Source organism: Schistocerca gregaria, chromosome 10 (genome assembly GCF_023897955.1).
Source record: "Schistocerca gregaria isolate iqSchGreg1 chromosome 10, iqSchGreg1.2, whole genome shotgun sequence".
Taxonomy (NCBI): Eukaryota; Metazoa; Arthropoda; class Insecta; order Orthoptera; family Acrididae; genus Schistocerca; species Schistocerca gregaria.
In genome coordinates, this window is record NC_064929.1 from 125,675,229 (window position 1) to 125,819,407 (window position 144,179).

At 39.4% G+C, this 144,179-nt stretch overlaps 2 protein-coding genes across 3 annotated transcripts; both read right to left on the minus strand.

Moving 5' to 3' along the window:
- Nucleotides 1-5,389: 5,389 nt before the first annotated feature.
- LOC126293580 (translation initiation factor eIF-2B subunit alpha) lies at nucleotides 5,390-60,084 on the minus strand. Of its 2 annotated transcripts, XM_049986855.1 has the most exons (8): nucleotides 59,764-60,084; nucleotides 59,444-59,545; nucleotides 59,205-59,344; nucleotides 53,730-53,846; nucleotides 41,296-41,408; nucleotides 34,059-34,203; nucleotides 22,718-22,843; nucleotides 5,390-5,583 (listed from the first exon to the last, which is right to left on the minus strand). In XM_049986855.1, exons 1-8 carry the CDS (start codon nucleotides 59,774-59,776, stop codon nucleotides 5,428-5,430), a joined length of 912 nt encoding a protein of 303 aa, XP_049842812.1. In that variant the 5' UTR covers nucleotides 59,777-60,084; the 3' UTR covers nucleotides 5,390-5,427. The 2 variants fall into 2 exon arrangements, with proteins under 2 accessions (XP_049842812.1, XP_049842813.1); XM_049986856.1 differs by lacking the exon at nucleotides 59,764-60,084 and having other exon boundaries at nucleotides 59,205-59,341; nucleotides 59,444-59,533.
- Nucleotides 60,085-99,626: 39,542 nt separating this feature from the next.
- Nucleotides 99,627-140,168, minus strand: LOC126293448 (cyclin-dependent kinase 2-like). Its single transcript, XM_049986681.1, has 5 exons — nucleotides 139,879-140,168; nucleotides 119,682-119,877; nucleotides 108,410-108,682; nucleotides 104,538-104,741; nucleotides 99,627-99,993 (listed from the first exon to the last, which is right to left on the minus strand). The coding sequence occupies exons 1-5, from the start codon at nucleotides 139,992-139,994 to the stop codon at nucleotides 99,874-99,876; spliced, it is 909 nt and encodes a 302-aa protein (XP_049842638.1). The 5' UTR covers nucleotides 139,995-140,168; the 3' UTR covers nucleotides 99,627-99,873.
- Between the last annotated feature and the right edge of the window lie 4,011 nt (nucleotides 140,169-144,179).

A 144,179-nucleotide genomic window follows, 5' to 3' on the forward strand; every position in this document is an offset into this window, starting at 1 on the left:
ATCTCACATGGACTTCATGGTGTATTTCTCTGATTGAGCAGTGGAAATTGTGCCCAATTACCTCTGGTCTCTCTTGCCCATACTACACCAAAATCGTGTTGTACTCAAACTGTTCAGTACAATACTGGAGGGGGAAAAAAAAAGTGTCGCTCCTCAGTGGCCAGGGACCCAGAGAAGGTTAACCTTTTCACTTTACTCTAATCTCACATGGACTTCATGGTGTATTTCTCTGATTGAGCAGTGGAAATTGTGCCCAATTACCTCTGGTCTCTCTTGCCCATACTACACCAAAATCGTGTTGTACTCAAACTGTTCAGTACAATACTGGAGGGGGAAAAAAAAAGTGTCGCTCCTCAGTGGCCAGGGACCCAGAGAAGGTTAACCTTTTCACTTTACTCTAATCTCACATGGACTTCATGGTGTATTTCTCTGATTGAGCAGTGGAAATTGTGCCCAATTACCTCTGGTCTCTCTTGCCCATACTACACCAAAATCGTGTTGTACTCAAACTGTTCAGTACAATACTGGAGGGGGAAAAAAAAAGTGTCGCTCCTCAGTGGCCAGGGACCCAGAGAAGGTTAACCTTTTCACTTTACTCTAATCTCACATGGACTTCATGGTGTATTTCTCTGATTGAGCAGTGGAAATTGTGCCCAATTACCTCTGGTCTCTCTTGCCCATACTACACCAAAATCGTGTTGTACTCAAACTGTTCAGTACAATACTGGAGGGGGAAAAAAAAAGTGTCGCTCCTCAGTGGCCAGGGACCCAGAGAAGGTTAACCTTTTCACTTTACTCTAATCTCACATGGACTTCATGGTGTATTTCTCTGATTGAGCAGTGGAAATTGTGCCCAATTACCTCTGGTCTCTCTTGCCCATACTACACCAAAATCGTGTTGTACTCAAACTGTTCAGTACAATACTGGAGGGGGAAAAAAAAAGTGTCGCTCCTCAGTGGCCAGGGACCCAGAGAAGGTTAACCTTTTCACTTTACTCTAATCTCACATGGACTTCATGGTATTCTGCAATGATGTTTGATCTCGCTGATAAGAGATTTAAGGGCTGCTCGACTGTCCAAACATGTGTAGATGCTACAATACTTATAGCACCTACTCGAATTCTTCTCTGCACAGACTGTGATAGCAGATATTTTCACTGTAGAAACACTGCACTCTCTTATCTAGGCTGTAACCTGTATAGTCTAGCCCCAGTGCCTTTGTCTGTCATGGAGCCATCAGTAAACCGGATCGTGTGTTCTAAATGGTGTCATGGTTTCTTCTTATGATGCTCCCTACTTCCAATTGTTGCACCCAAAGGTTTATTGAAGTGGCTGGCAGTTATTCTGTAGCTAGCAGGCATTTTCCTGTTCATTCCTAAGTTTACATTTCCTTCGCCGGTTTGGGATTCTGGATGTCCTAAAGGAGTCCGCTTATTTCCAGTTTTTAGCATGTATACCCCAGACGCTGCCACATTTTAACCCATACGTGTAATGGCGACACTTTCAGCACAGTCTCATACCAGCAGTGGGTGTGCTGCTAATTCCACCTGTTACGACTATACCTTGCCAAGTTCCTTATTTCTATTCTCCTTTGTTCCACCATACTGTAGCCCCAAAAAATATCACGGGTCTTGTCCTCTGATTATTTGTGTGTGTGGATTTTCTTGAACTGAGAGTTGGCTCCCAGTCCAGAAATAACTATCTCATATGCAAGTACAGTGCAACCTCACTTGATGAGCACGTCCCATAACATGCATAACAAAGGGAACAAATTGTAAAAAAATGACTCATCTAACGAGCAACATTTCGCGTAACGAGAGACAACAATAACACCTTTTGTTGTTAGCAACAGCAAATGAAAAATGTCTTTAGTACATGCTGCAGTCTGGATTTAGCGCTCTTTCTGCTACCATCTCGATGCAGTGATCACACATTTTTCTAAACTTGTGTTCACACAGTGTTTTTTTGTGTGCAAATTTTAATAACCTTCATAGAAATGACCTCGAAGATAAATCCGCGAGACGACACCCATATGAGAAAGAAAATGACCTGAGAAATGAAATGTAAAATTGTTAAAAACGTGAACGTAGTGTAAGCATTGCTGATTTGGTATGCACTTACAACTATTTGCACTATACTCAAGTACAGAGACAAGATTAAGGCGATAGATGCTTCAAAGGGAATGAGAAGAGTGTCTAAACGATGGTTTTGTATTCTGGACGATGTCGAAAGGTTATTCCTTTTATGGATAAAAGAAAAGCAATTGCACTAAAAGAACTGGCATTCACAGTGTTGTGAGGCATGATGCAGCAGCCAGTTCTGACACAAAGGGAGCACAGAACTTCATCAGCAACTTCAAGATGCTCACAGATTCTGAAGGTTATCTGCCGCAGCAGGTTTTTAATTGTGACGAGGCGGGTCTATTCTGAAAGAAGATTCCGAAGCATACCTTAATAACAGCAGAGGAAAGTGCATTATCCAGTCACATGCCAATGAAAGACCATTTCACACTATTACTCTGTGATGACGCAAGTAGTGATTTGAAAATTAAAATGCTGGTTGTTTCAATATTAGAGAAGGAAAGTTGCTACTCACCATATAGTGGAGATGCTGAGTTGCAATAGGCACAACAAAAAGATTCACACAATTATAGCTTTCGGCCATTAAGGCTTTTGTCAGCAATACACACACACACACACACACACACACACACACACAGACACACACACACACACACACACACACACAGGTCTGCAGTCTCAGACAACTGAAACCACATTGGTCGTTTATCATTCAGAAACTCCATGAGCCTCCAAAAAGTGTAAAACCCAGAAGAGCAGGTTAAATGTGATGTGGAGGTCCAACAACAAGGCCTGGGTGGAACGTGATCTTTTTTTGTGATTGATCAATGAAGTATTTGGCCCTTTGGTGAAAGAATATTTACTTGAAATGAATCTGCCACTCCATGTCTTGCTTGCTATGGAACGCTCCAGCCTATTCTCTTGGCCCACAACTATCTCCTTGAGGAATTTAAATTCATCAAGACCCAATTCCGGCCTCACATCACTCTGTTACACCAGCCTATGGACCAACACATTATTTCTAATGTTAAGAAGCTCTACATTAAGCACTCTTTAAGGACTACTTTCACTTGACTGAAGCTAGCAATCTCACTCACAGAGAGTTTTGGAAATATCTCTTCAACATCACTGCCTGTGTGAAGACGATCGAAAAGGCGTGGGAAGGGGCTACCGAGAGAAATCTCACTCCGGCTTGGGAGAAACGTTGGCCAGAACGCATTGTCAAATATTACTCTTAGGCATTTGAGTAAGTAGTATCTATGGAGCCTGTGGTCGACGAGATTGTGTCTTTGGCCAAGAGCATGGGACTAGAAGTGGATAACAATGATATTGATGAGCTTGTGGAAGATCAGAGCCACAAAATGACCACAGAGGAGCTTAAGGAGTTGGCGGCAATCTTCTGGCGCAATGAGAGAAATGCTGAAAGCATAGGAATCGGTTGCATGGTTCCATCATACATGGAAAATCGTCACCCCAACAAAGCAGTGGCTGTGTGTGCTACAAATTTATTTGACAAAAACGCTGTTTCGCATTTTTGTCAAGTTTTGAAGTGCCGGCAGAAGCAAATGACTATAGCTTCCTATCAAAAAGAATCAGTTATATGTCAAACAATGCAAAATTCAGGGTGTCATGTAACAATATTATGAGAAGGAAAGTTGCTACTCACCATATAGAGGAGAGGCTGTCTCAGGTAGGCACAACAAAAAGACACTCACAATTATAGCTTTCGGCCATTAAGGCCTTCGTCAAAAACAGACAGACACACACACACACACACACACACACACACACACACACACACACACACTCAAACACCACTGACACACACGACTGCTGTCTCAGGCAACTGAAACCTCTCTCTGCAACACAGCATCTCTGCCTTATTGTGAGTAGTAACTTTTTCTTCTCATAATATTGTTAGTTATATGTCATGAATAATAAAGTACTTAATACTGTATGTACAGTTTTCTTTGAATAAATGACATTAATAAAATAAAACATTTCATACTTTTTTCTGCGTGCAATGCATTATCATATTTTACTTTAATTTATATAGGATAAATTGTATCACTCAATGTGTGTTTTAGACACTCTGAATATGATTGTGAAACGAATAATGCTCGGTATGTGAGGTTCCACTGTACTTTTGGCATCTATTTTAGAGCCTTTTAATTTATTCAGTTATTGGAGCTTCAGTATTAATGTACTAGAGGATATTTGTCCTATACAGGGTTTTACAAAAAGGTACGGCCAAACTTTCAGGTAACATTCCTCACACACAAAGAAAGAAAATATGTTATGTGGACATGTGTCCAGAAACGCTTACTTTCCATGTTAGAGCTCATTTTATTACTTCTCTTCAAATCACATTAATCATGGAATGGAAACACACAGCAACAGAACGTACCAGCATGACTTCATACACTTTGTTACAGGAAATGTTCAAAATGTCCTCCGTTAGCGAGGATACATGCATCCACCCTCCGTCGCATGGAATCCCTGATGCAGCCCTGGAGAATGGCGTACTGTATCACAGCCCTCCACAATAGGAGCACGAATAGTCTCTACATTTTATACCGGGGTTGTGTAGACAAGAGCTTTCAAATGCCCCCATAAATGAAAGTCAAGAGGGTTGAGGTCAGGAGAGTGTGGAGGCCACGGAATTGGTCCGACTCTACCAATCCATCGGTCATCGAATCTGTTGTTGAGAAGCGTACGAACACTTCGACTGAAATGTGCAGGATATCCATTGTGCATGAACCACATGTAGTATCGTACTTGTAAAGGCACATGTTCTAGCAGCACAGGTAGAGTATCCCGTATGAAATCATGATAACATGCTCCATTGAACGTAGGTGGAAGAACGAAACTAAAATGAGCTCTAACATGGAGATTAAGCGTTTCCGGACACATGTCCACATAACATCTTTTCTTTGTTTGTGTGTGAGGAATGTTTCCTGAAAGTTTGGCCGTACCTTTTTGTAACACCCTGTATACATATCAACTGAGTCTGAAGTTGGCCCTCATTTAAACAGAATAGTGCTGTCCTCTTCCATCCATAATCTATCATCATGTGTTGCCTACTCAGTGCGGATTGTGAAGACAAGATGTCATCACAACTTGTAGTGGGAGGTGAATTCACTGGTTCGGGCACAGTCATTCCCCAAACACATCACTGGGAACATTGTTTCACCTTTTCACAAAGAGCCTCCCACAATTACATTAGACAATAGCAGAAGCACAGGCAACTGACAACCAGTTTATTATGCTACCGAGGAAGTTTCAGAAAAATGGAACAGAATAGTAGATATGGTGAGTACAGTTTTATTACGAGAAGAGACGCGCTCTACAGGTACAGTTTGACAAGTTCGTCACTGACGGCAGACGGCGTGAGGATGCCGAGGTCCGTGAAGAGGAGGCTGATGTAGGAGGGAGGCGTGTAGTCCACCAGTGGGTGCTCCTCCTGCAGGTCCTTCCCGTTCTCCAGCTTGCTCGTGGGATGCTGAAACAAGATGAGAAATAATCAAAAATAATTATCACCGCACGAGTACTGTACGGGCAAGTGGATAAGCTGGGCAAAAGATAACATTAAACAAAGTCTATATCCAACTCTGCACTACGCTCATTCATAGTGCAAATAACTATTTCACTTGACTGCGCAAACTGGTGAGCCAAAACTACATGGTGAGACCATCAGTCCCGCGATTCCAAAGTTACACATGGAAGAGAGAGGGTTCACTAAAAGTGAAGAGGAGTCAAACTATAAAATGAGAAAGTTAAAACACACACAGCAGAAGGTATAAATTGGTAGCTCAAATCTAAAAACTGGGGAAATGGAGGGATAGAAGAGTGGTCTTTGCAATGGTGGGTGGTCATGGGTCCCACACTAAGAAAACAGGAAGAGAGGCCCCAACTACAACCACCCTGTTCCTGATCCAGGAGAAAAGCAAAACCTTATATCTGAATATAAAAACCACTTTCACAGAGAAACTGAGGGCCTGTTCAACCATCTGTGAATCATCTGCCAATATTAAATTTAAGGAAGACAATACTTGGGATGAAGGGCCAAAAGAAGGGGACATTCCACCCGTATATGGGATGCTGTCAATCTGGATCCACAACTCCAGTCTGGGGGTGTTTTGTTACGTAAGAGGAAACAATGAGTTAGGTTGGTATGACCAATCCGTAGACAGCATAAGACAGTGGACTCCTTCCGGGAGCAGCAGAAGGAAGAGTGCCAAATGGCAGTAAACTCCTCAATTGTGCACAGTTTATTACTGTGAGTAGTAGTATACCAGATGTCATTCCACTTTAGGGCAAAGAAAGATTTGACGTAGATCTGCATATGCGCAGCTGGAATCATGAAAGGGAAAGGTGGGTAAGTATCTGCTTCTCTAGCCAAATGGTCAGCTAGTTCATTCTCTGGGATGCCCACATGACTTCAAACCCAGAGAAAGACAACTGAGCAGGTAGCACGGCCAAGGGCAGAGAGGTGGTAATGGACACTAGAGACGAAAGGGCGACGAGAGTAGTACTAGTCAATAGCCTGCAGGCTGCTCATTGAGTCAGTACATATCAAAACATGATGGAAGGATGTCTAAGTAACAAAATGGAGGGCCTTGTTAATGGCTCACAGCACCACTGTGAACACACTACATAATCCTGCCAATAAATGGTATTCTAAGCCAGTAGGAGATGTAGAAGCGTATTCCGCTTTATTATTGTCTTAGAACCATCAGTGAAGAAGATGGTAGCACCATGAAACTATGCAAGGATGGAACATACAAGGTGCCAGAAGACTATAAGGGCAACAGATACCTACCCTGGAATAGGTCAGTTCTAATCCATTGTCTAGGCACCAACCAAGGGGGCATGTGGGAGGAAATACACAGAGTGGATTCCATTGAGTGGAGATAGAGATTGTGACAGAGGGAAGTGAGACACATTCTAACCAGCAATCCAAGCTGTGGGCAGTTATTAGGAGGGAGACATCCCGCTTTTGCAAAGAGGACAGGTTACACAGGATGGTCAGGTAATTGGCAACTGTCAATTGCGTAAGAAATCAGTTGGCTCCATCATATTTGTAGAGGGGGGTATCCTCACTTCTATAAGGAGGCTGTCAACACGACTAGTGCAAAAGGCACAAATAGCCAGGCGCATCCCACAATGGTGAACTGGGTCAAGTATTTTCAGAATGGAAGGAGCCGTTGAGCCATAAACTTGTCGTAATCTACTCTGGATCAGACCAGAGCACAGTAAAGATGGAGAAGAGGAGCACAGTCCGCAAGAAGCAAAGAGCATTACGCATCCGCACGAATGTAGTCTTCAGGTGGCAAATGCAGGGCAACCTATAAAAAAATAAGGCCCAAGAAATGGGACTGTGCTGCAACATCGAGGAGCTGGTAGTCTAAATAAATTTGTGGATTGGTTTGTACTGTGGGTTGATGACAAAAATGCATAACCTCCGTTTTGGAGGGAGAAAACTGGAAGCTATGGGAGATGGACTTCGCAGAGGCCCGTCAGATGGCATCTTGGAGCCAGTGCTTAGCAGATGCTACAGAGTGGAAGCTGCACCAGATGCAAAATTGTCAACATACAATGCCAGGGTAACTACAGGCTCAACAAAGGTTACAAATCCATTGATGGCTATGAGCAGAGAACCCTGTGGGATACCATTCTCCTGAATCCGATGGGTGCTAAGTGAAGTGCCAACTCAAGCCCAGAAGAGACAATGAGATAAAAACTCACAGATAAAAATCTGAAGGGGTCCATGGAAGCCCCAGTCATGGAGGGTAATGAAAATGTTATGGCACCAAGCCATGTTGTATAAATTATGTAGATCAAAGAAGACCGCGACAAGGTTCCAGCGGTTAGTAAAGGCCTGTCGGACTGCTGTTTGCAATCTGAGTAAGTGGTCAGTTGGAGGTTGTCCTTTCCAGAAGCCACACTGATTGTTTTTTCTTTTTTTTCTGGTAATGTCATCACATTAAGTCAGCGATGCCTGGATGCCTGCGGCCACCACTTCCAGCAGCTCTTATAAACAGGTAACTACATGTTTTTTAACATTTCTATTATCTGTTCTTTTTTTAGTTATTTCATTGTTACTTGAGTCTCAGGTGGGAGTTATACCATTGTATGTGGGACACCATGTAGCATTTGCAGATTTTAAAAAAGCTTTTAACAGTGTTGAGTGAGGTGTATTCTTTGAAATTCTAAAGTTAGCAGGGGTAAAACGTCCAAAAATAATAACCTAACAGTTGAATTTATATTCACTATTACCAGATTTCTCTTTTTCAGAACTGCTTTTATTGCTATGCCAGCCTGCAGTTCACACCCTCTCTACTATGACCATCATCAGTAATTTTGGTGCCCAAATTACAAAACCCACCTACTACTTTACAGTGCTTTGTTTCCTGGTTCAAGTCTCTCAGCATCCCTTAATTTAACTCAATACATTCTATTACTCTCATTTTACTTCTGTTGATGATCATCTTATAATCTCTTTTCAAGTCACTACCAATTCCATTCAACTGCTCTTCTAAGTCTGTGACATAATTTCAATACCAACAGCACCACAAATGTTTTATTTCTTCTTTGTTTCCAAATTTCTCCTTAAGTTTCTTTACTACTTGTTCAATGTACATACGAGGGTAAGTCAATTATTATTCGCAATTCACTTATATTTTTGTTTATTTTTGTAGTACTGTCATTTTATGTTGATGGTGCATGATTTATTTATTTGTTGTTATAGCTTTGCAATTTTCAAGCTGCTATGTTAGTTTCATTATCACTGCCATGCTGTTAATCATGGCTGCTCCACTGTCTATTTGCACCTAAGAAGACCAACATTCAGTGCTCCGTTTTTTGTGGTCGGAAGGTGTATCAGGGGCCGAAATTCATCAAAGTCTTTTGGTACAGTACAGGAACAGTTTTTTTGCCACAATGGAGTGTCTACAAATGGATTTAAAAATTCCAAAACGGTCACACAAGTATTATGCACAATGAAGGAGCTGGATGACTGTTTACCACCATAAATGAAGAAACCATTGAGCGTTTACATGAAATGATTCTCTTTGACAGACGATTAACTATTGAAGAATTTTCACATAGTCTGCAAATTAGTCACGGTTCTGCCTACAAAATCATCCACAGCAAAATTGGGCTTCATAAAGTGTGTGCAAGATGGGTCCCAAAACAACTCACACAGTTGCATAAACAAACATGCTTGGACATCTGCAAAAAACTTTTGGATCATTATGGTAACGAAGGGGACAACTTCTTAGACAGGATCATTACTGGTGACGAAACATGGATCCATCATTACGAGCCAGAGAGTAAACGGCAGAGTACAGAATGGAAAAATCCAAATTCGCCGTGCAAGAAAAAGTTCAGGGCCCAACTGTTCACAGGAAAACTGATGCTCACGGTTTTTTGGGACACACAAGGTCCAGTACTGGAACATTATGGGGAAAGGAGCACAACAATAAACAGTGTACGTTACAGTGAGATGCTTACTGCCAGGCTAAAGCCTGCAGTTCGAAGCAAACACTGGGGATTGCTGTCAGAAGATGTTGTATTGTTGCACAACAATGACCATCTGCATACTGCTTCCCACACTGCTGAAATGCTCCAGAAACTTGATCATCCTCCATATAGTCCTGATATTGCCCCTTCTGACTGTCACTTGTTTGGTCCACTCAAAAGAGGCATTAAGAGGCCGTCAATTTGCCTTGGACGAAGCAGTGAAAGAAGCGGTGCATTTCTGGCTCACAGCTCAACCGAGAACCTTCTTTTACGAGGGTATCGGGAAGCTCGTTCAACGATGGACTAAGAGTGTTGAAACGCAAGGAGACTATGTCGAAAAATGATGTTCTTGTAAGTTTCCTATTTGATTACAAGAAAATTGTATAACCACTTTGCGGATAATAATTGACTTACCCTCATATTAAAACAACATTGGGGAGGCGCTACAACCCAGTCAAACTCCATTCTCTACCACCGCTTCTGTTCCATGCCCTTTGACTTTAGTAATGTTATGGCTGTGCTTGCTAATGTTTTCACTCCCTGTATTTTACCCACGCTACCTTCAAAATTTCAAAGATTACAGACCAGCCAACACTGTCAAAAGCTTTACCTAAATGTACAAAAATGCTAGAAACATACAGTGAGGTGGCAAAAGTTATGGGACACCTTCCAATATCATGTCAGATCTCCTTTTGTCCCGTGTAATGCAGCTACTGGATATGGCATGAACTCAACAAGTAGTTGGAGGTACCCTGCAGAAATATTGAGCCATGCTGCCTCTACAGCCAACCATAATTGTGAAAGTGTTGCCATTGCAGGAGTTTGTGCCATAAATGTTCGATGGCATTCATGTTGAGTGATCTGGGTGACCAAACCATTTGCTTGAATTGTCCAAAATGTTCTTCAATCCAATTGCGAACAATTGTGGTCCAATGACATGGTGCATTGGCATCCATAAAAATTCCAGAAGGAGCTTTCAAACCAAAAACCTTATTACTGAAAACTTTATTATTATTATTATTATTATTATTATTATTATTATTGCTGCATTAACTTTAATAATGCAACATAAAAATCTAATTTTTACTAAGCGTGTGACGCAAGCATGACGAGAAAACCACATTTTATTTTATGCTCTAGTTCGCCTATGAACTCAGAGACAACGTGAAGTATATATAGGGTGTAAATGATTATTGTTTACAACGTAGCATAGCTATGTAGTGGAAGTCAAAACGAAGAATTTTATACAAGACACTTGTGGTCTATTAAGTTGGGAAACAGCCACCAACAGGTTACCAAGACTAGATGTGCTATAGCCCATGCGCGTCACGTGAGATTTTCATGTTCTCTTCTCCAGCTCTCTACATACCGTCATCGATTGTTTCGCCATTGTTGCTTGCATTAGCTTGTTATTTCTTTGCTGCTGAATTATTACATGTTTGTTTGTTTGTTGTATCTGTTCGTAACGGGCAACACATCGACCGTAATTGGCGAGCAGTCTGTACCCGGGACCAGTTTTCCGTGCGCCACCCTATATATTTCCCTGTGATCAGCCACACAACGCTACAGTTGGCTAAACGAGAGGTTCTGCAGAATCACAGAAATTACTTCTAAAAGTGTGTAAGAATTCTGTAATGAATAAAAGCTCTATACTCCAGGAGGAAGGCAAGTGCCCGCTCTTGGTGCCCTCCATCCTTCAGCCACCTACACTACTAGTTTTCAGTTTTTCATAAGAACCATATACCAAGCACAAATGAACGGTGAACGAGTAAAAATGAATGGTTCCCAAAAAAAGAACGATCACCAGTGAACTAGTTCCCAAGAATGAATGAGTTTGCCCATCTCTAGTCTCCTCGGAATATCGTATTGCCCATTGTCTCCTCTTTATTTACTTCCATTTCTATAATATTATCTTTAACTTTGTTTCAGTTGTACATACCTTCTATACATTCCTTCTACATTTCGCCTTCCCTTCTCTGCTGAGTACAGGCTTGCCATCTGAACTCTTAACATTCATATACTGTAAATTATTATACAAAGCTTCAAACAAAATACTTTCATGGAGGAATAAAGTCCTAATTCGTACTAAGATAGATAAAAAGATAAAGTGAAAATGAAATTTTTTCTTCCAGCAATCTTTAGCCACTGTCATGATACATCACTTTAAAGGAGAGCTAAATGTAGCACGTAAAATTCATTTGTACGTGAATTAAATGTTTAGAAATTGTGTACAGTACATCAAATAAATATAAAATGCATTCTTATGTTAGAAATGAAAACTTGCTTTTCAAAATCTAGCTTCATCCAGATTTTACAGGCACAACACACTGTTTTTGTGACTTTTTGATGCATGTAACTGCTATGTTTCAAATGAGTGCGAGTTGTTTCAATTTTTGTAAGAAGATAGGCAAATACATGTCATCCTGTTGTTCTGTGAAAGCTTTATTGGTTACTAGAATGTAAGCAACACGATTTGAAAGACAATGAAAAAACCTATACCAGGTCAGTCATTGTCTGAGTCAACAAAAGTCTACATTGGTTACGAAGCTATGGCTGTCTAATGTGAAAATTATGGTAGAGTAAAAGGTGGGAACCAGAATGAAAAATGCCCTTATCACAGCACAAAAAAGACAAATATGCCCTGGGCAGAGTTAGAGATGTAAAAGTATGGGACTAGATTTACAACTAATCTGGCAGCTTCAAAAACATTTAAATCAAAACATACTGATATGTTCAGACTACTTCCCCAGTGCAGTGAGCTCTCTTAGCTGCAAGGTGTTGGCACACCTGAATCTTACAATTTATAGGCTCAAGTCCCTGATTCTGAACCTAAAATAAAGAAGACTCCCCAACTGTAGTAAATAATATACAGGATGATTTTTTCACTGTGTACAAACTCTACGCAGTGATCGATGAAAGGATACGGAACAAAAAAGGCTTAATGAGCTTATGTCCGGAAATGCACGGTTTCCATGCTAGAGACTATTTACTCAGTCATAGATTGTTAGAGAGACTGTGGTCTAATACGCACTGTACCGTGCACCCAGATTTACGGTATGTGTTGAAAACCGTTTCCATGTGCCTCAATGCATGCGTGTACACGCCATATCATGTTCTGTCTCACACATTCACATTGGCCACGCTGCATCTGAACAGCATGAATACACTGCTCCAGTGTCTCCACATCTGAATGGGCTCTGCACACATGACACTTTTGGAGTGGCCCCCATAACTAGAAATTGCATGGGTTGAGATCCAAAGAACGAGGAGACCTGAAACTGGACCCCCTCGTCCAATCGTCGAACTGGGAAGACACGATTGAGATGCGTCTGGACGTTAATGGCAAAGTGGGCTGGAGCACCATCATGTAGCAGCCATAAAACTCTTCGAATCAATAACAGCAGTTCTCCCAGTACGCAGCAAAGTCACCCACAAGAAATCCTGATAGCTCCAACCTGTTAGGTGATGTGGATGGAAGACTGGTCCCAAAATATGTTCGCCAATTATCCCGGCCCGCACATTCCGCATGTGTCAATGCTGATGATTCGCTGACACCATATCATGGGTGTTCTGCATACTATTTACAGATGACTGTTATGAAAATTGAAGGTACCACCCAGCTTAAAGGTAGCCTCATCTGTGATTATGATGGATGACACAAATCCTGGAATTGTGGTTACCTGGTGAAGAAACCAGAGTCAACAGAGCTCCTGATGTGGAAAGTCTGTTGCTACTAATCCCGGCACACACTGTGAGTGATATGGGTAGTAACAATTGCCATGGAGAATGTTCCATACACTTGTCTGGTTTATGCTGTACTGGCGAGCCAGCTGCCTGGTACTGACACAGCGGTAACCTTCCACAAAAATCACATTTTCCGCCAAGTCCAATGTCTGAACATTTCGGATTTGCCCTTCATGATTTCCTGCTTCCTGAAACGATCCTATCTCAGACAAACAGCAAAACATTGAATGCTGTGGTTGCTGTCAGCGGGGATAGGTCTCCTTACACAACCTTGCTGCCTGCCACCCATTGCCCTTTACCTTTCTGTAAGTAAACACCATGTTGACATGCTCTCGATCAGAATATCAAACCACTGTGTACAATGTTGTATTACATCCACTATGAGGTGTGTCATCAAGAGAAGTGAATCGGACACAACACTCCCAGATGACATGTGAGGAACAATACCACCCTCTAGGAGGAAACCATGCATACTGTAACTGTGGCTGCACAGTACTGCGTGTATTGGACTGCAGTCTCTGTAACAAAGTATGACTGAATAAATGGTTTCTAGCATAGAAAGCATGCATTTCCGGACATAGGTTCATTGCACCTTCTTCGTTCCGTATACTCTGCTCAGTCAATCACTAGAATTTGCACACAGGGTGAAAAAAGCACCCTGTATAATATCATTTGGCTGAAGAGCATACATAAAATAGCTAAAAGAAGTTTTTCTGGGGCAATTAAATTTCTGTGGTGTGTTTGTTCCTCAAGGGACTCAAAAGGAATTGATTTCTTGGTGTGGGGAGGAGAAGGGGTGACTTTTTCCCCAAGGGGACCATTTCTTCCCCATACCAACCCCCTGAATTATGTATGGTCAGGGGTGCTTCTAGAGTGCAGAATTCATCTATTAAAGGAAGTATCCGAGAGTGGGGGTGCAAGTATAACAGAAATTATCCCAGAGTGAGATGAAAGCGTCTTAAACTTAAATGACACTTTGTGTTATATTGCTCAACATGTCATGTCAAATACCATTTTGGATGACATGATGGCATGTCATGTTACACAACATGATATCACACATTGAATTACATAACAAAGATTCCAAGACTTACCAAGCGGGAAAGCGCCGGCAGACAGGCACATGAACAAAACACACAAACACACACACAGAATTACTAGCTTTCGCAACCGATGGTTGCTTCTTCAGGAAGGAGAGGGAAAGACGAAAGGATGTGGGTTTTAAGGGAGAGGGTAAGAAGTCATTCCAATCCCGGGAGCGGAAAGACTTCCCTTAGGGGAAAAAATGGACAGGTGTACACTCGAGCGCGCGCACACATATCCATCCGCACATACACAGACACAAGCAGAAGAAAGTCTTGGAATATATATATATATATATATATAGATTCCAAGACCCACCAAGCGGGAAAGCGCCGGTAGATAGGTACAATGAATAAAACACACAAACACACACACATAATTTCTAGCTTTCGCAACCGATGGTTGCTTCTTCAGGAAAGAGGGCAGGAGAGGGAAAGACGAAAGGATGTGGGTTTTAAGGAAGAGGGTAAGTAGTCATTCCAATCCCGGGAGCGGAAAGACTTCCCTTAGGGGGAAAAAAGGACAGGTGTACACTCGCGCGCACACACACACACACACACACACACACACACACACACACACACACACACACATATCCATCCGCACATACACAGGCACAAGCAGACATATTTAAAGGCAAAGAGTAAGGGCAGAGATGTCAGTCGAGGCGGAAGTACAGAGGCAAAGAAGTTGTTGAAAGACAGGTGAGGTATGAGCGGCGGCAACTTGAAATTAGCGGAGGTTGAGGCCTGGCGGATATCGAGAAGAGAGGATATACTGAAGGGCGAGTTCCCATCTCCGGAGTTCGGATAGGTTGGTGTTGGTGGGAAGTATCCAGATAACTCGGACTGTGTAACACTGTGCCAAGATGTGCTGGCCGTGCACCAAGGCATGTTTAGCCACAGGGTGATCCTCATTACCAACAAACACTGTCTGCCTGTGTCCATTCATGCGAATGGACAGTTTGTTACTGGTCATTCCCACATAGAAAGCGTCACAGTGTAGGCAGGTCAGTTGGTAAATCATGTGGTTGCTTTCACACGTGGCTCTCCCTTTGATCGTGTACACCTTCCGGGTTACAGGACTGGAGTAGGTGGTGGTGGGAGGGTGCATAGGACAGGTTTTACACCGGGGGCGGTTGCAAGGGTAGGAGCCAGAGGGTAGAGAAGGTGGTTTGGGGATTTCATAGGGATGAACCAAGAGTTTACGAAGGTTAGGTGGACGGCGGAAAGACACTCTTGGTGGAGTCGGGAGGATTTCATGAAGGATGGATCTCATTTCAGGGCAGGATTTTAGGAAGTCGTATCCCTGCTGGAGAGCCACATTCAGAGTCTGATCCGGGAAGTATCCTGTCACAAGTGGGGCACTTTTTGGGTTCTTCTGTGAGAGGTTCTGGGTTTGAGGGGATGAGGAAGTGGCTCTGGTTATCTGCTTCTGTACCAGGTTGGGAGGGTAGTTGCGGGATGCGAAAGCTGTTTTCAGGTTGTTGATGTAATGGTCGAGGTATTCAGAACTGGAGCAGATTAATTTGCCACGAAGGCCTAGGCTGTAGGGAAGGGACCGTTTGATATGGAATGGGTGGCAGCTGTCATAATGGAGGTACTGTTGCTTGTTGGTGGGTTTGATGTGGACAGATGTGTGAAGCTGGCCATTGGACAGATGGAGGTCAACGTCAAGGAAAGTGGCATGGGATTTGGAGTAGGACCAGGTGAATCTGATGGAACCAAAGGAGTTGAGGTTGGAGAGGAAACTCTGGAGTTGTTCTTCACTGTGAGTCCAGATCATGAAGATGTCATCAATAAATCTGTACCAAACTTTGGGTTGGCAGGCTTGGGTAACCAAGAAGGCTTCCTCTAAGCGACCCATAAATAGGTTGGCATACGAGGGGGCCATCCTGGTACCCATGGCTGTTCCCTTTAATTGTTAGTATGTCTGGCCTTCAAAAGTGAAGAAGTTGTGGGTCAGGATGAAGCTGGCTAAGGTGACGAGGAAAGAGGTTTTAGGTAGGGTGGCAGGTGATCGGCGTGAAAGGAAGTGCTCCATTGCAGCTAGGCCCTGGGTGTGAGGGATATTTGTGTATAGGGAAGTGGCATCAATGGTTACAAGGATGGTTTCCGGGGGTAACAGACTGGGTACGGATTCCAGGCGTTCGAGAAAGTGGTTGGTGTCTTTGATGAAGGATGGGAGACTGCATGTAATGGGTTGAAGGTATTGATCTACGTAGGCAGAGATACGTTCTGTGGGGGCTTGGTAACCAGCTACAATGGGGCGGCCAGGATGTTTGGGTTTGTGAATTTTAGGAAGTAGGTAGAAGGTAGGAGTGCGAGGTATTGGTGGGGTCTGGAGTTTGATGGAGTCAGGTGAAAGGTTTTGTAGGGGGCCTAAGGTTCTGAGGATTCCTTGAAGCTCCGCCTGGAGATCAGGAATGGGATCACCTTGGCAAACTTTGTATGTAGAGTCGTCTGAAAGCTGACGCAGTCCCTCAGCCACATACTCCCGACAATCAAGTACCACGGTTGTGGAACCCTTGTCAGCCGGAAGAATGAAAATGGATTGGTCAGCTTTCAGATCACGGATAGCCTGGGCTTCGGCTGTGGTGATGTTGGGAGTAGGATTAAGGTTTTTCAAGAAAGATTCCAGGCAGGGTACAATTTGCATAGTGTCTTGGGGAGTTGGATCATTAGGAGTGGGATCAGGATTATTTTTCTTTGTGGCAAAGTGATATTTCCAGCAGAGACTACGAGTGTAGGACAGTAAATCTTTGACAAGGGCAGTTTGGTTGAACCTGGGAGTGGGGCTGAAGGTGAGGCCTTTGGATAGGACAGAGGTTTCGGATTGGGAGAGGGGTTTGGAGGAAAGGTTAACTACTGAATTGGGGTATTGTGGTTCCAGATTGTGTTGACTAGAATTTTGAGGTGTTGGGGGGAGTGGAGCTGGAAGTGGGAGATTGAGTAGATGGGAGAGACTGGGTCTGTGTGCAATGAGAGGAGGTTGAGGTTTGTTGGAAAGGTTGTGGAGGGTGAGTGAGTTGCCTTTCCGGAGGTGGGAAACCAGGAGATTGGATAGTTTTTTGAGGTGGAGGGTGGCATGCTGTTCTAATTTGCGGTTGGCCTGTAGGAGGATGCTATGTACAGCCGGTGTGGATGTGGCAGAGGAAAGATTGAGGACTTTGATTTGGGATAGGAGTTGACGGGTGTGTTCATTGGCCGAGTCGATGTATAGGTGAAGGATTAGGCGGGTGAGGGCTATGGATTGTGCTGTTTGGAACTGGTATAAGGACTGATGGAAAGAAGGATTGCAGCCAGAGATGGGAAATTTAAGTGTGAGGCCTTTGGGGGTAATGCCAAATGTCAGACAAGCCTGAGTAAATAAAATATGGGAGCGTAATCTGGCTAGGGTGAAGGCATGTTTGCGGAGGGAATGTAAATAAAATTTAATGGGGTCGTTGTAGGGATGTTGTGAGGTTGACATGGTATTAGAAGGTGGAAAGGGTAATATGAGATTATAGAAATGTATATAGGGAGAGATAAAGATGTATGTGCGGATGGATATGTGTGTGTGTGCGCGAGAGTACACCTGTCCTTTTTTCCCCCTAAGGGAAGTCTTTCTGCTCCCGGGATTGGAATGACTCCTTACCCTCTCCTGGCAATGATATCAACAAGTAAAAAAGCAGGAATATTTCAAGATGTTTTGATTTAAATGGCTTTGAAGCTGCCAGATAAGTTGAAAAGCTAGTTCCCTTCTTTGACACCCGTAACTCTCCCCAGGACACATTCACCTTTCTTTTGTGTTATGGTAGGAGTATTTTTCATTCTGGTTAAAATAATATGCAATTGGCTCAATGGAGGTTATACTGAAAAATTTTTTGTAGAGAAGAATGTGATATGCTAGTTTTTGAATTATCAAATCATGCCCAGAAGAGATTACTTAGATACCTAGATACTGATGATATTAGTATAGACCACATGACATTATGTGAAAAACACTTTAAAACTCAGGTTCAGTTTCCTGTTTTGTACATCCTCGCCCCCCATGAACCACGGACCTCGCCATTGGTTGGGAGGCTTGCGTGCCTCAGCCATACAGATGGCCATACAGTAGGTGCAACCACAACGGAGGGGTATCTGTTGAGAGGCCAGACAAATATGTGTTTCCTGAAGAGGGGCAGCAGCCTTTCCAGTAGTTGTAGGGGCAACAATCTGGATGATTGACTGATCTGACCTTGTAACATTAACCAAAACGGCCTTGCTGTACTGGTACTTTGAATGGCTGAAAGCAATGGAAACTACAGTCATAATTTTCCCTGGGGGCTTGCCGCTTTACTGTATGATTAAATGATGATGTCATTCTCTTGGGTAAAATATTCCAGAGGTAAAATAGTCCCTCCATTTGTGTCTCCCGGCGGGGACTACTCTGGAGGATGCCATTATCAGGAGAAAGACAACTGGCGTTTTATGGATTGGAGTGTGGAATGTCAGATCCCTTAATTCGGTAGGTACATTGGAAAATTTAAAAAGGGAAATGGATGGGTTAAAGTTAGATATACTGGGAATTAGCGAAGCTCGGTGGCAAGAGGAACAAGACTTCTGGTCAGGTGAATATGGGGGTAATGCAGGAGTACGTTTAATAATTGGAAAAAAAAGAGAGCAGGTATAAGCTACTACAGACAACATAGTGAACGCATTATTTTTGCCAAGATAAACATGAAGCCCACACCTACCACAGTAGTACAAGTTTATATGCCAACCAGCTCCGCAGATGATGAAGAGATTGAAGAAATGTGTAATGTGATAAAATAAATTATTCAGATAGTTAAGGGAGACGAAAATTTAATAGTCATTGGGGGCTGGAAATCAAAAGTGGAGAAAGGAAGAGAAGGAAAAGTAGTGGGTGAATATGAACTGGGGGTAAGAAATGAAAGAGGAAGCTGCCTGGTAGAATTTTGAGCAGGGCATAAGTTAATCATAGCTAACACTTGGTTCAAGAATAATAAAGAAGGTTGCATACATGGAAGAAGCCTGGAGATACTCAAAGATTTCAGATAGATTATATAATGGTAAGACAGAGATATAGGAACCAGGTTTTAAATTGTAAGACATTTACAAGGGTCGACGTGGACTTTGCCCATAATATATTGGTTATGCACTGTAGATTAAAACTGAAAAAACTGCAAAAAGGTGGGAAATTAAGGAGATGGGACCTGGATAAACTGAAAGAACCAGAGGTTGTAGAGAGTTTCAGAGAGAGCATTAGGGAACAACTGACAAGAACGGGGGAAAGAAATACAGTAGAAGAAGAATGGGTAGCTTTGAGAGTCGAAATAGTGAATACAGCCAAGGATCAAGTAGGTAGAAAGAAAAGTGCTAGTAGAAATCCTTGGGTAACAAAAAGAGATACTGAATTTAATTGCTGAAAGGAGAAAATATAAAAATGTCTCAAAAATGAGATCGACAGGAAGTGCAAAATGGCTAAGCAAGGATGGTTACTGGACAAATGTAAGCAGGTAGAGGCATATATCGCTAGGGGTAAGATAGATACTAACTACAGGAAAATTAAAGAGATCTTTGGAGAAAAGAGAACCATCTGTATGAATATAGAGTGTGCAGATGGAAAATGCTGAAAGGTGAAAGGAGAATATAGTGTCTTTAATAAATCATGGCTGCAAGATACTAACATGAATTCTTTACAGACAAATGGAAAAGCTGATAGAAGCCAAAGGAAAGGCAAACCTACGTTTCTAGCTTTTGTAGATTTAGACAAAGCGTTTGACAATGTTGACTGGAATACTCTCCTTCAAATTCTGAAGGTGACAAAGGGTGTTTACAATTTGTACAGGAACCAGATGGCAGTTATGAGTCGCGGAGCTAATTGGGGAGAAGAGAAATGGAAGCAGTGGTTGGGAAGGTACTGAGACAGGGTTGTAGCCTATCCCCGATGTGATTCAATCTGTATATTGAGCAAGCAATAAAGGAAACAAAAGAAAAAAATTGGAGTAGGAATTAAAATCCATGGAGAAGAAATAAAAACTTTGAGGTTCACTGATAACATTGCAATTCTGTCAGAGACAGCAAAGGACTTGGAAGAGCAGCTGAATGGAATGGACATTGTCTTGAAAGGAGGATATAAGATGAACATCAACAAAAGCAAGACGACGATAATGGAATGTAGTCGAATTAAATCGGGTGATGCTCAGGGAATTAGATTAGGAAATGAGACACTTAAAGTAGTAAAGGAGTTCTGCTATTTGGGGAGCAAAATAACTGATGATGGTCGAAGTAGAGAGGATATAAAATGTAGACTGGCAATGGCAAGGAAAGCGTTTCTGAAGAAGAGAAATTTGTTAACATCAAGTATAGATTTAAGGGTCAGGAGTTCTTTTCTGAAAGTGTTTATATGGAGTGTGGCCATGTATGGAAGCAAAATATGGACAATAAATGGTTTAGACAAGATGAGAATAGAAGCTTTCAGAATGTGGTGCTACAGAAGACTGCTGAAGATTAGATGAGTAGATCATGTAACTAATGAGGAGGTACTGAATAGAATTGGGTAGAAGAGAAATTTGTGGCACCACCTGAGTAAAAGAAGGGATCGGTTGGTAGGACACATTCTAAGGCATCAAGGGATCACCAATTTAGTACTGGAGGGAAGCATGGTGAGCAAAAATTTTAGAGGGAAGCAAGAGATGAATACACTAAACAGATTCAGAAGGATGTAGGTTGCAGTACATACTGGGAGATGAAGCAATTTGCACAGGATAGAGTAGCTTGGAGAGCTGCATCAAATCAGTCTCTGGACTGAAGACAACAACAACAACAACGACAACAACAACAACAACAACAATAATAATAACATTCTACCATTCCAATAAGGACCCAACACTGAGAGCAATATCGTTTTTAAGAGGCCCAACATTAAATGTGGGGATACATTCAGGGCAGAGAGCAAGAAAATTTCAATATGTGACTTTTCATGCAAATAAAAATGAATGTCATTGCCCAGAAAAAATCCACATTCAAGTAATTAAGGACTTATTCTCTACAATAATTACGTCACTTTTTGTCGCAACATCAAATTGCCACAGTGTTTATAAGTTTCTCACCAGGAAGTGTCAATGCACAAGCAAGATAATACACTATGGCAATATGCTATTTTCCTATGTTAAAAATATGGTTCAGATTGTTATTATTCATAGTAATTATATGATTCAAACCGCATTTACAGTCAATATTCTCACAAAATATCTCTCATTTTTATGTAATTAAAGATTAAAAATCACTAAATATCAAAATTTGGTCACATGATCGAAAATTCTCTTGTTATTGGCTGAAGCTCTTGTAACATCATAGACTAGAAGTAAGACGAAGTTATACATGTGTCGCACGAGTATTAGTCGAAGTTATTAGGTTTTTACATAGTTTTTCTGCAAAATGTTAAGCTATTTAGTGATGGAAAATGCATTTACAACTTTTAAGTAATTTTGTGAACACTGACAGTGGCAATCTTACAAATATTGATGTGTTTATGCTCCTCTCATTTTGTGTGACGATATGTGCAAGGATGGACAATTTTTTCCCTGCTCCCTACAACATCATTAAACCTGCTTCTGTAAAGTTTGGAAGGTAGGAGACGGATACTGGCAGAAGTAAAGCTGTGAGTACCGGGCGTGAGTCGTGCTTCGGTAGCTCAGATGGTAGAGCACTTGCCCGCGAAAGGCAAAGGTCCCGAGTTCGAGTCTCGGTCGGGCACACAGTTTTAATCTGCCAGGAAGTTTCATATCGGCGCAAACTCCGCTGCAGAGTGAAAATCTCATTCTGGATGCTATCCTTCTTTGTAACAGTTGGAAAGCATATCACAGAAGTAAATTAAAGTTAACTTCAAAGTGCACGAAATTTTTAATTAAGTAACAGAAAGTGGGCATCAACAGAGTGGCATTTTTCCGGTACAATGCAACCAATTTTTACCCACCTTCTAATTCTCTGAAACACTCAAAAACAATTTTTCAAGAGTTTTTATGGATGTGTCTGTACAGTGTGGTACTATGTGCCTTTGTAATCCATTTTCCGAAACGTAAATTCCAAAACAAGACATCACTGTGAATTAGTTTTACGACAGTAGGAGCAGTGAGCTAGCCAGCGACATCACAGGCATTACACGACTTGAACAGAGCATTTTAGTGGGCTTTCAAATTATTTGTATATCATTTCTATTTTTGTAAAAAAATCTGAAATTCAAGGAAAAAAGGTATGTTATGAGCATAAACTGTATCCTATTCTGAATTCTCTTACCTTGAACTCATCAGGTAGATCCTGCTGGTTGAGCGGATAGAGGCGTACAAACTTAAAGCTTTCACACAGTACGTAGAACGGCTTCTTCATTTCCCTCGCACACAGTGCCATTGTGTAACTCCCAACCTGTTGGATCACAATACGTAACATTACTGTGAAACATTGAGGACTGTGTTAATTGTAAATAATATTATTTGATAAAGGCTATCATAATGACAAGTAAATCTCCAATTACAGCTTGCTTTATCAGAACAGAAAAACATCATTTTGACACGCAACAGCTCAGTAGAAAAGTTCGTAATGGGAGGGATACCCCATAGTATACAGCCATTGTAAAGAAACTTCTAAAGATACAGAGACTACTGCGTAATAGGCATAAAATAATACATAGGACTGTAGGCAACCATATTCTGAATGAAATGCGTTTGGCTGTCAAGAGAGAAATGTGTGAAGCATTCAGTGACTACCATAGTATAATACTGTCAAATAATCTTCCACAAAATCCAAAAAAATTCTGGTTATATGTAAAGGCTGTTAGTAGCACCAATGTCAGTGCCCAGTCCCTAATGAAAGAGACAGAAACTAACATTGTGGGTAGCAGAGAAAAGGCCGAAATGGTTATCTCTGTTCTCAAATGTTCCTACAGAAAGGAAAACCCAGGAGATTTTCCCCAATTTGATCCTTGTGCCATTGAAACATGAATGAAATCAGTATTAGTGTGAGTGGTCTTGAGAAACAGCTCAAACCATTAAAAATCGAAATCCCTATCAAATTCTATACTGAATTTGCAGCTGAGTTAGCTCCTCTTCCAACTACAATCTATTTTAGATTCCTTTATGAAAAAAAACTCACCCAGTAGTTGGAAGGAAGAACAGGTGACACGTCTACAAGAAGAGTAGTAGAAGTGATCCACAAAACTACCGTCCGATATCCTTGACATCAATTTGTTGTAGAATCTTAGATAATACTTTGGGCTCAAAAATAATGTGGTATCTTGAAGAGAATGTCCTTCTCAATGCCAACCTGCATGGATTCCAAAAGCATCAAACACGTGAAACCTGACTTGCACCTCTCTCACATGACATACTGAAGGCTATGGATCAAGGCAGTCAGGTAGACACCGTATTTCTCGGTTTCCAAAAAAGCATCTGACTCAGTGCCACATCTGTGCTTATTGTCAAAAGTTGGATCATATGGGATATCAAGTGAAATTTGTGTCAGGATTGAGGACTTTTTGGTAGGGAGGATGCTGCATGTTACCTTGAATGGAGAGTCATGGTCAGATGTAGAAATAACTTTGGGTGTGCCCCAGGGAATGTGTTGGGATCCTTGCTCTCCCTGTCGTATATTAATTATGTTGCAGACAATATCAACAGTAAAACCAGGCTTTCTGCAGATGATGCAGTTATCTATAATGAAGTACTATCTGAAAGAAGCTGTATAAATATTCAATCTTCATGAGATTTAGAAGTGGCGCAAACATTGGCAACTTGCTTTTGATATTCAGAAATGTAAAATTTTGCACTTCACACAAGTAAGACATATAGTATCCTATGACTGTAATATCAATAAACCACAGTTGAAATTGATCAACTTATACAAACACCTGGGTGTAACCTGGGATATGAAATGGAATGATCACACAGGCTCAGCTCAGCTGTGAGTAAAGCAGGTGGTAGGTTTCAGGTTATTGGTGGAATACTGAGGAAGTGTTATCAGTCTAGAAAGGACATTGCTTACAAATCACTCATGCAATCCATTCTAGAATATTGCCCAAGTGTGTGGGACCCTTGCCAATTAGGACTAACATGTACAGAGAAGGCCAGCAAGATTGGGCACATGTTTGTTTGGCCCATGGGAGTGTTACTGAGATGCTGAAGAAACTGACCTGACAGACTCTTGAAGATAGTTTGTGCCTAACTCAAGAAAGTCTACTATCAAAGTTTCAAGAACCAGCTTTAACTGATGACTCCAGGAATATACTGAAATCCGTATGTATCATTCACTTAGGGATCATGAGGACAAGATTAGAATAATTACACCACACACAGAACCATTCAATCATTTTTCCTGTGCTCTATACATGAATAGAATGGGAAGAAACCCTAATAAATGGTGCAATGGTATGTACCCTCTGTCATGCACTTCACACTGGTTTGCAGAGTATAGATGTAGAAGAGTATTAAAAAGCTCTAGAAGAAAAGTAATAGCATATAGTACAAACCCTGTTTTCCCTATACAGTAGAGTTGGTCTACTGTTTAAATTTCTAGCAAGTCACCACCAGATGATTGTTAAAAAAGAAAGAATAAATAAAACTTTGAAAGAAAGAAAAAAAGGACACTTAAATGATTTGTGAAATGATTTGTCTACAAGTGGGATATAAAATAGGTTAGAGAAGCATTAGACATGCTTTTGAATGGTACTCAAAATTGTATACCACAGTAGAAGTTCACATAGAATGAAATTTTCACTCTACAGTGGAGTGTGCGCTCATATGAAACATCCTGGCAGATTAAAACTCTGTGCCAGACCGAGACTCGAACTCGGGACCTTTGGCTTTCATGGGCAAGTGCTCTACCAACTGAGCTATCAAAGCACGATTCACGCCCAGTCCTCACAGCTTTAATTCCGCCAGTACCTCACCTCCTACCTTCCAAACTACACAGAAGCTCTCCTGTGAAACTTGCAGAACTAGCACTCCTAGAAGAAAGGATATTGTGGACACATGGCTTAGCCACTGCATGGGGGTTGTTTCTAGAATGAAATTTTCACACTACAGTGGAGTGTGTGCTGATATGAAACTTCCTGACAGATTAAAACTGTGGGCCGGACCGAGACTCGAACTTGGGACCTTTGCCTTTCGTGGGCAAGCGCTCTACCAAGGTTCGCAGAAGAGCTTCTGTGAAGTTTGGAAGCTAGGAGGCAAGGTACTGGTAGAATTAAAGCTGTGAGAACGGGGCATGAGTCGTGCCTGGGTAGCTCAGTTGGTAGAGCACTTGCCCACGAAAGGCGAAGGTCCTGATTTCGAGTCTCAGTCTGGCACACACTTTTAATCTGCCAGGAAGTTTCGAAGTTCACATACTTTAGTGACATAAGGAGATAACCAAATGAAATCGCACCACACAAATATTCTCTAGTACTCTATAAAATTGCAGGATTCTCAGTTAAACAATGAACTTTAAACTCTCAATCAGCACATCATCGCTATGTGGTTTTGAGCAGCATTCAAAGGACCCTCATGTATTTCTCTAATCTAGTCTATAAGTATTTCCTGCTTTTAGAATCATCATTTCAGAAAACATGACTTCTTCCCATTTTTAATTTTTTATTTTATTTTTGCATTTTTTCAGGACACTTGAAATATGATATAAAAATATATATAATAAATATAATTTAAATACAGACTAGTATGCTATTATTATTATTATTATTATTATTATTATTATTATTATTATTATTATTATCATTACTACTACTACTACTACTACTACTACTACTACTACTACTACAACTAAGCACATGTGGGTCAAGAGAAAAAGAGAGAAGTACCAATTTATGCTGAAGTTTGATATTTTTTTACACATGGATAACATCAGCTGTTTGTGAAAAATTTCAGTTTGCCTTAAATCATTCGTTAATGTTGTGTTAATTACCTACATTATTTTCAAGTAAAATAATTTCTTCAACAACATTTCTTCTTCTTTTCTTCTTATTCTTCTTCTTCCTCTTCTTCAAAATCAAACCTCACACTTGTCAATTTGATACCCCATATGTCCATTTCCCACTCTTGTTTTGACTACAAAAATTCGGAAAATTGTTTATGCTCTACTCAAATACTTCACCAAAAAGGGAGATGGTAAAATATTTTTTAAAAAAAAGTAATGCTGTACTCAACTAGAAGATTGGTGGGAATGTCACAATGTTTCACTATGCACAGTCCCATCAGAGATGGTATTCTGTTGCTGCCCTCCGACTTAAGAGCTCACCGACACAGCCAGTTATAGGAGGAGCTACAAAGTAATGTAGATTCTGAATCATGGTGCAAGTCGCTATATATAAGTGACAGATAAAAATGTTAGGACTGAGCGTGGATCAAACCCGAGACCTTTGGGTCTGCTGTCTGGCACTTTACCACTGAGTCATAGGAAACTAGATAATAAAACCTAAGCAACTTCTATTCGCAACTACATGCACTTGAGTACATTGTGATGGAGAAATTATGTCACTTCAAATGCAGCACCTATTTAGTCCTCAACAGTGATTTAATATATCAGTGTAACTCTAAATATGTGATTTTTATTTTACAAGTAAACTCAAATGTAAGTTCTATGTAATATTAAGTGCCATGGTCTGGTAAGTTAAATTTTGTTATTGTAACTTTACTGAGAAATGAGAGACAGTTGGTGACAGGAGCTAGAAGTAGAAAGATGGGCTATGAGGGCTTCTCTGCTTGTTAGTGGCGAAATGTTTGTATTTTGTGGAAAGGAAGTTTTATTTCTATACTAACAGTTGGACAATAAATTGTGGAGAGGAGAGTCAAAGTATTGAGAGAGTGGCAACCAATTTTGGAGATGATGTGACAAGTGGAATGAAGATGTTGTCATAATGGGCGACGGTGTCTTTTTTTTCCCCTCTCACTTAGAGTCATCAGAGCCCATGTCAAGTAACTATAAGGCATTTTTTGCAACCCAAAAGCATTTCTTTCTTTTCTTGCTGCCCGTCTTCTTTCTTTCGCCCATCCAGCATTCTGGTTTTGTTTGTCATGAAAGCCCTTAAAGTTGCTGATGAGTGATCTGTACTTTGATCTCTCACAGATGTCCTCCTGTTCACTTCAATGCTCTTGAGGTCATTCCTTACTTCCTCGAACCTTTTATCACAGTCAATACATTAAAAAATCTACTTTGTTAATCAGGTTGTATCCATCCTGAACAGATGTCCATATGACTTCAGCCATCATTTCTTTATTGACTTCATCAGTCATTCATTATTGCTGTATAACTCTCCTCTTTGTCAAAGCTTATACTGTCTATCTATTGTTCTAGGGCCCATTACTTTGCAAATGATCTTGTGATCAAATTTCTCAGCTTTTCTCAGTCCAGCTTTTCATGTCATTGTGTACAGACATACGGTTTTGATCACTGTTATCTTCTCTTGCTGCTGTTGATGGCTTTTTTTTCACTAGTTTTCATCTGCACTATCTGAATGAGGTATCTGAGACTGTCCACTATTTCTCTTTCATCATACTCTGTTATTAGATTATGATGCACTGTTTGGATGTTGGTTATGTACTTTGTTTTTGAAGGCCAGCTTTTCCTGCCTGTTACTACAGTGTTACTACAGTGCTGTTCCACAGCTCTCTCTGTGTTTCTTAGCAGGACTGCCAGGCTGTCAGTGAAGCCAAGGCAATTGACTAATACAGTTCCTCGATCCTCCAAAGTGAACTTTGTGCAGCACCACATTCCTGGCTAATTCCTTTCCTCATTCTCGAATGATCTTCTCTAACATGCAGTTGAAGGAAACTGGGGGCAGTCCATCACCCTGCCAGACTTCAATTTCAGTTAAAAACTCTTTGGAGAATTCTTCAAGGAATTTCACTTTTGAATGTGTCTGTGTTACTTCATGATTTCCACTATTGTAGAGATCACTCCAGATGCTATCAAAATGCCAAAAATATTTGCCAGTCAATTGAATTAGAGGCTATCTCAAAATCAATCGAGACCACTACCAGGTCCTTAGGCATGTAATTGTTGTACTGAGTCTTTGAACTGTGAGATGAACCATCGAGGTTTTAAAGTTTCAACAGAGACAGGGTTTGATGAGGGAGAAGGCGAAATGGGAAGTAATATGCAAGAGATATCTCAAAAGAGTCAATGCAGAAGAATGTCAAGCACACAGAAATCAAGAAGTCAAAAGAACAAGAACTGTGCAAGTTCTGGTCAAAGAAATACAAATGTATGAACAATAGTGGTAACTGTGAACAGAGAACAAACAGCTATTTGTTTTGACGGAGAGATGGAAGAAGCAGGTGAACTACAGCGACAGTAGAAAGTACATAAAAAGTGACTGTAGAGTTTTTTTTTTTTTTTTTTTTTTTTTTTTTTTTTTTTTTTTTTTGGGAACAGACTTGGAACAGTGTATCAATTGTCAAAATAATTTATTGTTATGGACAAGCATTCATTAGTTTGGAAGTGAAAGTTTGAATAAATTGACAGCTTGCTGCTTAAGTAAATAATTGTGATGGTGTAATCTGTAGTGAACATAGTGAATTAACTGAGTGGGTCCCATTGAAACATCCCATCCCCAGCATTGAGCAGCCTTAGCAACAGGTCCACACAACTATACAAAAGTTTGAGTCATCAGCATTTTTCAAACAATATGCTTGGTTACGAAACTATTCTTTGATATATTGTGAGTTTCTGAGATAAGTAAGACATCTGCAGTGCCAAAGATTACCAGTCATCTTCAGCCAATGCCACTGCTACAGCTACAACTGAGGAGAAAAACAAGCTCAGTGGAGCTATTTTCATAACAAACAAATGTGTGGATACGTGAAGTTAATAGGATAACACTGGCAATATTTCAAGATAGTTAACAGCAAAGAACATTAGAACAATGGCGGTTATTCCTAAAGTTAATAATAAAACAAAATACTTTTCTTATTTTGCAGGAAAATTTAAATTATTACTCACAGTTATATACAGTGACTGGTTATACAGAAAACTTAAGCAGGTAAACCTTGTTTTCTTAAAAGAGAAATGTTAAATAAATTCTTAAATGTTCACCATTTCTTTGACAACACAATACAGTTTAAAAATTAGTTCAATTATTTCATTATGCTGCCATATTTACTGAAACACCACACTTGTCACATATGGCTACATACACAGAATTAGGTACTTTGCTATAGCTCTTTCACATTACAGTTTCAGTTGAGTGACAATCAACTACACCCTGATTGTGTAATAGTTTTTCAATAAATTCACAGTAAGTCAAGCATTTATAAATTTATGTAGGAAAATTCGCAATAGCGACATAATTATTCAGTAATTCTGTCTGAATCTGGACATAATCCATTTAACCTACCTAAATATATAAACACTATTTAATGTTATAATTGTAACTGTGTGTGTGTGTGTGTACGTGCGTGCGTGTGCACTTGCCTGTGTGTACTTAGGTTTAGCTTTCATTAGCAAGTCCAGATGTTAACCTTGCTGGCACATTAGTTCAGAACACTTCTAACATTCTGACAGTACAGTAGCCAGTGAATAGATAGTCTTTTTTTTTTTTATTTTATAGAACAGTGACAGTCCAAGTCCATCGTCCATCACCCATAGATTTGTACTGAAAAAACATTTTTCCAATATTACTTTAGGGGAGGCCATAATGTTGAGTTTACAGATTTACTTCAAACTTTTTACGTCTTTAGTAGGACATTAAAACAACGTAATGTGCAAGTAGTAAGGTGAACTACTCTGGAAATTAAGAGAAAATCGCAACAGAAACTTTACACATGTCTTATGTAACTGATGTATCTGTGCGTGGACACTGGACATTAGAATTCACGGTGGTCAAGTAGTTAGCGTTTGAGCTTCGTAAGGTTTGACTCTTGCTCAAACTTAATTCTTAATCTATATTTTTTTCTTCACTGCTCAAATTATTTAATTTATATGACATTTGAGAGGTAATATAATTTTGAAAAATCACATGTATTTGCATGAAGTTTTAGTTAATTTCATTTTTCACTATTTTTAAATAAATTTAATTATTAGAACAAACATATAAATAACTATTGACAAGTAAATGAAGAAACACAAGGAGTTTTCCTGAAAATGTATGACTGTCATGATTTTCGCAATCCCTTGTACATGCAATCTGTTAAGGTACCCAGAACTACTTTGCACTTCGACACTTTGAACTGTAGACACAGAGGCAGGCCCCCATTTGGAATAGTGTAGGTACAGTTTTTTTTATATCACAGGATTTACACTTGTACTACAAAAACAAAGGTTTGAGTGGGAATCGAACGATTGTCTCATACACGTTTGTCCTATGAAGCTCGATCACTAACCACTTAACCTGCATGAACACTAAAGTCCCGCAACTATACACAGATACATCAGTTATATAATAACACACACACACACACACACACACACACACACACACACACACACACACACACACACACGTCTGCAGTCTCAGAGAGCTGAAACTATACTGCGAATAGCAGCATCAGTGCGTGATGGGAGTGGCGACTGGGTGGGGGTAAGGAGGAGGCTGGGGCGGGGAGGGGGAGGGGGAGGGATAGTACGGTGGGAGTGCTGAGAGTGAAGTGTTGCAGTTTAGACGTAGGGCAAGAGAGAAGCTGTGGAGGGGGGGGGGGGAGATAAGTAGCGGAAAGGAGAGAAATAAAAATAAATTAAAAGGGTGTGGCGGTGAAATGACGGCTGTGTAGTGCTGGAATGGGAACAGGGAGGCGGCTGGATGCATGAGGACAGTGACTAATGAAGGTTGAGGCCAGGAGGGTTATGGGAATGTAGGATTATTTCAGGGAAGTTCCCACCTGCACAATTCAGAAAAGCTGGTGTTGGTGGGAAGGATCCATATGGCACAGGCTGTGAAGCTGTCGTTGAGATGAGGGGTATCATGTTTGGCAGCGAGTTCAGCAATAGGGTGGTCCACTTGTTTTTTGGCCACAGATTGTCGGTGGCCATTCATGCGGACAGACAGCTTGTTGGTTGTCATGCCTGCATAGAATGCAGCACAGTGGTTGCAGCTTAGCTTGTAAATCACATGACTGGTTTCACAGGTAGCCCTGCCTTTGATGGGATAGGTGATGTTAGTGACCATGACCAGACTGGAGTAGGTGGTGGTAGGAGGACGTATGGGACAGGTCTTGCTCTCTAGGTCTATTACAGGGGTATGAGCCATGAGGTAATAGACTGGGAGCAGGGATTGTGTAAGGATGGACAAGTATATTGTGTAGGTTCGGTGGATGGTGGAATACCACGGTAGGAGGGTGGGAAGGATAGTGGGTAGGACATTTCTCATTTCAGAGCACGACGAGAGGTAATCGAAACCCTGGCGGAGAATGTAATTCAGTTGCTCCAGTCCCGGTTGGTACTGAGTTACGAGGGGAATGCTCCTCTGTGGCCGGACTGTGGGACTTTGGGAGGTGGTGGGAGACTGGAAAGATAAGGCCCAGGAGATTTGTTTTTGTACAAGAATGGGAGGATAATTATGGTCAGTGAAGGCTTCAGTGAGACCCTCGATATATTTAGAGAGGGCCTGCTCATCACTGCAGATGCGACGACCACAGGTGGCTAGGCTGTACGGAAGGGACTTCTTGGTATGAAACGAGTGGCAGCTGTCAAAGTGGAGGTATTTCTGGTGGTTAGTAGGTTTGATGTGGACAGAGGTACTGATGTAGCCATCTCTGAGGTGGAGGTCAACATCTAGAAAGGTGGCTTGTTGGGTTGAGTAGGACCAGGTGAAGCAAATGGGGGAGAAGTTGTGAGGTTCTGGAGGAATGTGAATAAGGTGTCCTCACCTTCAATCCAGATAGCAAAGATGTCATCAATGAATCTGAACCAGGTGAGGGGTTTAGAATTCTGGGTTTTTAGGAAGGATTCCTGTAGATGGCCCTTGAATAGGTTAGCATAGGATGGTGCCATGCGGGTGCCCATAGCTGTACCACGGATTTGTTTGTAGGTAAAGTCTTGAAAGGAGAAGTAATTGTGGGTGAGGATATAGTTGGTCATGGAGACTAGGAAGGGGGTTGTTGGTTTGGAATCCATAGGGCGTCCAGAAAGGTAGTGTTCGATAGCAGTAAGGCCGTGGGCATTAGGAATGTTAGTGTACAGAGAGGTGGCATCAATAGTGACAAGCAGGGCACCGTGTGGTAAAGGGAAAGGAACTGTGGAGAATCGGATGAGGAAATGGATGGTATCTTTTATAAAGGAGGATAGGTACCGGGTAATAGGTTGAAGGTGTTGGTCTACAAGAGCAGAGATTCCCTCAGTGGGGGCACGGTAACCGGCCACATAGGGTGTACTGGGTGGTTGAGTTTATGGACTTTAGGAATCATGTAGAAGGTGGGAGTGCGGGGGAGTGATGGGGGTAAGTAGAGAGATGGACTTTGGGGAGAGGTTCTGGGATCAGCCTAAGGATTTGAGTAGTGACTGGAGATCCTGCTGGATTGCTGGAATGGGATCACTGTGGTATGGTTTGTAGGTGGACAGCTGATGGAGTCCTTCTGCCACGTAATCCTGGCGGTTCAAAACTATGGTGTTGGAGCCTTTGTCTGCAGGTAGGATTATAAGGTCGGGATCAGTTTTTAGATAGTGGACTGCGGTTCTTTCTGCGGATGTAAGGTTAGTATGCATGTTGAGGAATTTGGGGAATGATGGTGAGGCAAGGGCCGAGGATAAGAAATTCTGGAAAGTTAACAGGGGGTGGTTTGGAGGCAGTGGGGGTGGATCACGGTTGGATGAAGGAGTGAACTGAGTTAGGCAAGGTTCAAGATTGGTCTTTGGTTGGGTCTGATTGGTGGCGAAAAAGTGTTTCCACTGTAGGGACCGTGAGAAGGAGAGAAGGTCTTAGCTAGACCTGCATGGTTGAATGTGGGAGTGGGGCAAAAGGTCAGGCCTTTAGAAAGGAAACACGTGTCCCATACATCCTCCTAACACCACCTACTCCAGTCCGGTCATTAATATCACCTATCCTATCAAAGAAAGGATTACCTGTGAAACCAGTCATGTGATTTACAAACTAAGCCGCAATCACTGTGCTGCATTCTATGTATGCATGACAGCCAACAAGGTGTCTGTCCGCATGAATGGCCACCTTCAAACTGTGGCCAAAAAACCAAGTGGACCACCGTGTTGCTGAGCACACTGCCAAACATGATTTCCTTCATCTCAATGACTGCTTCACAGCCTGTGGCAACTTTCCTTCTATCGTATTGTTACATTCCATCCTGAATTTTCCATTGTTCAGTTATATAATAGATGTGTATAACTTCTCTTATGATTGTCTCTGAATTGCCACAGTAGTTCACCTTGCTAATTGCACAGTATGTTGTTTTAATGGTCTACTAAAGATGTACAAAGTTAGAAGTACATCTGTGATGCCAACATCGTGGCCTCCCCTTATTAGTCAGGCATCGTGCAGTAGTAATGTTCTGTTTTAACGTTAGCCATCAAACTACAACTGAACAGGAATCAAAAGTGTTGAAAACAAGAGAATTGTGTGTTACATACACGTATACATAGATAGTGCACTGAGATTAACACTACAAGGTGACGTGTTTCACTGTAGGAGATGCGAAAGCTGTGTCACCTTGTTTATGATGCCTCCACTTTCCACAACACCTTCTGCTCCGACCATGACGAGGTCGACTTGTTCCATGATGTAGCCGACAGCGGAGTCGAGGATGACTGTCACCGGAATACCCAGGTCACGCAACTTTTTGCTCATCAGAACCCTTAGGAAACGAGAAAAAAAATCTCAGGCTATAGCCATATTATAGAAAAAAATTGCAAATTAAAACAATGAGTAAGGAAATGGAACAACCATTGTAAGGTTCCAAGCAGAGAACACTTTTATTGCAGCATATATATCCAGGCTTGTTTATGTTCCCTTCACAGATGTGTAGCTATATTCTGGAATATTAGCTTTTGCTGCTCTCACAATGCAGAAATGTTGATTGCTGCACTTTTGCACTCTCACATTGCTGTAAAGTATGGCCCACATAAATTCACCTTAGGTATCACTTATTAATGTTTATGTGACTGTCTTAAGAAAATAAACGAGCAACAAGTCTATGAGGGGAGCCCAAAAATAACCGAACTCAAACTGTCGCACGCATACACTTTGTAGTTACGCATTGTGCCGCTAGGTGGTGTTAGTTTGGAGTCTCCCACGTCACCGAGTATGCTGATGTCAGTCGAAGTTAAGTAGTTTGGTTGTGGTGTTCTGTTGTTTGTGTTCCTGTTTCAAGCCTTATGTGATTAATGACATGGCCAACAAGAAGGAGCCAAGAGTCTGAGTGAGATATTGTTTTCTGTTTCAGCAATCCTTTAATGGTGGTGGTTTGGGCAAATCACAGATCTACAAGTGGTTTCCTCGTTTCAAATGTGGCAATGTGTCAACTGAAGATACGCCACAGAATTTTTCGGTAAGCCTTTACTGACGATGCTTTGGGGAAATCACTGGTCTAGGAGTGGTTTTCTTCTTTCAAATCTGCCAACATGTCAACTGAAGACATGCCATGACCCAGTCGTTCTTTGGTAGGAAGAAGTGACGAAAACATTGCCACAATGAAACGCGCAATTGATTAAGATTATCAAAGGACCACTGACCAATTTTCTGAGGAAACAAAAGTGTCACAGAGCATGGTCAAGCAAATTTTAACTGAAGATTTCCGCATGAGGCAGGTGTCAGCAAAATTTGTTCCTCACTTTCTCACATATGACCAAAGAAAAAACTGTGTGAATGTTTGCCACAACTTGAAGAGTTAAGCGAAGATGATCCAAATTTTCTTAAGAGAATTGTGACTTGGGATGCAAGTTGGTGCTACAGGTATAATTCAGAGTCAAAGCAAACATCAAGCTAGAGGAAAACTGAAACGCCACCATAGCCCAAGGAAGCACATAAAGTGCGATCCAATGTGAAAACCTTCTAAGACAATGGCATTCTCCACAAGGAGATCATTCCTCCAGGACATTTTATCTAGATGTCTTATGAAGATTACGAGAGAGTGTGCGGCAAAAATGGCCAGAAATCAGGATCAATGGGGACTGGTTGCTCCATCTCAACAATGCTCCAGCCCACACAGCTCCGACGGTCCGAGAGTTCATGGCAAACACCATCATGGTGGTTGTGCTTTACCCACTCACCCAATGTGGCTCCATATGATTTTTTTTTTTTTTTTTTTTTTTTTTGTTTGTTTCCACGGAGAAGCTAACCCTGAAAGGAAAGCATTTCAGTGATGTGGGTGATGTCAAAGAAAAAGACACTAACAACATTGAACAGTATTCTGCCTCAAGAGTTCCAGAACTGTTTTCAGCAGTGGCAAAAGTGCTAGGACAAGTGCAGTAATGCACATGGACAATACTCTGAAGAGGACTGAAGTAGAGTGAATGCAGAGTTCAATAAAAGTGCAAAATAAAAAAAAAATTCTGGCTTTTTTGGGTCCCCCCGTTGTAAGTATATACATGAGTTCATTCATTTTCTTAAGACAGCTACATGAACATCAACATATGATACCTTATGTGCATTTGCATGGGTCAGATTGTACAGCAATGGGTAGCCGCTAAAGTGTAGCAGTCAACATTGCTGCAATGTGGAAGCAATACAATGTAATACTGTGGGATAGCAGGGTCATACTGCTTGCGTATCAGACTGTTGCCAATAGTTACAGACCCATTGCCGAGGTGTTGTCGACCAACAGTGGGGAATGTTTTGTACTGCAGGGAAATACCTACCTGTGTCCAACAAGAGCTCACCAGAGGGCAGGATAGAGGTCTGTTGTGTTTCCTAGTGCCAATGATGTTCATCTGTCAGGGGGATATCAGCTAAAGGCCTGCATCCAACCTCTCTGCATGCTAGATACACTGGACCTACACTTGGAGCTGTGATCTGGCATGCGATTTCATATGACAGCAAGAGCACTTTCATGGTTATCCCACTCACTTCGACTGCAAATTTGTATGTCAATCTGGTGATTTGACCTATTGTTCTGCCATTCATGAAAAGCACTGCAGGGGATGTTTTCCAACAGGATAACGCTTGCCCAAATACCGCTGTTGTAAACTCAACATGCTCCACAGTATGTCGACATGTTGACACTAGACCAGTCTCCAATGAAGCACATATTGGATGACAACTCCAACGTTATCTACAAGCAACATTAACTGTCCCTGTATTGACCGACCAAGTGCAACAAGCATGAAACTCCATCCCACAAACTGACATATGGCACCTATACAACACAATGCATGAACATTTGTACACTTGCATTCGACATTCTGGTGGTTAGATCAGTTAATAACGTACCAGCATTTCACATTTTCGATGGTTTCTCACACATTTGCATTTATCTGTGATTTTGCAATGTTAATCACTGAAATATGCTACCTAGAAAAATGTCCCAAAATGTCATTATTCTACATTAATTGTTTTATGGTGGTGTGATTTTTTTTTTTACTCGTCTGCGTATTTTCAGGCTCTGGACTCTACTTATACATAAGTAAGTCTTTCAAAACTATGTTGTTAATAAAAAGAAAAACAATTAATGATGTTATATGTTTTAAAAAAAATTCCTTGTTGTGAGCATAAAGTACGCCCTCCCTGTTGGTAGTATACATTATGGAAAAAGCGTTGGTATTGCTGGGATTAAAAAAACACTGTCAGAGGTGAGAGAAGTGAAATGTAATAGAAAAAGATCCTCATACTGACTGCAGACTGAATTCCAGATCTCTCACTTAATAGTCTGAGATATACTCGGTGGGCTACAATCGCTGTCACCACGGGAGCAATATTTACAGAACACAATGAGTAACAGCTGGAATTTCCAAAGCAGTTATTAACAAAATATTTAAGTACCTTTTTCAAATATTTGTCATTTCAGATTTTACAGTGCCAGGTGAGAGGGTAGATTGGTGAAGGCATGGGCCTTTCTGGGTGAGCTGCCTGTCCTTTTCAGCCAAAACCTTGGTCAGTGTGTAGAGAGGGCTTACATTTTCCCTGAAGTTATGCACTGCAGGCAATTCCATCACACAATTTTAATTTGTTTTGACAGAATCTTCCTTCTGATGGCAATAACAGTGTGGCCCCTCATATAAGAGAGTGGTTTAAAAAGTCTGGTAAATTTCCATGAAAGAATGGAACATTTTTGTTGCTCCTTCACAGTTGGTGAGCTCTGTTATTCCAAGGACCATTTAAAGTGTTTCAACAATTTACAGCGTATAACTCATTGCTGATGGTCATCTGAACTGGTCAGTGTGTCAACCGTGATTCCAAATTGAGAAAAGTGAGACTTGTGCTGTTACTAAACATTTTCATTTAAATGGTAGGACTGCTGTACAAAACAAAACAGAATCACATGAAGTTAACGCCAATTTTGCACCGTCACTGAAGACCATTTACATTTGGATTAATAAATTTAAACATAGTTGGACAACGGCTGAAGACGTGTGCTCCGGCTGTTGCAAATGAGGTTACCACAAAGAAAACCACTGACAAAAACCATGATATAGTATACAAGGTGACCAAACGAAAATTCGTGAGATTGCTGAGACAGTAGGCATCCATCATTACCCAGCAGAGTCAAAACAACAGGTAAATCAATGGACAAAAGCTGATGAAAGAGCACCATAGAGGACAGAGACCATTTTGTCACCTGACGAGATGAGGACTTTTTTTGGCATTCCCACAGAATAACTGGCATAGGTTACCTGGAAAAAGGCAGAATCATAACTGGACCGTAATATGCTTCATTGTTGGACTGTTTTAAAATTGCATTGTCTGAAAAAAGACCAAGGTTGACACGCAAAAAACTGTTCTTTCACCAGGATAATGCACCACCCCACACATCAGTGATAACAATGGTGAAAGTGCACGAACTGGGCTCTGAATTGGTTTCTCATGCACCGCAGCTACCAGACTTAACCCCAAATGACTTCTTCCTGTTACTTAGCTTGAAACTTTGGCTTGCTGGGAAGAAATTTCACAAAATGAGGAAGTGAAAGTTGAAGTCAACAAGTGTTTTTACGATGGGATTGAAAAATCTGGAGGATAACTGGACCGAGTGTGTATCACTCCATGGAGATTATGTTAAGAAGTGAGTTGCTTACAAAGCCTTTTTCCTTGATATTTTACCAGACTTATCAAACCACCCTTGTAGAATTGTCAGTCGCCTCCCAGGTGGTGCTCATACCAGGAAGTACTTTACATTTCTCATGAAACATTTGAATAAGGGCGTCCATCAGCCAACAGTTAAGTCTGTCACTACCAAATAGTTCACAAGATGACATTCAGATGGTAAGCACTTTGCCAGTTCTCATTAGTTCCTACTGTTATCACTTCCAGTCCCAGAGTTGGCTACAAGTTGCCTACAGTGCGACCAGTTCCAGCTGTCTGACAGTTTGCACAGAGTGTCAGACATTAGTGGAGGTGACACAAGAAGGCTAATTTATTCAGAGACTGAACTTATTACAATCTAAATTGCAGCCCAAACTCAACTTCAACTACATCAGCAACATGTCCTCTCTGCAAGTAAAAGCCGAGTTTATTTTGGTGTACAATATCCTAGTAACTGATTCTTATTACTTGTGCATTGCCAGAGTGATTCTGCTTAAGATACATTGTTCTGTGACATGGCAGAGTGCAGTAGGCCACTTTTCTACAGCCACAGATTTCGGTAACTAGATATACGCTTCCTGCTACCTTATTGTTTGATACCTACCTTTGAATAACTCAACAGTATGACACTTCCCTGAGGCACATCAGAAGTTACTTCTTTGTCCTTGTGTGCCCCTTTCTTTTAATACGATACAATTCATTCACAAAACAGGACTGCATACCCTGTATAAAAATATCTTCTTTAGGAGCCATCAGTTAGGTACCGAATTGAAAGTAATCCAATCTGATACAAATTACTCATGCACAGTTTGTATTCTCATCCCTTTTATAAAAGAAAAGGGATCCGACTGGACAATAAACTGTTTCTCAAACATTAAGACACAACTATTGTACTGCATAATACTACTACTACTACTACTACTTCTAATAATAATAATAATAATAATAATAATAATATCAAAATCAATAGTCCTCTATACAAGCGAAACATTGACACTCAAGAAAGGAGAGGGAAAGATCACTACGAAAGTTTTAGGAGCAAGACATACTCAACATGTTTACGGGGTACAATCAATGAAAAACAATAGAAAAGTCTTCAAACATCACAATTGATATTAAGAAAAGGGGAATGAATGTCGTTCATCATCTCAACTGACTACCAGAAAAGTGACTACAAAAAGGATAACAGACCATGTAAGATCACTTGAGAACTCAACAACTTGGCTGAATGAAATTCGGAAGACTTCAAAAATGCAAACATAAGTCAAACCAACATTTTAGAAAGAGATACCTTCAGACACAAAGAAGAAAAATCTGAAGTTACATCAGAGCAACCAAAACAAAACCAGTACAAATGAACCAGTACAATGTAAGCCTACTGGAACAACAAGAAAAACATAAAGAAAAGCTGATTGAGTCATTTGCTTAACCCTTCATTGATTGCACAGATGACACTCGTCATCCACACGATTTTCCCATTCAATTTCATCTTACTGGGTATAAACTCTCCATATGTCAGCTTCAGGCATTACTAGCGTTCAGTAACACATGTTACATTGTTTTTGAAACATTACTGTAACTTGGAGAACACTGGTCATCCAAGTGTGTGTTACTTTATTGCTCTCCTAGATTCAATCTAACTTTTGTATGCATAATTTTAGACATATTGAAATCAATAACAGTTAATTTGCTTTTTACCTACAGCACCTCATAGGACAGGGTTTAGCAGAGATCCTGATGTATGACTGGAATGGTTCCGTGAGCTGAGTGGTGGGCATCCTGAAAGTGATATTACTGACTTGGGGAAAGAGGTTCGTATACCTGAAAGCAGCTGTGGTTCAGGAACAGAAAATGATGAATTTGAATCACAGGAAGAAGTAATTTAACTGGATATGTTTCTTTGAGGAAAAGATGGAATAACTAAAAAGAGGAGAAGTAAATATCCTTCCGATATCAGAACATGATCTTGTATTATTATTATTATTATTATTATTATTATTATTATTATTATTATTATTATGCATTTACTTGGATCCAAAAATGAATTTCGCATAACAAGGACAGAATTAGACATTCTGAAGTTAATCTTGGATGAAAATAGTATACATTATTGCAACATGTACTAATATTTACGTCATCGAAGTTCTTGGTAACTTTTCTAGCGAAAGGGATGCTACAGAAACCGGTGTTATAGAAATCAGAGCTTTCATTGGTCTTTAATATCTGTGCGAACCTCTGAGATGTTCTAGAAAGAATTTATTGAAATACTGGGACACTTAAATGGCAACGGACTTGAATCATGTAACTTATGCACTAGTGCAGACCAATTCAGGTTGCTCTTGAGATGTCCGATGTCTGATAGCATTCTTGATAGATGTGTCTGCAGAGAGACTGACAAATTGGTTGCTAATGGAGATGGAGCGGAGCTGTCTATGAGCAACTGCCAAAAATATTTCTCACATAGTGTACACCTTACTGTAGTTGTATACTAAATGGATTACATTTAGATGTAAATAAAACACACCTAAAATCATCCACATAAACCATTCAATGACCAGATACACTGTTTATGTTGTGGACGACACCTGTCATCCGCGTGAGTGACCATATCAAGAATTATCGCACGAGTAACAGAGGGTTAACATCTTCCATTTACTGGGATAATTCACTACTACTAATGACAATAATAACAACAAGAATAAGAGACACTTACCCACTATTATCTGGTGAAGACACAGTGACGTAGACATCGAAACGCTTGTTTGCTTTGGCCGCTTCCTTCATCGCTTGCAGTACGACACGCGAGTGGGAATGGGTCAATACCCGCTGCAACAAAATTGTGTAAAAGTGACTAAGGACTCAAATTTAGTAGCAGTGTACTCGTAACTCCTCCGACTGCAAAGGACCACCACAAAAGTCGAAACAGACTCTGCGATAGGTGTGGTCGAGTGCACAACTGCTGGAGAGTTTTGAGATGCTTGTTTATTGCGTAACTGTAAATGTCAGTGCTATTTCCAAACTCTCATCCCATTTTTCCATTTGTTTTAAACCTAACAGAGGACATTTCAATATGTAATACACAGCTTCGAGAATCTATATTTACATCTACACAGATATTCTGCAATGCACTGTACAGCATGTGGCGGAGGGTATCCCGTACCACAACTAGTCATTTCCTTTCCTGTTCCTCTCGCAAATAGAGGAAGGGAAACACGAACATCTACATGCCTCCATACGAGTGCTAATTTCTCGTACCTTATCTTCACGGTCCTTACGTGCAATTTATGTTCGAGGCAATAGAATCGTTCTGCAGTCAGCTTCAAATACCAGTTCTCAGAATTTTCTCAATAGTGTCCCTCGAAAAGAATGTTGTCTTCCCTGCAGGGATTCCCATATGAGTTCCCAAAGCATGTCCATAATACTCGCGTGTTGTTCATACCAACAAATCTAGCAGCCCACGTCAGAATTGTTACAGTGTCTTCCTTTAATTTGCCTGGTACGGATCCCAAACACATACGAAGGAATCAAGAATAGGTCACACAAGTGTCCTATATGTACCTCCTTTACAGATGAACCACACTTTACTTGTAGTCTCCCAATAAATCGAAGCTGACCATTCACCTTTCCGACAACAATCCTTACATGCGCATTCCATTTCATACTGCTTTGCAATGTTAAGCCCACATATTTAAACAACATGACTGTCAAGCAGGACACTAATAATACTGTATCTGAACATTATGGATTTGTTTTTCCTACTAATCCACATTCACTTACATTTTTCTACATTCAGAGCTATCTGTCATTCATCACACCAATTGGAAATTGTGTTTAAGTCATATTGTATCATGCTACTGTCACTTAACTTTGACACCTTACTGTACACCACAACCGTTGAGGACAACATAATGGTTTCTGTTACTCAAGAAGTCTTCAAATCGGTCACATATTTATGAAGGTACTCCATGTTGTTGTACCTTCTATATGCAATGGGGCATCATGTCACACACTTTCCGGAAATCAAAAAAATATGGAATCTGGCTGCTGCCCCTCGTCCATAGTTCACAGTATATCATGTGAGATAAGTGAAAGCTGAGTTTTGCAAGAGTGATGCTTTCTAAAACCATGCTGATTCATGGACATAAGGTTCTTGGTCTCCAGAAAATGTATTATATTCAATCTGAGGACGTGTCATGGATCCTGCAGAAAACCAATGTTAAGGATATTGGTCTGCAATTTTGCAGGTCTGTTCTTTTGCCGTTCTTATATATAGGAGTCACCTGTGCTTTTTCCCAGTCACTTGGGACTTTGAGCATGGTGAGAGATTTGCAATAAATTCAGGCTAGGTAAGGAGCCAATGCTGTAGAGTACTCTTCGAAAAACCAAATGGAATTCCATCTCCACCTGGTGACTTATTTCTTTCCAACTCTTTGAGTTGTTTCTCCACGCTGGGGACGGGTATTACTAGGCCGTCCATATGGGAGTCTGTTCGATGGTCAAACAATGCTATGTTTGAACAGTTCTCCTTCGTGAACTATTTCTTCAATGTGAAATTTAAAACTTTGGCTTTGCTATCTTCAGCTCCCACACCAGACTGGTCAACAAGTGATTGGGCGGAAGCCTTAGACCTACTTAGCAATTTTACACAGGACCACAATTTTCTCGGGTTTTCTGTCAGATCTTTTGCTAAGATATGACTGTGGCTGTTATTGTACACTTCATGCACAGATCTTTTCCCACACATGACAATGTCTACTAATCTTTGCCTGTTATCATTTGTGTTTTCTCTTTTGAACCGAGAGTGCAACAGAATCTGCTTCCTTAGTGTTTTCCGAATCTCATTATTAAACCACGATGGGTCTTTCCCATCCTTAATCCACTTACTACACAAATAACTCTCCGGACCTCGATTTACAATTAGCTTAAACTTTGCCCATAATTACTCTACGTCCATCCAACTGGAATTAAGTGATGTAAATTCACTGTTTAAGTGAGATGCTAACGACCACTTATATGCTCTTTCTAGCAGAAACACACGTGTATCTTTCTTGACTGGTTTACTAACTTTTGTAACCAAAGGTGCTATAATGACATCATGATTAGTAATGTATTGTCACTCTGGAGTGTGCAGTGATTTGAAACTTCCTAGTTTATTAAAATTGTGTTCCAGACCGGGACTCGAACCTACAACCTTTGCCTTTAATTGGCATTTACTCTACCGTCTGAGCTATCCAAGCATGTCTCAAGACCCACTCTCACAGCTTTAACCTGCCACAAAGTTTCAAATCAGCACATGCTCCACCACAAAGAGAAAATTCATTCTGGTAACAATGCCCCAGGCTGTGGTTAGGCTGTGTGTCTGCAATACCCTTCCTTCCAGGAGCGCTAGTCCCGCAAGGTACGCAGGAGAACTTATGTGAAATTTAAAAGGTAGGAGATGAGGTACTGGCAGAAGTAAAACTATGGGGATGGGTCACGGTGAATTCTCATGTAGCTCAGACAGTAAGTTTACAGTAACAGAAAAGTGCTGATGTGCACACTGCATATAAATAAGAACATAAATTGATGAAGTAATTTTCATTAAATAACATTTTAACTGCAAAAGTCAGCTCTAGTGAAGAAGAAAAATACAATCATTTATGATGTTATTGGTTGGTTATGAGAGAAACAACATAAATCATAAGGTACACAGGCTCTATATATTCCCCAATAAATATTATAGAAATGGAAGAAAATGAAGAGGAGATGGGATGTGTGATATTGCTAGAAGAATTTGACATAGCACTGAAAACACTTATGTGAAAACAAGACCCCCAGGAGCAGATGACATTCTATTAGACCTACTGATAGCCTTGGGACTGTCAACCATGACAAAACTCTTCCATCTCGTGTGCAAGATATATGAGACAGGCAAAATAAGCTCAGACTTCAAGAAGAATTTAATAATTCCAATTCCAAAGAGAGTAGGTGCTGACAGGTGTGAATATTACTGAACTATCCGTTTAATAAGTCACAGTTGCAAAATATTAACATTAATTCTTTACAGAAGAATGGAAAAACTGATAGAAGCCAACCTCAGGAAAGCTCAGTTTGGATTCCAGAGAAATGTAGGTTTGGACTCTGGAGCAATGTAGGAACACAGGAGGCAATACTGACCCTGTGACTTATCTTGGAAGTTAGGTGAAGGAAAGGCAAATCTACATTTACAGCATTTGTAGACTTAGAGACAGCTTTTGACAGTGTTGACTGGAATACTCTCTTTGAAAGTCTGAAGGTAGCAGGTTTAAAATACAGGGTGAGAAAGGGTATTTACAACTTGTACACAAACCAGATGGCAGTTATAAGAGCTGAAGGGTATGAAACGGAGGTAGTGGTTGAGAAGGGAGTGAGACACGTTCATAGCCTGTCCCAAATGTTATTCAATCTGAACATTGAGCAAGTAGTAAAGAAACCAAAGAAATATTTGGAGAATGTATTTAAATTCATGGAGAAGAAATAAAGTCTTTGAGGTTTTCTGATGATATTGTAACCTGTCAGAGACAGCAAAGGACTTGGAATAACAGTTGAACAGAATGACAGTGTCTGAAAGCAGGATATAAGATGAACACCAACAAAAAAAGGGGGGGGGGATAAAGGTATGTAGTCGCATTGAATCAGGTGATGCTTAGGGAATTAGATTAGAAAACGAGACATACAAAGTAATAGATGAATTTTCTTATTTGGGCAGTAAAATAACTGATGATGGAAGAAGTACAGATTATATAAATGTAGACACATTTCTGAAGTAGAGAAATTTGTGAACATTGAATATAGATTTGAGAGTTAGGAAGTTTTTTCTGAAAGCAATTCTGTAGACTGTAGCTATGTACGGAAGTGAAACACAGACAATAAACCGTTTAGACAAGATGACAATAGAAGTTTTGAAATGTGGTGCTACATAAAAATGCTGAAGATTAGATAGGTAGATCATGTAATTAATGAGGAGGTACTGGATAGAATCGGGGACAAAAGAATTTGTGGCGCAACCTGACTAGAAGAACAGACCAGTTGATAGGAAACATTCTGAGACATTAAGGGATCACCAATTTAGTACTGGAGGGAACTGAAGGGGGTAAAAATCATAGACACAGATCAAGAGATAAATCTAGTAAGTAGTTTCAGTAGGATGTATGTTGAAGTAGTTAAACAGAGATGAAGAGGCTTGCACAAGATAAAGTAGCATGGAGAGCTGCATCAAACCAGTCTTCAGATTGAAGACAACAACAACAACAACAACAAACATATTCATCATATATCCACAATTGAAATGGATGACTTGGGACTTCAGCTAGTAGAATAAATGTTAAAAAAAAAATGACAAAATTCCTCCAGGTGTATTAAGGTGTTCGTTTTATTGGCAACTAGTTTTGATGTTGCTACAACATCATCTACAACTACCTGCCTTCCGCATGGAACACGCCTATCTCACCACTGACTACTAGTGTTAGACACATACGGTTGCTGTCAACAAGTATGGGCCTGAAGAGGATGATGTAACATCAAAACTAGTTGCCAATAAAACCAACACCTTAATACAGCTGGAGGAATTTTGTCTTTTTTTAATAAGAAAAATATTGTTCGATGTGCTTGCGTATATATATTTTCACTTCCAGATAAATATCTATGTTCTGAAATGTTTCTTCTCAACATTTTACCATGTGAAACTGATCAAGAATATACGATATGAACGGACTTCTAGAATGTTGGAATAGCTTGGGTCAGCAACTTCTGTTCATCAGTAGAATGAAAAACCAGTGCAAAGTTTCAGATTTTTACTTTTATTCACTAGATGACTAGTTCGGGCCAAGACACATTTTCAAACCATCAGAACATAGTTGAAAACGCTATTTCCGAAGATGACAAAAATGTGCAATGAACATTTACAGCACTCGCAAATGGCATTTCCGAAGATGTCACAAATGTTCATTGCACATTTCTGACATCTACGGAAATGCCATTTTCGGCTAGGTTATGATGATTTGAAAATAGGTCTTTGCCTGAATCAGTCATCTAGTGAATAGAAAGTAAAAATTTGCAATACGATATTGCACTGCCTGTGTTATTCTATGACGATGCACTGCGGTGACCACAACTGCTACAAAACACATTAGACGAATTCGCAATTGTGAATAATGACTACCATCAGCTGTAGAATGGAATGACGACAATGAAAATTTGAGCCAGACCGGAACTTGAATACGGATTTCCCGCTTATCACGAGCGGTCCCCTTACCATTTGGCTATCCACGCACTACTCACGACCAGACTCAAACTTCCATATGTCGTCAACCATACGTCTACGATCTGTACTCGCACATCTATTGTGTGTATTCCCGTACAGATCAGATGTGCTTGAAAGTAGGATGCCCGGCATTGACAGATAAATACAATATTGCGTGCCTGTGTTATTCTGATGACAATGCGCTGCGGTGATCACAGCCATTACGAAACACATCAGATGAATTCGCAATTGCAAAGTTTGGGTCTGTCTGTGAGTCATGCACAGACCGCCAAATGGTAAGGCGACTGTTTGCGATAAGTGGAAAATCCGGGTTCTGAGTCCCTGTCCAGCACAAATTTTCACTGTCGTCATACCATTCTACAGCTGATGGTAGTCATTATACGCAATTGTGAACTCATCTGAAAAATTTGCACATTTGGACTGGTTTTTCATCCTACTTATACAATATGGTCATCATAATCTGCCATTAATAAACTTAATCGTCATCAGTTCCTCAGTTCCAATACTATACTCTGACTCTCTGTATCATGAATGGTACCTCATAACCTCACTTTCACTGTTCAGTGAGGGGCTAAGTGAATTGACCTGACGTGACAGACAGTGTGTGTACACCCTGACGTGCCGGAGCTGTTATTTGACAGCTGGTGCAAAGAAGTGATTTGTAGCAACCTAATCTTCATGGATGAGTTCTGTGACTCCATGACAAAGGAGTGAAGCAAGCAGAGGAAACACGCAGATCTGCCATCAACAAAAAAAGGTGGAAACCAGGCTGTCATTAACAGTGGTGATCTCTAGAGTTACATAGAACTGAAACAGTGTGGTGCTAACAGACCTGCTCGTTAGGGACAAACCATCACCAGAGCACAGCACCAATTCATGTTGAATTTACAGGAGGCTGTCAAGACCAAGCATCATAGACAGCTCTCTGAGGGGTTACTTCTGGTCCACTATGACACTCCAGCTCATTTTGCACAGTACACTGTCACAGCAAATGTTTTAACACTCCCATATTCTTCTGTCATGACAGCCAATAACTTCTTCCAGTTCCACTGGCTGAGCAGAGCATTGCATTGCATGCAGTTTTCTCAGTAATAACAAGTTGATTTTCAAGATGGAAAATTTCCAGATCTGCCAAAATGTACACTTCTGTTACAGAGGTGTCCACCGAGTCAACCGTAATTAAGAAAAATGTGTTGCATTGAAGGGTAAACATGTAGAGAAAGACTAAATCATCACGAAGCGTCAAGGTCAAGGCTTGATTTATTTTTCTTCAACTTGGCCCACAACCACAAGTGAGACTTGCAATAAGGAAGTTGCGCCATAAACAATAAGCATGCGCCTGCCCTGTGGGATTCAATGTGGACCACACATAAAAAAGACAAGCCTGGCACATCATATGGGACAAACAACAACAACAACAACAACAACAACAACAACAACAACATGAAATGGACTCATATTTAAACAATTCTTAATAGAGGCCGGCCGGTGTGGCTGAGTGGTTCTAGGTGCCACAATCTGGAACCGCGCGACCGCTATGGTCGCAGGTTCGTATCCTACCTCAGACATGGATTTGTGCGATGTCCTTAGGTTAGTTAGGCTTAATTAGTTTTAAGTCTAGGGAACTGATGACCTCAGATGTTGAGTCCCATAGTGCTCAGAGCCATTTGAATTTTTTTTTTTCCACTCATGTTCGTTATAATGCCCTAAAATAATTAAACAACCCGCATACCTGTTATGTCTATAAAAAGGTTATCTAATATTGATGACACTAGTCATAAGTGCATTGTTATTGTGGACAGTAATTCAGTAGATCCCACCAATAATAACAGTGATGGCAGTCGGCTGCACGAAAATGTCCAGAATACTAATCATCAAAAATGACACCCATAATGAAGACTGTATTGATCCTTGTCATTGATGCATTGCATTTGGAAAGAAGAAAATAGCAAGACAAAAGTCTCTGAATATACACGGCTCCTGGCATATGAGTGCCAATTGGAGAACAGTCAGGTTGAAGTACAAGAGTGTCTGACTTTTTTATATGTTTGACAATGTTTTGATAATATTGTCACGGAAACAAACAGGTACATACAACAAACTATGATCAATGAAAATTCACAAAAGAAAATAGGACATAGATCCCTGTCAATTATAGTGAATATAAAATATACTTTGCATTATAGATAATAACAGCTCAAGTAAAAAAACAAAAATTCAGATTTACTAGTATAAAAGGTCCATCATAGAAACACCAACTTTCAAGAACATTATGTCACTGAAAAGATTTTTGCACATTACTAGTTTTTTTTACATTTTTCAAATAAGAATACGACTTACGTAAAGGATAAATTATGCGAAGTCATGCCTGTGCTAAACTATTTTATACAAAATTCAAAGAAGTACACGTAATGGGAGAAAACATTCCAATTGACGAATCACTGACGAAATTTAAGAAACGCAGGTCTCAAAAAATTTAGTCCTCTGAAGAGGGCGAGATTAGTAATAAATTTTTTTAAACTGTGTGAGTCACCATTAGACTATTCCTATAATTGTAAAATATATTCACGAAATGATAAAGCAGAACTTGAGTAAAATGAACCTGAAAGTGTTGTGATTTCAATACTAGATAAAAAGCACACTTTATATTTGGATAGTTGGTACTCTTTGGTGAAACTGTTTGTAACTTTAGCTGAAAATGGAACAAATGTTGTTGGTCCAATAATTTTAATAGGAAATATATGCCAGGAGATTTTGTCAAAGTAAAATTAAAAAAGTTGGAATTCATAATGAGAGGCTGAATTCGCACATTACTGTTATAGTGAAAGGATTAACAGGGTGGTACAAAACTGTAGAAATGACTGAACAAAACGAAAGTCAACAACCCTACTTTCGCATTAAAATGTACTATTGATTACAACATGGGAATGATTGTTGCTGGTTGCCAAGATCAGAGATTAGCAGGCTGAGTATTATGAGACAATAGTTGAAAAGGCACTGAAATATCTTTTTTTACACATTTGATATGGTACTTTATGAATAATAAACTCTGTACAACAAAAGCAATATGAAAAAGAAACAGAATTACAAAGAGTGTAGACTTCAAATAGCAGAAGCATTAGTACCAAATGTGCTGTCACAAATTTATAAAACATGAGGATCATTATCAATATTATGAAACGGAAAGTTGGTACTCACCATATAGCGGAAATACTGAGTCACAGAGACGCACAACAGAAAGACTGTCACAAAGAAAGTTTTCAGCCAGTAACGCCTTCATTAAAAATAGATGACACACCACACCAGCTGCTTGAGATTGCAGTCATGTGTGTGATTTGCATTTGTGTGAGTGTGTGTCGTCTATTTTTGATGAAGGTCTTACTGGCCGAAAGATTTATTTGTGACAGTCTTTTTGTTGTGTATGTGAGCAATACATAGGGAATTGTTATTAATTCAAATTGTAATCATTTAAAGCCATTTCTTGAAAATTTATGAAGAGACTTCCACATGATAGTTTACATCTATCTTCAAGAGTCTTCCAGTTCAGTTTCTTCAGTATCTCTGTGACACTTTCCAAAGGATTAAACAAACCTCTTGCCATTCCTGCTGCCCTTCTCTGTACATGTCCAATATCCACTGTCAGTCCTATCTGGTATGTGCTCCACACACTTGACCAATATTTTAGGATGCATCACACAAGTGATTTGTCAGCAATCTCCTTTTTACACTGATCACACTTCCCCAATTTTCTACCAATAAACCAAAATCCTACACCTTATTTACCCATGACTGAACCTATATGATCATCCCACTTCATATCCCTACGAAGTGTTACACCCAGGTATTTCAAACAATGGAAAATCCAGGATGGAATGTAATAATATTGTGAAAAGGAAAGTTGCTACTTACCATATAGCAGAGATGCTGAGTCGCAGACAGGCACAACAAAAATGCTGTCATGAATATAGCTTTCGGCCAGTAAGGCTTTCATCAAAATTAGACAACAAACACACATGTACACACACACAGAAACGCAATTCACACACGACTGCAGCCTCATGCCACACTACAAGCATGATGGGAGTGGCAAATGGGTGGGGGTGAAGAGGAGGCTGGGTCGGGGAGGGGGAGGGATGGAGGGATAGTAGGATAGGGGTGGCAGACAGTGACGCGCTGTTGGCGAGCATGCAGGGACAAGGTGGAAAGATGGTAGGGCAGCAATGTGCACTCAGGAGGTTAGACGGAGGGAAGTGGAGAGTTGGGGAGGGAATAGTGGAAAGGGAGAGAAGTAAAAAGACTGGGTGCAATGGAGGATCGTCTAATTTTGTTGAAGGCCTTACTGGCCGAAAGCTGTATTTGTGACAGTATTTTTGTTGTGCCTGTCTGTGACACAGCATCTCTCCTATACGGTGAGTAACAACTTTCCTTTTCACAATATTGTTACACCTGGGTATACGTATGAGTTGTCTGATTACAATAGTGATTCCTGACAGGGATTACATCAGGCCCTGAAGCTTTGTTCAAATTTAATGATTTCAGCTGTTTCTCAAAGTCACAAACACTAATATGTCTTTCATTCATCTTTTCAGAGGTAGAAGGATTAAATTGGGGCAATTCTCCTGGGTTTTCCTTCATAGACGAAGATTTGAAAATGGAGTTAAGCATTTTAGATTTTGTTTTGCTACCCACAATTCACTAACTCTGGTACCACTAACAGCCTTTATACATGCCTAAATTTTCTTTTGGGTTCTGTGAAGGATCATCTCACAACATTCTACTACAGTAGTCATTGAGTTACATCTATTATCCAGTAATCTTTGTTTCTCTAGATGTTTCTTTACAGTGACTGTATACCATGGAGGTTCCCTCCCATTATGGACTGTTGTACTGGGTACATATTGATGCAGTGCATGGTCAGCTATTCTTTTAAGCTTGAGCTACAGTTCCACTACATACCCTTGCCCTGTGCTGAAAGTTTCAAGTTCCTCATCGAGATATGAACTACTGACTTTTTTATCTAGGTTACTGAACATATACATTTTCTCCTTGTTTTAGTTGTCTTTTGTACTTTGGGAATCATTGTTGCCACAACGACATTGTGGTCACTGATACCAGTTTTGATGCGGACATCCTCAAAGAGGTCAGGTCTATTTGTTGCCATCAGATCCAATATACTTCTGTAGTGAATAGGGTTCCAAACTATCTGTTCTAGGTAGTTTCTAGAGAAGTAATGTTTCACAGGATGTCTTATCGTACATACCATTAAAAAAAAACTGTAATTTTCACAGCTGATTGTTGAATAATTAAAGTTTCCACTAATGATTACAGTATGATTGGGGAACTTATATACCAGCAAAATGAAGATTTCTCTAAAAATTTTGTTACATCAGGAGATGGGTCTGGTGGGTGATAAAAGGATCCAATTATTTTACGCCCACCCCTGATAATGTCTTGCCCAAACACTATATCGCTATTAAGGAAATTTTGAAGCTAGACCAATAAAAATTAGTATTTGGTTTAGCGGTCAGATATAATGAAATGTGTGTTTCACCATTTTTGGAAATTTAATCCCTATCGGACCAAAAGTTCTTTTTAAAATAAATCTAAAGTACTTTTAAGATGACATCTATGAAAATTGGGATTTAGTTTTTTAGCTAGAGACAGAGAGGAGGGGGGGGGGGGGGAGGGGAGATTCAGTGTTTATGGAAATTCAACCCGTAAGAGCATGCAATGTTGATAAAAAATTTTATAACATGTCGTTATGAATGCATTATTAAAGCTAAACTGAAGAAAATGTATATCTGGAAAATATTTATCCAAAACGGCCCAGTATGCTCACAGTACACTAGCCTATCGAAGATATATATCATAGCAACTGGCAGCAAATGAATGAATATGTGTGTGTGTGTGTGTGTGTGTGTGTGTGTGTGTGTGTGTGTGTGTGTGTGTGTGTGTGTGTGTGTGTAAAAAATCAAAGATGGGAGCACAGCTCCCCCCATTGCCATGGTTCCCCCTCTGAGATGTCAGTCTCTGTTGGTGAATCAGTATCTGGATGATTTGGGATGGATCATTTAGCATGACCCAATAAGTTTCTTTATTGTTGTCATGTAATATTTATTATTATTTTATTATTTTCTCAAGGAAAATCACATTGTTTAGAAATCACATAGAAATTGGAAAATATGTTCTTCAGTGCTTTTGGATATTCAATCCCTGAAGGGAGTGAAATAGAAGAGGAAAAGTTTAATGAAATTATTTCATTACGAAAGCATTTTCTTGCTAAATCTATAAAAAATTGTATTTCACCTCTCAATTAGAAGTAAAAATACATGTTTCATTCTTTTTGAAAAGTCAACCCCTATGTGGATGAAATAGGGGATTAAAACAGTTAGAAACTATTTTATAATATTAATAAAATTTTAAAGCTAAATTATAGAAATTAGTATTACACTTCTCAGTTAGATATAAAGAAATACATGTTAGAGTATGAAAGTCGCTGTGCCACTATCATCACAAGAAGACGCGATAAACAAAAACCTCTGACTCCAGCTGCCAGAATCTCTTCTTGGCAGAAGTACATTCAAAAAATACCATGCTTCTGTGGTCTTAATTAGCCTGAAAAGTTTAGAAACTGCTGCAGTTTTTGAATACCATAAAAATTAAATTCAGAAAAACAAAATAATCTGTGCGGTCCATACAGACTATGGAACAAAGCAGTGGTCACTAGACTAGTGAACAGTACAGAAACAGAAAATATTTCCAGTCTTGACAGGAAAATGGAGTGCAAACTCATGTGCACACATTTCAATGCAAATTAACACACCTGAAAGCTTTCTAGACACTGAACTCAAGATCAATCTACTCACCGAGCCATCTATTATGAAATTAGATGCCAGCTTGGCAACCTTGCCTCTTGCCTCCATCAGTTTCTTGAGAAACAACTTCCCTCGATGCAGCATAATTGCCTTACACTCGGCAAATGTCTGTAATTTATAACATTTGCTCATTAGTGACAGATTCTCTGAAATGGATCCTTTTAAACATGCAGTACATAGAACAGGCATATAAAACAAACCTAGTAAACTTGTAAATTCATAAGTATGGTGAAAAGCCACTAAATTATTTTCCTTTTTGAAAAATTCTGGCGAGAAATGCTTCCCACTAGAACTTCTTAGCGTACCATTAGGGTACGGGGAGTGGGAATAACTGCTTGAATGACTCTGTGACCCAGAAGTTGGTCAACTCTTGTCTTCACAATCCCTATAGCAGCAATATTTTTAGATTCCTCACTTGACTACTTCATGAAATTTTGTAAGTAGGCTTTCTAGAATTGTTGCCATCCATCTTTAAGTGGCTGCCAGTGCTTACATTTCCATAAATCTTTTCCACGAGTCAAAAAAACCGGTGACTTTTCTTGCATAGTTCAATATACCCTGTAGCCCTACTTGTTATGCAGAGTCCAGCAATATGGGTATCCTTGGTTGCAGGACACCACCCAACCTGTGGTGCAGTTGTGCTGTACCACGATGCATTGTCTGATGTTATCGAGCTGCGGTGTGCTTGTTTTGGAGAGAATGTGAAATGTTGTTGCCAAGAATATGGTACAAGAAGAAGTGGCATTTAATTGTGTGGTGGTGATGTATTTGTGAGGTATGTTATTGTGTCATTTAGCGTGCTCCAGTCATCATGATGTTGAATGTATGAAATTACGTGGTATCACAATTTACTGCGCAGAATGTTGTCATATAAAACAAAATATGTCATAGAATTTAAACTGTACTCTTAGATGCCTGTGTGACCACTGATTAAGTGGATCAATGTTTTTAATTAAATCACAGGAGATGGTAGGTTCATCAATGCTTATTAATAATAGTCACATGCTCAATATATTAACGAGCATTGATCCATCTACTTACTTCCATGATTTAATTAAAAAACATTGATTCACTTACAATGCTTACTGAAAATACTTTCTCACGTGTTCTGCCATCTTGTCCTATCAGACTCAACATTCGTCATGTTCACTTCCCAACACTTTTGAGTTAAGTTAACTGGAGATTGGGAAACGGTGACATTATGGTGTGTTTTGTAGGGTTTTGACAGATTTAATTTTTTATCAGTTTCAAGTTTAATATATAAATATAGAGGGTCTATACAAGGGCGATGTACTTGAGGACAATATTATGGAAATGGAAGAGGATGTATATGAAGACGAAATGGGAGATATGATACTGCGTGAAGAGTTTTACAGAGCATTGAAAGACCTGAGTCGAAACAAGGCCCCAGGAGGAGACAACATTCCATTAGAACTACTGATGGCCTTGGGAGAGCCAGTCCTGATAAAACTCTTCAATCTGGTGAGCAAGATCTACGGGACACGTGAAATACCCTCAGACTTCAAGAAGAATATAATAATTCCAATCTCAAAGAAAGCAGGTGTTGACAGATGTAAAAATTACCAAGCTATCAGTTTAATAAGTCACAGCTGCAAAATACTAACATGAATTTTTTACAGACAAATGGAAAAACTGGTAGAAGCCGACTTCTGGGAAGATCAGTTTGGATTCCGCAGAAATGTTGGAACACGTGAGGCTATACTGACCTTACGACTTATCTTAGAAGAAAGATTAAGGAAAGGCAAACCTACGAATCTAGCATTTGTAGACTTAGAGAAAGCTTTTGACAATGTTGACTGGAATACTCTCTTTCAAATTCTAAAGGTGGCAGGGGTAAAATACAGGGAGCGAAAGGCTATTTACAATTTGTACAGAAACCAGATGAGAGTCGAGGGGCATGAAAGTGAAGCAGTGGTTGGGAAGAGAATGAGACAAAGTTGTAGCCTCTCCCAAATGTTATTCAATCTGTATATTGAGCAAGCAGTAAAGGAAACAAAAGAAAAATTCAGAGCAGGTATTAAAATCCATGGAGAAGAAATAAAAACTTTGAGGTTTGCCGATGACATTGTAATTCTATCAGAGACAGCAAAGGACTTGGAAGAGCAGTTGAACGGAATGGACAGTGTCTTGAAAGGAGGATATAAGATGAACATCAACAAAAGCAAAACGAGGATAATGGAATGTGGGTGAATTAAGTCGGGTGATGCTGAGGGAATTAGATTAGGAAATGAGACACTTAAAGTAGTAAAGGAGTTTTGCTATTTGGGGAGCAAAATAACTGATGATGGTCGAAGTAGAGAGGATATAAAATGTAAACTGGCAATGGCAAGAAAAGCGTTTCTGAAGAAGAGAAATTTGTTAACATCGAGTATAGATTTGTGTGTCAGGAAGTTATTTCTGAAAGTATTTGTATGGAGTGTAGCCATGCATGGAAGTGAAACATGGACGATAAATAGTTTGGACAAGAAGAGAATAGAAGCTTTCAACATGTGGTGCTACAGAATAATGCTGAAGATTAGATGGGTAGATCACATAACTAATGAGGAAATATTGAATAGGATTGGGGAGAAGAGGAGTACGTGGCACATCTTGAGAAAAAGAAGGGACTGGTTAGTAGGACATGTTCTGAGGCATCAAGGGATCACAAATTTAGCATTGGAGGGCAGCGTGGAGGGTACAAATCATAGAGGTAGACCGACAGATGAATACACGAAGCAGATTCAGAAGGATGTGGGTTGCAGTAAGTACTGGGAGATGAAGAAGCTTGTACAGGATAGGGTAGCATGGAGAGCTGCATCAAACCAGTCTCAGGACTGAAGACCACAACAACAACAACAACATATAAACAAAGATGCTTTAACTTACCAAACGAGAAAATACGGCACTTTAAAAAACACAGAAACACACACACAAATATCAAGCTTTCGCAACCCACAGTTCTTTCATCAGGAAAGAGGGAAGGAGAGGGAAAGACGTAAGGATGTGGGTTTTAAGGGAGAGGGTAAGGAGTCATTCCAATCCCGGGAGCAGAAAGACTCCCGCTAATCTCAATGAGTTTAGTCAGTGTATTGGTTTGTGTAGTATTTGGATTTTTGCATGGGTTCTGACATGTTTCCGTTACCATACTGGATACACAGAAATAGGAATTCTTGGCATGGTGATGTCACTGGTCAAAGCAGACAGGTGCTAACCCAGTTTTCAGTAATTCCAGCAACATTCTAGAGTGAGTTCCAGAACTGTTATACACATATTGCATTTTCCCTGTATCGTACAATTTACCACAGGTTGCCACCTGCTTGACTGTTGATTGGACCTCCAGCAACCAATCTTTGCACCACTTTGAAACCTCATCAAGATGTGACTGGGTATTTGTGAAACTTATTTTCATAGGTCCTTATGATGACTATATGCTTAATATCGACACATCTTGACTTTTCAGTCTTTTGGAGGAATAAATTTGTCTAAATCTGCATATTATTCCAATATGGAGGTGGTCAAAATTTTGAATAAGAATTACTCCAAAATACATAACAACACTCAACCTAAAGAAACAAGGGTACAAAAAACTTTAACACAAAAGGAAAGATACCAGTGTTAAGAATCATTGTTGAAGGGGAATAAATAACTTACGATGAACTGTTCAACGTGAGAAGTAGGCAGCTGAACAAAGAATTCAGTCTAACTGAAAAAAAAGAAGAAAGACATGCAATGTATCGAGAAAACATGTTTCATTCCAAACCTTGGCCATTGAGAACCTTGTAGTTGAGTGCTACCTCACAAATGTATAAAAACTGAGGAAACAAAATAGAATTTTGTTTCCAATAAGCAATATTGGTCGAGGTGCCAAAGTAAGGGAGACTTAATAAGATCATCATAAAAAAGGCTTCTTCAGTAAATATGCTTATGTAAAAAGGTGAACTGGGCTAAAAGTAAATTATTTAGAAAGTTGTGTAGCTGAAGTACACTAGTATCCTGGCAAGAAACACACACAACAGCGAACTTTGAACAACGCAAAGACCAAAATGAAAACAGAACATTTATAGTACGGCTACATCAAACTAAACAACATTAAAAATTAAGTGGATGAGAACCTTACTAGAACATGGAATAGGTTGAATGGACAATAAGTAGCAAGTCAAGTACAGATTTAGAAATAGCTGCTAATCAAATTTTCACCGACATTTATAAATTGTTTAAAGCTAATTCACTGTCATTAAACTTTGGGAGACCCACTATATGTAGTTCAGAACATGTAAGAGATTTCCTTCCAGCATGCATATATTTCTGGGATAATAAATAATAAATTCATTTGGGAAGGGCATCCCACAGAATAGCTTAAGCACCTAAACAAGTCTGTATTTGCGGTGAGAATCTTGTCAGATGTAGGAGATATAAACATAAAAAACTTGCATACTTTGCTTACTTTCATTCTATTATGTCTTGTGGCATCAAATTCAGGGGTAACTCATCAAACTGAGCAAAGGTTTTTAGGGTGCAAAAGTATGTGACAAGAATCATTTGTGGTGTAAATTCAAGAACATCATGTAGAAACCTGTTCAAGGAACTTTGTATTCTAACCACTGCTTCTAAGTATATTCACTCCTTAATGAAATTTGTTGCAAGTAATACATCTCTAATTCCAACCAATAGCTCAATATATAGTATCAATAGTAAGGATAAGAACAATCTACATAAGGACCTAAAATAACTTATCTTGGTCCAAAAAGGGGTCCAATATTCAGGAACACACATTTTCAATAAATTGCCAGCAACCATTAAAAACTTGGTTTCTGATAAAGCACAGATTAAACAGAGTTTGAGAGACTTTTTGATAGGCAACTCCTTCTACTCTATAGATGAATATTTTAACAGTGGTTGTTAAGCCAGCTTAAGTAAAAATGTCTGTTAGATTTCAGTTTTGACAGCACTTGGTCGCAACAGTCAAGATTAGGTATTTTGTGTATGATAAATTTATTAATAGTGCATAACAATGTTTCATTCTGACAGCGTGTTAATTCTACAAATATTAACTGTTCCGGTTTACCGCACTGTAGTCACCTATTTCGACAATCTCCTGAGAAAAGATCAGGGTAGTACATATTTTCAAATGTACTATATTTTTATGTTATACTTTCTGACATGTTCCACACCCATGAAATCATCTCGTTTTTTGGCTTTATGGAACGAAAACTGAATCTAATCTAATCTGAACTTACATTAAACTATTTAGGATTAGTCCATTACTAGATCAACCAGGCATTACAAATGACAAGGAAGAGGAATTATGATAGATGTTACATACATCTATTATTTGGAGTACGAATTTAGGAAGGAAGAGTGTGAGGCAACACACAAAAATGGAATGAGATTGTCAAATGACTCTAAAGTCCCTGGCGTAAAAACATTAAAGGAATCATTGTCAGGCAGGATTCATTTGCAACATACCTCTGTATCAAGTTTGGCGAGGGTAATGAAACGCAGAAACAGCTCGCATCCAGATCTGACAGCTGCACCTGGATGATCTGTCTTTCGCATTGCATCTCCGGCTGCGCGAAGGTTTGAATCCAACTCTTGTACTGTCTCTGCTGGAAAATGTATGCAAAAGTGTTGCGTTATGATACTTTACACACGACGTTCAAACCACCAAAAGGAGATAGTATTTTTTCCGTCAAAACGAAACTTACATTCGTCTCGCTCCAGAACGGTAAGTAAGGTCCTTATTGCGGCAATTCCAGCTGACACATCTTCTTCTTCCTCCAATATTCCGATAAAATAATCTTGTATCTCTGGAAACCCAAGTTTTAGAAATAAATTTAATCATGCACAAAGTTACGGGCCACAGTTGACATATAACCATTCAGTGTAGGATGCATCTGTCAGCATTTCGCAAGCTAGAATGTATATGTCAAAAGCTAACGAACATACCCACCGAAAATATATAACGCTATTTATAATTTTATTTTCTTTGTGGTTCTAATTTTTCCAGCTTCCAATATTTACTTACCCTTCTTATCCATCGCTTACTGGTTTCAAACGAGGTTTATTTCTTACTTGCTTCCTCGTAAATGTGTTTTTTAAACAGCACACACACAAAACCACAACAGTATGTTTACATTCAGAGTCCAAATGACAATCACAGAATCCACAGTAGACAGTACACACATGGCGAGGTTATGAGTGTTGGTGACACTGTTGGAGTGACTGATTATATCGAAAGCTAAAATGTTTGTCTTTCAACACAGTTAGACTGTGACTTTCAACTTGGATGAAAATATATACGTTAAGATTTCAAACTATTTTTCCTTGTTTTGAATATTATCGTAATTTGTGACTCGTTCAAGGGGCTGTGTAACCGCAATTGTTCGCATACTAAACTGATTAAAGGAGGTCTTTGCAGAGATTTCGATATCGTTTGTCGAACAGTTGTTGTCAAAACGATATTTCACGCAAGATTTGAAAGTGTTCGCCGAAAGACGTTTTCTATTCCGGATATTCTCTTACTTGTGTCGTTAATAATAATAATCACGCGATCATAAGCAAACTCAGGGAACGACGATGAGCTGCGAAGAGCTGTAGAATTGATGCAACAGTACGTGAAACCACAATGTTTTCTGTAAACTCGAACGTGTCGTCTATCCACATTCTTTATCTGCCTATCTATCTTTATTCATTTAAAGATTATCTCAAAATGATACGCGATGTTTCAAGGTAATACAGTGCCTATCAATAGCCGAAAATATAACATGCTTTCTGAGGATAGGACTGGTAGCCTATGGGGGTAGGACAGATGTTCATGTTCCTTCAGTTACACACAATTTGTTTCAGTTAACTTGCTAAATAAAACATAGATTCCTTCGTCCCTGCCTATGTGCCGACGTCGCCTGGATTCTTTCCGATCACTTGCAATGTAAAACTTAATTCCACTCTCCACTGCTGCACACACCAAGACACCTACCAATGATTCCTGGACTGAGAAGACACGTCCATACTGCTAGCCTCAATTCCAATCTCGACACTCAAACTGTTCACCTGAAAAACTAAGTTAGGCTTGACACATGATCCTCACAAAAGCAGTGAAACATTACCCTGTATTGAAATGTGACAGGTGTTGTAGTATCCCCTTTCATTACTATCCGCTACTCTTTGTTATCTAAGTAATCTTTAACTGTGTAATAAGCATTACTTGTTAAGAAAGTTTCAGTTGCCTTTTTAAAAAATGTATTTTAGCAATCTTTTCCATTTCCTTTGGAAGTTTATTATACAGTTTTATCAACTGATATAAGATATTGTTTCTTGTTTTTTATTTGTTCTTCCTCGGTAACTATAACTTCCAACTATCTCTTGTGCCATGATCATCAAAAGAATAATTACTGCAGCATTTGGTAATATTTTCCATGATATGCTCCGCAGACTTTTATATGTACACACTTCGCTAAGTAAGACTATTTAATTTTTTAACTAGCTCTTTACAATGAGTCCCACTACTACTTCCAGTTATTATTCTTATGTATGGCTGTTATGTGCAGTTTAAAAACTATGTCCATGTTTTTTGTCTTCAATCTCCAGAAACGAATACCATAGCTCAGAACTGAGTGTATTTATGCCTAGTATTTTACCACAAGTCATTGACTATTGCAGACATACTAACACTCTAAGAGCATAGCATGCTGGTAACAAGCATTTTGCCAGTACCTTTGTATGTTAACACCATATTAGCTGAAAATCGAAGTTCATCACGAAAAACTAAGTGTTTGCTTCACAATCTACAGATTTATTGGCTAGTGACAAGAGTTGCTCCTCCTCTTTATGTTGAAATGCTTACTGTCCGTTTTCTTGTGAGGTGTGCCCACTTGTGTAAATGGGTGTGCATTTTTCTTTTCCCAGGAAGTCTTTGGCCAAAAGCTTATATGTAACAGTCTTTTCATCATGCCGGTCGGCAACTTAATGTGTATGCAGATTGTAACTTCATGATTGTAAACAGTTATGTAAGGGACAGCAGCAGTGGCCGTGCAGAGTCAGTATTATTTCATCCATGAGGCACTAAACCTGTGTCAGTCTCCGTCAGTTCGTGAGGCGATAAAACATGTTGTTGAAAGTATTTGGACTATTTCAACTTCATCATTTATTTGATTAACATGGCACAGAATGCATGACATATGCTAAATGGACATAGGTTATATCACAGGTGGAGGAAATACAGCAATCTTGAGTTACAGATCTCACTGAAGATCACTGATTGCTGACAAGTTAAACAGTCCAGTTGTAGCCACAAAAGCTGGTTATGTTTTAGGATGTAAGCAATACACTGTCAGACATCCTTTTGCTTGGCATAGAGCAGCAACTCGACGCGGCTTGGACCCGACAAGTTGTTCGAAGTCCCCTGTAGAAATGTTGAGTCATGCTGCTTCTATAGCTGTCCATAATTGTAAAAATGTTGCTGGTGCAGGATTTTGTGCATGAATATTTTTGGCCCATAAAATTTTAATGGGATTCGTGTTAGGCAATCTGGGTGACAAATCATTTGCTCAAATTGTTCGGATCATTCATCAAACCATCTGTGAACAGTTATGGTTTGATAACACGGTGCATTGTCATCCATAAAACATGAAGTCCATGAATGGCTGCAAATGGTCTCCAAACATAACCATTTTCAGTCAGTAATTGGTTCAGTTGGACCAGAGAACCCAGTCCATTCTGTGTAAACAGAGCCCATAACGTTATGGAACCACCATCAGTTTGCACAGTGCCTTGTTGATAATTTGGGTCCACAGCTTCATGGGCTCTGCACCACACTCTAACCCTATCATCAGCTCTTACCAACTCATCTGACTAAGCCACAGTGTTCCAGTCAGTTTCTAGGATCCAACCGATATGGTCATGAGCTCAAGAGAGGCCGGGCGATTTCATGCTGTTTGCAAAGGCACTCACATTGGTCATCTGCTGCCATAGCTTGTTAATGCCACATTTTGCCGCACTATCTTATCACATATGTTCATCGTATGTCCCACATTGATTTCTGTGATTATTTCATGCAGTGATGCTGGCCTGTTAGCACTGACAACTCTAGGCAAACATTGTTTCTCTCTTCAACTTTTGTTGTTCTGTCTTCCTCAGTTGCATATAATAATACAGTATAATGATAATTTTTACTTTAGGACTCACTAACTACAACTGATTGAAACACAATTTTCCTAGTGTTGTTAAGTGTGGAAAAAAACCCTCAAATTGAAAATTATAAGAACAAGAATAGTGGTTAAAATGGAACAAAAACACAAAATGTAGAAAATTGTTCACGGAACCTGCCACTGAAGGTGCCTTGCAGAGAACAAAAGCAAAATGCGCATGGCATGAAAACTGTTTCTTTCAGTTGTAATTAGACTGTCCAAAAGTAAAAATTATCGTTACACTGTAATACTGTTGCTCTCAGTCATTAGGAGCAGGCCGTCAGCCACTCTGTTGCTCGTGGTGAGAGATAATGTCTGAAGTTAGGTATTCTCAACACACTGTTTACAGTGTGGATCTCGGAATATTGAATTCCCTAACATTTTCCAAAATTGAATGTCCCATGCATCTAGCCCCAACTACCATTCCACATTGAAAGTCAGTTATTCCCATTGTGCAGCTATAATCATGTCCGAAACATTTTCACATGAGTCATCTGAATACAAATGACAGCTCTGCCAATGCACTGCCTTTTTATACCTTGTGTACATGATACTACCACCATCTGTATATGTGCATGTCCTTGTCTCGTGACTTTAGTCATCTCAGTGTATTATTGTCAGTGATGTTGGTGGTTGTCAGACACAAAGTGCTGGCAACGTGAAGTGTTCCAATTTCTTCCAGTTCAGAAGTAAGGAATCAAGCAATTAAGTGATTTACAAACACTAAGTATAGTGCTTGCTTTTTAACTTGCTTGGTTTTAAGTGAGATCACAGTATGTGGCTGAAGCAAGTGCTGCTATGGAGAGGAGTGGTGTCGAGGAAGTATGTTCCAGCATAAGTGGATAGTTAGCTTTCTTTTCTGAGAGAGAGTTGTAGGTTTTGCCAGTAATACTCTGATAATTTCTTCATCATTCTATACAAAAGGGTTGTTAGAAATAAGCAGTGCCAATTATGTCACTGACTCATTAGTTGTTTAATAAAACACCTATGAAAACCAAATGTATACAGGGCGATACAAAAAAATTTTACGAACTGACATGGAACAAGGATCAGTAATCACATAGGAACTGGGGATCACAAATGCCATGAGAGGGTGCTACAGTCATGTGTGGGCTGGTATCACCAGAAACTTATTAATTGGGCTGTACATTTTCCCAGACTGACTCTATGATTGCATGTGTCTTGTATTCCAACAACAGGTTCTGCCTATCATGCTGAATGATGATCCCATGCCTTTTCATCACCACATCAATTTCAGCACGATGGAGCCTCCAAGAATTTCGGCAGACAGGTGAGGGCACATCTGCAGGCAACCTTTCCCAGCTGCTGGATTGGTTATGCTGGGACAGTCGTATGGCCACCATGTTCACCCTATCTGTCCCCAATAGATATTTTCCTGTGGGAGTATCTGAAGGGCCTTGTGTACAAAACACCTGTTACACCAGCAGAGGATCTAGTGGGCATAATTGTTGCGGCAGCAGAATGTCTTTGAGATACACCAGATACCTTTGAGAGAGTGTGCCATTCAGTGCAGTATCAACTCAGGTGTGTCTCGATGCATGTGGGCAAAATTTTGAACATCTCCTGTTGTGTGTGTCCATTTGTAACCTGTGACTAAATAACTGCAACACCATTTAATAGCCCTGTGTGGCCTTTACGACCACTGATTCTTATGCTATTACTGATCCTTGCTGTATGCCCAATGTGCCTTGTCAGTTTGTGAACTTTTTTTAATCACTGTGTTGATGTTTTATATAGGTGTAGAGATCAGTTCCTTAGAGCCTTTTAATTAAATACATGAAGTGGCACAAAATATATTAATGAGAATCGTACACTAGTTTTAATATTTGTAGCCATTTCTTATGTCAGTGGATTTTTATCACAATTAGTGAGTTAGTTAGTTGCTTAACATTAAGTTCATCTTATATTGACAAGCCAGAATAAACTCTAGGGTGGGGTCTGCTCCTTCATTTACAACAGAAAAATATTGGGTGGCAGAGTTCATCAAGGCTGCACAAGCTGCCAAGACAGGCATAGCATTGGCTGACCAAATGAAGTGACCACAACAGGAACTGTGAAGAAAATGCACAAAATCGTATCAGATAATTGTCAATTGAAATGGATGAGCTGTCAGACATCATAGGCATCTTAACATGTGCTGTGCATTGCATAATAGCTAAAAATGTGGTCACGTGAAAGCGAAATAAGGCAAACATTGTCATTCAAAGGCACAGGCTAGCAATAACAGGAAACTCCCATAAAGTGAATGCCCTCAACATTTTTAACAAAATTCCCTCTTGCCGCTTGATCCTTACGTTTAAAAAGTTCAAAATAAAATTATATGACTGGCTAGCAAAAAACCCATGTTATCATATAAAAAAGGTCTATGATATTGAAAATAGTTATATTAATAATTAAGATTAAAAGAACTCAGACTTCAAGTAGAATATAATAATTCTAATCCCAAAGAAAGCAGGTGTTGACATATGTGAAAATTACTGAACTATCAGTTTAATAAGTCACTTTACAGACTAATGGAAAAACTGGTAGAACCTGACCTCGGGGAAGGTCAGTTTGGATTCTGTAGAAATATTGGAACATGTGAGGCAATGCTAACGCTACGACTTATCTTAGATAATAGATTAAGGAAAGACAAACCTATGTTTCTACCATTTGTAGACATAGAGAAAGCTTTTGGCAATGTTGACTAGAATACTCTCTTTCAAATTCTGAAGGTGGCAGGGGTAAAATACAGGGAGTGAAAGGCTACTTACAATTTGTACAGAAACCAGATGACAGTTATAAGGGTCGAGATGCACGAAAGGGAAGCATATTCTGCTATTTGCGTGATGTCACCGTTTCTTGTCCTTCCTCGTTGCAACAAACAGTCTACTAATCACTAATTCTGTAACTATTCCTGCCATTGTCAAAACTTATTCTCCGATTAACTTCACAAACAGTGCCAGATTCACTAGTTTCGTTATATCGCGTTTATTCTGCGGTTATGCGTTGTTGTGTGTTCGAACAACGTGTCTTCCACACTATTCCAAGAATATAACTTAAGTGGCTGCTAACTGGGGACTGTAAAACTGGACCTTGGCAGTGAAGCGATCTAACAAAAATTTTCTGTCAAAATTTCGTTTTCTTGGATACACCGAGAAGATTAACATGCAATTTTTCTTACCTGTTATTCCAGACTACCATTCTACCACAAAATCCACAGATTCAGACTACCATTCTGGTTGTCTGAATCCATTGGATTTTGTTTATAATTATAACACTGATAACTCGCACACCCAGTCAACTAAATAAACAAACAGTGATTGGCATTCACCCGTTCGTGTTCATTCAGCTCAGATCATATAGCCATGCTCTCTTGTCTGCGGGAAAGTTTTTTATTTCTAGATGCAACAGGGATTCCCCTGGCAGAGACATCACGTATTCTAAACACGCATTCATAAATCAACTTATGATTCTTCCAGAAATCAGCTTAGAATGTGTTCAAAAATGTTCAGAAACCAACGGGGATGTGTTTCAAAATCATATGAATAATTCCAATCCCGAAGAAAGCAGGTGTTCACAGATGTGAAAATTACTGAACTATCAATTTAATAAGTCACGGCTGCAAATACTAGCGCGAATTCTTTACAGACGAATGGAAAAACTGGTAGAAGCCGACTTCTGGGAAGATCAGTTTGCATTCCGTAAAAATATTGGAACATGTGAGGCAATACTGACCCTATGACTTATCTTAGAAGAAAGATTAAGGAAAGGCAAACCTACGTTTCTAGCATTTTTGTAGACTTAGAGAAAGCTTTTTACAATGTTGACTGGAATACTCTCTTTCAAATTCTGAACGTGGCAGGGGTAAAATACAAGGAGTGAAAGGCTACTTACAATTTGTACAGAAACCAGATGACAGTTATAAGGGTCGAGATGCATGAAAGGGAAGCAGTGGTTGGGAAGGGAGTGAGACAGGGTTTTAGCCTCTCCCCAATGTTATTCAATGTGTATATTGAGCAAGCAGTAAAGGGAACAAAAGAAAAATTTGGAGTAGGTATTAAAATCCATGCAGAAGAAATAAAAACTTTGAGATTCGCTGATGACATTGTAATTCTATCAGAGACAGCAAAGGACTTGGAAGAGCAGTTGAACAGAATGGACAGTGTCTTGAAAGGAGGATATAAGATAAATGTGAACAAAAGCCAAACGAGAATAATGGAATGCAGTCAAATTAAATCGGGTGATGCTGTGGGAATTAGATTAGGAAATGAGATGCTTAAAGTAGTAAATGAGTTTTGCTATTTGGGGAGCAAAATAACTGATGATGGTCGAAGTAGAGAGGATATAAAATGGAGACTGGCAATGGCAAGGAAGGCGTTTCTGAAGATGAGGAATTTGTTAACATCGAGTATAGTTTTAAGTGTCAGGAAGTCGTTTCTGAAAGTATTTGTATGGAGTGTAGCCATGTATGGAAGTGAAACATGGAAGATAAATAGTTTAGACAAGAAGAGAATAGAGGCTTTCAAAATGTGGTGCTACAGAAGAATGTTGAAGATTAGATGGGTAGGTCACATAACTAATGAGGAGGTATTGAATAGAATTGGAGAGAAGAGAAATTTGTGGCACAACTTGACCAGAAGAAGGGATCGGTTGGTAGGGCATATTCTGAGGCATCAAGGGATCACCAATTTAGTATTTAGTATTGGGAGGCAGTTTGGAGGGTAAAAATCGTAGAGGGAGACCGAGAGATGAATATACTAAACAGATTCAGAAGGATGAAGGTTGCAGTAGGTACCGGGAGATGAAGAACCTTGCACATGATAGAGTAGTATGGAGAGCTGCATCAAACCAGTCTGTGGACTGAAGACCACAACAACGACAACAACAACAACAACAACAACAACAACAACATAGCTGTATATGAGATATTTAATTTTTACATGTAACATGATCAATATTTGTATCTTACTGTCACTGTAAAAGCCTATTCTACTGTATGTCAACGCAATAACGAATCTGAATCTGAGTGCAACAAGAATGCCTTATTAACTCCCAGTGGAACAAAAACACTGTCATAAGGAGGTATCAGTCAATTGTTTGGTGATGTTTCATTACAACAAACCCAAGTTGTGTGTTGATTCATAACTGTGGATGAAATGTGTGTGCATCACCTTACACCTGAGGTGAAGTGAGAGTCAAAACAGTGGACTGCAGGGCTTTATCTGCTACAAAGAAGCCAAAGATAGTTCCATCTACAGGGAAGGTAATGGCGTCAATGTTTCGGGATGCGTGTGTAATAATTTCCACCGATTGTCTTCCAAAAGGAAAAGCAGTCATTGGTGCATATTATGTGGACTTATGCTAGCATTTGAATGATGAAATCAAGCAAAAACAGTCACATTTAGTTAAATAGAAAGTTTTTTTTCCTCTTGACAGTGTACTAGTCCACACATCTATTACCCCGATGCCCAAAATCATTGCTTTAAAAGTTCATATTGCTTCCTCATGCTCCCTATTTACCAGATTTAGTCATCTCTCATCAATTTCTACTTCCAAACCTGAAAGAAATAGATTGGTGTTAAAAGATTCACCAAAAAAGAAGATGTGGAACCTGAAGTCAATTGTGAATTGCGGTTTATTAATCTCATAATGCACATAATCTAAATCATTTTATTCAGCTACAGGAGACGTGTCAAAATTTTGGTAAAATTTCACCATAAATATAGAACAGCTGATGTTAACAGTAAACATAATAGTAATAATAATAATAATAAAATTTGTTATATATACATACAATAAAATCCAATGCTTAATTACTCGTTGCTCGAATTACATTCATACTCTATGAATTCTTCTATTGAATAGCAGCATTTCTCCAACAGAATCTGCTGTAGTCTCATTTTTAAAAATTCTGGGTGCATATTAAAATGTGGCCCATTAACCGGTTATACATTGTCATCCCCATACACTGTGGAGCCTGTGAACATATTTTCAACTGATGTGTGGGTAACATAAAATAATTTTTATTTCTCGTGTTATATGTGTGATTAACATGTTTCTCTTCAAATAATTTTTGTCTGCTGTTATGTTGATTGTTGTGTTGTATTTTAAGTCCCACACGTTTCGAATGTTTGGTTTTGAAGTGTACTGCATGGGTTTTTACAATGTTCAGCTTCAGACCATTTAACTGGAACCAGTTTTCTAAAGTATCCAGTGTGCTTATGATGGATCTCGGAATTTTTTCGGCTTTGTCATCTTTAATTAAAATAGAAATATCATCTGCAACTTTGCTCTGCTGATCCAAGGATTTGTATATCTTTCAACAAAGTTATTCACTGCATCCAGAGTGTTTTTTCCTGGTTGAGATCCAAATTGGTTACTTATAATATTATCATTTTTCACAATAAAATTTTTGATCTGGTTTGCAGCTACTTTCTCTAGAATGTTTGACAGGACTGGAAGAATAAAAATAGTGTGATAGTTTCCCATGTCTTTCCTTGAGCTACTCTTGAACGGAGGTCTGACTTCGGCGCTTGTCAAAACACCAGGAAGGCATCCCTGTTCAAAAGATTGGTGGAATATTTTAGTTAGGGGAGGTGCTATTATGTCGCACATTGTTTCAGTCACTTTAGTGGGTATCCCATTCCACTCAGCAGAGGGTTTATTTTTTAATGAGAATGTAACATTTTCCATGTCCTTTATTGTGACTTTTGTAAAATCTGTAAGATACTCAGCTTCTTGGTGGAGTGCTAAGGGATTTCCTTTACTCTGCTACATCAACATCTGACTTTGCAACATTTATGAATCAATCATTTAAACACTCTGATATTTGAGCTGGGTTTACAATAAAGCTATCATCTACTTGAATCCTAGATATTGCATTATTACTAACTCTAACACCTAACTCTAATTTGACAATGAACCACACTGCTTTTGTCTTACTTTTATGTTGTACAATGAATTTATTGTCTGCCATTTTTCTGGCTATTTTCATAACTTTTTTAAATATAGCTGTATAACGATGAACATACTCAGTAAAATGTCTCTTTTTTATTATATTTATGTTCATTGTGGAGTTGCCTCTAACTGGGATTATAAATTTGTATACTCTGAGTTACCCATTTAAGTTCATTAGTCGTTTTGTTACTCAGGGTTCCAAGTGGAAAAGTTTATTAAATATTTCAGGAAAGCTACTTAAAAATTCTTAAAGTTACTATTACTCAAAATACAGCTGTTGTAAGGCCATTCAGCACCTCTCAACTTATTTCTAAATGTAACTGAATGTTTTTATCTAAGTTCCTTTGCATGTGGTTTTTTTTTTTACATGAAATTTCATTGTTTATTTCTGGTAGTTCAAAGAATAATGCAGAATGGTCAGAGATTCCTAAATCTATACCTATGCCTAATTTGTGGAGCTGAATGGTTCTTACTATAAACTGGATTTCAAAGCTATTGTACACCACTGAAAAAGTGAGACTATGTAGAGAAATAACAATGTTTTTCCCCAAGTTTTGTGTTTTACTTGTTAGGCTAGGTACTTCTTGTACAAGTCACTTTCATAACCTAGTGGCTAATTTATGAACACCATGTGGCAGTAGGCTAAATGAAGTTTTATTTCACATAATATACAGATTACACACTATCTGCAACTGTAATCTTATGATCACGCAGTATGGATAGATTTTATTGGTCAAGTATTTGGTGTAACTTTATCTAGCTACAGTGTCATCCTGTAGTAACATGGACATTCGATGACAGGTGCCAGATGTCATCACGAGAGTTTGTATTACACACTGTTTGCAGGTTTTGTCACAGTTGCGTGATAGATATTGCTGATATTGCTGGTGGACCATGTGCTTTTCATCACAACCTACGAGAGCTCGATGTGGAACAGCTTATGATGATTGAGCTGGCCAGATCAGTCAGTGGCCATTTTTGAGATAATGCTAGGTAAATTGCATAGTCGTGCAATGCTCTGTATAACGATAAAAAGCTGCCACAGCTTCAGCTGCTCACCGTTGCGCCTGGTGATGATGAGTATGCTTTCAACTATCTTTCCCACCCCTACCTTACCGGATGCTACCACCCACCCAGATTATGCAATACTGTGGTCCTTCCTTATGCCATGCCTGCTATCAAACTGATACCACATGGGTTACTCCCCTGTGGAAGACACAGGAGCAAGACCTGACCTATTCACTCATTGCGCACCTCCTACTCCAACCCTGTCACAGGCTTATATTGTTCCATCAGAGGCAATGCCACATGTGAAAGTAGTCATCTCGTATACCAGCTCTGCTGCAATCTCTATTCAGCATTTTATGTGAGCTTGGCCACCTGTCCATTTGAACAAATGGCTGCTACCAAACTGTAGCAGAAAACAGAGTCGACTACCCAGTGGTGGAACATGCTGTTCTCAACTTTAGTAGTTCATTCACATCTTGTGCCATTTGGATATTTCCCCCGTAACACCACCTTCTCTGAACTATGCAGATGGGAGTTGTTCTACCAACATATCCATCATTCTTGTTCTTATGTGACAGACCGAAAGACACCATACTGAAGTGACCAACACCATATTCACTAAACAACCTGATCACATTCTGTTTCAGTGGCATTACATATGTATTAAAACTCATACATTTATCTATTAATTTGTGTTAGTTACATCTAAATTTGTTACCACTGACTGCCACATAAAATAATTCTTTTGTCAAATATGTTAAAGTGCAAGTTGCCAGTTGTGTAAAGATTACTGCACCTACTGTTCACACATAATTTATGATGAAGTCAACCACATAACTCAAACCTACACAATGCTGTAACATGGTGTACATGTTAGCAAAGCTGGAAATTGATTACTTATTTGATTAATTAAGACTTAATAACTAAATTTATTTTATAAATTTTGCGCACAGTTATTGACTACTTTGTTACTTTAAGCCAGTATTCTGCATTTATATTTCATCGTATGGGCCACAATGTGATCTAATTAAACTGAAATTAAATTCTCTAATTGTGAATTTGTGAAAATATAACTCCCACAATATATACAGGATGATTCTTATTAATTCTTCAAAACCCCAGAGCAATGTAGAGGACACTGAGACAAGTAATTTAATGTAAGACTCATGGCTCCATAAATGTTAGGAAATACACCATAAGTGGATGACAAACAGTGAACATGTGTCATTGTCAGATGATGTGCATCACCATACGTGTAGCAGTTGGGCTTGGCTGTACTACTCTCGATGGTAGGGGGCAGTGCTACACATTGCTCCAGTAGGCACTCTTGTTTTTGTAAATGTATATTGATTCATCATATTCTTCTATTACCAATATTGTGAGCACTACCGTATCACTTCGGAAAATGCAAGAAAGAAAGAATGGTCCCCTAGTTGAGTTATGTGTATGACTGCTTCCTACCAGTGAGGTTAAGATCGACAGGGACAAACGCTGCACATGCGGCAGGGTACCTCATCTGGTGGCATCACATGATCAACATTTGTCATCCACTTTTGGGATATTTCTCGAAACTTGCAGCCTTATAAATCTTATATTAAATTACTTGTCCAGGATTGCCACAAATTTTGGAAATCTGGGGAATTAGGGAATTTCAAACATATTAAGGAAATATCAGAAAAATTTGAAAAGAAAGAAAAACTGGAAAAATCTCTCTCTCTCTCTCTCTCTCTCTCTCTCTCTCTCTCTCTCTCTCTCCCTCTCTCTTCCTTTTTTTCCACCAGTAGAGTGAAATTGTTTGTTTACTGAGTTCATGCGCCGCTTTCCTACTCTCTCACTCTTACTGCTTCTCCTGTTCCCACCCTTCTCTTCAGCATGATCTGATTCTCAGAGCTTGCTGACGCAGCGGCCAGAGACAACAGTCATGTGTGCATGACTTGTGTCTGAGTGATTGTGTGAATGTGTATGCTCTCTTGTTTTCTGACAAAGACCACGTCCAAAAATTTAGTTGTGAGAGTGTGATTGTCTTTTCTATGTGCCTGTGTGTGGCTCAGCGGTCATCTTTATGTTGAGTTGCTACCTATCCTAATTGATTCTCAGAGTATTTGCTCAAGTAGTCTGTTATGTGGGTGATCACAGCGATCTAGTATCACCAACATGGTGTCTGTGACACGTGAATAGCTGGCCACATGAGTGGACTATCTTGACGGGCCAAAACTGCAGGCCATTTCTGTGGCTGCCGATCTGAAACCCACAATTTTCCACTAATGTGCAGGCTGGGTGTGTCTGTGTGTGGTGTAATTTGGTGGATTTTCCGAGTTTATCCATGGACCCAGGAGGGCAAAACGGGTGATGGATTTCAGGAATTGTGACTGTATCACTGCAAGTACATTGTACAGTGTAGCGTTTTATAGACATTTTATGTATCCTAGTACATTTTGGCACTTCGAAATAAGTTTATATATTAGAACGTATGAACAATAATGAGAAGAAAATTGTGGCAGTCGCTTGCAGTTTGTATACTATGTACTTATCTATTTCTTGAAAAAGAAAAAAAAAATAATCATGCGATACCTATAGAATAGTAGGCATAACACAGTGGGTAATAATTGACAACAGCAAACATAGTAGAACCAACATTTTATTGGCGGTCATGTACAGTGTTAGTTTACACAACTCTCCCCCCATCCCCCATACATTTCTTTCAAGAGGCCTACTTTTTTCTGAGGTTATTTCAGAAAGCAGTGAAGGTATTTTCAATCTGTTATGTGACTCCAACAAAATGCATATTTTTGTCACCAAATGTGCTTCACTTTATTGAAATAAAATAACATCAGTGGCCTTAATGAAACATATATACCATTTGGCTTGCTTTCTCCATCTAAAAACAGTTCATTACAAAAGAATCCTGTTGGAGGAACATCTGCAACTGTGCATTACACCAGAGGTTGAAAATATCCCTTCAGTTGTAAAGTTCTTAAATTATCACACAACTGGTTTCGGGATCTTATACACCCATTTTCAGGTGTTGTAACTTAGTGCTGTGACCCCTGAGCACTGTGGTAGACATGTATGAGGCATGGTGTGCTACCTATGAGTGCAAAGCATGCAGTTGTAAGGGAATCGGTGAGATGGTGCACTACATTGGTAGTGAATAGTATAAGTTGAGGATTTGGGTATGACAGGAGGTGTGCCAGGGTAATCTGTGTGGTTGTGACGATCACTGTGTCTGGATGGCATGGTGGTCAGTGCGTCTGCCTGCTATAGCAGGAGGTCCAGGTTTGAATCCCAGTCTGGCACAAATTTTCAGCTTGCCCCATTAATTCCTCAGTGTCTCTTATTCAGTGAGTTGTTACCTTCACATGCAAATTATTTACACTCTGCTAGAACTTTCCAGTACCGTATTTATACAAAGAGACTTTGAAAAGTAAGTTACCCACTATTATGGCAGGTCAAGTAATTTTTATTGAACACTGGAACTGCACTTCAAAGCGACACAGGTGCATGACACTATTTCTCAACATATAGTCACCAACTCTCTGTAAACAATGGCCAGGACATTCTACCAATTGTTCAGTTCCTCAATGATAGAAATCTGCTCCACAGTCACAGTAAAATCTTTTTCTCCTTTACATTCTTTCAGCTCGTCAAAAAGATTATTCAGGCATTGTCGTCTGTGGTCGATGTCAGTAGCTTTCCTTCCTGGTTGCAATCACCCACATCTGTGCAAACTCGGTGAAACTGTTGATCACCTTTAACTACGGCTGGAAGCAACATTGCATGTGGTCCACCTATCACCAGAATTTCATGGTGTTTTGTCCACAAGAATCGTACTGTCCCACATACTTCAGCTTTGGTGTGTGTTTCCATTTGCTGTGGCATTTCACTTCCAGACTTTTATGCATCTCTTACCTGTAACAGAGCAGAACTGTGTCTGCAGGAAAACCTGAATGATGTTAGTGTGGGACGATATGTATGACTTACTTTCTGAAGGCACTACACAACCACACTACCGGTACATTACAGTGTTACTCTATTTTGCTGTCAAAACACACACAGATATATCTTTACACCACTTCACCCACACCCTACTTACTCCACGTCTTCCTCCACATACCTTGCTTCGACAGTATACTGTGTTGTTTAAGCCAACTTGAACACAGGAAAACAAGCAGTGGAAACTTTCTGTTCAAATTTTTTATACCATTCTCAAAATTGGTTGAGGTATTACATGTCATGCACATTACTCAGTCAGCTTTCCCACTCTGCTGACTCAAGTCACAATCCTCTGCCGCTAGAGGAATCCAAAGTGTAGCTTGTGACATGGAGATGTGTGACAACTGTGTCATTACATGAGAAACTGCAGAAAATGTGCCTCCAACTGCAAACTGTAGAAGAATGAAAGCTGTTTACAATTATGATTGTATCAACATCAGTAATGTGCAATGTGCCGTTGAAATGGTAAACCCGGCATTTGTCACCTGTCACACTGCTGCTAAGGAATGTATCACACTTGTACGCAGATGTAAAATACATTACTAACGGATGTCCAATATTCTGTTTCGTGTCAGGAGTGAGCTTTCGAGGCACCTCCAGTACACACAGTTTCCTGTATGGCAGTTCTGCAATGATGGCCTGTACAGATTCGTGTGGTATGTCACACTTCCCTGAGAGCTGTGTTCATGATTTACTTTGATGAGTTCATCAATCTGATTTTGATGAGCTTTGTCAGTTGCCGTATGCATTCGTTCACTCTGAGCTCTGTCATACATGTTGAGGTTTGCACCACCATTTCCTTCATTATGAGCAATGTCATTTATAACTGATGTCGATATAACGATCATTCTATACCGCTTTCATTTTTCTATGGATTTCAAAATTGGAGGAACGTTTTCCACAGTTAGAAACTCTATTACAGAACATTGTTTGTCACACATTGCCATGCTACATGGTAAAATTTACAGACTTGTAACAGCAGAAGGTTGCAACTTCTATATGTGAAGTGGGAGTCACCCAATAACATGCATGACATGTAATCAATAGTGAGACAAGAATTTAGAAAAATCAGTGACTTTACTTTTCAGCATGCCTTTGTATTTACACTGGAGATATTTTGTCTGCAAATGCACTTTATATTGTGATGATGCTCTTGTTGGGAAGTGATCAAATTTTAATAACTAATATCTAAGTATTGTTTTAAACTATATACAAAGACTGAGAATAAGTAAAGTTCTAATTTCTTTTCAAATGTGTTTCCCCTTTCTGTGTTTATTATTCTGTATTATAGTTTACTGTACTGAATAAATCCAGCCTTACGTTCATCTTAAAATGGTTTTATTTAACTTTATATGTTATGCTTCATCCACATGTTTCAGAAGTCTCCATCAGAACAATTCAGTCTCCCACACTAGTTGACTTCACTGAAATTTGGTAAGTTACTTGAAACAACAGACCATTCTTCCAGCAAAGCAAAAACCATAGCCATGGGTTCTGCATATCTGCTTTCAGCACAAAGTTCCTTCCACATGCACAGCCATGCAGTTTCACCCATCATCTTTACTTCTCTTCTCAATCATGTCACTTTTACATTGTATCCTTAGAAGTGTTCATTGTTTTATGTTTCAATTGTATATTACAGGCAAAGTCATGATGGCAGTTTCACAGAATAGGAACCATCTTCTACAGCACCATTCTGAAGGCCAAATAAAACAAAGAAAAAAAAAATCAACAGCACCACTCTTCTAGTGGCATACTTACAATGACTGAAACATTTGATTTGTCCATTTTCATTTAATAATTACTAACTTACTTAGTTCTCTATGTAGCTAACAGCTAACATATATTTTTAGTAACTGCTTGAATATTTCAAGCTTGTGAGCTGAGCGTCTCCCTGAGGGAATACATACATTTCATTCCCATTGTTACTCTTTCCTTGATGTCCATTCCTATGCTGTTGTCATTGGTAAGCCTACATCCCAAGTATTTGAACTGGCCAACTTTCTTGAACCCCATGCTATTTATCTCAAAGAATTCTTCTTGCGTCTCCTTCCTAACAGAATGAACTCCGTTTTGTCTTGCTTCACCTTGAGCCCATCGTCTGTGCGTAGATGATCAGCCCTTATTTTAGGTGCAGTGTGTAATACAACAGATTCATAAATTGTGATTTATTCATCTAATGATGTACATTTGCAATCCATTTGGTTTGCATACAGGAGGTACATCAAAAATTTATAATAGTGTTTCTATGATTTTTACACTAATAAATAATAGTATTAAAATAAATAATATAACACTATCATGATATTTCTTGGGATATCTAACACATTGTATCCAACTCAAATTTTCAGGCTGACCGGCATGAGTTCATCTACCGAGTAATAACATTTCAGTGTCAGTATGTCATATAGCTTTCTTTTATGTGGGTCTGAATTCATCTGCATTATCTTGTGTGCCTTTAATATATTGTAATTTTTTTATATAACAAATTCAAAGTAGCTTGTTTATGCTACTTTTCGTGTGTTCATATCAGTTGCAGTTGATAATATTTGCATTGCAAATGCAAAGCTGCCCAGTTTATTTGCTTGATGCTCAACATGTGCCTGCCAGCTCAAATTTTTATCCAGATTTAAACCTAAGAAACTGACTGAGTCAGCTTTTTCTATAATCTTGGTTGTTGTGAACAGTCTTAATGTGCTCATATTTCGATTGTTTAGTTTTGAACTGCATTGTTATGAGTGTTAGTTATGTTTAGATTCAACCCATCTAGCTGAAACCAAGTTTCTAAGGTACTAATGACAGATTTGGGAATTTTTTTCCGAATCCTGATTTTCAATTAAGACAGAAGTTCATCTGTGAACAGAACTGATGGGGAGCTGATATTTAATGGCAGGTCATTGACACAGAAGAGGAATAGGACTGGGCCTAGTATGGAATCTTGGGGAACACTCAGAAATATTTTTCTCAGTTACAATAATAATTTGCCACATTTAAAGAAATGCTAATTCTTTGTTTTTATTTGATAAGTAGGATTTAAGCCATTGCTATAAATTACTGTTTTCATTCTTATTTGTACCATTGCATATTTTAATATGATAATTGGTAGGAACTCTTTAGAAGTGCCAAGAAAGTCCATTGGTTTTTTCTATTTCAGATACAGAGGCAATTCGACAAGGTATAGGCAGTTCCACAAGGTTTTTGCTGCCAGTTTGGCATACAAAATACAAATAAGAATGAGTTGTTGATTTGTAAACAAAATGTAAATGAATAGTGTTTCAATAATCAAGATCGTTTGTGAGCTGAACATTAATTCAGATACCTGTGTTATTAAGTTTTTATTTTCTACACAAGACCACATTGCTATACTGACTGTACATCACCTAAATGAATCATCACTTAGAAACCTACAACAAAACAAAGTAGGGCCAGCAGTCAGATAGTCGCATAAGCACTGAACAAATGATGATATTTACAAAACACAGTCTGTGAATGAATGAATTCTCCCTTGAGAACTTAATTTCTAATAAGTGGTTGACATTTGTGTTGCTACCCAAAGAAAATTTGCATGAGAAAAAATTACTGTAATATTACAAGGATACAGAATTCCTGACCAGTGCTTATGGTACTTCAGCAGAGGAAATTCTAAGGTCTGTAGGTAGAAACATAAAAGTAGAAGAACACTATCAACCTAGCTTTCAGTGCTGTTAATTCCTTTGTCTGGGAGGAAACAGGGAAAGGTTGGGGAAGGCTGGAAAGGAGGAACAAGTTGCACAGGTGGTAGGTTGGGAGGAATGAGGGAAAGGGGGGGGGAGAGCAAGAGAGAGAAGGAGGGGGGGGGGGAAGGGGAGAGAGAGAGAGAGGGGGGGGGGGGAGAGAGAGAGAGAGAGAGAGAGAGAGAGAGAGAGAGAGAGAGAGAGAGAGAGAGAGAGAGAGAGAGAGATGAGATGCCTAAGGGAGAAGGAGTTGAGAATTCAGAGTGGGATTCTGCATTCTGGTGCAATAAATTTGAAACAAATTACAGACATTTATTAACAATCCTTTCCTCTTTGTACCTCTTTATATCATCTGATTATCTAGACTCAAAGACCAATGAGTCCTGTGTCATTCATTCATCATGTTCCTTAGAGCCCATCCAGATAAAGGATTTTAGAGGATGTGCAATAAGTTAAGATATGCCTTACCAAAATACAATTATAGAAAATAAACTGTATAGTGTATTGACAGCAAACTACACCATCTGACAAGAAAAGTAAATCAACTAGAAGTCATAGTTGGACGTTAATGTAACTTCGTACACATACACACCATCAGTAGATATGTAAATATATGCCAAGACAAAAAGAAGACACATCACAAAGGAAGTAGCCAAATGGGGTGGAATTGGATATGTGATGTACATGTACAGGCAAACAAATTATTACAATTTCAGAGAAATTCGCTCATTTATTCAAGAGAAATAGCTCACAAATTAAGCAAGTCAATAACATATGGTTCCACCTCTGACCCTTATGCAAACAGTTATTCAGTTTGGCATTGACTGATTGATTGGCTGAGTGGATATCGTCCTGAATTCTGTCCACCTGCCACATAAAATTGTCAAATCCCTGGAGGGCCATTCCCCTAATGCTGCAAATGTTCTCAACTGGGGACAGATCCAGTCACCTTCCTAGCCAAGCCACAATTTGGCAATCATGAAGACAAACAGTAGAAACTCTAGACTTGTGTGGGCAGGCATTATATTGCTGATCTGTACACCCAGTATAGCTTCCCATGAAGGGCAAGAAGTGCGGTGTAGTAAGTTTTTGATGTAGCACTGAGTTGTAAAGAGTGCTGCGGATGACAACCAAAGGGATCCCAGACTGTCCCTCCTGAGTGTCAAGCCGTATAGTGGGCGACAGTCACCTTGGTGTGCCACCACTGTTTGGGGCATCTCCCGATACATCTTCTGCCTGAATCTCATTGACTGAAGCAGAATTATCCTTATATGTCAGTCGTGCTTCAAACTTAGCTCCAACAATCAGTGAAGAGTGTACAGACATGCCCCGTAAGTGGTGGGATACCAACCTGACTTTCGCCCGCCATATGGCCCGACAATCAAGAGTGATGGTTTGTGGTGCCATTTCTTTCCATAGCAGGACCCCCTCAGTTGTCATATGTGGAACCCTTACAGCACAATGGTATGTCGACGATACTCTACGCCACATTTTGTTGCCCTTCATGGCAAGCCATTCTGAGCTCCTACATCTAACATCTACATCTACATGATTACTGTGCAATTCACAGTAAAGTGCCTGGCAGAGGGTTTAGTGAACCACCTTCAGGCTGTCTCTCTACTGTTCCACTCTTGAACGGCATGCAGGAAAAATGAGCACTTAAATTTTTCTGGGTGAGCCCCGATTTCTCGTATTTTATCGTGATGATCATTTCTCTGTATGTAGGTGGGTGCCAACAGAATTTTTTTGCAATCTGATGAGAAAACTGGTGACTGAAATTTCATGAGCAGATCCCGGCGCAACGAAAAACGCCTTTGTTTTAATGATAGCCACTCCAATTCACGTATCATATCTGTAGCACTATCTCCCCTATTTTGCGATAATACAAAACAAGCTGCACTTCTTTGTACTTTTTTGGTATCATCCGTCAGTTCCACCTGATGCGGATCCCACACCGCACAGCAATACCGCAGAATAGGGCGGACAAACTTGGTGTAAGCAGTCTCTTTAGTAGACCTGTTGCACCTGCTAAGTGTTCTGCCAACAAGATAATGCCCGCCCACACGTGGCAGGAGTTTCTACTGCTTGGCTTTGTGCTTGCCAAAAACCTACCTCGACCAGCAAGGTCACTGGATTTCTCCCCGACTGAGAATGTTTGGAGCACTGTGAGCAGGGGCGTGCCAATTGGACAGAATTTGGCGTGACATCCCTCAGGAGGGCAACCAAAAACCACGCAAAGCCGAATAACTAGTTGCATATGGGCCATAGGTGGACCAACGCGTTATTGATTTGCTCCACTTGTGAAGCTCTTTCTCTTCAATAATTCATCCAATCTTTCTGAAATTATAATGTTTGTCTGCACATGTACACCCCATGTACCAATTTCCATCCCACTCGGGTAATTCCTTCATGGAGCACCGTTTTTCCTTTTGGTGTTAGAGTGTAAGTCTCTGTGACAGGTAGAATGGCAGACAGAGCGTATTAAGTGTTATTTGTGTTTAGTGTTATCAGACCTAGTCAGATATACATGGGGTGTGAACAGCATCAGATGTCGAGTGATCCCTGTGAAGCGCACGGAGATGCCATGTGCTCGTTTGCGATAGCATTATCAGCACCTCACTGAGTTGAGTTTGAAAGTGGTCTTTGTGAGTCTCTATTTCACCATCTGGTGGAATCATGCACTATCCGGACTTGTGGTGCATTCACATGTGGCCCTACATCAGACTTCACGGGAACATTGTTGTTGTTGTGGTCTTCAGTCCTGAGACTGGTTTGGTGCAGCTCTCCATGCTACTCTATCCTGTGCAAGCTTCTTCATCTCCCAGTACCTACTGCAACCTACATCCTTCTGAATCTGCTTAGTGTATTCATCTCTTGCTCTCCCTCTATGATTTTTACCCTCCACGCTCCCCTCCAATACTAAATTGGTGATCCCTTGATGCCTCAGAACATGTTCTACCAACCGATCCCTTCTTCTGATCAAGTTGTGCCACAAACTTCTCTTCTCCCCAATCCTATTCAATACTTCCTCATTAGTTATGTGATCTACCCATCTAATCTTCAGCATTCTTCTGTAGCACCACATTTTGAAAGCTTCTATTCTCGTCTTGTCCAAACTATTTATCGTCCATGTTTCACTTCCATACATGGCTACACTCCATACAAATACTTTCAGAAATAACTTCGTGACACTTAAATCTATACTCGATGTTAACAAATTTCTCTTCTTCAGAAACGCCTTCCTTGCCATTGCCAGTCTACATTTTATATCCTCTCTACTTCGACCATCATCAGTTATTTTGCTCCCCAAATAGCAAAACTCATTTAGTACTTTAAGTGTCTCATTTCCTAATCTAATTCCCTCAGCACGACTACATTCCATTATTCTCGCTTTGCTTTTGTTGATGTTCATCTTATATCCTCCTTTCAAGACACTATCCATTCCATTCAACTGTTCTTCCAAGTCCTTTGCTGTCTCTGACCTCAAAGTTTTTATTTCTTCTCCATGGATTTTAATACCTACTCCAAATTTTTCTTTTGTTTCCTTCACTGCTTGCTCAATATACAGATTGAATAACATCGGGGATAGGCTACAACCCTGTCTCACTCCCTTCCCAACCACTACTTCACTTTCATACCCCCCCGATTCTTATAACTTCCATCTGCTTTCTATACAAATTGTAAATAGGCTTTTGCTCCCTGTATTTTACCCCTGCCACCTTCAGAATTTGAATGAGAGTATTCCAATCAACACTGTCAAAAGCTTTCTCTAAGTCTACAAATGATAGAAACGTAGGTTTGCCTTTGCTTAATCTTTCTCCTAAGATAAGTTGTAGGGTCAGTATTGCCTCACGTGTTCCAACATTTCTACGGAATCCAAACTGATCTTCCCCGAGGTCAGCTTCTATTTCCATTTGTCTGTAAAGAATTTGCGTTAGTATTTTGCAGCTGTGACTTATTAAACTGATAGTTCGGTAATTTTCACATCTGTCAACACCTGCTTTCTTTGGGATTGGAATTATTATATTCTTCTTGAAGTCTGAGGGTATTTCACCTGTCTCGTACATCTTGCTCACCAGATGGTAGGGTTTTGTCAGGACTGACTCTCCCAAGGCTCTCAGTAGTTCCAATGGAATGTTGTCTACTCCCGGGGCCTTGTTTCGACTCAGGTCTTTCAGTGCTCTGTCAAACTCTTCACGCAGTATCGTATCTCCCATTTCATCTTCATCTACATCCTCTTCCATTTCCATAATATTGTCCTCAAGTACATCACCCTTGTATAGACCCTCTATATACTCCTTCCACCTTTCTGCTTTTCCTCCTTTGCTTAGAACTGGGTTTCCATCTGAGCTCTTGATATTCATACAAGTGGCTCTCTTATCTCCAAAGGTCTGTCTAATTTTCCTGTAGGCAGTATCTATTTTACCCCTAGTGAGATAAGCCTCTACGTCCTTACAGTTGTCCTCTAGCCATCCCTGCTTAGCCATTTTGCACTTACTGTAGATCTCATTTTTGAGATGGCTGTATTCCTTTTTGCCTGATTCATTTACTGCATTTTTATATTTTCTCATTTCATCAATTAAATTCAATATTTCTTCTGTTATCCAAGGATTTCTACTAGCCCTCATCTTTTTACCTACTTGATCCTCTGCTGCCTTCACAACTTCATCCCTCAAAGCTACCCATTCTTCTTCCACTGTATTTCTTTCCCCCATTTGTGTCAATTGTTCCCTTATGCTCTCCCTGAAACTCTGTACAACCTCTGGTCTAGTCAGTTTATCCAGGTCCCATCTCCTTAAATTCCCACCTTTTTGCAGTTTCTTCAGTTTTAATCTACAGGTCATAACCAATAGATTGTGGTCAGAGTCCACATCTGCCCCTGGAAATGTCTTACAATTTAAAACCTGGTTCCTAAATCTCTGTCTTACCATTATATAATCTATCTTAAACCTGTCAGTATCTCCAGGCTTCTTCCATGTGTACAACCTTCTTTTATGATTCTTGAACCAAGTGTTAGCTATGATTAAGTTGTGCTCTGTGCAAAATTCTACCAGGCGGCTTCCTCTTTCATTTCTTAGCCCCGGTCCATATTCACCTACTACGTTTCCTTCTCTCCCTTTTCCTACTACCGAATTACAGTCACCCATGACTATTAAATTTTCGTCACCCTTCACTATCTGAATAATTTCTTTTATCACGGGAACGTAAAGGTGAGCAAACTCCTCGTTGAGGTTCCACGTCTGTCTGTCATGAGAGAGGATTACTGTATTGTGTGTCGGTCATATCGTATACCGTCACATCTGCGCCTGCTCTCCTAGAACAAATAAGAGACTCCCTGCAACATTCTGGGCCATCCTACACCACTGGTCAGGAACTAGTAGCAGCCGGACGATTTACTGTACCAGGCATAGGCTGCCGTGAAACCCCAGAAATGGCAATGTTTGGAGTTGTGTCGTAACTAGCAAGCACGGACTGCTGACGAATGGTGTTGCACTGTGTTCAGTGATGAACTGTGGTCCTGTACTGGCTGAGAGAATCGTTGTTGGTGACTACAGTGACGACATAGGGAGAGGTTGCTTTCTTCCGATGTTTTGGAAAGACGCAACAGCTCCTAGAGTCACTGTGTGGGGAGTCATCAAGTACGACTTCGAGTCACAGCTGGCAGTGACTGAGGGAACGGCACAATATTATATCAAGGACATCTTGCATCTTCATCTATGACTACCCGAGTTACAGCATCGTTGAGCCATTTTTCGAAAAAACAGCGCTTGTCCACACATGGCATGTGTCTCTTTGAACTACGTGTGTGACATTAAGTTATTCTCGTGCTCATCGAGAGAGCTCACATTACTCCTGACAGAACATGTAAGGGACAAGTTTGGGTGTCACTCCCTTTTCAGTGCCAGTATTAAGGGCCAGTTACATCAGTTGTGGACCAGCTTGCATCAGGAGAGGCTATGGCGGCTCGACAACAACATTCCTGAACAAATCAGTGTGCAGGCCAGATGAGTGGGCTGTGTCACACTGATATGTGGGCTCATACTGCTCAGTTCCTTGTGAATTTGACTCGATTTTGCAGTCACTGAAATAACATCAGACACCCTCTGCACTATGGAGTTTCATTTCATTTCACGTGCCCGTTCTGGGTGCTCCACTTTTGTTGTTGGGCAGTGCACTCTGAACTGCTTAATGTTGCTCATTCTGATTAAAACTAACTTCAGTTGACAGAAAGCTGCTGCTGTGAAGGAGGATGGGGAAAAAAAGGCTAGTGCATCCTTAGTTGTACGAGGGTGGTTTGAGAAGTTCTTGAAATCAGCATGAGAGGTCAGCGCCGGCACAACGAGTTGTTTATGTGATATTCATTGGACTGTTGCCTGTAAACACATGCCACATCAGTGCTATTGGAAGAGAGCTGTTGGCGTTGATGTGACTCTGTTGTTGTTCCCGCATAGTGATTTGCGAAGATGGAAAAATCGAGTTTCGAGCAGGGATTAGGTAATTCGTAAAGAAAGGTATGAAAGCAATTTCCAGAATACACTGCTCCTTCATATTCAGCTGTTGCCTAGTGGTCACATGAATTTAAATTTGGTTGGAAGAGCTTAGATGATATGTGCAGGGAAGGGGGGGGGGGGGGCAGATGTGTCACTACTCCAGATATTATTGCAAAAGTGCACAAAACAGTCATGGACAATCACTGATTGATAGTGTGTGAAATTGCTCATGTTTGCCAGATGTCATCTGAAAGGGTATATCACATTTTAACTAAGACTCAGAAATAAGGAAATTATTTCAAGAAGTGTGCCGCGACTCTTGACGTGCACCCGCACACGTATGCCGTCACCATGGCAAAATTACACGAACTACGGTATGAATTGTTGCCACAACTGCCTTATTCACCTGATATGGCCCCGTCAGACTTCCAGCTCTTCCCAAAACTGAAAATTTTTCTTGGTAGACAAAAGATTCACTTCAAATGAAGAATTGATAGTCGGAGTTGACAACAATTTTGCAGGCCTGCAGGAAACTCAGTTTTGAGATGAGATCAAGGCACTTGAACATCATTGGAGCAAGTGCATTAATCTACAAGGAAACTGCATTGAAAAATAAAAATAGCTTCATGGATGTAAGTACTTTTCCTTTATTCCATTCTAATAACTTTTCAAACCACCCTCATATTATACAGGTGCTATTTATTGGCTATTAGTCACTTAATATTTGCTTGATTACAATAGTAATTTTGTGAATAAAGTATTTTTTACATGTATAGTTCACTGTTATTTGTCACACTACTGACTAATAAGCGTTGCTACATGCCATGTGGGCTAACAGAACCTTCACAGTTCTTGAAGCTAGAAATTAAGATAATTTGTAGAAAGAGTGGCTAATGATGAATGTTTTTAATTTTCTTTTGAATTGGACAGGATTCCCAATTACTTGCTTTATTTTAGATGGGGGCTTCTTGAATAACTTACCACCAGAGTACATAACTGTATTCAGAGCCCTGGAAAAGGAGGCAAAGTCTACATGAAAGTTATTTTTGTGTGTCCTGTATTGTGACTGTGGACATCACATTTAAGTTGAAACTGATTTTTGTTATCAGCAATTATTAGGTCAACACAATGAGAGATTTAACTATGTGCATAACGCACAGAGCTGAGCTTCTAGATTAGTTTATCCATGTGCTGATTCCAAGAAATTTTACACACTGTGCTTCATTCAGTGTATGACCAGTAATGCCTGCTTCCAGTGCTAAAGGTCAGTTTTGCTTGAGAACAAAGTATTTTGCCACAGCACTGTCGTATAAAAGATTCTCAGGCTTCTTGCAGCGTCATTTCAGAGTAAAACCTTGAATTTTCAATGATTACCTCCATCATCTACATCAGGAGCAACTGACTGTCAAAACTGCTGCTATGGTGGCCTTCTTTAGCCCATAGACAGCTTCTGATCTGTTAGCAATTAGCAGTGCTGGCGCAGATGGTGACAACATCTATGTTGATGGCGCCACCGCTCCTGTTGTAGCATAAAAATTGCGACAAACATCTCTGGGTCTTCTCTGCATCGAAAGCTTGCTTTTGTGCACTGCTATGATTACATCTGCTGTCATCACAGTTGAAGTTCATGCACATTCTTATGTCTACAGCCCCTTAATTACAGAATCCCAGTACCTAGAAGCCTGAGACAAAACTTTGGTTCATCAAACAATATTTTGTGTTTGTTTGTGAGGCTGTACTCAGCACCTGCACATTTCTCGATTTTTGATATGCTATTGATGCTCTGCACAGTGGTCAGAAATGGGACAGATGGACTGGCTGTGCAGTTGTTTCCACACTCATACAGAATGTTGTAAATCCCAAGGATCCTGAGCCTAGTCTGTCCTTAATGTGGTGTATCATGTCCTTTATCTTCTTAGAGGTTGGAAAATAGATCATATATCTCATATTCCCAGGACTCTGCCTGTTTTGCAGGAAGGAATGCTGTCAGTGGCTCATCACATGTAAATTCAACATTTTCACATTTCCTTTCCTTGGAGAACACCACATAAGGTTACATGCAGCCATTCTTTCAGAACATGTTCTTCAGGTGATTAATTTTGTAATCTTCGTCAGAAACAGTTTTTTCTCTGTGTATTAGTGTCTTTAAAACTGATCTCTTCTGAACTGAATGATAAAAACTCTGGGCATTAAGATAGAAAGGACTGAATTTTGCTCCTACACCATGCACTGTACGTATCGTGCAGTTCATTAGTGAAGTGGATCAGGCAGTGCAGCATCTCTCAAAAGATGACACCGACCAGGTACTACTTACCACCAATAGCTTTTTAGCCTCCGCGAAGCCGCCCAAACCTAATGTCAGCAGAGCAGAGATAGAGGGGCTCTGTGCATTGTAGGATGTCATGAAAATTCTTAGAGCATGAGCTTCTAGCCCACCTAGGCAGTACAGACTACCCAAAGTCCCCCATGAAGGAATTCTATTGAGACCAGTTGTTTGCCCTGTTGGTTCTCCTTCCTACAGGCCGGCCAAATATTAAACTAAGTTGACGATTCCGATAGCTGGCTGCTATGAACATCACATCAAAAACTCTCCGATGTTTGATGAGAAAATTAAACAGATTAGAGTTGCCCCAAAAAATATTTTATTCAGTCTGGATGTGGTCTCGCTATTTACAAAAGTTACTGTGAAGGACACATTGAAATTGTTGGGAGAGCCTTTTCCACCTGAAACAGTAAAGTTGTTCTTGCATGTTACAACGACCACCTACTACATGTACGGGAGAAAATATGAAATAACAGATAGAATGGCTATGGGTTCCCCGTTGTTGCTGGAAGTGGCCAAAGTTTTAAGGAACATTTTGAGAAATGTACATTAAATTTGGCTCCCCTTCATCCACCTACATTTTATCATGACATTGGTGACACATATATCGTCTGGCCACACAGTGTCGAAAGTCTTGAGCCCTTCTTGAACATATGAGCAATATACACCCAAACATCCAGTACCCCCTCGAGACAGAGAGAGAAGAAAGGCTGTCATTTTTAGATGTTTCAGTACAGCAGAAGTTGGATGGACGTCTCAGCCAATCAGTGTACTGCAAGCCAACACACACCAATTTATACCTTAGTGCCTAGAGTTTTCATATCCAGTTCAGAAGAGAGCAGTTTTGAAGATACTTATAAACAGAGGAAAAAATTAACGAGGACCACTTGGATTCCAAAATTAATCACCTGAAGTATGTATTCCAAAAGAAAGGCTATGGATCACATGATATGAAGTCAAGTGTTCTCTAAGAAAAGAACACACGGAAATGTTAAACATTCGCGTGGTGAACCACAGACAGCATTCCTTTCTTTCTGCAGCACTACGTCCAGCAAAACAGGCAGAGTCCTGGGAAGACGAGGTATACGACCTAGTTTCCAACCCCCTAAGAAGATAAAGGACATGCTACACGTCATTTAGGACAGTCTCGACCTCAGAATCCCTGGAATTTATAACATCCCTTGTGAGTGTGGACACAATTACATCAGTCAGTCCATCCGTACCATTTCCGACCACTGTGCAGAACATCAATGGCATTTTAAAAACTGAGAACTGGAGAAATCTGCAGTTGCTGAGTACAGCCCCACAAAGAAACACAAAATATTGTTTGATGAAATAGAAGTTTTGTCCCAGGCTCCTGCATACTGGAATTCTGTAATTAAAGAGGCTGTAGAAATAAAAACATGCAAGAATTTCAACCGTGACAGTGGAGATAATCTTAGCAGTGCTAGGAAGTGAGCTTTCGATGAAAAGGAGACCCAGAGATGTATGAATGCATGCTTTCACGGCGATATCCATTAATAAAACATTCTCGGGTTTCAAGCTGCGTCAAGAGGTTTACTGCCCAAGAGCTTTCGGCAGAGGTCTCCTCTGTCATTGTCAAATGGACGACTGCCCTGTAGTTGCCATTGCCGTGCTTTTACAGCCGCCGTCGCTCATGATGTCACTGGTGCTCGGTCCCGCACCATATATGGTGCGACCAACGGACCTGCTTCAACTCTCTCAACACTGGATTCCACACTGTACCCAGCTGCAATCCACCGTCTCTATTGGAGCTGTTGTCAGAAATTCTAATCTCTATAGCTTCATTCTTCATGCTATCCCAGAAGTCATTAGTCTGTTTAATAAGAGATGTCTCATCGAATTCCATTCGGTTTCCATTTTCCAGCACATGTTCTGCTACAGCCGACTTTTCAGGATTGCACAGACGGTAACACCTTTCATGTTCTGTGTGGCGCTGTTCAATAGTGCGAACAGTCTGGACGACATAGAATTGCCCACATCCACACGGTACCTTGTAAATTCCTAGAATTCTGGAGGCCTACATCATCCTTCATAGATTTCATTAGTTGCCGGAGGCCTGAAAATTGTGTCTATTTTACATCTCTTCAGGAGCCGACTAATCTTCCCTGTTGTTGAACCACAAAACAGTAAGAATGCAACCTGCTTGGTGTCTTCTTCAGAGGTCGTCTTCCTTTGAGGCTTGGATGACACTGCTTGTGAGATCTGTTTGTTGTAACCATTTTCCTTAAAAACTTTGCGTAAGTGGCTCAATTCTCTCGGCAAGTTTTCAGCATCTGAGACAGTTTCAGCTCGATGTACTAAGGTCCTCAGAACTGACTGTTTCTGTGCTGGGTGATGGAAGCTGGTATCGTGCAGATACCGGTCTGTGTGGGTGGGTTTGCGGTAAATGCTATGACCTGGAGACCCATTGGGAAATCTGCTAAACTTTGACTACATGATAAGTCGCACAAATCTGAAGGCTGTAAATTCAACTAAATACTTAGGGATTACAATTACAAATAACTTAAATCGGAATGATCACATAGAAAATGTTGTGGGTAGAGCAAACCAAAGATTGATTCATTGGCAGAACACTTAGAAGGTGCAACTAGAGGGCCACTTTTTTTTGTTTATTGGACATGCATAATTATGACAGCAAGTACTACTTTAAAAATGTACTTTATACTTAAGCTAATGTGGCTGTTGAACAGATATTATTGACAGATTCAACTGTACTTCACATGGACTATTTGCTTCCATATGAAAAGTGAATATCATGAGTAAGCAATTTCTGATTTAAACTGTGTTTTATATTTTGACTTTGTATGTTTGTAATTTAAAGAATGACTTTCTTTTTATAAGTGGAAAATAAAGTTTGAAGGCAATGCCCCCAACACCAGCACCACCTGTCGGCTAGAACTTACATCTTTGTGTACATTTTGAACCTGTTGTCAGTTGACATTGCAGTTAGGGATAGGTTTTAATATTGAGACTGAACTTTGTTTTGCAAGTTTAAATTTTTTTGGCGAGTGAATTTGCTAAAAATATTTATTAACTTGTTAATTTTTTGTAGCTGGATGTTGCATAACAATCTTAACTGCAGGTCTCTCATGATGGCAGGAGACGAAACAGTGTAACAAATAATGAACTTATTTAGCAATCCATGTTGTTTCACTCGCAAAATATTCACAATGATTGCGAACTCGTATAGGAAAACTATTTCCTTTCTTAACAGAAAAAAACTAGAAGTTAACATTCGGCGAAGAAAATGGTAATGTTTCGTAAAAGACATAATAGTCGCCGTTGACTGTATAAATATTTATTATTATGATTGCAATTTCGGCCTTAGGACCATTTTCAAGTAACACTGCAAAAGTTACTGCTGCTGTCGATGTCTTAATTTCGACATTGATATAATTAGGAGTTACACTGTTTGCTTTACATTTCTTATTAAATTTTATATGCTCTGTTGTCTTCAGTAGTTTAGTCTTGGTGTACTGGTAATGGTTGGAGTTCATGTTGTCAGGATACGAGATGGAAAACAGTAGCAATTTCCCTGATGAATGCATCACATTCTCTCATGTCAATATTGTGCACTCTTTCAAATGCACGGATTTGGTGGTACTGTTCGTGCATACATCTGCAAGGTATCCTACACATCTGCTCAAGTCACACTGATCCATTACCTTTAGTTTATAGCAACGAGAGTCACAGGCACATTTTAACAGTAGGTGGTATTGCACTGTGATAGCGATGTTTACTTTGAACTGATGGGTCGATTATGGTTCAAATGCTAATATTTTTGCAGAACATAGTAATCTGCATGTCCTGTGAATATGAACGTCCTGTCTCTACTCGTTAAAAGTGTTCTGTTTTTCTGAACATGAGTGTAATTGCAGCATGCACAAAGGCATTGCAATCATTCTTCTCGCACTCCATAGGTCAATGGAATGGTAAGAAGCTGTAATAATTGGTACAATGGGAAGCAATTAGAGGCACAAGTTTACTGCTAAAATATTAAGCTTTTGGACAAAATCATCCTTCTGAAACAGAAAACACACACACACACACACACACACACACACACACACACACACACACAAAGCACAACTCACACACACATGGCTGCTGTGTCTGGGCACTGGAGACTGACTAACTGCATCTGAGGTGAGCAACCATCTGCTGGGGTGAGTAGTGGGGGTAAAGAGGCCAGGGAAGGAAATGGATAGGGCTGGTAGGTGCAGAGTTCAAAGGCTGCGCTAGGGGTGGGGAGGATGAGAGAAGTGGAAAAGACTGGTAAGAGTGTAGGTGGGAGAGAAGGCATGTGTAGTGCTGGAGTGGGAGCAGTGAAGGGCATATGTAGATGGAGGACAGGGTCTAGCCAAGGTCAAGATCAGAGGGCTTACGGGAGCGAAGGATACCTTGTAAGGAGAGTCCCCACCTGTGTACTTCAGAAAAGCTGGTGTTAGTAGGAAGAACACAGCTGGCACAGACTGTGAAGCAGTCATCAAAGTGATACACATAGTGTTGGAAGACATGTGGAGAAATGGGCGGTCCAGCATTTTCTTGGCCACAGTTTGTCAGTGGGGATTAATGCACACAGACGGCTTGTTACTTGTCATGCCCATGTAAAAAGAGGCACAGTCGTTGCAACAGTTTCTAGACCATATGGCTGCTTTCATACGTAGCTTCGCCTTTGATGGGATATGTGATGCTTATGACTGGTCTCGAGTAGGTGGTGGTGGAAAGATGAATGGGACACATCTTGCATCTATGTCTACTGCAGGGGTATGAGCCATGAGGCAAGCTGTTGGGAGCATGAGTGGAGTGGGGACGGGCGACGGTATTGAGTAGGCAGCAGAATACCACAGTGGGAAGGGTGGGAAGAATATTCCTCATTTAAGGGGACGATGGGAGGTTGTCAAAAACCCTTACGGAGAATGTGTTGCTGCAGTCCTGGGTGGTACTGAGTCTTTAGATGAGTGTCCTTTGTGGCTGGACTGTGGAATGTGAGAGATGGCTGGTGACTGGAGAGAGAAGGCACAGAAGATCTGTTTCTGAAGAAGGTTGTGAGGGTAATTTTGGCTTGTTAAGGCCTCAGTGAGATCCGCAGCATATTTGGAGAGGGACTATTTATCACTATAGATGCAATGACCATAGTTGGATAGACTGTATAGAAGGGACTTCTCAGCATGGAATAGGTGGCAGCTGTTGTTAGTGATCGGTAGGTTCGGTGTGGACGGAGGCACTGATGCAGCCATCACTGAGGTGGAGGTCAGCATCCGAGGGAGGAGGAAGATGGCTTTTTGTGCTGAGGAGAACCAGGTGAAGTGAATGGTATAGAAGGTGTTGAGGTTTTGGAGAATTGTGGATAGGGTGTCTTGCACCCTTGGTCCAGATCACAAAATGTCAACAAACATGAACCAGATGAGATTTTGAACTCAGAGAAAAAGACGCGACATCAGTATTGGCGCTAGCAGGCACTTTTTTGTCATTAAGCCCTACTCCTAGTAATCATTAATTGGCTGCTAAACAAGGAAGATTTCAGCCCTAAGATGTTCTTCTGAATTTGGACATCATACGCACACACATTCACATAAACACAACTCACACACACACGATGACCGGCTGCCAAAGCCAGACACCCACCTTCAATTAATGTGACACCCAACAGAAGATGAGTGAAAAGTTTGGAAAACATCTCTGCATAAATAAAGCTGTGGAAAAATTGGCTGGGAACTAAGCTATGCAATTACTGCACTAATGAATATGAAACACTCAAATTCTTTTCTTTGTGTATTACAAGGGAAGTTTACTTCAGAAAACCATATGAAATTACAAAGGCAGAGACTAACTGAGTAACCATTACCTTCATGATGCACCGTTCCAAATCTACTGAGAAAAATATTTTTGCTGAGAAAGATGTTTCAACCCTCTAACCACGGGCAATTTTCTGTACAAAATCATGGTGCATTTCTTATTCGATAATTAATATAGTTGTCATGCTTAAATTATAGGAATGTGACAATAAACCCATAAACTTACTTTGAAGTTGATTTTTAATTGACATTTAATGTAAATAATGTGGGAAATGCAAAAATTGCATTCAGCGGTATAAAAGCAGAATAAAGATACTGATAAATTTTCAGTGTTAAATGCAAGGTGTGATCAAAAAAGTAAGAATAATTTTTGTTTTTCTTAAAGAAAATTTGTTTATTCATCAACATCAACTTTATACCTTTCAATGTAGTTCTCTTCAGATAGAATATACTTGCGCCAGCACTTTTCATTATGGTGTTCAGCTTCTAAAGCTTCTATTTTTATATCATTAATGGTGGCAAAACGACATCCTTTCGCGTCTCTTTAGCCTCTGGAATAGAAAGGAGTCACAAGGGCCGTGTGTGGAAATACAGTGGCTGAGGCAACAATTTTGTTTCTTTCCAAAAAATCAGGAACACACGAGGTGTGAGCAGAAGCATTATCGTGATGCAATCTCCACAAGTGGTTTTTGCCACAATTCTGGTCTTTACTTCAGATACCTTGAAGCAAACAGCACTTAACTTCCAGGCAGTATTCCTTATTGACCATACGACCATAAGGCAGGAACTCGTGATTCACTATCCCATTATAATCGGAAAAAAAACAGTGCGAGGAATGTACACATGCGACTGAACTTGAAGTTTTTTTTTCAGTCTTGGGTCTTCAGGCAGTTTCCATTGGCACAATTGGGCCTTGGTTTCCACATCATACCCATGCAACCATGTCATATACAGCTATAGAAATTCTGGATCATTGTTGATTTCATTCAGTGATTCCTCAGTGACGTCTATGTGACACTAACAGTGTTCCAAAAGGTTAGGCTAAACCCAGTTGGCAGTGGCGTGTTTGTTGCTATTAGAAGTAGTTTATCTTGTTGCAAAATTGATGTAGATAGTTCCTGTGAGCTAGTATGGACAGAGGTCATTCTCGGCAATGAGTATTGAGGAATAATGGGGTCCTTTTACCAACCTCCCAACTCGAATTATACAATTTCTGAATGATTCAAAGAAAACTTGAGTTTAATTTCTAACATGTCCCTGACTTGTACAATTATAGTTGGTCGTGTCTTTAATTTACCCTTGATATGTTGGTGAAAATACATGTTTAAATTTGGAGGTATGCATAAAACATAATCTGAAATGCATTCTCAAAATTATTTCGAGCAGTTAGTTCATGGACCCATGCGAACAGTAAACGGTTGTGAAAACACACTTAACCCCTTAGCAACAAATAATCTTGGGCACATAAGCATCCAAATGGAAACAGGGATTAGTGAATACAGGATTGTCTTAGTGAGACTGAATATTGTAACTCACAAATACTCTTCCAATAAACAAAAAATTACCTATTCAAAAAAAGCAGATAAAAATTCACTTGACGGCTTCCTGAGAGAGAATCTCCACTCCTTCAAAATTAACAATGTAAATGTGGGAACCAGTTGTGGCTTGAATTCAGAGAAATAGTATCAACTGCAATTGAGAGATTCATATCAAATAAATTAAATGCTGGAGCTAATCCTCTTTGGTACATAAAATGGGTCAGAACACTGTTGCAGAAACAACGAAGCAAGCATGCCAAATTTAAACAAACGCAAAATCTCCAAGATTGGCGATCTTTTACAGAAGACTGAAATTGAGCATGGACATTAAAGCAAGACGCTTATAATAGTTTCCACAGTGAAACTTTGTCTTGAAACCTGGCAGAAAATCCAAAGAGATTCTGGTCATAAGTAAAGTATGCTAGCAGCAAGACGCAATCAATACCTTCTCTGTGTGATATCAATGGAAATAGTATCAACAACAGTACTGCCAAAGCAGAGTTACTGAACACAGTGTTCAAAAATTCCTTCACCAAAGAAGACAAAGTAAATGTTCCAGAATTTGAATCAAGAAAATCTGCTAACATGAATAACTTAGAAGTGGATATCTTCCGAGTAGTTAATAAAAGCAAGTCCTCTGGTCCAGACTGAATACCATTTATGTTCCTTTCAGGGTATGCTGATGTAACAGCAATCATGTACAACCATTCACTTGACAAAAGATCTGTATCCAAAGAATGGAAAGTTGCACAGGTCACACCAATATTCGAGAAAGGTAGTATGAGTAATGCACTAAATTACAGGCCCATATCATTAACATCGATATGCAGTAGGATTTCGGAACATATATCGTGTTCAGACATTATGAATTACCTTGAAGAGAATGATCTATTGACACAAAGATTTAGAAAACATCGTTCTGCTGAATCACAACTAGCTCTTTACACACATGAAGTCTTGAGTGCTATTGACAAGGGATTTCAAATTGATTCTGTATTCCTAATTTCTCTACCACACAATATGCTTGCAGTGAAATTATGTGCTTATGGAATATTGCCTCGGTTATGTGACTGGATTCATGATTTCCTGTCAGAGAGGTCACAGTTCATCGAGTGAAACAGAAGTTATCTCTGGCGTTCCCCAAGGTATTGTTGTAGGCCCTTTGCTGTTCCTTATCTACATAAATGATTTAGAAGACAATCTGATCAGCTGTCTTAGGCTGTTTGCAGACGAAGCTGTCATTTTATTGTCTAGTAAAGTCATCAGAGGAACAAAACAAATGGCAGAAAAATTTGGACAAGATATCTGTTTGGTACAAAAATTCGACAGTTGATCCTAAATAACGAAAAGTGTAAGTCATCCATACGAGTGCTAAAAGAAATCTGTTACAACTTCAGTTACACTAGAGATCAGTCAAATCTAAAGGCCATAAAATTCAACCAAAAGCTAGGTGTTACAATTATGAACAATTTAATTGGAAAGAACATATGGCAAACCAAAGACTGCGTTTTATTGGCAGGACACTTAGAAAATGTAACAGGTCTACCAAAAAGACTGCCTACACTACACTTGTCCGTCCTCTTCCAGAGTACTGCTGCACCATGTGGGATCCCTAGCAGATAGCATTAACAGAGCACACTGAGGAAATTCAAAGAAGGGCAGCAAATTTTGTATTATCTTTTAAAGAAAGACTTTTTTGTTGCAGCAGAATCTACCTTCTCATTAAATTTCTATCACCAACTTTCTCCTCTGAATGCCAAAATATTTTGTTGACACTGACCTAGATAGGGAGAACGATCTATATCATAAAACAAGGGAAACCAGAGCTCACACAGGAAGATATATGTGTTTGTTTTTTCAGAGTGCTGTTTGGGATAGAGAATTATCGTGAATCTGACAAGCACTGAAGTGTGATTTGCAGAGTATCAATGTAGAATTGTTATTGGCCAAAAGTAAACATTTTCGGAACAAAATTTGTTGTTACATGTTTAATGCCCAAAACATCTAAAAAATTGCTTGGCACAAACCAATGTGTATGCGCATCATCAGCAACCTCTCTGATGGTTTTCCAGAACCAGATTTTATTTACTTCTTCCACATTGTCGTCAGTAATCGTGGTCGTCATTTTCATCTCATCCGTCTTTGAAATGTTTTTACATCATGTAAAATTTTGTCTTGCTCGCAGGAGATTCGCCAAAAGCCACAGTCAACATTTGAAATGTGGTACTGCACCGTTTTTCATCTTTCAAAAAAAAAGTTAATGCAAACCAGCAAACCTGGCAATGCATTGCAATTACTAATTACATATCGAAGTTGGATAAATGTCACAATCTCCTTCTTCCCTCTCTATCCCTCTTGTCTCCTCCTCCCCTGTGGTGAGACTTTGTGAATTGCTGATGTTTCTTTGTGTATGGGATGTGTGGTTCAAATGACTCTTAGTACTATGGGACTTAACATATAAGGTCATCAGCCCCTAGACTTAGAACTACGTAAACCTAACATAAGGACATCACACACACATCCATGCCCGAGGCAGGATTCGAACCTGCGACTGGGAGGTGTGTGACGAAGTCAAAGAAAGATTGGTTAAAACCTCGTTCTTCAATAATACTCGCCACAAATTATGTCAATTGGAAGGAACTTTTGTATGCTCTGCAAGAAATGCTTCGATTGAGGTTCTTGGCCGGAAAGCAATGATGCCAGTGCCATTTGTAGTAGTTTAACATTACCACTTGCAGAACATAATCCTGGTGGTTCGTGTTGAAAATTCAAAGCATTGCAATGTTGACCAACATTGTTCATTGTCCTGAAGTCTATCAATACATCCGTGGTTGTTGGATAATATCTGAACGCCAAACATTCAGTTTGAACTGTCATGTATGGCCATATGGTTTACTGACGTTCCAAATTATTTTGTGCATAAAGCTTGAACAGAGCTAGTCCAACTCTAGTACCTGTTATTCCAGAGTTATAAGGGATTGTATCCATCATAATGGATCAAGATCGAGGCTTTCTTATTCGACTTGCCTCCACACACTGTCCACGCTCTTCGTCAGTCTCACTGACTCAACAATAGTGTAGTTGGCCTGCGTTTTGCATACGCTGACCAATATTACAATGCCTCATAGGTGGAAATTTTTCGAAAGAAACATGAATTAAGAGTAATGTTTCCATCACACCAAATTACCATGAACTGACAATTCAATCTTTGCAACACAAACATATGATCACCATTGATAACACACTGAAATATCACTTTCAATTGTACTCTTTTTCACAAAATACTAATATTCAATATCAGCCAAATCTGTCGAGGCATTATCAAGTGAGTATATTTCATATACATTGCAATTATTCTTTGATTCATCTTCTTCAAAAGTAAAAATTCGGCAAACTCTCGAAAACACGTTTAACCTTTTAGACTGTCAACAATTAAATACTCAAAAGAGCTGAAAACACTATCAGTAACATGCGTACCAACAAGATTAAATTTTTTTATTTTATTTTATTTTTTTTTTAATTTTAAGTTGGATGTATGAAGTGTGCAAAAATAAAAATTTCAGTCACTTTTTGATCACACCTCTGATATTAAATAATAAATGCCTATTAAGACAAGTCACTGAAGTGATTTTCTTCGCCTTTTCTTTCTATACACAAACTTGCGAATACGAGTACAAAATTATTGCCCCAAGACGCTACATGCATAAGCACATGAGTGGGACTGCAGAATGCAAAAAACACGACACCCAACGTTTCAGGTGGGAAAATAGCGACTCTGATGTTGCAGAACAGCAGAAAATGATTTAACAGGAAAACAGCAGCTTACTGTGTTAAAGAGCAACAGAAAAACATTTGGTGGGGAAAATCGTGACATCATTTGTGTAGACATAGGAGAAATTAGGTATGATATGATAACTACGGTAAATTGTCAGGGAAGAGCCGAAACCACGTCTGTGGCTGGAGGGTTAAAGCGAATACACTAATCCTCACTTCTGGTACTCTTAGTTCCTTTCTTACTGGGAAAGAGAGGGATCGTTGAAGGTTAGAAAGGAAAGGAAAGGAAAGGAAAGGCAGAGGCAGGTCGCCCAAAGCTGTGGGAGTAAGAGGGCCTCACCTGTTGTGAGGACGAAGGGTAACAAATCTATCTTCCTCATTTCTGTTTTGCAATCACACTACTAAGTTCCAGGACGTGTTGCATTATCTGTAGTTTTAATTCTGACCACATTTATGATTCATCCTGCATGTGGCCAAAATGTGAATGAAGTAGTTAATTGATCTCTTCTGTTGTGCTTATTAAGACAAGTCACTGAAATGATTTTGTTCACTTTTTCTTTCTATATTTCTATTTTTGTAATCCTAAAACTCATATAAAACTAAAGAGGTTTTATTTTCCTGAGGAGTAATACTACCTACATATGCACTAGTACACAACTCCTGCCTCTCTTCTAAATTGTACCATTCAGTCTAACTTTGCAAACCTGATAATTGACTGAGATAGAGGGAAATACCTAATTCTGAAATTAAACAATGCAAAGCTTGCATTGTTGTTAACTTTGAAAGTAACATTATCAAAACTTTGTGACTTTTTAATACAGCAGTCAATTTCAATAACAGCTACCAAAGATAGCCAAAGTAAACCGTAGAGTTCATTTTTGAAACAGTGTAGCATTTGAAATTCTTTAACAAAAACTGAACAAATTGTATAATGTTGGAGGACATTAAGAAAGAATTTTCTGAGTAGTTGTGCGCATTCAGTACTAAATAGAAGAACGTTCAAAAATTGTTTAAATGTGACAAACCAATTGCACAATTACTGAAAACTCATTCTTTGGGAATAAGTGAAAGCTTAATGAAATGAGTAGTTAATAAACATTTATTTAAAATTACATAATATATTAATATCTCAAACATTTCAAAATATAAACAAAAAATCTTGATTCACATATGTCCCTGCACACAACAGAACAATCACTCCAAAAGAAATTTAAGTGCCACAAGTGTTCCACAGTACAACAAAGTGTTCCACAGTACAACAATCACAGAGGCAAAAAATACTGACTCCTCAGACTTCACATGTTTGCACTGACACTGTGTTTCACACATCAGCCTTTACTCTTCACCTTGACTTCTGGTGGAATAACAAGATGCACTCCTCTGAAATATGGGTGCTGCAGAGCCTGCCGAGCAGATATCCTCTTCCGAGGATCGTAAGTCACCAGTTTCTGTGAATAAAAAATGTGTTTACAATTACAATCTGTGACTGTCTGAACACTAATGAGTTACAGTATTATTTGGCAAACATGTTGGGGAAACAGAAAATTGTTACTGTTGTTGGGGTGTACGCCTATGGTCAAGCAACGGTGAGGAGATTATCAGCAACCTTATAAATGCTAAAAGAAATGAATATGGTGAAAAGTGCTAACAAAAAAAACATTGGCACGCTCACTCACTGCTACCTCATTTGTATTGACCCATACAATCACTCAATATCACAAGCCATAAAACACTGGAGATACAGTGAAAGGTACTAAACATGGGATGAAAACAGAAATAATACGACAGAGGAGTTAAAACAATGGCACAGGGATATGTATCTGGCTGACCATGGGTGAGCCAGTAAACCTGCTAACAATAATGTCTCCCTAAAATTTTTAAAACAAATCAGACAGATCACAAAACCTTAAAAACTCTTAGCCACATGTGTTTCAGAGTCACTGAGGGCAGATCTGCTGGCAAATCTGCCACTGCCCTCTGGTCCGAAAACAAAACAGTCCAGTAAAATGTGGCACACAGTGATGTGTATGCAACGATCACCACACATTGGAGGGGCCTCTCACTGGAGCAAGCCAGATGGCTGAAAGGAGATATGCCACGACTGGGTAGTGGGCTTTACTAGATGCAGCTTATTATATGTCACTTCCAGTGGATCATCTCCCTATTGACACTAATGCTATACTTCGATAGCGAGTTGATAGCAGACAGGGAGATGGCACCTGAAATAACTGAGTGTCAGAACACACCTCCTTAGCTACTACATCTGCCCCTTCAGTCTCTCCAATACCCAGCAGAAACCTATCTTCTTCCACATTGCCTGTACAGGTCACTCATAAAATCTGAACAGACAAGGAATTTAGCCCTTGAAGCAGATCTCATCTACTACAGTGCACACAAGATTGCACGTAATTCCTTGTGAGGGACAGTAAAGTCCTCCAGGACATGACCAGGGAAAACGACAGAGCAACCAACGGTCTTCCTGTTTCGACCCAAAGGCACATCTGTAGCTGCATGACTGCTCTGCTGAGAGGCCCATACACTCACCACTTTGGTGCCTCTGCTGTCACACAACTACACTCACGCCCCTGTCCAGGCTCACAGACAGTGCACTTCTCATATCACACACACCTCAGAATCACATCTTTACACAATATTAACCCTTTTGCTGCTACAGATTCGCTCCCTGCGTTCCATGCTGAGCGAAGCTTTGTTGTTGCTGTATTGCTCACCAAATAGTGCTATCCATGCTGAGAGATTGTGTTCCAGCTACAGAAATACTTATCTGATTTCAAGAAAACTTTTCGGTGAAAAAAATTTGATTTTGCACACTGTATGGTCTGGTAGCTTTGCTTGATGAAGGAAAATTTCTTTCCTTATCTGTCATAGTTACTGTTCAGCATCAAAGTAAATAATGCACAGCAAAATTTTAAAGAGTTTGCATAGGTAAAAAAGCGTTGTATGAACTATGCCTATAGTTAATTTTAGCACAAACATTGATGTGTATGAAATGTACATCAGGTACCAAAATTTTATTCAAAATTGAGATCATAAGAATATCTCATTTTCTTTCCGAGATACCAATTTTTATACCCAGTGGACGGGCATGTGAGATGTGGCCATTTCCCCCCCCCCCCAAAGCTTCGGGAACCATGTGGTCATAACAATAGTCACATTTCATAAACAGTTCAACACATCGAGCCTAGTTTTTCTGCAAACGATAGCACGCAAAGAGGCAGGTGTGTTGTACGATAAACACCCTTAACTTTGTTTTGTTAACTGTGATGTGGAAATAACTTGCCTGCCTTAGTGAGGGATCAGCACGAACAAGTCATAAAAAGACATCAATAGCATTCGAAGAAAACCCAGGAGCCAAATTGAAACAAGTTCTCCTCACCTAGTGAGTGGTGGAGTGTGCTGAGTCAACTCACCCACAGCAGCCAAAGAGTTAACAATGATTTAACATGTTATCAGTGTGTTTATTATGTTCTCAACTAGCCTTGCAAACTATTCTAGAGACATTCAGCACATCTGCCTTTCACTGTTGCTAATAGAGTGAACAATGCATTCTTAAGTTCGATAGCCTTTTCTTTTCGAATCCTCCGTGCCTGATATTAATCCCTACAAGAAGTGCCCAAACTTGTTTCTTCATGGTTTTTATTTCCTCTGCCAAATCACTGAAACTGGCTCTTTCCCTTTTGTGATAGGTTTGCAAATAATGTGCATTGAGCTAAAAATGGTGTCTATGAGGAAGGTGACTTGCTAAACTTTGCTGATCACTACTGCATCCGGTCAACTGCAATCAATTCTTTCATCAGTTATTAAGCTGCACAACCACAGGTCACGGGAGACTTACAGAACAGGATGAGAAGGAAAGACTGATTGTTGGGCACTACACCTGATGAGATTTCAAAACACTTAAACTTTAAGGTGGAAGACAGGGTAATATGCAAGACAGAGATTACTGCTTAAACATCATGCATAAGTTAATAAGAGTGACAAGCTAAGCACACTGTACATAACAGAGGCGGAGGGGGGCGATGAAAAACAGACAGGTAAAACAGTGAAAGATGCAGGAAACGAAAATGGCAAAAAGACTAGTTACTGTCTGGAAATGCTGAGACAGAAGAAATTAATGTAAATTAAGGACAGGTGGGTTGTAAGAACCAAGGATGTGTTTTAACACTAGTTCCCACCTGCGGCGTCCAAAGAAACCAATGCCTAGGGGAAGAATACAGATGGGGCGTGTGGTGAAACACGCACAGAGGTTTGATTGTCATGTTGTAGAGCATGCTCTGCAACTGGATATTGCGTGTTGTCAGTAAACACCCTCTGCCTATGCCCATTCACCCTAATTGCTAATTTGGTGTAAGTCACGCAGATGTAAAAGGCCGAAGTGTTTACGTAACAGTTGGTATATGACGCGTCGTTTCACAGGAGGCTTTTCCCTTTGATAGTAAATGTTTTGCCAATTACAGGGCTGCTACAGGTGGTGGTAGGGCAAATCTTTAAGCAGGGCCAGTTACAGGGGTAGGAACCAGAGGGTAGGGAGATAGGTGCAGAAGGAGCACAGGGTCTGGCAAAAATATTGTGGAGATTGGGATGGAGACGAAAATCTACTCTAGATCGGCGGAATTTCAAATAGAATGAATCTCATTTCAGGGCATGGCTGGTGGGGTAATTACGTGCAGCGATGGCTGAGGTGAGAATGGTGGTGTATTGCTGAAACAGTCTGCATTGGGACAATTACGTTTGCTATATGGGAGAGAATGTTTGACATGGAAAGGATAACAATTGTCAAAATGTAAGTACTGTTGTTTGTTGATAGGTTTAATGTGGATGGAAGGGTGTAGCTGGCCTTCGGTGAGGACGAGATCAACATTAAGGAAAGTTCCATGGGATTCGGAATAGGACCATGTGTAATTTAATAGGGAGAAGGTATTTTTAGGGATGCCAGGAATTTTACCTGGTCAGTCTCACCATGACTCCACATGGTAAAGATGTCATCAATTTATGTGTGTGTGTGTGTATGTGTGTGTGTGTGTGTGTGTGTGTGTGTGAAGAAACTCCTCGTTAATTAGTGGTTACAGGGGTGGGAGGTTCTTTCCTTTGTGGTATTTAAGAATTCGCGATTTATAAAATTCAATAAAATTAAATTTCAATGTACAGTGAAAGATTTAGAATACCCTGAGGTTTTGCGAAATTACTGTAATTCCTTGAGAATTCCAGGTTTTCCAGAAGAATTGCCACCCTGTATCATAATATGTACTTTGGCAACAAGCACTGCTGGGCACTTGTTGCAGCTAACACAATTTGATTATGAAGACAAAAGAATATATTGTCCCTGAATTACTATGAAATTATATATTAAAATTTTCAATTGGAACTATGAGGCCAGAATTCTCTAAAATAATATTGTTCTTTTGTTTTCACACTCAATTATTAAACAACACCAAGATAAAATCTACAGGTACCACATATAGATGCCACCATCACATTTCCCAGCACATTAGCACAAAAATAGCGTGTCTTGTACAGATCTTAAAGCAGTATATAACTTAAACTGCAAACTTTTATAACATGCATGCATAAATATGAAAACCTCCAAGTATAGCATGTCAGCCTCAATGCACACTATGTTTTCCATTTTTTCGATTCTGGACTTGCAATGTTTAATGTTTCCTGTGTGTGTGTGTGTGTGTGTGTGTGTGTGTGTGTGTGTGTGTGTGTGCAACAATACAGTGATGTTTCCACAACATCATGGGTCCTGTGCTGTGACTGGCCAACACAAGCAAACTGAGCAGCCATCATATTGATTTAAGTGTTTGCGAAGCTGACATGTTTTAGTTGGTGGTTTTATATTTACATTTGTGTATCATAAAAATATGCAGTGTAAGTGTGAGATACTGTGCATGACTTTACAGTGTGTTTATAGATTGGGAAAAATTAATATAGAACGCTTACACATAATTAATTATTAAGTGAAAGCACTTACTAGGAAAAGCTCTAGTCCATCATTAGGCATTCTAGGTAAGATGTCCTGCAGATCTTGTGGCTCCCACCGTGGAAACAAAGGTTTGTAATCGGGCAACTGTGATACACCTGGCCAACCCTCCTCCGTCGGTGTACCCAGAGTGCGAAATATCCTGAAAAGCTGATCAATCTCTGAATCCCCAGGAAACATTGCCCGCCTTGTCGTCTGAAAGAAACATCAATGTTTAACAGTAATTAATATTACATCAAGAACTGAAATGGCTGGTACTTCAATAACAGAGGTATTTGCACAGCTACAGGGGAAAATATAAAAACTAAAGTTTACTGCACATTTTGTACGAAAAACGTCGAACACCAAACCATTTAAATTTAAAAGTTTCTGGGTGTGTTGGATACGAGACATTATTCAGAGTGACTGCAAAGTTCAGTCAATCTCCTGCATTACCAAGCAATTAAACTGAAAATTTACATTTTTGTTTTTAAAATTACATATTTCAGCTTCAGGTTTTATCTATGAGTAACTTCAAAACACTGCACTTTGTTGATAACTTTATTGGGCTTTCAAGGGAGTGGTCAAAATAGCATGTCGAAATCTGCCATAATTTTTGGCATTCTCAGTTAACACTTCATTAAATATAAACCATCTGTATCTGGACACCAACTAGTGAACATTAATGTGGAGTGTGTCCACCCTTCACCTGTAAAATGGCTCCAACTCTGCTGGGAACACTTAATAATGTGTTTGATGTCTGTGGAGGAATGACAGCCCATTCTTTCTCAAGAGCCAAAACCAGTAAAGGTACTGCTAATACTACTGAAGTCTAAGGGATGTTTTCGTCATAATTCATTCTAAAGGGTCAGGTCAGGACACTGGAGAGGCCAGTCTATTTCAGTAACGTTCTTGACCACAAACCACCCCTTCACATATGCTGCTTCAAGTAATTTCTTGCTGATAAAAGGAATCAGTCTGTGAAAAGTCCTTTACACACTACACAATGCCATAAAATATGGCCATATCCTTCCGCATTTGTTTTCTTACGTGTTACACTCCCATACCATAAAACCATCTCACCCGTATTTCACTAATGACAATATATGTGAGGACAGGTAACATTCTTCAGGTAATTAGCATACCTAAACACTGCTACAGTATCACCACAGAATATAGTATAATTCATCACAAGTCCTCTACTGTCCAGTGGCTCTCTTCACCACCTCAAGTGCCGCTTAGCATTGACTATAGAAAGTGTGGTTCCAAAACTAGAAATTTCTCTGCTGAAAGTGTTTCATTATTAATGATGTGTTTCATGTAGTATCTCTAGGTTATCTGTAACTACAATCTTTGTTACATAACAGTTTACTCACGAACCTATGTAGCACCAATTAATGAGAACTAAGCTAATGGTGAGAAAGTGATACACTTGTCTCAAGCAGAGACCACAACAGTCTAATGTAAAAGTCAGCGATATGGTAGCATTAAAGTGACAGCCGCGATTGTCAAATATAAACGGAGGAAAGCCTAATTTGGCAAGTGTAAAACCTCTATTTAAAAGTGTAAAATTACAACATTAATAAATTAAATCTGTACGAGCACAGGATTAGGAACCCAAAAGGAGCTCATCAAACCATGGCAATATGTGGTGCGGAAGTAGGATAGCAATCATAGCTCTGAACCACATGGTAAACAACTACCGTTCTAGACAATGTATATGGTGAATCAAGCCCAAAGCCTGCAAGATGCATAATATATTGACCTTCTGAATCCATCCCTTAGCATTCTTGCGAAGTTGGGTGCATGATGGTAGCGAAATGGCCTCTCTGTGGGGAAACTGCAGCTCTGGCCTTCATGTTGCGGGGATTGTGAGGGGGACTGAGAAAGGCTGCATATTGGCATATCCCTTTCGAGGTTCCTCGACCGAATGAGCAGCAAGTGTCTGGGGATTTTGGGGTTGCTTGCTTACGACTGTGATTTGTGGCTGTGGGCAAGTAACCATTTTTCACCCTGCACATTGCCATGGTTTAGTGAGTTCCTTTTTGGTTCCTAATCCAGCACCCACACATATTTGTTCTTACATTAATGTTTTATTTTCACACTTTTAACTTAAAGATTTTCATGTGCCATTTCAGGCTCTCCATGTTTATATTTGACAACTACGGTTTTCACTTTAACACCATCATATCAATGGCTTTTAAATATGACTATGCAGTTTCCGCTGATTAGGGCAAATGTATTACTTCACTTCTCATCTTTACCTTAGCTATCTCACTGATCAGTGCTACATAGGTTCACGAATAAACCATAATGTAACGTGATTGTTATTACTGATTACAGATAATTTAAACATGCACTAATCTTGAGAAACACATCATTATTAATAAAACACCTGCAGCAGAAACTGTTTTCTATTTTTGGAACACTGAACCACTGTTGCTGCATCAGGCCAAAATGGAGTGGAGTACGCGTTCATAAGAGTGTGGATTAAGAGGAGCTCCCCGACCGTTATATCTCATTCTTGTTAAGTCCCTGTGCAGAATCCTTGTGCTATCTGGACTTCGCCATTTCAGAATCACTGTCCAAACAGGTGACTCATGTTTAAATATCCATGACAGTTTTGTTACTCACAAGTACACATCCAAAGTCACCCGATTGGCCCATTCTGATGGTACTAATTTTCTCTACTAACCAAGCAATACTTTCCTGCCTCCTTTTATACTGGCACACCTGCTTCTCAACATATTTTGTTCAATTTCACATTACATAAAGGTCTCTATCGGTCCATTATGGTCAGGGGACATTGGCTGGTACATATTTCTCGATTAAAAAACTCTACCAAAAGTTTTATATTTTGGTACCAATAGCTTTATATTTTGGGTTATTATATATATAAAATAACCCAAAACATACAGCTGTTGGTAAGGTTTTTTTAAACAAGAATTACATAAAAATGTCTGAACACCTCCGATCACACAGTGTACAGGCCATATGTCAGATACCAATACACACTGGAAGAGCCAGAGGAGAGAAAATTGTTTCCTGGCTTGGAGAGAGGTGAATACCCTTGGATATTGCTGCCTGCTGTTACAGCATGTGCACAGCTCAGGATAAGAGAATTGTGGTAGTCTCATTGCTGGTGCCACACTCACTTAATAGAAATGTAGTTTCAAAGTTTTGATAAAAACAGAACCTACTTTTTTTTCCAACACTTTCTTTGGAAAAGTTTCAGTATCAAATTGTTCCAACCAAATTTGTACTTCAAAAGTTTATTCTGCATAATCAATCTCAACCTGCAAGTAATGGTAACTGAGTGAATGGTTTGCTGCTTGCTATGTAGATATGCAGCAATCGCCTACTGATGTCACTCATAGCAAATGTATGAAGATTATAATTTGGGTACAATGGTAACTGAACTTTGAGACAACAATTTAAATAGTGTAACAACTACAGCATAGTTTTTGACATATTTTGCTATCAACAGACACTTGTGTGTAGATTATGTTCTTTTATTGTAAATGACAAATTTTCTTTATAATTAAAGTTTAATTTTGGTGTTATTCTCTTGTTTAGTAGTAGTGGGATAAAGTAAAATTCTTTGTTATTGTATCAGTTCTTACCAGTCAAAATCACAAAATTTTAACTGGAAACTAAGACAAAATTCCCAGACTTTCAAAATATTCTCAGGATTCTCCTGGATGAAAAAATTCCCTACTTTTTCCCAGATTTCCCAGGCGTATATGCCCTGTATATACAATTTTCAAAATAATGCTGATGTCTATTAAAAATCCACACCAATTCCCACAGAAAAGCAAGAGCCTTAATATTATTCTCTAAAACATCTCATTAGAACTGCCAAAAAAAAAATATACAAATCTCACCATCTCGGCAAAGATGCAACCCAGACTCCAAACATCGACAGCTGTCGTGTAGAGCTTGCTGCCCAACAGAATTTCTGGTGCGCGGTACCACAGAGTGACCACCTCGTGGGTGTACGTGTGCACGGGTATGCCGAACGCCCGCGCCAGTCCAAAGTCCGCCAGCTTGATGTAGCCATGCTGGTCTATTAGCAGGTTCTGAGGCTTCAGGTCCCTGTGAAGAACACAGCAGCCGTGGCAGTAGGCCAGGCCACTGAGCAGCTGGTGGGCATAGCTCTGCAAAAACAGAGGTGCTACTCATGTAATAAAATATTACTTTTTTCATAACTACATCATATCACAATAAACACATCAATGGAAATTCACTTCAAACAACGTGGTAGTGTAAATAACCACATACTGAGAAACTTTTAAAGACAGTTAATCAAGACTGGTGAGTATAAATCAAAATTCGTGCATGGTGCGCACACACACGCGCGCACACACACACACACACACACACACACACACACACACACACACACACACACACACACACACAGAGAGAGAGAGAGAGAGAGATAGAGAGAGAGAGAGAGAGAGAGAGAGAGAGAGAGAGAGATAGAGAGAGAGAATAGCATGACTTCATTCTTTTAACCATTGATTCTACTGCCCAAGAGGAGTTGAAATTCTAACTTAGCATTTATAATTTTCACCTTGTGTCTGTATTTAAATGACCTAGATATGTATATACATGTTCTAATGCATACAAAATTTTTACCTTAAAGTTTTTCTCTCTTCTTTTCAGTATTCACACTTTTACAAATTCACTAAACATTACACCGTAAAGGTTTAATTAAGAGTATGCAAATTCTAGTGATGCCATATCTGGCATAAAAATAAATAAAAAAACTTGTAGCATTACTCCTATTTCAGAATATCTCCTTCAATAATTACAGAGGGGGGGGGGGGTGTTGCAGTAAAGAATACAACAGACAAAATTAGCCTTTCCCAAATTCAAGCGGCCAAATTGTGTTAGCTACTTTCCTAACAAACTTTTCTGTCCTTAACACAAAAATGCTGTATTTATATACTGACAAAGAATGAAGTGAATAAAGGAGAAGCAAAAGAATTAATAAGCCTCAAATTCAGAAATTCTACACTACAATTTCGCTTGCAAAAAAGGTATAAAATACACTGTTAAAAATTATCTAGTAAAATTCTGTCAACTGCAGACGGTGATCTGCTAATGTATTTAATCTTTGACGGGTATAAATACCTCATGCTTTGTGTAGTATTCACTTTTCAATTATGTATAATACAACAGACAAATCTCACTTTATCTACTCACTGATAACTTGGGAGAGCAAAAATGTGTGTTGTATGGCATACATGTAGTTTTTAACGTATTTGTTTACACTCTTAAATTTTCACTTGTGTCATCTGTATGTGGTGATTTCACATATAACAGCATATATATTAGAGACAATAAGAGTCCAGTGCCATACATTAAGGTGTTTTAGCTCTTAAAAGTAATAAATTTTGCCAAAATATACTAATTTTAATAAATTTTGCTAAAATAGAGATTTTGCATTTCATCACACTTTAAAATCTACTTAAAGCACGACACATTGGAGTAACAATTTTTTACTCTTTCAAACATTTCGCACCACTTACAGCGTAAGCAAATTTTCCATAGCTGTACGGGCACCGAACTATCTCATCGAAAGCATCTGGGAACCTCTAGGTAATGCAGTACTGACTGCTGCATGTCGCGAGACAGTAACCCACCAGTGGGGAGTACTACGTTTTCAGTGAACAAGCAGTAACAGCAGAGGAGAGCTCAGTGACTCTGAATGTAAATTATACTCCGTTCATTATAAGAATAAACCTGAGGCACAATCGTGATGATTGGTCAGACGCCGTAGCACACCTACACTGGCAGTGTTACACTATTGGAAGTAGGTCCTACTTCAGGGAGTATACGTGGACAAGGAAAAAAAAAATTCCCGGAATTTTCCCAGATCTCCCGGTTAAAAATTCACTTTCTCCCGGGTGAAAACACACTTTTCTGTGTTACGTGACAGTATACATTCTCGGAACTGTAAAATTTATTAATCATTTAAATGGTTATGGTTTTATACAGCGGCACATTAGAATACGAAACTTGGGGGAAAAAACCACATTTTGGAAAGTTCTTTGATGCGCAGCAACATATACATAGCATATTTTTGTATTGCGAAAGTATATAATTCGAATTGCACCAAAAACCGCATGTTACTTTCCGAAGCATTGAAATTCAAATTGCGATACACTTTTGTAAGCCAGTCACAGCTCATGTCACATGATCTCGCCAGCTGATGACAGCTAATCTTCATAGCATAAGACACGTGTTGTAGTCAGCCAATAGCAACATCACTGTTAAGTAGCAAAACCCACAAACAGGAAAAGTTAATGGTTTAAATTGATATATATATAGTGTTGCTACAGGAAAAGCAAACGTTTCATAGATAATATTTGTCGCGAAGATTAACAAGCTACAAGAGAAACTAAGCTTTCACATAGAATGCCGACTTCTTTTGCGTGTTTTACACTTTAAGACACATCACACAAATGTGCCAGCAAAATGTTTAATACCAACATAAACCTGTGATCTCCTGGCCTCGAAATTCTTCTAAATGGCTTGTCATCAAAGAGTTGATTTTTAAATGAGAGTCAAAAACTCTGTGATTTAAGAAATTCATCGTACATTCTTGCACATAGTTCATCGTGCGCAAAAGGAAATTTATTTTGAAAATAACAATGTTCAAACCACTATTTGTAATACTTTCCGGAGATCTGTTAGAAATAGATTTGTTCCAGCAGTTGCAAGAGAGTGCCACATAAGAGGTGCCTCCGCGCTTGCGCAGCTGTGATGACATAGGAAGCCTGTATGTTTGTATATGTAATGCATTAAAAGATCTTACACTATGTCATAAAAGAAACAAGATATCAGAGGATACTCCAAGAGAGTCGGAATTTCTTGAACCATACTGAAATGAATAATTCGGGTTAAAGTGCACATTCATATGTCCAGATTCCCAATGAAGCAGGCTTCGATATAATATTTCAGTGTGGTTTTCGAGATGTAAATTTTCTTGGAGTACCAGTATTGTAATAGCTCATGTTTTGTTCTTCATTATAGTATAATGCCATACGTGCTAGAAGATGCAAACGTGCACTTGAAAAGCAGTGAACAGTTGAAACTAGCCAATAGTGTGGAATTAAACACTTCATTTGAAACAAACTGGCTGCCTCAGCGGAAAAGATAAATAAAAGGCAAATTTCTTTAGCAAAGCGACAAAAGTAACTTCTTTGTTCTGCAAGGTGATTAATGGTTGACTGTCAGAAAGGCGGAAATAAAATAGAATCAGGAACTAACAACATATTGTAGTCTTCCATAATTACGTGAATCCGCTTCAGCACCGGATATAAGGCATTTCAAACCGGGGCAATACTAGATGGTGGTGCCACTCCCCCCTCGAACATTTTGGGAGGAGGGGGGGGGGGGGGGGGGGGGGGGGAGGGGGAAGGGGGTGTCGCAATTAATACAGGATGGGATTATTTGTAACTGGAAGAACAAGAACTCTTCAGAAAATTTGGGCTCTTTATTGCCTATTACCTAATAATTTGCTGTTCTGTGTGGAATAAAATACATAAAACCAGGCAAGACAGTACACATTTCTTCAATCCTTATGTCCTAGCATGGTTTTTGCCCCCCCCCCCCCCCCCACTCCTCTCTAATCTTGCTACATCTACATCTACATCTACATGACTACTCTGCAATTCACATTTAAGTGCTTGGCAGAGGGTTCATCGAACCACAATCATACTATCTCTCTACTATTCCACTCCCGAACAGCGAGCGGGAAAAACGAACACCTAAACCTTTCTGTTCGAGCTCTGATTTCTCTTATTTTATTTTGATGATCATTCCTACCTATGTAGGTTGGGCTCAACAAAATATTTTCGCATTCGGAAGAGAAAGTTGGTGACTGAAATTTCGTAAAAAGGTCTCGCCGCGACGAAAAACGTCTATGCTGTAATGACTTCCATCCCAACTCGTGTATCATATCTGCCACTCTCTCTCCCCTATAACGCGATAATACAAAACGAGCTGCCCTTCTTTGCACCCTCTCGATGTCCTCCGTCAATCCCACCTGGTAAGGATCCCACACCGCGCAGCAATATTCTAACAGAGGACGAACGAGTGTAATGTAAGCTGTCTCTTTAGTGGACTTGTTGCATCTTCTAAGTGTCCTGCCAATGAAACGCAACCTTTGGTTCGCCTTCCCGACAATATTATCTATGTGGTCCTTCCAACTGAAGTTGTTTGTAATTTTAACACCCAGGTACTTAGTTGAATTGACAGCCTTGAGAATTGTACTATTTATCGAGTAATCGAATTCCAATGGATTTCTTTTGGAACTCATGTGGATCATCTCATACTTTTCGTTATTTAGCGTCAACTGCCACCTGACACACCATACAGCAATCTTTTCTAAATCGCTTTGCAGCTGATACTGGTCTTCGGATGACCTTACTAGACGGTAAATTACAGCATCATCTGCGAACAACCTAAGAGAACAGCTTTACATGGTGAGCTTTCCTTTCTGCGAAAGAATCTGTTACCTCATCGAAGTTAATATAAATAGTACCCAAGACTGGTGTGGTTTCTTGATCTGATTACTTCTATTTTGTCGCTGTCTACTAGACAAAAGGAAACAGGCCTTTCCAATATTGCAGCCACTGTAACACACCACAAAAAAATAAGTGAGACTGTTTTGGTAACAATGGTCATTTTTATAACACGACAGAATATAAATCTTGAAGTACCAATATGAAATGCCTATTTGGCCTACTACAAGCAAAAAGCTTTATATTAGGAAATAGTTTCACATTTCATTCATACGCTTCAGTTTTTGAAGCACGAGATCGGAAAGTAGTAGTATGAAATTTTTGTATAAATTTGGAATTGTCATATTATTTCATAATTTGTGTGATGTTCCCCGTTTCTTCTCATCACTAATTCTGTAACTATTCCTATAGTTATCAAAACTCATTCCCCGGTTAACTCTACTAACCCTGCCAGAATCACCGGTTTAGTTATCCACCTTAGGCCTTATTACGTGTTCATACAACGCGTCTTTGCCCTACTCCCAGAATAGAACTTAAGCGGCTACTAGCCTGGAAATGTACAACTTGCCCCTTCTACTGTAGCAATCTGGCCAAAAATTTTCTGCCAAAATTTCATTTTCTTGGATACACCGAGAAGATAATACATAATCTTTCTTACCTGTTATTCTTGTTAGTTATTTATTTCCACTCTGGTAGTCTGAAACTATGGACTACTTATTATAATAATGCTAATCATTCGCATACCCAATCAATCACATAAACAAACGGCATTCACCACGTTCGGCTTTATTCTGTTCAGCTTGTGTAGCCACATCCCGTATTGTCGGCAGGAAAGTTTATTTCTAGATGCGGCGAGGATTCCTCTGGCATGGACATCAAGTACACTACGCATGCATTCAGAAATCAATTTAGAATGTGTTCAAAAAGCAACAGGTACGCGTTTCAAAATCATTTGAATAATCGATAGACTGAAGTGCACTAGATGCTTTGTGAAACAAGATTTTCCCCCCCTCAAGAATACGAATTTGCCTCCCTCAACACCAAAATTGCCACCTGGTTCAGATACCCTGGTTTGCTACGTACACAACCAACAGTGACATTTCTGCAGCCAGAAGCGGGAGGAGGTACTACTCACACGCGACTCAACTGCGCATGCACATGATCCCGCTCGTAACTGCTTGCATGAATCTAATGTAAATAGTTGAGACGTCACGCTCATCAGAGGTAATTTGTTGTCACGAAGCAGTGCATAGTCTTCCTAAACCCTTTGATACATTTTGCTGTTGACAAACGCTTGTATGAGCACTGTGGTTTTTTAAATATAGTGCATTTCCTTTGCAATTTAAGTTTTATACTCTCGTTCATATTTTGTTGCTGCAGTGTTATTCTGCAGTAGCGGGATACAGTAATATCCTTTGTTAAGAGTATCGGTTCTTACCAGCCGAAATTACAAGAAAATTAACTGAAAACTAAAACAATGAAAAATTCCCAGAATTCTAAATAATTCCCGGTTTTCCCCCTGATGAAAAAATTCCCAGGTATGTCCCAGATCTCTCGGGTTGGATACACCCTGTACTTATGTATTAGATATATTATTACTAAGTTAAATGAAACTTTTAAGATATTCAAATGTATGAGGACTGCCTTAAAATAAAGAAAGAAAGACAGACAGACAAGTTCATAGAAAACAATTATTTTATTACCAAAAGTTTTGTACACTTATGGTTACTTTTAAACATAATCACCAAAAAGAGCGAGACATTTATCGTACCTGTGGATAAGCTTTGCAATACCCTCTTCAAAAAATGTTGCTGCCAATGATGGCAAATGAGCATTGACGTTGTTTTGAAGATCTTCAATGGTTTGAAAGTGCTACCGTCCTAGCCATGTCTTAAGTTCAGGGGAAAGGTGAAAGTCACTGGGTGCCGGGCCAGGACTGTATGGCGGATGATCGAAAATGTCCCATTGAATTTGTCAAGCAGCTGTTGGGTTGTGCCAGCAGTGTGTGGACGAGCGTGGTCATAGATCAACACGATTTCCGAAGTCAGCATTCCTCTTTAATAGCTCTCCGCAAACGTACAGTTTCACAATAAGCAGCTGCATTGATAATGGTTCCAGGCTGCATAAACTCTACAAGCAACAAAAATTTTTGGTCTCAAAGCATGGTAGCCATAACCTTTCTGTTGTTGAATGTTTGATTGGTGAATTTGGATGCATCCATTGTTGTGATTGTCGTTTTGTTTCCGGTGGATCGTACTGGATCCAAGTTTCGTCTCCAGTAACAATTGGTTTCAAAAAAGTTCTCTCCTTCATTGTGATAACAGCCAAGGAAATTCAAAGCTGACACCATTCGTTGACTTTTGTGGCCTTATATCAACATTTTTGGAACCCAATGAGCCCAAAGTTTTTCGTAGCCTAAATGTTCAGTAATGATATAGTGTATGATAGAGCCTAAAACCTTCAGAATTTCCATAGACAAAGCAGTTATGGTGAACATACAATTTTCTTTAACCGTTCTGTCAACTCTTTCAACAAGGTCAACTGCAACGACAGGCTTGCGTCCTTGGCCCCTTCATTATGCACGTCATTTTGGCCATCTTTAAACTTTCAGCACAACTCACTGTCAGTCATGAAGTTATCACCGTGCGCTCAGCTCATTCACCGATGAATTTCTGCTGCACTATTCCCTTCAGCTTGCAGAAACCGAATTACACTTTCAAATCACACTTGGCAGGAGCAACGATGATGGCAGCCACATTTACGTGGCTGCAGTGCAATGCAGAGTGACGTCCTGAGGTTAGCAATAACAGAGTGTGTAGTGAGAGTGTTGCACAGCAGCCTACAGCACACGTCCACCTTCTGCCCCTTTTGTAGGTTCTATACTAAGTGATCAGAGGTTGGGGGGGGGGGGGTATTACAAGCCATCAACATTTTTCTTAATAGTGCTTTAGCTATGCTTTTTTTTAAAAAGATTGTGCACAGTCACAGCCTCGCACTGTTAGTACGGCAATATGTAAATGTCTGAGGCTGCTTCCTGTTCCGTAATTAAACACGTATGGACACACAGTTAAAAGGTGCCGAGAAATAGGTTGATCTTCAGGTTTGTCATAAATTTACAGATAATCTGTCTTTGAAGTTTTTCTATGGGTTGTGTTAGATACAGTTGTTCACAGCTGCACATTCGAGTTATAGCGGAAGTGGTAGCATAGTAGCTTGTGGCATTTTAAGGTTCACTGGTTGAAGCCTCAATGTGTAAATTTTTTTTTCTTCATTCAATTTAAAACACCTACATCTCGTAACTGTAAAATTAATCATCATTTTTTATGAATAATGCCTATCTTGTTTTTAATTACATACTGCACGTAAAATTCCTGTTTTCATTTCAAATATAAATTCTCAATTATCTATATTTTATGAAATATTGTTAATAAAGGTTGTTTAAAATCACAGTATCAAGCACATCATACAAATGCTGCACTTTTACATTTGCCACACTACCATTACAATACAAACCTAACGAAACTGATCCAGAGCCAAGTTGCGGGATTTGGCCTGAGAAAGAACAAGACCGCTAAGCTGTCAGACATACCGAAATTAACGCACGCAGCCTTTTCACATCACTGCTGAATGCTAGTGGGCTACAGAATGGCAAGTCATAAAAGAAGAGGAGAAAATGCAGTGCCTGGATGACTTCATGGATTCTGTTGTTGATCCACTCATTATCAACATAGCAGATAGCAGTTCCCGAACTGAAATGCATTTCTCGGATTCAGATAAGAAAAGAGCTAAGAGATTACCAGATGACTGACTTAACTAATATGTTAAGTGACTTAACAAGAGAATTTTATGCTTTCCATCCGGTCACCTAAGTGCACAGCAGCGTTTGATTTTTGCCAAATATTATTTCACTCTCTTTAAAAATTAAATGACGTACGAAGCCATATTGCTTTTTTTGCCCAACTCTTCTTACATCTGAACTGCAACTGCTCACATCATTGCAGGTTATTTGGGCTGCTGGTTGGCCAGTGCAGTGCAAGACTAATGCGCCGGTAAAGCTGTTGTCCGACACAAGGTCGCTCTGTCTATGTGCATGTAACACAGCATAAATTGTATCCTAGTGATCGCACTTGACTGTACTGGTCACAACTTGGCTTCTGCATTTGCTTGAATCTCATTGGGTTTCATTTCATGTGGAGCAGAAGAATACATGGTGTAATGTTTACATCAGGTTTATTCTTATGATGAACTGAGTATCAGAGGTGGTGCTGGCGTTATGGCATGGCGGTGTTTTTTTGCGGTTAGGATATAGTCACCTTATCGTACATTAGAAATTTCTGAGTGCACAATGATACTGACACTTTTTGCAGAATTATGTAGTGCGCCAAGTAGAGGAAGGGTTTGGAGATGATCGTATTAGCACGACAATGTACCCTGTCTTAAAGCAGCATTTGCAAGACAACAATAAAGTTACTGAAATAGACTAGTCTGCCTGAAGTCCCGAACTGAACCCAACTACAACTCTGGTTGGCATTACACAACACCATACACAATCTGCAGAAAATCCGGCATGTGCAGTCCAGGGGTCACATACCAATACAAATTTCTGGATTGCTCTACTCTACTTTTTTGTGAAGTGGATGGATTATAGCTGTGGTCCACTGACCTGTAAATTTTTGTTATCGAAATTTTTGGTAGTTACGTATAAGAATGTGTGTATCACGACACTTGGATATTTTCAGACTTCTGTCAGAACTTGACCTGCTCCACATGCCCTGTAATTTTTCAGCTCCTTATATCATTTGCACGATATATCATAAGGATGTGGACCAAAATAATTTTATATTCATGTTACAAATTATATTGTAAACATGCACTACTTCTTCATTTAAAACACATAGACATGCGTTAGTACAAATTTTACGTTGGTATCTGGTAAGCAATCACAAATTTTGGATGCAGAACTGCACAAACCTTTTGTATGGGGGACAGCCACAATGTGATATACAGAAGTGTTTTTTTTTTTTTTTTTACTTCCAATGTTGTAATTATGTACCTCATTGTTCCTTCTGAATAGCAGTGGATATTTACCACACTTTTGACAATGGCCTTGTTGGCCAAAAGCTTATTTTGTGACAGTCTTATTGTTGTGCCTATCTGCGACTCATCACCTCCTTTTCATAATATTGTTGTATGCCCAGCAGACTTGCAGCTGTTGAGATCGATGCCAAGACTGTATGCATGGGCAAAATTGCAACAAAAAGCAGAAGAAAGTGCCACCAACCTCAAAAAATACAAGAACATTAATCTAAATTATCAAGCAAATCAACAGAGAATTATCAGCAAGATACAATCAACTCCAAAGAAAGCCGTCACAATACCAGTTCCAAAGATTATTTACCAAATCTTTGGGAGACAACTACAAAAATACAGCAACAACAGCACGGTCCACTTGTTTCTTGGCCACAGTTTGTCAGAGGCCATTCATGTAGACAAGACAGTTTGTTGGTTGTCATGCCCACATAGAATGCAGTACAGTGGTTGCAGCTAAGCTTGTAGATCACATACCTGGTTTCACAAGTAGCCCTGCTTTTGATGGGATGGGGGATGTTTGTGACCAGACTGGAGCACGTGGTGGTGGAATGTAACAATATTGTGCGTAGTATAGTTCTTAATCACCATATAGCAGAGATGCACAGTCACAGATAGGCACAACAAAAAGACTGTCACAAAATAAACTTTTTGCCAGCAAGGCCTACTGGCCATATCTTTAACATGGTTTTAAAGGGGGCTACAATTTCAGCTTTTTTGACAACTGGGATTAGTTGTTCTAAATTGTCTGCTAATTTTATATTTGTAATTACTTGTTTTAAGCATTAATTTAACTTTGATTATGTTTGGTTTTGAACAAACATTTCTCATAGTACATTAACATTGCAGATTTCATTGTGAAATGTTTTGGTGCACTTCTATTATGCAAAATTACATTACTAGCATTTAGGTGTCGCTTGAAACATTTCCAATATAAAAAATAACTTACTGCTACTTTTAAACATTTATTGTAGTTTTACATGGGGTAATGAATGGTGCTAAAATTAAAGTCGGGTGATGCTGAGGGAATGAGAGTGAAAAACGATATGCAGAAAGTAGTTGTGTGTAGAATAATAACTTGCGGTGGCAGAATGAAAGAAGATATAAAATACAGACTAGCAAACACAGGAACATCTTTACTAAAAGTATTTGCCTGGAACGTACGAACAGATGAAAGTGGAACATCGGTGACAAAAAGAAACACAGTTCTGCACAAGAATGCTTGGTTTAGTGATTGATAATGAGATCTGTTGATCGGAAACATCCTCAGGCATCACACAATGAGATGGAAGGCAGTGTTGAGGGTACAATTTTAAAGAGAGAACAAAGCTCAACAACAATTAGAAGACTGAAATGGATGCAGATTGCACTAGTTATGCAGCGATGAGAGGCTTGACAGAGTAGCTAAGCATGGAGGTCTGTATAAAAGACATCTTTAAACTGCAGACCGCACTAACAATTTGTTTTACAAAGAAATCAATTACAAGTAAGAATCATCTCTCGTTTAAATTACAATTTTCTTTACACATACCTTAACAAGATCCAATGGAAGTGGGTCAGTGATGTTGTCAAGAAATTTCTTGAGATCCTGCTGTAGGAACTCGAACACGAGGTAAAGTTTCGCTTCCGAAACCACCACATCCAAAAGAGAAACGACATTCTGGTGCTTGAGTCCCTTCAAGAGTGAAATCTCACGTAATGCTGTCGACGGAACTCCTTCAGTTTCTCTGTGTAGAAGAAACCCGTTATGTACTACAAAAACACACTACTTCTTGTTACTTACTTACAGAAGGTGGATTAGCAAATTTAACCTCTTGTCTTATTAATTTTAAATCTGAGCCTCTCAGTTATTATGAATTTTACTAACCAATTCCAATCAAAAAACAAATAACCTGTTACAATTGTTAATGATAAGCAAAAAGAAGCAAATGTCCAGTAATATAAATGGTGGGGCAAATAAAAGGGCGCTGGCCTGTCAATACGAAGGGGCGTGAATGTATGCATATAACCATACTCCATGACACCCACACCACATGTACGCCTGCCACGTGATCCATGCCAGTTGGGATCGTAGTGCAGGCTATGTCAGTGTGAGTGGAGCAGTGCAAAATGGACTGTGGTACTCGCAGTGGAGGAGGGAGGTGTTCATTGTGGACAGTTACCAGACAAGAGTTATGGAACTAGTGTGGTCAGTGGTTTGCTAAAAAGTTTAATAGTGTCAACGCGTCAGCAAATAGTGTGGTGCAACACTAAGTCCAAAATTGGCATAAGGCAAGATCTGTTCTAAACAAATCAAGGAACATCCCAAAAATGCCTAAGAGTCCTACCAAATCAGACACCTTTTGCACGAGACCAGCATATCACTTCGATCATGTGGACAAATAATCCAGCTGGGCCTCCACCCACATCCCTAACGTGTCTGTTGTTCATGCACTGAAACCAGATTCTCCTCAGCATCTCCACTTTTGTGAATGACTGTTCACTGAGATAACAATGAATGGCTTGGACACAGATCTGTTCTTTATGTCTGATGTAGCATGGTCTCACCTGAGTGGTTATGTCAACTCTCAGAATCACACATTCTGGGCAGCGAAGAATCTGCATAACTAACCACTGCAAGATCACACGGTTGGGGTTTCCTGTGCAGTGTTTGCATGTCGCATTGCTGGTCCCATCTTTTGTCAGACACTGACTTTGGCGCCATCATTGCTTGTTGCAGCATTAGCACAAACCTTGGAGCACATTTACACAGTTTTCAGCCTGCCAGAGTTGTTGGCAGAGGTCAGCCTGGTTGCAGCTCTAGCTTGCCACCCAGGTTACATGATGTATCAGTGAGTGATTACTTTCTTTGGGGAGCCCTCAGGTATATTGCAACAACCCACTTAGTCTTCAAGAAGTGCCAAAAGAACATTTAAGATGGGACTGCAACAATTCCAGCAGGCAAGCTTCAGCCCGCCTTCAGCAACTTGATGACCAGGGCCCAAAAGTGCCAAGAGATGAATGGTGGTCACTTTCAACATTTGCTATAGTCAAATTAATACTTTATTTCCTTTCCTCTACTGTGTGTGTTTGTATCCTGGAACTCTGTTCTCCGGACCACTTACTTGCCCTCAGTCTGTGTTATATATTTCCTCAAAACTCACCCACTGTATTTCATAATGCGGGCATTTTGAGCAATTCAAAATCTCCTATATTTTTAGTGTCGCAGAATTTGCACAGTTACAGCAATGAAAAAGGGTAAATATATCTTAAACCATTCAAGGAAACCTAAATACTTCCAATCAGTTGTACAAAACTATTTTGTGGTGCAAACAGGTGGAATATTTAGTTGCTGGCAGTAAAGAGAAAGAATATTTTCTTGAAGACTGCCAGTATCTCAAAATCTTAAGTTAATAACAGTGCTGCAGGTTGGGATATAAAATAATATTTTGCCATCAAGCTGTATTTCAAACTCACTTTACACAAGGGACTTTCTGATAAAATTGACTACCCATGGGTGGGCATAACGTGCTCACATGTAAATCAGCCGTCATTAATCAGTTGACTGTGCGAAGTGTGGAGTTCCATATCTGGAGTATGGAGCAGACAGTGCAATTTCAGTAACGGGTGGTGGTGGTGGTGGTGCCATCTGCTAACATCGCAGATTAACCTCTTCTGGCTTGGCTCAATCCTGTCATAGTAATTGATTTTGTGCTTTCATGTGTTCATATTCTTTGTAATTTCCTGTTTCCTATGACACAGAGCACAGGTGGCACAAGGGTCCAGGATTTTTCCTAATAGTGATCTCCAACAAGAGTAATGAAATATCTGAAAGCACAAGGTTTTAGAAAAAAAAGGAAAAGAAAAAGCCTGGACAAAGTGTAAATAAGAACATAGACAAATGTTTTGGTTAAACTGTGAAAAGGATACATTTAACAATAAAAATAACTCTTGACATTACTCAACACTCACAAAGCAATCAAAATACGAAGGATGAAGTAAAAGGGTGTTATTTACTGATATTTTCTGGAACAGATAAATGTATTCATTTTGAAATGTTTGGACAATGTTTTTTCCCTTTCTTCAGTTCCACACAACCTTTGTCAATAGTAGCCATTATGAATTTTGCAACTTCCTATGTTTTGTTAATAGTATATTTTGATTATTTTGTAAAAAGGAGGGTCTCTCATAACCACATTTTCACCATTCAGGTACTACAGTGCACAGGCAACAATTCTCACAACACATGCAATTTTGGCATGGATATGCAATTGAAAACACGAGAGTTGAGTCAATACAGGAAGAAAACATCGACTGCTTTGTAGCAGACTCACCTGCCACAAGCAGTTGATCAAGACAAGGGAGTCAATCGTGTCAAAGAGGCTTTGAAAGAATGATTTTATTATTATTGGATACCTCTTCACAGTCCTTCATCACAACTGTGTTCGGTTATAAAGGTAAAGTGAACTGGCCTCACTTGCTACAGTGGATACCACAAAACAAGCACAAAGTTCTGCCCGCCAAGAAAGGTCATACATAAAAGCAGCTGTTAAAGCTCATTTTGTTCATCTGGCAATGATTTAAACAATTATTTGACGTAACATCGTGGCAAAAATCAATACAAATAAACATTTACACCATATCCTTCCTGAGAGGGATGCCACAAGTCGACACTGTTCATCCACAGAGCTTTTTATGGGGCACTAGCATGAAACTGCTATGAAAGAAGACACGTTAGCAGACGCATTGTGGAACTTTTAAGCAGTGGCACCACAGAATGAGGATATCATCTTCACAACACAATGTTCCACAATTAAACAGAAATGTCGGAGGGCTTTTGTGAAAATATTTTTTATTAATACCCGTAACCTCACACTTGTTTGAGAAAATGTACTGTTTTTGCAGTACTCTACATCAATCTCCTCTCTCATTAGCAAGGAACTGAACTATCTAGTAACGTCTTTCAAAACACCAAAAGTTTATGAAAAGTATCAATGTTGTCATACTCAATTGCCATACAAACTAATTTAGTAGTGAAAAGATCAAATCCAAATCAACCTGCAGTAGTTTATAGTTAGACAATTCAACAGGGCTCCTGTGCGCATCAATATTTTTAAATAATAAACCTTTGACACTCATTCCATCTTAATGCAAACAGTTACAGTTGCATATTCACAAAAGCTAACCAAAAAACATAAATTCAAGGATAAATGTCACTACATCATAATGTAGTATGATAGGTTCAGAATAGTACATTTCAAAAGATACAAAACTTTAAGATAAATGCAAACAAAAATGAAAAATACTTTAAATCAATTACACATCTTCAGTAATTTAATTAAATGTTTTGAAGCCACCCAGCTCAATTCATTCCCCACCGCCCATCCTCCCCATGTGTGGTCAATTGTAACTGGTAATTACAGAGAAGTCATCCTACAGTATTTTAGATTTCTACACACCATAGAAGAAATAGCTAAGTATAATCATTACTAAATAACTACTTCTGCTCACAACCTGTATAACAAATATATGGGCAACTGTATTGCAGAAATATGATAAACAGTTACAGTTTTTGTTAAGGGTGGTTCAAATTAATGTTAATTGGCTCTGCATCTACATCTATACTCTGCAAACCTTTGTGAAGTGGCAAGGCTCAATGGATCATTATAAATTGCAACAATTACAGCATAAAGCAAATACAAGGTTTTACGTCAAATAAAAACAAAGACTAGTAAACAAGTATGAACTTCAATGATTCACAAAGAGGTAATCTCGCAATGTGAAAGTGCATCCCAAAAACCACAAATGAAATGAAATTAACTACAAAAATAGTAAAAACCTTGTTGTTTCAAGTACATTAATCAAGCCGTGATACAGCAGCAAGAAGGGTACGCTGAATCTACCAAAACTGAACATCAGCTTTGACTTGTGGCTTAATGATATGCAATTAGTTATAAAGAGCAGCTGTGTGCTTTATGTCACAAACCATTTTCAAGAATTAGCCACATTGCTTCATCCACATTCTAAATGGTTTCGGTAATGTAAAAGTTATGATATTCGTGCATATTGATACTACCCTACTTATAGACAGCCTAAACAAAATCTGTCGGCATTAGTAAGGACTAAGTGTTTTAGTATATTAGTCAGTGGTTTTTTAAACCATGTCCTAATGCTGTGACAAACAGTCAATGAACTTGGTGAAAGTGGAAATCTGTTTACTGTGAACATACTTTTGAGTTCCGTCTGAGGACACAGGGTGGATCTCCCGAGTAGCCTTATGGAAGGTGGCATGCAGGAATGTATTGAGAAACGGAGAGAATAAATTCACATGTGGGTGGATTCAAATGGGGGGCTCACTTCGAAGGTAGGCAGTAACAAAGTATTGAAGTATAAATTTGCAGCATATCTACCTCTAATAGCAAATAGCTCGAAGGTAATGCAAACAACCACATTTAATATTATCTACAGAGACTCCTCTCCAGTTCATAGCTTCATTGCTAACTTTTCCCTCTGTTAAAGGGACATGTTGCTATTAGTCCAAGAGAGCACATCACAGGCTGGACCTCTTCGATTTTCTTTGGCCTTAAAAGAGAATTTGAAACTCACTATTCAGACATTTACTAAAGCAATATGACAACATTTTTTAATGTAAATAAATAAGCTTGCACCTTGGGGAGAAGGAGCACAAAACTTTTCTAATTAATCAACGTCGTCAGTTGACAAGTGTGTGGTGTAGAATTCTTGTAATCGTAAAGTCACCATTTCAAATATTTAATTAGTGCCAGCCATTTTTTCAAAAATCTTGTTATATTAATACAGATTCAACAATATTACTGATGTATATAATTTTTCTCAGTCATCATCAAAGACTTTTTAAGCTTGTCTACATAATATTTTACTACATTCTCACATCAGAGCATGTTATCAAACGACCTAGTTTTTATTGAAACATTCAGTTTCAATGTGTTACTTTCTATACACATTTGTTAAAAATTATGGCAAATACAGTTGCTACTAGCAAAATTCAAAACAGTGACTTTATAAAAATCTTGTATTTTGTAGTGTGCTCTCAGCTCCCAGGAACTACGTTAATCAGTTGGAAATGCTTTACTCTGACAACCAATGAGAAGTCTTCTGATCTGCAAACGTTATTTTTATACAGGGTGTCACTCCTAAGAATCCAGTGTGTTTCCTTTGGTGTTTTTATGTGTATTTTTAATTTCGTTTTTTGCAATATGTAGATGGGGTCAAATCCAAACAAATACTGCTCGTCACATCCTTCATGCGACACCTGGTGTTGACAGAAAATATCGGTTTGGATCCTGACACAAAATTATCTTTGAAATCGAAATTTACGTGCCCGTGTGATAAGAGCAGCAGAAGAATAACCTCAACTCCAGCAGTGAGTGAGCAGCGTCACTGCACGGCAGTAGCAGCCTGTGCAGGCCACTGCTGGAGTACCAACTACTCTTAATGTAGTAGTGACCTTGTTACTACACATCAATAAAATGAATACCATATTACACTAATTTGGTACCGCTCTATCACAAGGGCATGTAAATTTCAGTTTTGAAGATAATTTTGTGTCAGGATCCAAACTGATATTTTCTGTCAACACCAGGTGTCATATGAAGGATGTGACAAGTAGTATTCGTTTGGGCTGACCCCAGCAGCTGCATATTGCAAAAACAAAATCACAAATATCTACTGACAAACCAGAAAAAACACATCTGACAACTCAGTAGGTACATCTTATGTATGCAGGGTGCAATCAAAAAGTAATAGGACTGGCTTCTTTACAAATAATTTATTTATTGCACGTATTGGTACAGACCCTCAATAGTCTTTGAAGTAGGATCCTTGGGCTTCGAGACACTGAGTATAGTGTGTGTCGCCAATCTGCAGATGCCTTCTGGAAGTCCCTGGCCAGAATGCCGTCTAGAATCTTTTACAACCGCTTCAATGTCTTCAATGAATTGAAACTTTGTTCCTTTGTGTCCCGTTTCAAGTGAGGAATAAGAAAGAAGTCTGGGGAGCCATGTCTGGTCTGTAGCTGGGTAGGCAACAGGGCAATGCCATACTGAGCCACCTGCTCCCACACTAACAGCACAGTACATTATCGTGGTGGAGCTTCCCAAAACGGGCGACGTCTGGTTGTACGCAGTTGACTCACTTTTACCTTTCTAACACTTCCGGGTAAAACTGTGCATTTGAGGTTTTCCCTGGGGGTACGAACGCCTTGTGGATGTTGCCATGGTGATGAAAAAAAAGCAGAAGCACAGTTTTTACCTTGGACTTCCTCATCCGAGCCTTCTTTGGGAAATGAGAAGTTTTCATGTGCCATTTGAAATTTGGTGAGGCCACTCTGGAAATGTCAGGTTTTGTCTCCAGTAACCATTTTATTGCAAAAGTGTGGGTTTTCTTGATCACACCTCAGGATTTTTGTTGAAACTGCACACATTTCGTTTTCTGTTCACCAGTCAAGGATCTGGACACGAACTATGCAAATATTCCCCACCACCAAAACATCAGTATTGATGGTTTGGGTGGTTCTGTAAGAAAGGCTTAACTGCTCACTAATCAGGCTGATTGATAACCAATGATCTGAGTCCAGAAGTTGTTTCACTTTTGTCACATTTTTGTTGACCCTCAATGTTGACAGGCAACCAGTGCATTGGTTGTGTGTGAGAAGCTCTCTCCCCTCCCAGAACAACTTGTGCAACTCAAAAAAAACTAAAAAACTGAGCGGTTTAGGGCAGCATCCCAATAGGCCTGGTTAAGCACAATGGAAGTTTCTGTGGCAGTTTTTTCAGGTCTGAAGTAAAACTTCATGGCGCAGCACTGCTCGAGATTCTGTTCCATTCTGCACATGACAACACTGCTTCACAGAGGTTTAATAGAAAGAGCGTGCTCAACCTCCACAGACCCGCACAGGACTGCAAAGGGTTGTATTCTGTTCACAAATGTCACCCACCCCCCCTTCTCCCCAAGCCCTAACCAGGCCAAGACACTACCTCCCACAATAATTTGTTTCGCCTACAGAAAATAAGCCCTACTACTTCATTGACACACCTTTTACAAAACTTATATCACACTACTTTAGGAACCGATGTCCAGAAAAACAACTTCAAATCCCGTGGGGGGGAATCGAAGAAAGCCCATGTAAGGCCTCCTTGTAAATGCAAAGCTAGGTTCAAATCTTTATGTAACTAGAAGCAATTAACTTTATTCAGAAGCCAGTCACAGGGTTAATTTCTGGCCAAACTTTTTCATTAACTCCCATCCAAGCCCAACCTAGCTGTCAGGGATCTGTGAACACAAACAGAAGTGCAAGGATACATAATCAGGTGCCCAAACAAAAGCATTCATTTAACATGCTGCTGAAGACGGGAGGACAGTACAATCAAAATATCTCAGAACACAAAAGACACCATCAACTCGGTTGCCTAACAATATTTCAAAATTTCTGTAGTAGGTCGCTGTATTAAACTATTTTCCTTCCAACGTAGGATCAAATACTTCAGAACTGTCAAGTGAAATGCACAAGCAGGTAACATGTCAGGTCATGGTACAGTTGCTTACCATAAACTTGCACACTCTCCCAGTATTAGTTTCTTTTTCTATGGTGTTAACACCTCTACAGGAGCTACACTTATAGCAAATCTGAAGGCTCTGTAGCGTAGTGAAATCAAGTTTACAACTTACGGCGGATCTCGGATGAAGAGGTTAATATGGCAAAAGACATAAGCACTACAAAAAGCAGGTAGCAGTAACAGGTAGAGACGAGAATTAAGAAACAAAAGTGCAGAGTAAGTCAAATTGATAAAACAACTAAAATATCCAGTAGAATGTTAATTAATCAATCGTTTAAACAGTTTCAGCATTCTTTTCTATTATAGCAGCCACACACCATTATTAGCATTTGTCATAACCATTCCTAGTTACAACAGCCACGTGCCGTTAGCCAGATGCGTCCCACGAAGTTCTGCAGCTCGCCGTGTCAGAGGCGCACCTTGTCGACTGTGCGGTCCCGAGCTAAGCTGAATCATGTGGTGCTACGACTCGAATACGTTGCAGCACAGACACCACAGAATTCAACTTGTGCTAGGGACCCCTGTCCACATGGCAGTTAGTAATCGCCTCTGCTCACAAAGCAGCGGTCATGCGGTTAGTCCGAAGGGAAAGGTCCGTCCAGTTTTAGTTAAGTGGCCTCCTGCTGTCGACCTGCAATGCTCAGCAACAGCTACTGCTTAACAGCTGTGGTTATGTGGAATGTCAAACATTGGGAGGTGAAGGTAAAGATGTGCCGTGGCAACCAGGAAAACTGAATTAGTTAAAACTCAATATAACATAATGTAATTGAATAGAAAAAAATCTTCTCTCAAAGAGGCCACAGGAGAACACACACACAGAGCCAGTGGCTACAAAAGCTTGCACATATAAAACTTGCTGCCTCCTTGTGAGTAGATTTTTTATCTATCCAATTAGTAAACTCAACAGAACAGTATACACAAAAGTGCAAACTTATACGACTAGTGCGACTGAGGAATACAAGAAGTTAACTGAAAAAGCAAGAACTATATTGACACATATTCACTCAACATTTTCAAATTTGTCAATCATTGTGTTGTCCCGATAACAAATATTTTTAGGTTCAAGTAAATAATATCAACAAAGCAGAAAAGATCAACACAATGTTAAGGTACTTATGAGCTTATAAATACTGTATAAATGTTGTTCAGCTACTCTCCTTAAAACCTAAAAGGAAATAAATACCACAACCAGGGTTAAAAACGTCGACATCCGATAAATGAGCAATGAGGCACACTGCGTACTAATAACTATACTTTTACCTGCAAGTGACACTAGAATGAAATTTCTTGCTTGTGGCCAGAAGACAGACATGGAATTTCAGTTATCTGGAGGGGGTAGGGTGAGACGAATAAAAATGTCAAGAGTGCTGTGTGTTGTGACCCAGCATAAACATATGGTATTCAATACTGTAATTGCAAACCTTGAGACCATGCACTCTGGAATTCACAAGACACTACAATGGAACAAATACGCAATCATGTATCTCTAAAATGGTTTCTAAGCGGTCAAAGATATCCAACAAAGTTCATCGAATACAAAACTGTCACAAATTCACTACCTGAGGTGTAAAGGGGAGCAAGTTCAATTTTAGTCCTTATTTCTAAGACCCATAAACTGTTTCATTTGCAGATGAAAGGTTAGTATGTTCTAGCACGTGGCTGATTTAGGCAGTCTTAGATGGGCACGCACCAGTCTAATACTGTCTACATTAGCTGTGTTCTACAGCATGACTGGTACCTTCCTTCCACAAATGAATGGTCTTACAAATATGGTCTGAACCTGAAATTGTAGAAACTATCCATATGTCTCAGATGCGCAACTTATATGGACCATTCCACCAAAAGTGAAACGACACTGAGTTTTCCCCCCCTTAATTCTTGATTTTGCAAATAAAATTGTTGCCACAGAGTTGCCTACACTGTATAAAAAACACATGAAACACTGGAATTTTATTATAATTCTGGATGTAAATCTAGGTATCTGCTAATAGGAAAGCAAGTTCTTAAACAATTGTTTCATAATGTAAGTTTTCAAAGACAGTGGCTATTAATTTTCTGTGACTGAACTTTTAAATTCTTTCATGCTTCTATTACTAACATGTAAAACTTAAATGTTTTGCTGTAATGCAAACACACTTTTTAATGAAAATAAAAAAATGTATGTTTTACAGTCCCCCACAAATACAATAAAATAAATAAGTTTGTATTATTAAAAAAGTTAATAATATTCTCAATGAAAGTAAATTTTATGAGTAGGAAATGTAAGGGAAAATCATGCAATATGCAAATAACCTGCAACTTAAAACTTTAGCCTTCAATCTTTTTAAAGTCATTGACACTTTCTGTCACAGCTTAAAGCCTAAGTTCGAAAACAATCTGAAAAAGGTTTATTTTTGCTGAATTTTAATGAACTTCCAAGTTACTATTTTAATAAACTTTAAAAACTTGCATAAATGAGAGGAAATAATTTGTTTTATATCTTACCTAATGTCCGATATTTATTAGGTTCTTCTCATGAGAGGATGTCTACAGAAATGAAATCCATGGCTTTATTACAAAATTGTTCAGCACTGTGTTTCCTGCATTTCAATAATGTAATTCCAGCAACTTTGCCTCTTAAGATATTACCTACAAACTGGTTGTGTGTAGGCAAAAGAATTAGACTAACAGCAAAGTGAAAAGCCTCTGTGTAAAATTTGCAAATGATGTTACACATTAGCTATTATGAAAGAAACTTTTTCATGTGACATGGAATGCCGTCTCAACAAATGTGGCAAAAGGGTGCTAGTTACCGATATAGGCAGGGATCTAGAGATCTCTCTCATTAATGGATGCACAAATGAATCTATTACTGTGTTGGGCATCCTCCTACAAAGAAACTAATAAAAGTAAATAAACTCCCAACAAATTTTGTCCAAAAGTAACAAAACAACACAGGAATGCAATGTCGAAATTCAAATTTAATTCATAAATATAGCAGCATATTGCACTTAAACATAAGCGGCCAACCAGCAGTAATTTTGAAAAAGTTATACACACGGGAAGTACTTTTAGAGAACAAAAATCATGTAAGTTCTATGCTTAAATAAACACTGGCATAAGTGTCAATTGCAACTTCGTACATTCACTTACAGGCTACAGTTTACTAGTGAGTTTTTATAGAGAAAATTTCATTACGGGATCATGCATTCTAGTTGAGCAATCACAAACCTCTGAAGTTAGACTAATTGCTACAATGACAAACTACACTCCTGGAAATGGAAAAAAGAACACATTGACACCGGTGTGTTAGACCCACCATACTTGCTCCGGACACTGCGAGAGGGCTGTACAAGCAATGATCACACGCACGGCACAGCGGACACACCAGGAACCGCGGTGTTGGCCGTCGAATGGCCCTAGCTGCGCAGCATTTGTGCACTGCCACCGTCAGTGTCAGCCAGTTTGCCGTGGCATACAGAGCTCCATCGCAGTCTTTAACACTGGTAGCATGCCGCAACAGCGTGGACGTGAACCGTATGTGCAGTTGACGGACTTTGAGCGAGGGCGTATAGTGGGCATGCGGGAAGCTGAGTGGACGTACCGCCGAATTGCTCAACACGTGGGGCGTGAGGTCTCCACAGTACATCGATGTTGTCGCCAGTGGTCGGCGGAAGGTGCACGTGCCCGTCGACCTGGGACCGGACCGCAGCGACGCACGGATGCACGCCAAGACCGTAGTATCCTACGCAGTGCCGTAGGGGACCGCACCGCCACTTCCCAGCAAATTAGAGACACTGTTGCTCCTGGGGTATCGGCGAGGACCATTCGCAACCGTCTCCATGAAGGTGGGCTACGGTCCCGCACACCGTTAAGCCGTCTTCCGCTCACGCCCCAACATCGTGCAGCCCGCCTCCAGTGGTGTCGCGACAGGCGCGAATGGAGGGACGAATAGAGACGTGTCGTCTTCAGCGATGAGAGTCGCTTCTGCCTTGGTGCCAATGATGGTCGTATGCGTGTTTGGCGCCGTGCAGGTGAGCGCCACAACCAGGACTGCATACGACCGAGGCACACAGGGCCAACACCCGGCATCATAGTGTGGGGAGCGATCTCCTACACTGGCCATACACCTCTGGTGATCGTCGAGGGGGCACTGAATAGTGCACAGTACATCCAAACTGTCATCGAACCCATTGTTCTACCATTCCTAGACCGGCAAGGGAACTTGGTGTTCCAACAGGACAATGCACGTCCGCATGTATCCCGTGCCACCCAACGTGCTCTAGAAGGTGTAAGTCAACTACCCTGGCCAGCAAGATCTCCGGATCTGTCCCCCATTGAGCATGTTTGGGACTGGATGAAGCATCGTCTCATGCGGTCTCCACGTGCAGCACGAATGCTGGTCCAACTGAGGGGCTAGGTGGAAATGGCATGGCAAGCCGTTCCACAGGACTACATCCAGCATCTCTACGATCGTCTCCATGGGAGAATAGCAGCTTGCATTGCTGCGAAAGGTGGATATACACTGTACTAGTGCCGACATTGTGCATGCTCTGTTGCCTGTGTCTATGTGCCTGTGGTTCTGTCAGTGTGATCATGTGATGTATCTGACCCCAGGAATCTGTCAATAAAGTTTCCCCTTCCTGGGACAATGAATTCACGGTGTTCTTATTTCAATTTCCAGGAGTGTATTATTTGAAAGCCGCTGTATAGAAATGTGGCATATTAATTATTATGGATACATCACATCTCTAACTACTGTCAGATGTGCATTACTAGACAAATCAGAAACTTTGCCAGTAGGTTGTGAGCAGAGTAGTTGTGCAGAAATATTATTATTTGCACTGACTTCAACTTAAAATTGCCATTTCCCTAAATGGCTTGCTATCTATAAGAGACCTAATACCAAATTTCAGTGAACACACCAGAGTAACAGATTCCACTGCAACAAGTGTAGATGAAATTGTAAGCAGTATAAGTTATGATGCTACAAAAACATTCATTTTGGAGCTGAGCACCCAGCACTTTTCTCTCAGTGCCAAATTCAGATAATATCCATTAAGTTACAATGAGTCAGGAACTTAAGTCAACAAAATGTGTATGTATTTGTCTCAAAAGGGAATGAAAATTTTCTGTCATTTAGCACCTACTGTTCAGTAGGGACTAACTACAATGCTTTTGTGTCACAATTCATGAGTATTTAAAATGGATGTTTCAATTTCATAACAGTATGTGACACATGGTAAAATATACTCATGGATAACTCAAGGCATCAAGATCTTTAGCATTAAAAAGAGGAAACTCCATATGGAATCAAAAAACAACATTATGCAGCATTTGTCTTGTTTGTAAACACATACAAAGTAATATTTCACATTCATTAAAATTGCATACAGTGAATGCATCTTAATGCCTTAAACTAATCAAAAGCTGTAAGACAGATTGTCAATACTGAAGTAGGTGCTGAAGAACGTACTCATTTTAACCCCAAATTAGAGATTGAGAGGGAAGCAGTTATGAAATGCAGACCAATTTGTGAAGATTTCAGCTGTTTCACTTTGTAACTTCTCCCTCCTCACATAAATCCCAATAAAATGAAATACATATCTGCATTAACTTCAGTTTACTCATGCATCCTGCTTTCAAGTGGCTAACATTGCAAAATCCTTCAAAGATCGTAGCTCTGTTTGCTGGGACGAAAGTCTCAAAAAACTGAGATAGAAAATCCCCCCTTCCCCCAAACACCAATGTTATCCATTTTTTTCTGATGTATGCTAGGGAAAGTACATAATCAAACATAAAAAAACAATGTTTTTCTGAATAACCAAATATGGATTAGGCGAGGGCAAAGGACCGTGTACACTATAAACAAACTAATCACTAAATTAAGCAAACTCCCAATAACAAGCAGTGTGCATCCAGTTTCTTTTAGGATTTTACTTAAGTATTTCACAAGAGAGACCATAAACTGCTGCTCACAAGATCGCTGTTTACAGTTTCCATGGAAATTTTTTAAGTTGATTTCCATCCTGTCTCAAAAATAGAAAACGAAGATAGTTATACAACAAAAAGTGGAGAGCGACTCTTCAAGATGAAAGGAAATACAGAAATGAGTATGCCAGGGGTCCATACTAGACCAGACACTACACTTACGTTATATAAAATATCCATGAGAGTTAACTCCAAAAAAATTGTTTGTAGATGATTCAGGAGCAATAGTTTGCTGTAAAAACAACACAGAACTAGCATAGAATAGAATTAAAAAATAAAATAACCCTCTTCAAGCACCTGAAACTTAGATAATAACAACACTATGAAACTGAACCTTCCACAACACAAATTGCACACTTCAGGACCAATAAATGCCAGAGAACATAACACAGTTAAATTACGTGGGCAAAGAAGTGACCAACACAGACTTAAATTTCTTGGAGTTTCTATAAACAAAACAGCAATACTGAAATGCCCGATTCTGTCTGTCTGCTTTGACGTGTGACATCATCAAGACACTGTACAACCCTATTCGCACTGTATACAATACGGAAATCACACAAATGAACAAAGATATTAAATTATGTGAAATATTTTAATTTTAGTAATATAATGAAACTAATGGGATGGAAAGTAGATGGTCTTGGACATAAACAAGCTAAATACACAGTAAGAATGTTACCATTCTAAAAACAATACTGAAAAATAACAAACATGAAATGCTCGAGAATAAACCAAATAAAAAAACACCAAAACTCTGGAATTGAGTATTTCATTTTACCTACATTGCTCATAGGAAAACGATACTAGGCAAGTCCCACTGCCCCCCCCCCCCCCCCACCCAAAAAAAAACCACTACTGAAAACATTACTGCATAAACGCATGCCTGGTTTGAGAAGCAGAGACTTAGCTCAATGTGAAACTTCAACACATTCTGCCAAGCAGCCATATAACTGAAGAACTTTAACTACTTATGCCATATTGTCATCCACAGCATCAACCAACCAATGACTAGCAAACTCATTGACTGTGTTTGTAGATTATGTGTAATTGTATCTGGTGGCACCCTCTGGTGGAGGATGTTGATGTGCTGAGTTTTATGTGTGGTATTAAATTTGGTTCACTTGTGTTTTGGTTGTCATTGTGCTAATGTGGTTTAGTCTGGGTAGTTGGTATGGTAACACGGGCTGTGGAAGTGTTTTCACTGAGTTACTAAGTTTTTTTTTTTTTTTTGGCGTTTTGTTAGGCCTGATTTGTTTGGTGTTTGTTGTGTGGAAGGAAATCTAAATTTTTCCTGCTCTTTTGTTAGGCATGGATATGACAGTGAAGTGATAGGTGATGAGATGATGTTTGTCATACAGTTTCTGCAGGTGTCCGGTTTTATTGCTAACATTTGTGGGAACAATGTGAGGTTGTGTATGTTGCGGTGGCTCAGATCAGGGATAAGCATATGTGGTGTCGGCCGAGGGACAATATCTGGCTCTCGATACATGGTTCAAGAAATGTAGGTCGGCCACAAGAGATACTGTCCTGCTCATGTATTATTTTTGTTATCAGTCTTCTAAGTTATTGTCTGCATGGAGTTGGTGTGAGTGAGAGAAGTGTTTTGGTTTTGTATGGAAAATGGAAATGAAGTCCTATGTTGCTTGACAGAACGTAAGGGAACGATGCGGGAGACCGGCACTGCTGCACTAGGCAAGGTTCTAATGAGGTGGTTTGCTGTTGCTTTCCTCCGACCGTAATGGCAAAGAATGACGACGACGACAGACCACCACCCAGTCATGTTGGGGCAGGTGAAAATCCCTAAACCCGCGGGGAACCAAACCCGGGACCCCTTGCTCAGGAAGCGAGAATGCTACTGCGAGTCTACGAGCAACGAATCATAGTCTGGCAAGAGGGAGGGACCGTTCTTGGGTTGGTATGTGGGTGTGGGGGCTATTATTTCAGAGGGTGGGTATGCTGATCAAGTGTTTATGGTTTCGCAGGTTCATAGAGGGAACTAGTGGAGCTGAATAAGGAATATATTGAGGAGGGTAGTACTTTAATGTCTGACGCATTTTCGTCTTATAGGGGTTTGGGGATGAGTGGCTGTAATCATTTACTAGTTAACCATAGTACAGAGTTTAAAGATTGACACTGGAGCTTGTACTAATATGTTAGAGGTGTTTTTTTTTTTTGGCTAGTCAGGTGGGGGGGGGGGGGGGGGGGAAGGCGCTCGAGTTTTGCTGGTGGAAAAGCAGCCTTAGAATTTTTATGTTACATATACATAACCAAAAGCTAGGGGTGTGTGTGTGTGTGTGTAGAGGAGAGAGAGAGAGAGAGAGAGAGAGAGAGAGAGAGAGAGAGAGAGAGAGAGAATGCGGTGGCCAAACTAGACAATACTGCAAGAGACATATATTGGTATATAATTTTTATTTTCATTTTATTCTATAGCAACGCTGATGTTTGCCTGTCATATATTTATGGTATGTTGGTCATGTTTTAATTGGTTGTGAATATGAGGATCTATGGATTTCCGACTTCTTGTAGTTTTGGTTCACTTTTGGAAATTGTACTTGTTGTTTATTGAGGTGTCTGATTCAACCCATCTGATATGACCCACGACATCTTAAACATGGCAAAAATAAACAGCTGCGGTTGAGCTATATAGGTCAAGGGAAATGTCCAATTCATGTTAGTTTTGTGGCTGTAGCTGTAATTTGAATTTTTTGGGGGTATTATTTGTTTTTGGATGGAGGGATGTTTTACAATATTATATATTTTACCTGTCCCCACCCTAAACCCCAGTTGTCCCATTAGTTTAACTTAATTTTTGGAGTGAGATATTCTTGTATCATTTTCATTTTTGCTCAGGTTTATTGGCATGTGAATATACTAATATCATCACTGCCATTTTGTATCCATCCTAAGTAGGCGTTTTCGCCATATTTAAGAGGTCATGGGTCAAATCAGGTGGGTTCAATTGGACACATCAATAATGCCACCCCCACAACATCGAGTAACAAGCAGCACTAAGGTCAATAACACACTAACATCACTCACAAACAGTTTAGAAACAATAACCACACTCAGTAGTGCACCACTACTTACTCCAAACACGCCTTTTGCAAACACAATCCCTTTCTAACACACCGCATTTAAATGACGTCATGAAACACAACACAGCTATGCCATGGGCCAAAGCACACAGGCGAGTTGGATCCTTCCACTGATCCAACAAAACCTTTCCAGGACTGGCTAAGCTTAGTGAAGTGATTCAACAGTTATGTTCATGCAACGAGAATTCTAAATAAAATAACCAATTTAGCTCCTTTAAAAAAAAAAAAAACTGTATCATACATATTTCATATCACTCGTTAAACACTGTATAATTAATTCGGGTGTTGAAAAAGCAAATATGCTTATGAAATAAGACATAGATCGAACTACCTATAAAATATGGACCTAGTTCCAGGAATTAGAAGCAAGAAACTACGGTAAAAAACACTGAGGAACTTGAGAAAGACCAGTATTCTATTCATTAATGACTGTATATGGCATGTTGTGTGACAAAAATTATGCTCTTAAGAGGGTCCCTGTTCTAAAAGGAACTGGATTTTGGAAGGAAACATGTTAAGGTGTTATGTAAATGTTTCATTCTGTCACATGAAATGATCCATACCTGGAACATAGATGTGGCTGATGTTTTACAATTTCTAATGAACTGCTCTGACAGTTACACTAGTAACTACCAAGGACTGATTACATTTCATGTATAGCTACCACCTATGCTCTTCACTTACAAGAAACTACATTTTATCCAAAAATGAGAAGTTAGTTCAAGTTTAATCTGGCAGATAGACAAATTACACTGCAGAGAGAAAACCACAGCATAGATGGGGAAAAATTGGCCATTCATTCGTTTAAGGAGTCATTCTAGTATTTGCCTCAAATGATGTAGCTTAAGAGAACCTTTGGGGAGGGGGGGAACTAATTTACACTGCTGGGTGGGGATTTGAACACTCCTCTAAAATAAGGATTCAGTGGGGCCTAATGTTCAAATCATTGAGCATTTTAAGAGTCATTTACACATTAAACTGAGCCTGAATACCCAACATTTCTTAACTATGCAGAGATTCATAGCATTTGACACGAGGTATGTGACCACGAAAATTCAAATTTATTAAACCAAAATATTGCACAAAACAGTAGTGTATATTGACACCAAATAATGTAGATGTTTTATTTATGATTCGCCCACACCAAGTCTTCTATTCTTTGTGAAAATAACACATTTTGAAAACTGTATACAAGCCTACATAGTATTGGTCATGTGTGGTCGCATAGATGTAACAAATACAGAAGATTTAACTTGCTTTCTTGTCACAAATCTTTTGAGTTTTTCCATGTATTCTTACTTCCAAAGTTGATACCTCATCCACTGTTACAACATAATGTGTAGGATGTGTGAAAGAAAATATGGCACAAATGCGTCAACATCTGTATGTATTAAAACAGCCATTGTTCAACACATTCCATGACTTGGGGAAAAAAAAACAGCCTTCATCAGATGCAAAGAATAATTTTTTATATGGATAGACCTTTAAATGACAATGTTAATACTTTTTTTACCTGCTTCCCACAAATATCAGTACTATAGTTCAGTACATTTATTATAATCACAGCTGCAATGTGCACTGATAGAACAAAGACAAATGCAAACTAAACTCTTCTATTGTTGATGTATCACTTTTTCTGAGTCCAGAAATAAACTTTTGTAGAGAGGAACATATGAATCATCTGTAGAGTCAAAGTAACACAAAAAAATATTTAAACAGGAACCATTCTCACTTATCAAATTCTGGAGATTGTCAAAGGCACATGTGGGTGCAGGAAATCCCAGTTTGGATGGATGACTGAGTCAGTCCTGTTACACTTGTGCATTCAGATTCCAAGACAGCGTCCAGTAAGTCATAAGAAAACAATGTAGCTGATTAAATACTTGAAACAGAAGGTACAATGACTTGCAATTTCAGAAAGATCGGGTAAAACAATTTAAAGTTACACTGTAGATAGTTTTAAAAATAAAGCAAAAATAAAAGAAAACTCAAGAAAATTGCAAAATTGAATAACGGTATACAAATATTTAAACACAGAACCAAACAGAACAAAAGAATTCAATGCGGTAATTCACTGTTATTAGCATTTTCATCATCATTAGAATACAAAGGGGGGAAAATCCAGTACAATTCACAATCGCTCACATTAAGTCACCATAGCAGTTCATAAAATTTTCTGAATTGGTTAACACAGGCATAACATTCAAACATGTGACGAAAAACGAAATGTGGCATACATAATTAATTCATTAAACGATGGTTCATCATCTAGCTGAAATGTAATTCCTACTTCACTTTCGCCCAAGAGTAATAGAATTTACAGTTGCATGAATATATCTGAAATATATGAACGTAATATACTACACTTACTTCAATGAGAATAATTTCCACTTCAGTTCAATGCAACGGAACAGCAATCGCTAGCCATGTTGCATTTCAGTTTCATTGTGTCATATTTACCATGTAACACAACACAAGCAACGAAGTTTTTCCTTCTTTTGTAACAGCATGTATCAGCAGCAGTCACATCAAAAGGTGAACTAGGAATCATTGTTTACCATCAGAATTTTCAATTAAAATACCGATTCTGTTTACACGCACATCCAACAGACGCGCTTACCCAGCTTTATGCCAGGAAACAATGCGACGTTGCCAACTTAACTACGCCTGAAGCAGCATTCATCATGTCGGCCAAGTTACAATAAATTGGAATATAAACATTATGCAAAATCTCATAATGTGTATGCTTTACTCTGCCGAAAATACGTAACAAGGGAATGAACTACACTGTTTGATCATAATCAAACCGGTATCACACAGAGTGGAAATCTCTATTACCTAACTCATAACAGGGGCCACAAGAAACATTTCACACAAAACAAGAACTTGGCATCAGAAACAAGCTATCACAGACAGATGTATCTATGAAATTAATTCTGATAATGCCTATCTTACACCTGCAACTCTTCGATCGTTCATAGGCTGCGAAATTATTAAAAACTACGGTAAAAAGTATTAATAAAATAAACAACACTAGCATAGAGATTGCCAAATAAATGCCGAATCTGGATTAAGTATTTACACTTACGTTTCCAAACGAATTTTCTTCAATGCTACAAGTTCTCCGGTATGTTGATTCTTAGCTTTGTATACAACTCCGTATGTACCTTCCCCGATTTTCTCTATTTTCGTGAATGCTTCCATTCTGTCTTCATATAAGCTAAGAGTACTTCCTAATATTTAGTTACACCATGCTTAAACTAGCCAAAATTAGCGTGTTAGTATTTGGTTAGTGACGAACATCGAAACAGAAACTTACTACGCTATTCCCGCGCTTTCAGTCCACCGCTTCCTCGACCACAAGTGCAGCCAATATGGTGCCAACAAGCCAGTGGTAAACAAAATATTGATCGCTTACTATTATTAGCTGCTAACATTGGACGGAAAGAAGCAGTTAGTAACAGAATAATAAGCAATGTAGAATATAGTCTTTTTAATGCAACGTACGTCAAGTAAATTATCCTGCATTTTTCGAAGTAATTGACGCATTTTTTTGTATTCTTTTTTTATCCTCTCTTGCCTCGCGAATTGCTTCAGCAACAAAAGATCAGATGTCAAAGTACGCGGTGAATACAAATAGGAAGCATATGTTGATGTCTGTGAGACCATGTACCCACAGAAAGAATAGATATTGCCCCTCTGTAAACATCTAATCCCTCGTATTCTGAAGATATGACAATAGTGTTAAAGATACAAAGAAATTATCTTCTCGCCCAACTGTGGATATGGATTTATTTCGTTGGTGATTTATGTCATCATGCAAAAAATCGTAGTATTTCTACGTACAGTAAGGTGAAAGTACTTACGTCCACGATACAAGCCTCGATTACACAACACTCCGTACGATTTGATGTCAGGTGTATAAATTTAAGGGAAAAATCTAAAGAAATAGGCATTACTTGGGTTTATAACAACCCTCATCTATGCAAACTTTTGATTGGGCTGGCCTTACTGGGACAAGTGTTGTATCAGAGCTTTGGAGAAGCGTATCACTTTTTATATTTTACGTCACTACGAAGTAATTTGGTTATGACCACTCATGTTTTTCCTTTAAACCACGGGCGCGGATTCAAGGAGAGAAGAGTAGATGCACTGCATGAATCATTGATGTAAACCGATTATTATGATTATTTAAAACATTGAATTTAATTTATTACAATTGTTAAAGTCCTTGGTATTTCTGGCTCGTAAACTCGGGTGAATTGCAAATTACCGTGTATGAGAGGGGTGACCCCGGGGGGGGGGGGGGGGGGGGGGGGGAGGAGAGGAGGAGGAGAGCTAAGAGAGAGTTGTGGTCTGTGAACACTCACCGTCGCAATACACAACTGAAACGAGGATATGTATCTGGTAAACAGTGCTGACAATCGCTACTGGAAGTACAGTTGCTCCAACTGAAGTGACATTCTAAGTACTCAAGATAACAAACTTCTAATTAACTTGAAAGCAGATGATATAAATAATGAAGTTAAAAAAATTGTAAGGAAAGCACTAAATCATTTTGAAAGTGAAAACTTGAGGGTTAATCTCGTAGTAAGCAATGAACTTGGTTTAATTTATTTTGGCCACAGATCATATTTTATAATAAATAAATGAATGGGTCACAGTGTTGCTGTACAATTTGTCATAAAAAGGAGAACTATCTCTCATGTGTACAAACTAGATACAGTTAATATTTTAAAGTCTTTAAATTTATTTTTGTGGTGTTAATTTTTTTGCATCAGATGTTTTTCTTTGGAAGTTTTAAAATTCTGTGAATATGTACATCTGATGTTCCTCCCCGCATTGGTAGATAGAACAATATGTGTGAGAAGATAAGTCTGTAGTCCATTTTTAGTAAGGTTTGTGACATTTTATTCATTAAGAATGTATTTAGACTTACAAATGTTAGTTTCCAAACAATGGAAAGTCCAGGATGGAATAACAGCAATATTATGAAAATACAGATTGCTGCTTACCATCCAAATGAGGCACTGAGTCACAGACAGGCACAATGAAGACTCCTATACATTTAAGCTTTCACCTTGCAATTGCTGTGTATAGTTTGGCCAGTTTGGCCACAGCAGCCAAAGGCAATGGCCATATGTGAGCGTATTGTGTTGCCTGTATGTCTCTGTTTTTTCTATTTTGGACAAAGGCCTTTTGACTGAAAGCTTAAATGTGTAGAAATCTTTTCATTATGCCTGTCTGCAACTCAGAATCTGCTCTGTATGGTTTTTATGGCATTACGGAAGTGTCTGATTCCACTCATCTGCTGTGACCCATGACATCATTAGTATGGGAGAAATGCCAACTTCCAGCGTATACAAAACAGCGATGATATCGTCACTGCATACACATGCCAATAAATGCTAACAAAAATAAAAGCAACACAAGAATCTCGCTCTAACAATAAAATGAAGCTAACTGGACAACTGCGGGAAATAGGAGTTTAGTGCGGTACAAGCTAAATGTATAACAGTACAACAAAATGTACCATAAAAAAATAAGTAAATAAAAATAAAAAAAATGTGTAAGATAATACTACAGCCATAAAACCAACAGGAATCATACGCTTCAATCCTTCAGTTGACCTACATAGCTCAAATCAAGCCCCCGACACCAAAAAAAAACCAACACTTGCAATTCCGAGAAGCAGAAGCAGACATTCCCCTTGATATATACGGCTGAAACACAGCTTTCCATACTTAGTGTCAAACCTCAAATAAAAAACCACAACCACACACTTCATACAGCTACATAACTACAAAACACCAGTGAAACCAAAACCAAAAAGCCCCATATTCTCTAGATCAATTAAAACACAACTAGAATATCATAAATATAAAATAGGCAAAACATCAGAATTACTAAAGAATAAAACAAAAAAAAAAAAAACAAAAACCTAAAACTAGTCACACCTAACAAAAACGAGACACACATAAACAAAAGGAGAAAAAACATAACAACTTCCTGAAAACAAAACAAATGTCTCAAAATCCACATTAGAGCATTGACTACCCTGTCTCAAATACGCTCACATTACCTCAGTGATCACCAAGAATCAGGTAAACCCAGTTGTTGCTGTTGTTGTTGTTGTTGTTGTTGTTGTTGTTGTGGTCTTCAGTCCTGAGACTGGTTTGATGCAGCTCTCCATGCTACTCTATCCTCTGCAAGCTTCTTCATCTCCCAGTACCCACTGCAGCCTATATCCTTCTGAATCTGCTTAGTGTATTCATCTCTTGGTCTCCCTCTACGATTTTTACCCTCCACGCTGCCCTCCAATACTAAATTGGTGATCCCTCGATGTCTCAGAACATGTCCTACCAACTTATCCCTTCTTCTAGTCAAGTTGTGCCACAAGCTCCTCTTCTCCCCAATTCTATTCAATACCTCCTCACCAGTTATGTGATCTACCCATCTAATCTTCAGCATTGTTCTGTAGCACCACATTTCGAAAGCTTCTATTCTCTTCTTGTCTACACTATTTATCGTCCACGTTTCACTTCCATACATGGCTACACTCCATACAAATACTTTCAGAAACAACTTCCTGACACTTAAAACTACACTCGATGTTAACAAATTTTTCTTCTTCAGAAACGCTTTCCTTGCCATTGGCAGTCTACATTTTATATCCTCTCTACTTCGACCATCATCAGTTATTTTACTTCCGAAATAGCAAAACTCCTTTACTACTTTAAGTGTCTCATTTCCTAATCTAATTCCCTCAGCATCATCCGACTTAATTCGACTACATTCCATTATCCTAGTTTTGCTTTTGTTGATGTTCATCTTATACCCTCCTTTCAAGACACTGTCCATTCCGTTCAACTGCTCTTTCAAGTCCTTTGCTGTCTCTGACAGAATTACAATGTCATCGGTGAACCTCAAAGTTTTTATTTCTTCTCCATGGATTTTAACACCTACTCCAAACTTTTCTTTTGTTTCCTTTACTGGTTGCTCAGTATACAGATTGAATAACATCGGGTATTGGCTACAACCCTGTCTCACTCCCTTCCCAACCACTGCTTCACTTTCATACCCCTCGACTCTTATAACTGCCATCTGCTTTCTATACAAATTGTAAATAGCCTTTGCTCCCTGTATTTTACCCCTGACACCTTCAGAATTTGAAAGAGAGTATTCCAATTAGCATTGTCAAAAGCTTTCTCTACGTCTACAAATGCTAGACACGTAGGTCTGCCTTTCCTTAATCTTTCTTCTAAGATAAGTTGTAGGGTCAGTATTGCCTCACGTGTTCCAAAATTTCTACGGAATCCAAACTGATCTTCCCCCAGGTCAGCTTGTATCAGTTTTTCCATTCATCTGTAAAGAATTCACATTAGTATT

Coding starts and splice junctions, on each gene's coding strand:
- LOC126293580 (XM_049986855.1), bottom strand. Junction 59,345..59,443: donor CGTTCTGGAGCGAGACGAAT/GTAAGTTTCGTT, acceptor TACATTTTCCAG/CAGAGACAGTACAAGAGTTG. Junction 22,844..34,058: donor GTGGAGGCATCATAAACAAG/GTGACACAGCTT, acceptor GTGATCCAACAG/GTTGGGAGTTACACAATGGC.
- LOC126293448 (XM_049986681.1), bottom strand. CDS start 139,994: ATGGAAGCATTCACGAAAATAGAGAAAATCGGGGAAGGTACATACGGA. Junction 108,683..119,681: donor TTCCATTGGATCTTGTTAAG/GTATGTGTAAAG, acceptor CTGTTTTTGCAG/AGCTATGCCCACCAGCTGCT. Junction 104,742..108,409: donor GTTGCATCTTTGCCGAGATG/GTGAGATTTGTA, acceptor TGTTTCTTTCAG/ACGACAAGGCGGGCAATGTT.